Raw genomic sequence first — 121,896 nt, forward strand, 5'->3', positions numbered from 1 at the left:
GTATTTTACTGTATTGTTTTGGAATCCTCGTGCCAATTCATCACTGAATAAATGTTGGCTTTCCCAGTTTTACATTCCTCCTCGTTATTATCAAACTTTTCACTTCTACACTAGCACACTCAGATAATACTAAGTGCCCTAGTGAGGGGCTCCTGAGGGGTGATAAATGGTAACGAATGGAATGTTTTTTAAGTCTGAGAGATCAACGCTCGACCCAGGAGGTCGGCACGATTATCTTTGAATTTTTGGCGCTCGACCCTAGAGGTCGGTGGCTAAGGGATGGATTCGGACAATGTGTCAATGGAAGGCTTTCGAAGTTGGAGAGTTCGGTGCTCGGCCCCGGAGGTCGGCGGGACTTTCTCAACAATATTGCCGTTCGACCCCAGAGGTCGGCGCAGTTTAAGAGAACTCTAGGGTCCGATGCTCGACCCCGGAGGTCGGCATGGTTACCTTCGATATTTCGACGCTCGATCCAGGAGGTCGGAACGAATGATGGCGGGGAGAATGCTCTTCGAATCTGAGAAATAGGCGCTCGACCCAGGAGGTCGGCAGCTAAGGTACGAACTAAGATAATAAGTCAGTGAAAGGCCTTCGAAGTGCGAATAGATACTTGACCCAGGAGGTCGGCCTGGTGAAAACCCTTAGAAGCTTGAGAGCTCGATACTCGACCCAAGAGGTCGGCACGCCGCTTCAGTAGATCAGGTTTGGCGCTCGACCCTAGAGGTCGGCGTAGCTTGAAGCCTGGAGGTTTTGTGTTCGGCCCAAGAGGTCGGCGCATCACTCCGGTTACTTGGAATTCGACTGCCGAATCAGCTTGATGGTTTGATGGTTCGGTGTCCCTGACAACTTAGCCGTTAGCTTAAAGGGCGATAGATGACCGTCCCAAGAGGTCGGCACGACCTAAAATTTTAAAGACTGAAGTTGGACGCTTGGCCCGTCGTAGATCTGAAGGTTCGACGCTCGGCCCCGGAGGTCGGCGTGTCTGCCCTTAAAGCGTTCATTAGATAAATGGTCAACTTTAAACCCTCGTTACACTGTTTGTTAGTCATTTACCGTGAAGCTGTTATGCTGCTTGAGTGGCAGACGTTTGGCCCCAAGGGTTGGCATACCGCTTTAGTAAATCAATTTGGTGTTCGACCCAGGGGGTCGGCGTGCTGTTTCGGTTATCAGAATTCAGATCCCATGCAAAACTTGGGGGCCAGAAGATAGAGAAGTTCATTTGAATTCCATATATACATTCAAAACATATCTATTACAAGGCCTACCGAGCTATACAAGGAAATGAAAACCTAACTATACTTTCTTCTTGCTGGCGGCCTGCTTGAGGCGGGGCTAAAGGTACACCTTAAGCATGTTGAGGGGAGCTGAACTTCGGGGCATTAAGGGGGGCTGAAGGTACACCTTAATAATGCTGAGGAGAGCTGAAGGTACACCTCAAGCATGTTGAGAGGCGTGTGGAGAAGGCTGTTAAAAAGGATCTGTGGGGATCATGAACTGCGGGGCATGGCCACATCCTTATAAGAGGATGGAAAGGGTTTTTGGAGTGACCGCCGCCCTAAGCCACTGGCTCCTTCCCGGAAGCCCTGCCAGGAGTCTCCTCCTCCTCCAGGGGAAGCTCCGTCAGCTCGGCCCCAACATCGTTCCTGCCCACCAGGTCCTTCAGGACATGCCCTTTGCAGTACCCATTGAAGAGCCAGTCCAGTTTCTCCTCGGTTGCGGGGTTGTAGTCTTTGAAGTCAGCCAAGTTGAAGTCAGGTGGGTTGAGGCTCTTCACCTGGTCCAGGACCCGCGTGGCGCCAATCTAGAGGATGGGCAGGTTGAGGAGGGCCACGTCCTCGGCAAATCGTTCGGAAGAGATGAAATCCCGAACAGCCTTCTTGCGCTCCCGGCTGACGGTGCCGGAGAGCACAATGGCGTGGTCCTCCCTCAACTTCGCCACGCCCTTCTTCTCTTGGTCCAGCTCGGACCGGGTGGCGGCGAGCTGGATCTGGCCTCCTCCAGCCCCTTCTCGGCCTTGCCCAGTTTGGCCTTAAGGGAGCCTGCCTCCTTAAGGGCCTGGGCAAGCTTCTGCTCGGTCTCCCGACTCTTCTTTTGCAATTTCTCCAAGTCGGGAGACAGTTCGGAGAAGCGGGTCACCAGGGCAGCACCGGTGGCATGGGCCTAGGGAGAGGAAAGTAAACATTAGCACTTCGTCAATGGAAGAACAGAAACCCAAGGGGCATAAGCGAAGAAGGGGCTTACTTGGGCCTGGGCAGTACAGTACACGTCCTGGAGCTTGGACGGGCTGGCCAGTTCCATCCACTTTTTGTCACGTGGAAGGACTGATCCTGCCACCCACTCGCGAGCCACCTCGGAGAATTGGACTCGATCATTGAGGGAGAGCTCCTAGGACGGGCAGAAGCGACGGTGGTCGTGCATGGTGGGGGCCTGTCCCGGCTTCACGGGGGCCACGTGGCGGAAGTGCCACAAGCTCGGAGGAGCGCTCTCCCACGCGTGCTCCTCCGCAGAGCCAACCCCCAAGTGGACAGGGCCCCCAGACGTCAGCTGGAGAGGGCGCTGTGCTGAGGCCTGCGTAGGTTTCTTCTCGGGCTGGGAAGGCTCGTCTTCTCGGCCCCTCTTCTGCACGACCGCTTTCTTCTTGCTGGCGGCCTGCTTGGAGGGGGACTGAGACTGGGAGGCCTCCTTCTAGGGGGCCGAGCTGCCCCCAGGTGTCGCAGAGGCCTCCGGGGCCTTTTTCGCCGTCTCCGGCTGCGTGGTAGGGTCGGCCTGCTCGGTTGACGGGCCCAGTAGCCTTGAGAGCTTCCTCACTGCAGCAAAATACCGCCAGGTCAGTAAAAAAGGTCAGTAACAGAAGGGAAGATGAAACAACAGATAACAAAGAGACATTTGCAGTATTACAGGTCTTTCGGCCGGTCGGGGAGAACGCCACTTTTCCAGGGGACCCGGACAACGTCCCCAACAGCCCGACTGCGGAAATCTACTCGGTGGAGAACTTGGCTGCGTACAGCTTCACCGCAGAGCCCAGCAGCTGGCCGAAGGCCTCAGGGTCCAGGTCCTCTGGACAGGGGCCGTCCCCGACCCCCCCGACTTTCCACGCATTGGGAGGAAAGTGGATGATTTTAACAAAGAAGAAGTCCCATTTCCAACTTTTTATGGAAGTGGGGACCCCGTAGAAGAGATCCTGGGTGCCCTCCCGCCGCGATTGCTGGCGGACCGGCGGGAGAAGTAGTACCACCCAGGGAGAGAAGCTTTAAGGGCGTAGGAAGCACGGAAGAGAGAGAGAGAGAGTAGGGGATGGAGCAGATCTGACAGTAGATCAGGAATCCGAGGATGATCCTGATCGAGTTAGGATGGACCTGGGTGATCCTGAGCCCCCAGTAGCTCAGGATCTCGGTCAGGGCCGGAGGAATGGGGAGTCGGAGCCCCGCGACCAGTTGCTCTTTGTAGATGGCAACAAAGCCCGAGGAAGGTCGGCAGGCCCGATCGGTGGGTCCGGCGGCTCGCGACTCGAAGGCCGGAGGGATGGAGAAAGAAGCGGCCAGCTCGGCCACCGCCCCGGGTGAGAGGGTGACCTCCTCCCGGTCGGGGTGACCGCAGTTAAACTCAGAGTCATCCCCCTGCTCGGAAGCAGGGGTCCCCTCGGAGGAATCCCTGTCCTCCCCAGCTCCCCCCTGGGCTCCGCCAGGGGAGTCACGTGGGGACTTGGGGGAGGGGATATAAGTGGCTTGCTGCTCGATGAGGGCATCGAGCTCGGCCATCTCCTCCAGGAGTCGGGCAGAAGGAGAATGGGCAGACGGAGAGCTCATGACGTCAATGGGTTCTAACAAGTCAGGAATGAAGAAATTGGGACTGGAAGCAGAGGAAGAAGAAGGAGGAGGAGAAGATGAAGAATAAGACGATGAAGATGAAGACGAGGAGGAGATAAAGATTCTGGGAGCTCTACGACGGATTGGAATCTGGGATGCGGTGGAAGTGATGCCGGAATGACCCGACATAAAATGCAGAAGGTGGCTAAAGGAGAAGAGGAAATGTGAAGGAGGAGGGGAAAGAACTTACTGATGATCGAAATGAAAAAAGGATGGAGAAGTCGCCGGAATCTGGGTGCTGGAAGCCGGAAGCCTTGTTGCTGGAGAATTGAAAATGCACGAAGGAAGGAAAAATGGCAAATAGAGTCTGAGAGAGTTTGGGAGTCCCTATTTATAGGGGAAAGAGTGGGGGGAAACGATTGTTTGAATTTGAACCGCCCCATGTGAACGCATTTAAGAGCAGTACGGAGACCGAGGGGACGCGACAACTGAAAGGACGCGGACGCCACTTCCCAATGACAGCACTGTACCGAAAGTGACCGCGGCAGAGCAGTGTGACGCTGGGCTCCCACGTGGCAAAGGTACAGATTAGGTTTGCCTGGAAGACCTACCTAATCCAGGGGGTTAGTGCAGAGGCCCCGTCCTGAGCCTATACACGTGGCAGCCCAGGAGGGTCTGAGCTGGGCCTAGACCCCCAGGCCCATGGGACCGTCCCGCGGTACCCCCACCGCTAGGGCTCCAAGGGGCTCCAGAGAGCAATCCCGCCTAGGTCGGGATCGTTCCCCCTCAGTGCGGGATTGAGACTATTCTGGGCAGGTTCCGAAACGTACGGAGGTCGGGCTCCTAAGCAGGTATAAATAGTAACGCACACCGGCTGCGCAAGGTACGCTCACTATTGGACGATTACTCCCGACCGTTCTATTTCCCGTGAACCTCACTCACCGGAAAACTAACTTGACCGTCGGAGCGCCCTCGGGGACAACCTCAGGGCCCCTGTTAGTTCACTCTCTTGTTTGTCTTTCAGGCTTAGGACGCGCTCTCTCCGTCAGCAAGCCGAGCTCATTAGCTCAGCTCGGTCCGGGGAAGTTCCGTGCTTCTTCACTGCGCAATCTCTTGTCTGGCCTTCTCGTGCCTGCCTGTATGCCAGTTAGCTGTGTTTTCTTGGCCAACATAGTAGAACAGCTTGCACTCCTCTATTGCATCTTCTATTGCCATCACTACCCTGTTGTTCTTTGCATTGCAACAGCAGACCTAGTAGATCACCATTTCTTGATTCTCCCTTTTTTTCTTACAAGTTACATCTCTTAACATTGCTTTGATCTGGGCATCCAATTCGTATCTCCTTCTATTCTTCTTGGAAGAAATCTATACGAAGAATCTGTTTATCCATTCAGTCAAATTTGGAGCTGGTTGAAATTAATTTGCCAAGTAAAATAGTTTTGCTGAATAGCAACTCTGTATTTTTTCTAAAAATGTATCCATCTGCTTAGCTTCAATCTTTTAAAAATTCCCTACTCAATAAAAGAAAATTTAGTTTGCAAATTGAATGTTCATCTCTTGTTTGTGAATCGAATTCTACCTGAAACCTGGGAGGTAAAATGCCTGAAATGCTTCATTAATCAGTACAGCTTGTTCTTTCTGAACCCCGAAGTTCGATTATCTTCTTTCCTTCTCTGTAGCTCCTTCCAAATGCTGTCCTAGCAATCACATCTGCAAAATGACTTTGTACTTCTGGATTAATATCAATTTCACTCGATCCATCTGAAGGAACTGACTTCTTCCACCCATCAACTTGCAAAAAATTTCCGGTACCATTCCCAGTTTTCTTCAAAGTCATTAGCACAATTGCTTTGAAGTTCATTAGATCAATCAATTTATAAATGTAACTTTAGCTTTCAGGATGATTCTGTAGTTATATTCTTCTTTCTATTTTGGGTCGTGCTCGACTTCTTGTGCCTTTGATTTAAAGACATTCTGAGTCCGACGCAGAAATGCATCTTTTCATTAAAAGGTAACATATTTTTTCAAGAGATCATCCAAAGCCTTAGCTATATCCAGAAGGGAAAGATCCCTTAAATTGATTTGAAGCACAAGAAATTTATGCTTACCTAGTTTATTCTAGAAATTAGGTATGCAAGACAAGAATAGATAAGCCAAATATTTACTGCATGTAAGATAACTTGAACTTGCATGTCTAGCTATTGGTAAGTATCAAACCAAAACGAGATCTTCGCTGTGATATCACATAGATAGAAAGAAATTTAAAGATTTTTTACTTGACAATTGAAACATTTTTGCTCTTGATCATACCAAATTCATTTCAACAAAACACAATTTGGATCAAGGGATTGTCCATATTTGTTGGCAAAAATGTACTAGAATTATAGAGCAGACATTGCCCGAATTTTCTCATTATGGAATGCAGGATTGATTACTCTTCTACGTGTGGTCCATTTCTCTCCTTCCAAGGTTGAGACTCCCAGCGTCAAAATATCCACAAAAGGGTTCTGTGGTGGCTTTTGCAAGTGACCATTCTTGTCACTGAGTATCAGCCTGATCAATTCTGCCCTCCCTATTATCAATCCAACACATGCATATTTTCCCTATTTGAGCAAAACGCCAAAGCCACCATCAGTAGTACCATCACTATGTACTTGTATAGTATAGCTCACAAGGCACAATTCTCATGATTTCCAATATTCCAGCTTTCCAAAATTATTTACGATAACTACAATTCCTATGCCTTTTTGGTGTAAAGGGCAAACGACACTTTAATCAACAGCTACTAATGCCAATTTTCAATAAGACTGCTTACTTTTTTTGTCCAGCGACCACATTGGCCCGATAAATCCAGAGTCAAGCTCGAACCCGACTACCAACTGTTTTGTAAGTATTCAGTAAGGTGAATCTAAGTTCTTACGTGCGTGCAGGAAAGGAAGTATCCATCAAGAATGAGAGGCTTGAGAATTGAGCCCAGCAGAAAGCTAAAGCCTTCGGTATAGATCCTTCCATGCTGCTTGGTTTCCTTTTATGGAAAGACTATAAGCTTGGTTGCCGGGTGTGCAGCTGCAATTGTCATGGAAGATGGGCTACGAGCTGCAATTAATGCAGAGTTACTTTGGGTTGTTTTCAAAAGTAGCAACCTAACCAAGAAACTTATTGGGGATGGAATTGACAGGCCTCATCAGTTAACTTTAATTTGGTGGCCGATTGGGCATATTCCAGTTTGTTTTTTGGACGACTTGTCTAAAATATTTGACTTAAACCCCAAACTTGTTTTTGATGTTCCAGCCTCTGTGATGGTTTATGGCAAAATTTTAAATCAACCAAGCATCTACTTCAAATCTATTAAACACTTGCACAGTTAGTTAGATCTATTAAAGTTAACTATTCTAGAAACGATACAAGTATATATATTGTGCAAGGATACAAAAGACTTTTCCATTGAAGGTCAAAGTAAAACAGAAATTACTGTCCAATTTCCACTTTTCTTTTCTTTTTTTTTGCATTCTTAGCAATATCAGTAAATACCAGGTCTACAGAAGATCCGTGTGCCACACAGTTCATGGAATTGGTGACATTCTTGTAGAAAAAAGAGAAATTTCTTCATTCCTATCTGGACATAAAATCTTTATATCTGTTGGAATATAATTGGAGCTCCATGCTGTGGCTGGAGAGTTAGTATGGTATGGGGGGCATGAGTATATGAAGGTGATAGCTTGAATGAAAAGTTCTGCAAAATCATGGCCAGAGCCAATTTTGCTTCTATGATTGCAAAGCTTTGGCCTAAGCAAATTCTTGGTCCCCAGCCAAAGGGATAAAATGCCAATTGATCCTTTGATGCCTTTGAAACTCCTTCAGCAAACCTCTCTGGTTTAAACTCTTCTGCATCATCTCCCCAGTACTCAGAATCATGATGCAACAGCATAATTGGTAGATAAACTACAACCCCTGCAGGGATGGAAATATCCCCTACCTTAGTTCTTTGGACGGTATATCGAAACAGGCCAGTCACTGGTGGATATAATCTTAGGACTTCAAACAACACCATCGTGACCTACAAAAACAATTTCCCCCTCATTAGTCATGGATTCATAAACACAATAAGCAAATCTTACGTGATAGTATTATGTATGGGTATTGCAAAAAAAATCGGTTAACAACAAATTCATACTTACAATTTTGAGCCTGTTCAAAATTTCCACATCAGGGGCTGTCTTTCCACAAATATGGAGAACTTCTTGCCTGGCCTTCTCTTGCCAGTCCGGATGCATGGACAACACGATGAGGGTCCATGTAAGCCAGTTAGCAGTGGTCTCTTGGCCAGCAAGGTAGAACAGCTTGCACTCCTCTATTACATCTTCAATTGTCATCTCATTTCCCTTTTCTTCTTTGCATTGCAACAGCAACCCAAGTAGATCACCATTACCTGATTCTCCATTTTGCATTGCCTTTTGCTTCTTGCAAATTATATCTCTTAACACTGCTTTTATCTCTGCATCCACCTCATATCTCCGTTTATTCTTCTTAGTTGGTAGAAACCTGTATAATGCTAAAAATGTTTAGTCCGGTTGCTAAATTAAAAATTCTTACCTATAACGTTGAAGACGAACTAATAATTTTTACTTGTCACTTTTGAGCTTGCAAATGGAAATCTACCTGAGTCCTGGGAGGTACAAAGCTTGAAATGCTTCAAGTACCAGCACTGCTTGCTCTTTTTGAAGTTCAAATATCTTCTTCCCTTCTATATAGCTGCTTCCAAAGGCTGCTCTAGAAATCACATCTGCAGAAAGGCTCTGCAGTTCAGGACTGATATCAATTTCGCTCCGTCCATCGGATGCGAGCAACATCGTCCATCGATCAATCAGATTGCAGCAACTTGCTAAAAACTCTGGCACCATTCCCTGCTTTCTTTAAGTCATAAGTACATAGGGATGAAGCTCACTTATATTAACAGTTTAGGCATGCAACTTAATCAAGATAATGCACTTTTGCTCTTCCTCAGCATAACTTGTTGACGTCAGAAATGTTCTTTTTATTGCAATGCATTTAATTAAAGAATGCTGAGTTATGTTTCACATTCTTTTCTCGAAAGATCTTTGAATGTCTTTGATAAATCCTGGAAGGGTTCATTTTTTTTCCCCCTTCTTTTTGGTCAAATGTACTAAAAAAGGAATTGTCTGCCCTGCTCTTCCGACCATTAGTCTATAAGACACCAACTAAATAGCCAAAAGCCTACCAGAATAAGATATGAAGCATTCCACGAAGCATTACTTACACTGCAGTGGGACAGAAAAAATCAGAAAAATTCTACAGTAATCTAGTAGAAAGCAGGGATTACCTGCAGCTTCTCATGGTGGAATGCAGGAGTAATTAACCTTCTACGCTTGGCCCATTTCTCTCCTTCCAAGGTTGAGACTCCCAGAGTTAAAAGGTCCACAAGAGGGTTCTGTGGAGGCTTTTGGAAGTGACCATCCTTGTCATTCAGTATCAGCCTTATCAGCTCTGCCTTCCCCATTATCAGTCTCGGCCTTGTTCCAGTCCAACTCAGGCACACTTTTCCTATTTTAGCAAACCAAGCCACCATTAATCACAATTCAATGGAGCCATAGTTTTTATTTTTCTTGGCAGATGTAATTGTCGAGCTTGTAATAACATGCTAAAGTTCTACTATTTTTCATTTGGCATGGTACATTTCAACATATTGTCCACACAAGATTTCGCATGCAAATAACTAAAAAGTTTCACCCTCATAACTGTCTATGTAAATTAATTGTTATTTATTCCTTTTAAACACAGAATAATATCCTAGTTTTGTATAACCAGATTTGTGTCACATTATCTATAAGGTCGTGTATCATATAATAGCTTCTAGATTTGTTCCCTCTTATAGTAAATTCTTGGATGTTGAAATGGGAAGATCCATGAAAAGTTACTCCTAAAGGGCTAGAGAAACTTCAAGTACTTAATGATTGTGGAAAAAAAGACAGAAGAAGAATCCAAGAATGGAAAAAAGTTGATCAGACCGTATGCTTGCACAATTTGATGAAGGGAAGGGTCGACACGTGGGACAATCTCGTGGTTTAAAGACATGGGGATGGCCCATGCTTCTATCCTCAGCTTCTTGCTAACTGGCTCGTCTCCATAAAGAAAATTGTAAGAGGTTCCTCCGATTCCCTGCTGCTTCAACTGTTTCTCTATGATTTTGGGCTTCCACCATAGAGAAAAGACAAGTTTTAGGGCACAAAAGGAAGCTAAAAGAGCCGAAAAGGAAGCCAATATGGCCATAAAATTGAATGCTTCCATGGAGCTGATTTCTTTCCCGATGGCTGCAGCCTTGGATGCTACTGAGCTTTGCTCACTGCTTCATTCAATTTATAGAGTTCTGTTGCAAAGATTAACCACATAGCTAGGGACTGAACTGAAAAGATTAAAAAAGGATTGGAGAAGATGTTAAAGTGGTGGCTGTGATTTGTTGTGAATTGGACTGATGGGACATGTAAGCCAATTGCATTGCATGAAATTTTGTCACCTTTCCTTCCATTGAGACAATTTTATTTTATTTTTTTTAGCTTAACGGCACATCTAATCTAGCCTAACCTACTCCTACTCCTAAGGGGAGGGGAAACCTACTCTATGGGGTGGCTCAACTGAGTCGGGAGAACCTGATGGGGACTGAACCACCATCTGACCAGACGGGTGCACCACACACCCGTATAGATTTAGAACAAACCTCATATTGAGGGACATTGATGGGAGGCAATGTTTGAACCCTTGACCTCCCACCCCACAAGTAATGTGGTGGCCAACTCCACTAAAGGAACTCCACAATTATTTAGTTGACATTTTTTTGTTCATTTTTACCACTTTTCATTTGTGTTTCACATTTTTTTAGTTTGCTTCTCTCAATTATTACACAGAATCATAGGTTAAATTAAGAAAAAAAAAATGTTTCTTCCCGACTCAAGATTTTAATTAAGATCAATGGCCCGAATTGAGTAGAACTTCTCCGGCCAATTTCGTAGTGCAGCAACTAGAAATTTTTTGCAGGACATTATTCATTGGTTGGGATCATAGACTTGAAATTATTAGTTAATTAATTACGTGGACGAGTGGAGGCATATATGATCATACATGCCGTAGCCTTCTTTGGATCATGCTTGGGCTTCTGCAGAGTCAAAAAGAATTGGTGGGCAGCTAGTCAAACAGCCAAAAGTTCTCCTGGTCAGCATGCCTTGATGCCCAAGAACGCCTACTGATGTGATCATCAAGAAAAGATGGAAGCGCAAGTGCTGCAACATAATGCTTGGTCATCAATTAAACTTTGTAGACCAAGCCCCAGGTATATTGCGCAGCGGTTGAGGGGTCGACCTTGAGTTGTTGGCTTTCTTACTGATCGGGGTTCGATTCGTGCCCGCTGCGCTGCACATCCTGACTCGTTCGGAAAAGTTGTATGGGGCTATCGACTTCCCTCCGATTTGGTGTGCCGGCTCGAGTTCAAAGGATTCGGATCGGGGCATGTTCCGGTTACCAAAAAAAAATAAAAAACTTAGTAGACCAAGGACCATTGGAAATTCATTACACCTTTTTATAGCTTCAAGTGATGTGAATAGGGGCTGGTTGGTGTGAGTTAGTAATCAATGAGAAAATCATTGGTTGGAATGAATGTTTAAAAACCTTTTTCCAGTCATCACATAAGCATTTAAGCATACACTGCACTTGTTTGGCAGACAAGTTCTTGTCAAGTTTGTCTGTTACAAGTTTTTTTAAAACTTTAACTACAGTAATGTTAACCTATACACTTTAAAATATTAAAAAAAATACTTCAAAAATTTTTTAAAAAACTTCTACAGTAAATTACAGTAAAATTTTATATAAACATCCAAAAAACTCGCTTGCCAAACAGGATCATGCTACAGTAAGGTTTCAATGTTTGCACCTGTTTTGCCATGTTATCCAACCATTTTGTTGCTTTCCTTGACAAATGGGAAGAACATTATTATTGAGAAGGGGGAAATAGGGTGGTTTATAATGCATATCTTGTTAGAGACTAGAATTGACTTTACATACATACAGAAAACTCCTTGAATTGAGGGGGAGTTCAATTGGACTTGTACGGAGACTGAATTGTGCTTCCTTGCAATGCACTAGATATGGTTTGAACCCTGATCTAATGTACGAGAAAAACTCTAAGAGACTCCTCCTAATCATTATTGGACTATATTTTATAAATCTCAAAATGGATTGTCCATGACATTTCTGTTTTTCCCCCATGTAGAGTTAATGAGGTCCAACATGAACTTAAGTAGGCTAAAATGTGCAGGATCAACTCAATCCTTCCATGCTTTAAGTACATCTCTTCCTTTACACATCGAAGACTATTGTTATAATACTAGTAGCAGTCTGTTAGGACATTTAATAGTAAGCTCGGGGTGCAATGTTAATTTGATAAGCATTGACATAACATATAAAACATGTGCTTCTTAAGAGGCTGATTTCTTTTCTTTTTTTTTCGGAGACGACAACTATTATATAACCTATCTATCCTAAACTACAGGAAATGGGGAGTCTAAAGAGGTTCGGTGTTAGGAATTAGTAGGTACATAAACCTTATTAGATCAAGAGAGTGTTTTGACATAATTCTTGAACTTTTTTTGCTGCAGGTGAGATTTAAATCCCCACCTGTAGTTGAAGCAGAGTCTTAAGACACACCTTGACAGCCAGTGAGCTAAATTCAGTGGTTTTAAGAGGCTGATTCTGGTGTAGCAATAGAACATTTTGTGCTAAAAAATTTCCAAGAGACCGGAGACAATTGGTGAGCGAAGCTCCAAATTATAGACATTGGATACTTGGGATACAAACCACTGGGCCAATGGCTCAGTGGCCACCAGGGAGGGGCTTAAGTCCCTCCTTGGGCTGTAGGTGAGGGTTCAAACCTCATCTGCAGCGAAAAAAATCTAAGGGTTGTGTCAGAGCACTCCCTTGGTCTAGTTGGGTCTGTATACCCACTAGCCCCCTACCACAGCCTCCTTAGGCTTCCCCTCCCCTCTAGATTAAGATAGAGTAGATTATACAAATGTATCGTTACTGAAAAAAAAAAAAAAAACTTGGGATACAGAGGTGTATGGTCCATTCTGGGAGTGCACACCTCACAGAAATTAATGCAAGGAGACATCAAAGGACAATTGCACAGTAGCATATTCACGTGCACATCAATTCTATGCCTTCCAAATCATCAGAATGTCAATGCAATTTCACACACTCTTGTCTATCTTTCTCTTTCACTCCGCGCTGCTTAACGTTTCTTTCTTTTCTGAGCCTTTCCAGTCGCTCCACACGTGTCCTTTGTAGCCTTCTGCTGCTCTGAGGCTGAGCCCTCAGTCTTCTTCACGATGCAGCTGCAGCAGATAGATTCAGATTCAGACCCTATATCCTTTAATTAATACCACCAACAACAGGGAAACCTCTGGGGTGTCAACTACAGCATGTATCAGATCTCATCACCAACAACAGATGGAATGCTGTCCTGATATTCAGAATCTTTAACCAACAAGATGCAGAGAGAATTCTGAAGATACCTATAAGCCTAACAGGGAAAGAAGATAGCCATTACTGGATGCACTCTCAGAATGGACATTACACAGCTCAATCTGGGTATAAGGCATGGATGAAGGAAAAGGAACTGGAGAGTGCAAGAAGGAGGGAAGGTGTTGGACCAAGCTATGAAGGAACTATCAGAAAAGTCTGGAAAACTCTGTGGCAGCAGAAGGTGAGTCAGAAAATGAAAGTGTTTATATGAAAGTGTTTGCATGGGGGGCTTCCCGTGAGAGGTGAAATATACAGAAGGACAAGACAAGGAGGCCCTATGTGTATAGGGTGTGGTGAGAAGGAAGAAACAATCGAACATCTCCTGTTCCAATGCAACAGAGCAAAGGAAATATGGAAGTTATCACCTGTACAATGGGATGGAGTACAACATACATCAGACTGTTTCATCAAATGGTGGTCTGCAATCATAGAAGCCCAACAAGATAGAGGAGAGGAAGATCAGGTAAATCTAACTATAAACATTCTCTGGCAGATCTGGAAAGCCAGGAACGAGAGAGAGTTTAATCAAAAGGAAAGGGAACCCCACAAGATAATACAGAAAGCTATGAAGGAATGGATGGAGTTTGATGAGGCAAACAAAGGGAAACTGACAAGAGAAAACACTCAGGGAACAGAAGTACAACAAAGTACTGAGCAATTGCAAAGTCAGAGAGAGAGCCAAACCAGCCTAATGATCAAAGTCCACTCTCACCAAGACGTTAGACAAAAAATGGTTGGGATTGGAATCACAGCTTCTGACTCGTCAGGACGTCTTCAAGCATGTTGGGGAATGAGGGAAAGAATGTCTGCAGAACCAATGCAAGATCAAGCTGGAGCGGTGAGACTTGCTTTACTAAATGCGATCAGCCAAGGTTGGAGGAACATTAAAGTGGAGCTGGAAAACAGGGAGTTAGTAGAGTGCATAAAAAACACAAGGACCAGCAATCATTTGATGGCTACTCTGATAGAGGATATCCAGTACATATGTAAAATGTTTCAAACATGTTCCTTCTCTACTGTTAGTTCAGGGTTTGTGGAAAGTATCAAGTTGAGCATGCATGCTCTAAACATCTTCATAGATGAAGCATGGGTGAATCCCAATGCTAGGTGTTAGGCACCAATGTTTTGTAGGACTGCTGTCCTTTTGTTTGGATCTTTGTCCAATTACTGTAAAATATTGGTTATATCTATAAAGCTAACGTTTCGACAAAAAAAAATAAAATACCACCATTCATTTGCTTCCACTGCAATCTGTGCTTTTTGGGTTCTTTTTTCGTGCTTGTCGTTTCCTCTCCTTTATAGGTTGGAATACAAATATACAATACGAATTCATTTGTCCATAGCCTGCAGCAATCGGGTTGGTTCTTTCGTTTTTGCTTTTCCTACGTGCAGCTGGCTTGTTCGTTCACCTCTAGCTAGCCTAAGTGTAGAAGTCACCTTCATATGCTAAGAAAATGTACCACAACCTAGACGTTGAAACTCCAACCAAAAATAAAGGAACTTCAATCTTTCGCCCTTAGTTTGGAAATTAGTTTCACATTTGCTCTTTTTACAATCCTTATAGGAGGAGATATCGGGAGTTGAATTTCGATGTTGTATTAAATTTTTATATACTAATACTGTAGTAATGTTTTTTACATTAGCAGTTTTAGATGTACGTCACATATACATAATTTTGAATTATAACATTGATCTAATGCTTTTAGTATAAAAAAATTATACATTGACAGTGTATAAAAAAAAAAATTATCAACAACAGATCCAATAGCCATTGCAGACTTTCTTCTATTTCTAACTTTATCAATCAACTCCATAAGCCAAGGGATATCACCAAAAAAGAAAAAAGAAAAACTATATGGCAAGGTGAAAATTAAGAAAAACATTTTAGTGTAAAGATTTAGAAAAAAAAATTCTAATACTATGCATTTTACAATTATTTCTCCTTACGAAACATGTAATTCTCGAGAAAAAGACTAGGACTTGGACTCATTTTGCCTAACCTTAATTAACGATCAAAATGTTCTATTATGCACACAACTTTGTAGGAAGTGGTAACTATTATAATATAATTGAACTCTTGAACATACTAATGTATATTAGTTCTTAAAACATGTTTGTTTAAATATTAACTAGCAATTGCTTAGAAATATGCGAAGAAATCTCTTAGTTTATTAATCTAGTAAAAATATCTAATGTATAGAAAATTCTTAATTAGTTGTAGATAGCTTTAACAGTTCAAATGGATAGAAAGGTCAGAAAAATACACTTTTAGAAGTTGAAAGGCTAAAAATATGCAAATAATAGTTAGCGGGCCAAAAGTGTACAAACTTAAGAGTTTGAGAGCCAATTAGGTACTTTGCCTCTTTGGAATTTCCCTTGAATTAAAACCCCAAAATAAAGAAGAAGAGGAGATTGGTGTTCCTCAACTTCGAACTCTAAATATACAAATGATAGGCATATTCATGTTTTACTTTTTCTTTTCTTTTTTTTTTTGGGCAAAATATATATTTTTTTAATTTTGAAGAAACACATTCATGCTTTTTTTTTTTTTTTGGGCTTCATTTGTCTTTTTGTTTAAAGAAGAAAAGATAGCCATAATAGGCGGATTATCATTATCCCACATATCTCTCCAACAACTTCCCCCCTCCCCTGCAAGAGTTTCCCGCACTGTTTTTAACTCTTCCGCTGATAAATCTCCACTTTTCTTTCTTAGGGTTTCTGGTTAACCCATGAACACCTACACAAATCTCCTTCAATCATAGACAGCAGAGCCGCAGTGACTCCAATATTCGCTCTTTCCCCTTTACAGAAAAAGATCATCATTTCTGGATTCTAAACAATGATTCAGAGACCCCAGAAGCATACCCCTATATAGTAGTAAAAGTAATTGCAGTCTTGAGCATGAAATGGGAGAGAACCATCAACAGCAGCCAGTGTTTTCTGCGAACCAAAGTCACCAATACAACCACCAACAACCGTACATCTTTCAAGAAACTCAAAACTTACAAACAATCCCAGATTTTTTCCACTATCATCATCATTTTCAAGCTCTTTTGCAGCAGCAAAGGAGGCTGCAGGACCAGCTGCAGCAGTGTGTTTTAGGTCAAGAAAATGTTGTTAGTACTAGTGCCACCACGGCTGCGGTTGCCGGCAACAATATCAGGCCCTCAGTTTCATTTTTCCCGCTGAACTTCAAGCCGCCGGATCTCAATGAGAATATTACTAGTAGTAAAAATGGAGGTTTGGATGATGATGGATCAGAAGATGATTTGTTTAGACGGAATAGTGCTGCTGCTGCTGCCTTGGCTATGGCATCCCCACATTATTGTTGGCAAAATCAAGAAGATTCTGCTACTGCTATTAGACAACCTTTTTGGTAACTTGGAAATTGCACAAAATCACATGCTATTGGTTGTTGCATTTCATGTTTATGTGCACATGTACTCGTGTAAAATAATAGTACTAGTAAGTCTAGTATGATTTGTTCAAAATTTACAAGTGTTCACATTTTAAGTTTCAAGAACCTTCATTAATAGCCAGTACTATCTACTATTTGTACCATTCAAGGGAGTCTTTTTTTCTTTTTTTTTTCCCTTTCTTTTTGTTTGAAGGGTTTTTTGAGGGTTGTATATGTTCAATAAATTTTTGTAGGAAGCCACTGTGCACCAATATCTCGGATGGGAATAATAACTCACAGGACAAAGAAGTGCGGCCGGAAATGCACCAAAACAAGTACTACAAGTCTTCCGAAGATACTGAGCAAATGAATAGTTCTTTAGAGAACAGTAAGAATAGACTCTTTGGTGAGCTTGAATCAATTTGCAGAAGTGCCTCAGTTGCTAGTGAGGCTAATAAAACTGGTGGCGCCTCTGCTGGAAACTTGGCTACAACATTCAGTACCTGCTTGCCTATCACTCTAGACAAACATAACACCAATGCTGGCGCCACTGCTGCTGCGGCTGCCATTGGGCATTGTCATGACGGTTCTGAGTCATTTAGTGGTCATGAAGCGCCCGTAGCTGTGGTTTCAAAGAACAAGAAAAGGAAGAAGTTGAAAGATGAATTGAGTTCGATGGCCATATTTTTTGAGGGCTTGGTGCATCAGCTCATGGACCACCAGGAGGCTCTTCACAGTAATTTTATGAATGCAATTGAGAGATTAGATAAAGAAAGAAGGGAAAGAGAGGACGCTTGGAGGAGACAAGAATTAGAAAAACTTGAGCAAGACATGGCTGCCAGGGCCCGTGAACGGGCATTAGCTTCTAGTAGAGAGGCCTCCATTGTTTCATACTTGGAGAAAATCACTGGCCAAAGTATTAAACTTCCTCCTAGGAATCATCCCTCAGATTTCCAGCTGGCCATGATTTCTTCGGGAGCCATGAATGGCGAGCTCAGCCCCAGTACTAGCAAAGTCTGCAGGGATGATTTGAGTATAAACATGACCAGCAGGAGATGGCCTAAAGCTGAAGTGGAGGCATTGATTCAAATTCGAAGCAGCTTAGAGCAAAAGTTTCAAAGGCCGGGGATCAAAGGGCCTCTTTGGGAACAGATAAGCAATTCAGTCCGCTTGGAGGTTAGGGGCTTTGAAGCCCCAACTGGCATTTCAATCTAGGATTTCCTAAAAGATTGGTGCAAAGTGCAAATTGGTGATAATTCATCAATACCTGAAATTCTAAGGGTTATTTTTTTTTCTCTCTCTCTCTCTTTTTTGTTCAGATATTCTAGAAGCAAGTATGAACCTTGTTAACCAACCCAACCCAATTGAGTTGGCCACTGGAAGGGATATAAGTCCCTCCTTGTGTGTAGGTTGAGGGCTCTAAACCCCAAGTTGCATTTCAATCCAAGATTTTCTGAAATTTTACTAGAATACATAATGCCGTCGATTTAGTCGGAAGCGGTTCAGTCTTCTCTGGTCCACTATTGACCCTTTCACTCCTTCCTCCTTTTAATGTAGAGTAAGAGTAGGAGTATATTAGAAATTATTGTGTAAAAAAAAAATGTTCAAGCCTATCTGTTTTTCTTACTCCTCCGACCATTGCACATGCAGCGGAACAGTAAATTGTTAATCTTGTAGGAATAACAAATCCCTTGTATCACGTGGTTGTAGTCCCAGTTGGGGAAGAGCCACGTCTAGGGGTCGAATCCCGGCATTACCGAGGTTGGTGACGCTTGGGGCGAGCCGCTCCCAGCCCGCAGTAGGGATTAGTTGGGCCGTACGGTATTACCAGTCCATGGGCCCAGATACCCTACTGCGCAAAAAAAAAAAAAAAAAAAAACAAACAAATCCCTTGTATCAGAAAGCAGAAACTACCTGCAGCTTCTCGTGATGGAATGCGGGGTAATTATTCTTCTATGCTTGGCCCATTTCTCCCCTTCCAAGGTTGAGAGTCCCAGGGTCAAAAGATTTGCAAGAGGGCTCTGTGGAGTTTTTGGGAAGTGACCATTCTTGTTATTTAGTATCAGCCTCACCAACTCTGTGTTGAATTCAAAGTCTTGAATTCTTCAAGCCTTAATTGTTGACTTTTCTAAGGCCAACAATTGTTGAATTTGGTGGCCTAATATCTATCCCACATCGGTGGGATTATTGGAAGAACCTTAGCTTGAGAGCTATAAATAGCTCTCAAGTCCTTCCAATTAAATGGTACCAAGAACAACAAAGAATTACCCATAAGGATTTTGTAATTCTTTGTATTCTTTCTTCTCTCCCAAAATTTATAAAAGCGGGCTGCTTGAGTGGTGCTCGGAGAGTAGGCAAAAATTGGCCGAACTCCGTTATCAATTTTTCGGGTGCGTTCTTTCCTTATCTCTTTTATTTGTTCCGCATTTATTTATTAGTTTCTTTTCTATTGTAGTATAGTATTCAATATATTTGTCTATATTTGTCGGGTATATTTGTAGTGTTTTATACGGTTCATTTGGGTGTATTTTTCTTATTCGTGTGTACGTATTATTTATGTATACACGGATATAGTTGTGATAATACACCGTGCACGTAAGTTCTGTCTAGGAGACTGGGTTTTAAGTGGGACCGCTTGTGACCCCTCCAGCCTTTCCTGAAAATTTACTTGGAATGGTAATTCTGTCTAAGGAGATTGTTTCGATGATCTTTCTTGGGAATTACTGAATCGATTTAATCACTAGTTGTATTCTTGAGTGAAAAATTACCCGATTTCCCCAACAAGTGGTATCAGAGCCGAAGGTTCGTCCTTTGGCTTATTTGTAATTTGTTATATTGAATACTATCATTTGAGTCTGTAATGGCATCTGACAATTCCACGTCAAGAATTATATCTGGGGCATCGGCTTCCTCGTCCACATGGTCGAGGATTCCAATGTCAAGTTTGAAGGTGGCGGTGGAGACATTTGACGGTACTGGCCATTTCGGCATGTGGCAAGGCGAAGTCATGGACTCCCTTTTCCAACAGGGTCTTGACATTGCCATTGAAGAAAAGAAACCAGATGACATAGAAGAGAAGGAGTGGAGTACCATAAATCGGTTGGCATGCGGAACTATTCGATCGTGTTTGTCCAAAGAGCAAAAATATACTTTCAAGAACGAGACTTCTGCATGGAAATTGTGGAGGGCATTGGAGGGGAAATTTCTGAAGAAGAGTGGTCAGAATAAACTCCTAATGAAGAAAAGATTGTTCCGTTTCGATTACCAACCAGGTACTACTATGAATGAACACATCACTATGTTTAATCAATTAGTAGCAGACCTGTTTAATTTAGATGTAAATTTTGAAGATGAAGATTTGGCTTTGATGTTGTTATCATCCCTTCCTGATGAATTTGAACATTTGGAAACTACGTTACTTCATGGGAAGGAAAATGTGTCTTTAGATGCTGTATGTTCTGCTTTGTATAGTCGTGAATTGAGAAAGCAGGATAAAATGAAAAAGAAAGTAGCTGCAGCAGATGAAGCGTTAGTGGCAAGAGGTCGTCAACAAAGCCAATCAAAGGGGAGAAGAGGAAGGTCCAAATCGAAAAGCAGAGTTGCCAAAGATGAGTGTGCTTTCTGTCGTGAGAAAGGGCACTGGAAGAAAGACTGTCCAAAGTTGAAGAAAAAAGGGAAAGCTCCGCAAGACGTAAATATTGCAGAATGCAAAAGTGATGCGGAATCAGATTTCTCTTTGGCTGTATCACCTTTAACATCCCATCCAGATGAATGGATTTTGGATTCAGCTTGTACCTACCATATGACTCCCATGCGGGAGTGGTTCTTTGAATTTGAAGAATTTGAAGGTGGAGTTGTGTACATGGGAAATGACAATCCATGTAAAACAGTTGGGATAGGTTCAATCAAGCTGCGTAATCATGATGGATCCACCAGAATCCTGAAAGATGTTCGGTACGTGCCGAATTTGAAAAGGAATCTCATCTCCTTGGGACTCTTGGAGTCAAAAGGCTTGGAAGTGAAGATGCGAGATGGAATTCTTAAAGTAACTTCGGGAGCACTTGTGATGTTGAAAGGTGTGAGAAAGAATAATCTGTATTACTACCAAGGTAGTACAGTTGTTGGGACAGCAGCAGCAGCAACATCTTCCAGTAGCAAGAAGGATGCGGAAGCAACAAAGTTGTGGCACATGCGATTGGGACATGCTGGTGAAAAATCCTTGCAAAATCTTGCCAAACAAGAATTATTGAAAGGTACGAAAGTTTGCAAATTAGAATTTTGTGAGCATTGCGTTCTGGGAAAACAAAGAAAAGTGAAATTTGGCACTGGTATCCATAATACCAAGGGTATTTTGGATTATGTGCACTCAGATGTGTGGGGACCTGCCAAGACTCCATCCCTTGGTGGCAGGTATTATTTTGTCACTTTTATTGATGATTTTTCCAGAAGAGTTTGGGTGTTTACTATGAAGAGTAAGGATGAGGTGCTAGAGATTTTCCTTAAATGGAAAGTTCAGGTTGAAAACCAGACGGGAAGAAAGATCAAGATTCTCCGAACAGACAACGGTGGAGAATATAAGAGTGATCCCTTCCAGAAGATATGCCAAGAATGTGGCATAGTTCGACACTTCACAGTTAGAAAAACACCGCAGCAGAATGGGGTGTCAGAACGTATGAACAAGACACTAGTGGAGAAAGTACGTTGCATGCTGTCTAATGCTGGGTTAGGCAGAAAGTTTTGGGCTGAGGCTGTGACATACGCTCAACATCTCGTCAATCGCTTGCCATCATCTGCAATCGGTGGCAAGACTCCATTAGAGGTATGGTCTGGAAAACCTGCAACAGATTATGATTCTTTGCGTATTTTTGGTTCTACTGCATATTATCATGTAAACGAATCAAAGTTGGATCCACGTGCAAAGAAAGCTCTCTTTATGGGCTTTAATGCTGGAGTTAAGGGATACCGTTTGTGGTGTCTAGAAGCAAAGAAGACCATTATCAGCAGGGATGTTACCTTTGATGAAACTGCCATCTTGAATAAGGTAACACAAGATGGAACCAGTGGTACTCCGCAACAGGTGGAGTGTACGCCGAAGCAGGTGGAGTTTGAGCAGATAATGGTGAGCCCAACAAACAGCACCTTCAGTGACTCTCCCAACACAAGATGGGACCAATGGTACTCCGCAACAGGTGGAGTGTACGCCAAAGCATGTGGAGTTTGAGCAAATAATGGTGAGTTCAGCAAATAGCACCATCAGTGACTCTCCCATGGCAGAAGAGGAGTCAGATGAGGAAGAGGTTTCAACCCAAGAACCTCAACAGCAACAAGAGTCAATTGCCGTCAATAGGGCAAGACGAGAAATTCATAAACCTGCTCGTTTTGTTGACATGGTGGCTTATGCACTTCCAGTTATTGATGATGTTCCATCCACATTTTCTGAAGCAGTTCGAAGTACAGAAAATGATAGATGGAAAGATGCTATGGAAGAAGAGATGCAATCCCTTCAGAAGAACAATACGTGGAAGTTGACACAACTACCGAAGGGCAAGAAAGCAATTGGATGCAAATGGATATTTGCAAAGAAAGAAGGATTTCCTGACAAGAATGATGTTCGTTACAAGGCAAGATTGGTGGCTAAGGGCTACGCTCAGAAGGAGGGAGTTGATTATAATGAGGAGGAAATCTATATGGCTCAACCAGATGGATTCAAAGTTGCTGGTAAAGAAAATTGGGTTTATAAACTGAGCAAATCGTTGTACGGATTGAAACAATCACCGAGACAATGGTACAAACGATTTGACCAGTTCATGATGAGTCAGAAGTACACAAGAAGCAAATACGATCACTGTGTGTATTTGCGCAAGCTACGAGATGATTCCTACATCTACTTACTCTTGTACGTTGATGATATGCTGATAGCATCAAAAAGCCAAGTTGAAATTGATAAATTGAAGGCTCAGTTGAGTAAAGAGTTCGAGATGAAGGATTTGGGAGAAGCCAAGAAAATTCTCGGCATGGAGATAAGCAGGGATAGAACGAGAGGCAAGCTTTGTCTGACACAGAAGCAGTATTTGAAGAAGGTACTACAACGTTTTGGCATGAATGAAGATTCAAAACCTGTAAGTACTCCGCTTGCTCCTCATTTGAAACTTAGTAGTCTATTATCTCCAAAGACAGATGAAGAGCGAGCATACATGGCGAAAGTCCCGTATGCTAATGCAGTTGGTAGCTTGATGTATGCAATGGTGTGTACGAGACCCGACATTTCACAGGCAGTTAGTGTGGTAAGCAGGTTTATGCATGATCCGGGCAAGGGTCATTGGCAAGCTGTGAAATGGATTCTACGGTATATCCAAAATACCGTAGATGTTGGATTAGTATTTGAGCAGGATAAATCACTTGGTCAATGTGTAGTTGGATATTGTGATTCTGACTATGCAGGTGATTTGGATAAGCGACGTTCTACAACTGGCTACTTGTTCACATTTGCCAAGGCGCCAGTTAGTTGGAAGTCTACTTTGCAGTCAACGGTGGCTTTGTCTACAACGGAGGCAGAGTATATGGCGATTACAGAAGCTGTGAAGGAGGCAATTTGGCTTCAAGGATTGCTTGAAGACTTGGGAGTTGGTCAAAAACACATTGACGTGTTTTGTGACAGTCAGAGTGCTATTCACTTAGCAAAGAACCAGGTCTTTCATGCAAGAACGAAGCATATTGATGTTCGCTATCACTTTGTGCGGGAAATTCTCGAAGAAGAGGAGATTTTTCTCCAGAAGATTCGGACTACGGAGAATCCTGCAAATATGCTGACCAAGGTGGTAACAAGGTCCAAGTTTGAACATTTTTTAGACTTGGTCAATATCCTGCATATTTGAGTTGGCGCCTGAAGGCGCAAATTTGGAAACACTACAAGGACCGTTTGTTTTTTGTTTGAGGGAGAAGGTTTGTATTTGTTGGGTGGGATTAGAAATTATGCCAAGGTGAAGATTTGTTGAATTCAAAGTCTTGAATTCTTCAAGCCTTAATTGTTGACTTTTCTAAGGCCAACAATTGTTGAATTTGGTGGCTTAATATCTATCCCACATCGGTGGGATTATTGGAAGAACCTTAGCTTGAGAGCTATAAATAGCTCTCAAATCCTTCCAATTAAATGGTACCAAGAACAACAAAGAATTACCCATAAGGATTTTGTAATTCTTTGTATTCTTTCTTCTCTCTGATAGGGTATAATTTGTTAGTAATTTTATTATTGATTTCCCCTTCTATCCCTGACAAATATTGTGTTAATTGCTGATATTTACTCATATTTGGTATTTGGACTTAATTTCAGGAATAAAGCAGAAAACTACCAAAAAGGAGGAACTTTATGGAAAATATGGAGATTTCTAAGGGTTTCAATGCTTGGGCTCTTGAATTGGTGGGGACCACACGCTAGTGGAAGGCATCTAGTCATTTGGACTCTTAAAAGAAAGCTACGGAAAGAGACTTGGGGGCAAGAAGTACTTTGAAAGCTTTGTCCACATGTGTGGGGACCACCTAGATAGCCTTTAGTCATCTTTCTTTTATTGCTTAAATAGGGATAACGTAGAGTAGGAGGGATATCTCTAGTTTTAGTTTAGTTTTAGTTTCTTTTCTTTCTTTCCTTAGACTGGCCTCTGACACACGCCAGGTGTTCGACAATATTCCCCAACGGGGAGATTTTCTCATGAGGCGTGGTTAAGCTTTTCTAGTCAAGGGGACAACTGACGATTTGGTTCGACAATTACTGTGAGATCGAATCTGTTTTAATTATTTTCTTCATTTATTGGTATTTATATGTTCCTTGATTTTAATTGCTATGGCCTTGTGTATGATTGATTAGTGCGCAATAATTAATTATTCATATAGGCTATTTTTGCTAAATAGGAGTAATTGAATCCGTAATTGTTCGTTATCTCTACCTCAGTAGCAACTGGCGTAATTGGGTTTATGTCAGGGGAGCATATGATCTAATTTAAACAAACCCTCGTAGCGTGTTTGTTGGTTAGGATTGGGCCTTTCTAATTATTAATGCAATCTAGAAATTAAATCCTACGGTCGTACCTAGGGTTATTTTTGGGTTAGAGAAATAGCTAACGGTCGTACCTTAGCTATCGAGAAATTAAGGAAGGGTTGGTTGTTTATCGCGTGCATGACAACTATAACTAATCTATTGCTAAATGTTGGAATTATTTCTGCATCAATGATCAGTTGCATGAACCATTTCTGAAGTGTACCCTTGGCTAGAGTTTCCCCTTAATTAATTCTTTGAATTAATTATTTCCTGCAGTTAACTTATTTAGTTAGCATTTAATCCAAAACCCCCCATACTCTGGACTCTAGAAGGAACGAGTTATCCCCAGTCCCTGTGGATTCGACCCTACTCACCGCTATATACAAAATCTGTATTTTTCTCGAGTAGGTATTTATTATTGTACAGGTTCGGCACCTGTCACTCTCCCAAAATTTATAAAAGCGGGCTGCTTGAGTGGTGCTCGGAGAGTAGGCAAAAATTGGCCGAACTCCGTTATCAATTTTTCGGGTGCGTTCTTTCCTTATCTCTTTTATTTGTTCCGCATTTATTTATTAGTTTCTTTTCTATTGTAGTATAGTATTCAATATATTTGTCTATATTTGTCGGGTATATTTGTAGTGTTTTATACGATTCATTTGGGTGTATTTTTCTTATTCGTGTGTACGTATTATTTATGTATACACGGATATAGTTGTGATAATACACCGTGCACGTAAGTTCTGTCTAGGAGACTGGGTTTTAAGTGGAACCGCTTGTGACCCCTCCAGCCTTTCCTGGAAATTTACTTGGAATGGTAATTCTGTCTAAGGAGATTGTTTCGACGATCTTTCCTGGGAATTACTGAATCGGTTTAATCACTAGTTGTATTTTTGAGTGAGAAATTACCCGATTTCCCCAACACTCTGCCTTCCCCAGTATCAATCTTGGCATTGTTCCATTCCAACTCAGACATACTTTTCCTATTTTTGCAATTTAAACCCATGCCACCATCAATATATATATGCTCCTCAATGATATTACAACACAAGCCAACGGAGCCATGATTTCTGCTTTTTCTGGGCAGAAATGTTTTTTGAGCTATTTGTCATAACATGCCAAATTCTACTACTATTTTTCATATCACATGTAGTAATTTTTACTCATCTTCCATATAGTCAGTTAGGCGCACATACGACTAAAAGTCTAATAAAACAGTAAATACTTTGTTCTTGACAAGTATCATGCATGTATCAGATAAAACTAAAAACATAACAGGATAAATCCCTTGTTTACATATGTTCCAATAACATTTATGCGCCACTTGATCACCTATAATACGTGTAGAATACATTCTAGATTTGTTCTCTATAAGTCCTTATATGTTGAAATGGGAAGATCCATGAAGGTTTCTCCAAGAGGCTAGAGATGAAATGATCAGTACTGGATGATTGAAAAAATCAGAAAAGAATGCAGAGACGGACAAAGTTGATCTAACCATATGTCTGCACCATTTGATGAAGGAAAGGGTTGGCACGAGGTATAATTTCGTGGTTCAAACTCATGGGGATGGACCATGCTTCTAGCATCAGCTTCTTGGTAGCTAGCTTGTCTCCATAAGGAAAATTGTAAGAGGTTCCTCCAATCCCTTGTTGCTTCAATTCTCTCTCAATCAATTTGGGTCTCCACCAAAGGGAATAGACAAGTTTCAGGATACACAAAGAAGCTAAAAGTGCAGAAAAGGAAGATAAGAGGACCATCAAAGTGGGGGCTTCCATGCTGCTAACTACTTTGTGGATGCTGAAGCTTTTGGGTGTTCTTGAGGAAGTTTCGTGATGCTAAATACTATGAAGAACGTTTCTATACAATGGCTCATCGTTGACCTTTGAACCACCCCACCGGCCCACCCTGATTCCTTCGCTGGTTGCGTCATTATGTATAGGATCTCAGAGGCTTAAATTAATATCCCACAAGTAAACGAGTAATATTGTACTTTTTGATGAATCTTATTAAGAATTATTCATTTAGCACATGCATTTGACCTTTACCCACCTTGCATTGTTGGATCATTATTAAACTCATCAAACTATTAATGTTGAATTGAACTAATGTTTCGGATCTGTCTTCAGCTTATTAAATTTTTCCAGTTTTCTATCAAAAAAAAAGAGAGCTAATGTTGACTTGAACCTGCCATCAAGATGCTGTACAGTACATATCCTATTAAAATTTAACTAAGTGTGCTTATGCTTAAGTAAATTCTGTACTATAGATACCCTATTCAATAGAAATATTTGTTTAATTTCGTCAAAAAACATTAAAAAGTAACTTCTACACCCCTTACCCCGTCATTCAATTTTTCATTTCTAATGTGAGGAGCATAAAATGAAAGAACAATAGGGTACAGACCGGTATTCAGTTTATAATTTGATCACAGCTCCGAATACCTGCAACAGATAGTCAACTTAACCTTATTTTTTTCAAACTAGTAGTCATTTCTTCCTTTCTGGTTTGATGCTAGTGTAATCTGGTTAAAAAGAATAGCACTCTAGACTCAATTTGGTTTAGCAATTTTTAGTAATAGACAAATAGCACATTACGCTCCCAGGTTGAGAAAAGATCCCTCATGCCAGGGCGTGGAACTCAGTACCAATATAGAGTAAAACACCATTTACTCAATTCTAATTGCAAGCTTCATAAATGACACAACTCTTTCTCTTTTCGTCTGATTTTGAGTCAGTTTGCGTCCATTTGAATTATTTATCAGCCATATACATGCATCGAACAGTTCTTCCCCACTTGATTGCAAGATAAGAGATGACAAGAAAATTATACGGCATAAGAGAACATTTGCAAGTATGTGGCGACCAAACTGGCAATGATAATAAGAAGGTTCAATTATTTGACAAATCCGTACTCACAATTTTCAGCCGGTTTAAGATTTCAACATCAGGTTCTGCTTTTCCAAGAATCTGCGCAACCTCTTGTCTGGCCTTCTCGTGCCTGCCTGTAAGCCAGTTAGCTGTGGTTTCTTGGCCAACATAGTAGAACAGCTTGCACTCCTCTTTGCATCTTCTATTGCCATCACTACCCTGTTGTTCTTTGCATTGCAACAGCAGACCTAGTAGATCACCATTTCTTGATTCTCCCTTTTGCGTTGCCTTCTGTTTCTTACAAGTTACATCTCTTAACATTGCTTTGATCTGGGCATCCAATTCGTATCTCCTTCTATTCTTCTTGGAAGAAATCTATACGAAGAATCTGTTTATCCATTCAGTCAAATTTGGAGCTGGTTGAAATTAATTTGCCAAGTAAAATAGTTTTGCTGAATAGCAACTCTGTATTTTTTCTAAAAATGTATCCATCTGCTTAGCTTCAATCTTTTAAAAATTCCCCACTCAATAAAAGAAAATTTAGTTTGCAAATTGAATGTTCATCTCTTGTTTGTGAATCGAATTCCACCTGAAACCTGGGAGGTAAAATGCCTGAAATGCTTCATTAATCAGTACAGCTTGTTCTTTCTGAACCCCGAAGTTCGATTATCTTCTTTCCTTCTCTATAGCTCCTTCCAAATGCTGTCCTAGCAATCACATCTGCAAAATGACTTTGTACTTATGGATTAATATCAATTTCAGTCGATCCATCTGAAGGAACTGACTTCTTCCACCCATCAACTTGCAAAAAATTTCCGGTACCATTCCCAGTTTTCTTCAAAGTCATTAGCACAATTGCTTCGAAGTTCATTAGATCAATCAATTTATAAATGTAACTTTAGCTTTCAGGATGATTCTGTAGTTATATTCTTCTTTCTATTTTGGGTCGTGCTCGACTTCTTGTGCCTTTGATTTAAAGACATTCTGAGTCCGACGCAGAAATGCATCTTTTCATTAAAAGGTAAAATATTTTTTCAACAGAGCATCCAAAGCCTTGGCTATATCCAGAAGGGAAAGATCCCATTTAAATTGATTTGAAGCACAAGAAATTTATGCTTACCTAGTTTATTCTAGAAATTAGGTATGCAAGACAAGAATAGATAAGCCAAATATTTACTGCATGTAAGATAACTTGAACTTGCATGTCTAGCTATTGGTAAGTATCAAACCAAAACGAGATCTTCGCTGTGATATGACATAGATAGAAAGAAATTTAAAGATTTTTTACTTGACAATTGAAACATTTTTGCTCTTGATCATACCAAATTCATTTCAACAAAACACAATTTGGATCAAGGGATTGTCCATATTTGTTGGCAAAAATGTACTAGAATTATAGAGCAGACATTGCCCGAATTTTCTCATTATGGAATGCAGGATTGATTACTCTTCTACGTGTGGTCCATTTCTCTCCTTCCAAGGTTGAGACTCCCAGCGTCAAAATATCCACAAAAGGGTTCTGTGGTGGCTTTTGCAAGTGACCATTCTTGTCACTGAGTATCAGCCTGATCAATTCTGCCCTCCCTATTATCAATCCAACACATGCATATTTTCCCTATTTGAGCAAAACGCCAAAGCCACCATCAGTAGTACCATCACTATGTACTTGTATAGTATAGCTCACAAGGCACAATTCTCATGATTTCCAATATTCCAGCTTTCCAAAATTATTTACGATAACTACAATTCCTATGCCTTTTTGGTGTAAAGGGCAAACGACACTTTAATCAACAGCTACTAATGCCAATTTTCAATAAGACTGCTTACTTTTTTGGTCCAGCGACCACATTGGCCCGATAAATCCAGAGTCAAGCTCGAACCCGACTACCAACTGTTTTGTAAGTATTCAGTAAGGTGAATCTAAGTTCTTACGTGCGTGCAGGAAAGGAAGTATCCATCAAGAATGAGAGGCTTGAGAATTGAACATGTTGATGACAAAAGAAAGATGGTACAAAAAAAAAGATTGAAGAATTTGGACCATTTGATGAAGGAAGGGGTAGACCCGTGGAACTATCAACTTCTTCATATATAACCATCTTGTCTTCATAGAGAAGCTTGTAAGAGGTTCCTCTAATCCCTTCCTGCTTTAATTGTTTCTCTAGGCTTTTGGGTTTCCACCAGAGATTGCACAAAAGTTTTACTATTATGAAAAAGATGGACAACAAAAGAGCCCAGCAGAAAGCTAAAGCCTTCGGTATAGATCCTTCCATGCTGCTTGGTTTCCTTTTATGGAAAGACTATAAGCTTGGTTGCCGGGTGTGCAGCTGCAATTGTCATGGAAGATGGGCTACGAGCTGCAATTAATGCAGAGTTACTTTGGGTTGTTTTCAAAAGTAGCAACCTAACCAAGAAACTTATTGGGGATGGAATTGACAGGCCTCATCAGTTAACTTTAATTTGGTGGCCGATTGGGCATATTCCAGTTTGTTTTTTGGACGACTTGTCTAAAATATTTGACTTAAACCCCAAACTTGTTTTTGATGTTCCAGCCTCTGTGATGGTTTATGGCAAAATTTTAAATCAACCAAGCATCTACTTCAAATCTATTAAACACTTGCACAGTTAGTTAGATCTATTAAAGTTAACTATTCTAGAAACGATACAAGTATATATATTGTGCAAGGATACAAAAGACTTTTCCATTGAAGGTCAAAGTAAAACAGAAATTACTGTCCAATTTCCACTTTTCTTTTCTTTTTTTTTGCATTCTTAGCAATATCAGTAAATACCAGGTCTACAGAAGATCCGTGTGCCACACAGTTCATGGAATTGGTGACATTCTTGTAGAAAAAAGAGAAATTTCTTCATTCCTATCTGGACATAAAATCTTTATATCTGTTGGAATATAATTGGAGCTCCATGCTGTGGCTGGAGAGTTAGTATGGTATGGGGGGCATGAGTATATGAAGGTGATAGCTTGAATGAAAAGTTCTGCAAAATCATGGCCAGAGCCAATTTTGCTTCTATGATTGCAAAGCTTTGGCCTAAGCAAATTCTTGGTCCCCAGCCAAAGGGATAAAATGCCAATTGATCCTTTGATGCCTTTGAAACTCCTTCAGCAAACCTCTCTGGTTTAAACTCTTCTGCATCATCTCCCCAGTACTCAGAATCATGATGCAACAGCATAATTGGTAGATAAACTACAACCCCTGCAGGGATGGAAATATCCCCTACCTTAGTTCTTTGGACGGTATATCGAAACAGGCCAGTCACTGGTGGATATAATCTTAGGACTTCAAACAACACCATCGTGACCTACAAAAACAATTTCCCCCTCATTAGTCATGGATTCATAAACACAATAAGCAAATCTTACGTGATAGTATTATGTATGGGTATTGCAAAAAAAATCGGTTAACAACAAATTCATACTTACAATTTTGAGCCTGTTCAAAATTTCCACATCAGGGGCTGTCTTTCCACAAATATGGAGAACTTCTTGCCTGGCCTTCTCTTGCCAGTCCGGATGCATGGACAACACGATGAGGGTCCATGTAAGCCAGTTAGCAGTGGTCTCTTGGCCAGCAAGGTAGAACAGCTTGCACTCCTCTATTACATCTTCAATTGTCATCTCATTTCCCTTTTCTTCTTTGCATTGCAACAGCAACCCAAGTAGATCACCATTACCTGATTCTCCATTTTGCATTGCCTTTTGCTTCTTGCAAATTATATCTCTTAACACTGCTTTTATCTCTGCATCCACCTCATATCTCCGTTTATTCTTCTTAGTTGGTAGAAACCTGTATAATGCTAAAAATGTTTAGTCCGGTTGCTAAATTAAAAATTCTTACCTATAACGTTGAAGACGAACTAATAATTTTTACTTGTCACTTTTGAGCTTGCAAATGGAAATCTACCTGAGTCCTGGGAGGTACAAAGCTTGAAATGCTTCAAGTACCAGCACTGCTTGCTCTTTTTGAAGTTCAAATATCTTCTTCCCTTCTATATAGCTGCTTCCAAAGGCTGCTCTAGAAATCACATCTGCAGAAAGGCTCTGCAGTTCAGGACTGATATCAATTTCGCTCCGTCCATCGGATGCGAGCAACATCGTCCATCGATCAATCAGATTGCAGCAACTTGCTAAAAACTCTGGCACCATTCCCTGCTTTCTTTAAGTCATAAGTACATAGGGATGAAGCTCACTTATATTAACAGTTTAGGCATGCAACTTAATCAAGATAATGCACTTTTGCTCTTCCTCAGCATAACTTGTTGACGTCAGAAATGTTCTTTTTATTGCAATGCATTTAATTAAAGAATGCTGAGTTATGTTTCACATTCTTTTCTCGAAAGATCTTTGAATGTCTTTGATAAATCCTGGAAGGGTTCATTTTTTTTCCCCCTTCTTTTTGGTCAAATGTACTAAAAAAGGAATTGTCTGCCCTGCTCTTCCGACCATTAGTCTATAAGACACCAACTAAATAGCCAAAAGCCTACCAGAATAAGATATGAAGCATTCCACGAAGCATTACTTACACTGCAGTGGGACAGAAAAAATCAGAAAAATTCTACAGTAATCTAGTAGAAAGCAGGGATTACCTGCAGCTTCTCATGGTGGAATGCAGGAGTAATTAACCTTCTACGCTTGGCCCATTTCTCTCCTTCCAAGGTTGAGACTCCCAGAGTTAAAAGGTCCACAAGAGGGTTCTGTGGAGGCTTTTGGAAGTGACCATCCTTGTCATTCAGTATCAGCCTTATCAGCTCTGCCTTCCCCATTATCAGTCTCGGCCTTGTTCCAGTCCAACTCAGGCACACTTTTCCTATTTTAGCAAACCAAGCCACCATTAATCACAATTCAATGGAGCCATAGTTTTTATTTTTCTTGGCAGATGTAATTGTCGAGCTTGTAATAACATGCTAAAGTTCTACTATTTTTCATTTGGCATGGTACATTTCAACATATTGTCCACACAAGATTTCGCATGCAAATAACTAAAAAGTTTCACCCTCATAACTGTCTATGTAAATTAATTGTTATTTATTCCTTTTAAACACAGAATAATATCCTAGTTTTGTATAACCAGATTTGTGTCACATTATCTATAAGGTCGTGTATCATATAATAGCTTCTAGATTTGTTCCCTCTTATAGTAAATTCTTGGATGTTGAAATGGGAAGATCCATGAAAAGTTACTCCTAAAGGGCTAGAGAAACTTCAAGTACTTAATGATTGTGGAAAAAAAGACAGAAGAAGAATCCAAGAATGGAAAAAAGTTGATCAGACCGTATGCTTGCACAATTTGATGAAGGGAAGGGTCGACACGTGGGACAATCTCGTGGTTTAAAGACATGGGGATGGCCCATGCTTCTATCCTCAGCTTCTTGCTAACTGGCTCGTCTCCATAAAGAAAATTGTAAGAGGTTCCTCCGATTCCCTGCTGCTTCAACTGTTTCTCTATGATTTTGGGCTTCCACCATAGAGAAAAGACAAGTTTTAGGGCACAAAAGGAAGCTAAAAGAGCCGAAAAGGAAGCCAATATGGCCATAAAATTGAATGCTTCCATGGAGCTGATTTCTTTCCCGATGGCTGCAGCCTTGGATGCTACTGAGCTTTGCTCACTGCTTCATTCAATTTATAGAGTTCTGTTGCAAAGATTAACCACATAGCTAGGGACTGAACTGAAAAGATTAAAAAAGGATTGGAGAAGATGTTAAAGTGGTGGCTGTGATTTGTTGTGAATTGGACTGATGGGACATGTAAGCCAATTGCATTGCATGAAATTTTGTCACCTTTCCTTCCATTGAGACAATTATTTAGTTGACATTTTTTTGTTCATTTTTACCACTTTTCATTTGTGTTTCACATTTTTTTAGTTTGCTTCTCTCAATTATTACACAGAATCATAGGTTAAATTAAGAAAAAAAAAATGTTTCTTCCCGACTCAAGATTTTAATTAAGATCAATGGCCCGAATTGAGTAGAACTTCTCCGGCCAATTTCGTAGTGCAGCAACTAGAAATTTTTTGCAGGACATTATTCATTGGTTGGGATCATAGACTTGAAATTATTAGTTAATTAATTACGTGGACGAGTGGAGGCATATATGATCATACATGCCGTAGCCTTCTTTGGATCATGCTTGGGCTTCTGCAGAGTCAAAAAGAATTGGTGGGCAGCTAGTCAAACAGCCAAAAGTTCTCCTGGTCAGCATGCCTTGATGCCCAAGAACGCCTACTGATGTGATCATCAAGAAAAGATGGAAGCGCAAGTGCTGCAACATAATGCTTGGTCATCAATTAAACTTTGTAGACCAAGCCCCAGGTATATTGCGCAGCGGTTGAGGGGTCGACCTTGAGTTGTTGGCTTTCTTACTGATCGGGGTTCGATTCGTGCCCGCTGCGCTGCACATCCTGACTCGTTCGGAAAAGTTGTATGGGGCTATCGACTTCCCTCCGATTTGGTGTGCCGGCTCGAGTTCAAAGGATTCGGATCGGGGCATGTTCCGGTTACCAAAAAAAAATAAAAAACTTAGTAGACCAAGGACCATTGGAAATTCATTACACCTTTTTATAGCTTCAAGTGATGTGAATGGCCACTTTCATTGACGTTGTTTACGTCCTTTTTGCAGGGGGATTAGCTGATCGGAAGTGATGTGAATAGGGGCTGGTTGGTGTGAGTTAGTAATCAATGAGAAAATCATTGGTTGGAATGAATGTTTAAAAACCTTTTTCCAGTCATCACATAAGCATTTAAGCATACACTGCACTTGTTTGGCAGACAAGTTCTTGTCAAGTTTGTCTGTTACAAGTTTTTTTAAAACTTTAACTACAGTAATGTTAACCTATACACTTTAAAATATTAAAAAAAATACTTCAAAAATTTTTTAAAAAACTTCTACAGTAAATTACAGTAAAATTTTATATAAACATCCAAAAAACTCGCTTGCCAAACAGGATCATGCTACAGTAAGGTTTCAATGTTTGCACCTGTTTTGCCATGTTATCCAACCATTTTGTTGCTTTCCTTGACAAATGGGAAGAACATTATTATTGAGAAGGGGGAAATAGGGTGGTTTATAATGCATATCTTGTTAGAGACTAGAATTGACTTTACATACATACAGAAAACTCCTTGAATTGAGGGGGAGTTCAATTGGACTTGTACGGAGACTGAATTGTGCTTCCTTGCAATGCACTAGATATGGTTTGAACCCTGATCTAATGTACGAGAAAAACTCTAAGAGACTCCTCCTAATCATTATTGGACTATATTTTATAAATCTCAAAATGGATTGTCCATGACATTTCTGTTTTTCCCCCATGTAGAGTTAATGAGGTCCAACATGAACTTAAGTAGGCTAAAATGTGCAGGATCAACTCAATCCTTCCATGCTTTAAGTACATCTCTTCCTTTACACATCGAAGACTATTGTTATAATACTAGTAGCAGTCTGTTAGGACATTTAACAGTAAGCTCGGGGTGCAATGTTAATTTGATAAGCATTGACATAACATATAAAATATCCGCTTCTTAAGAGGCTGATTTCTCTTCTTTTTTTTTTTCAGAGACGACAACTATTATATAATCTATCTATGCTAAACTACAGGGAAGGAGGAATCTAAAGAGGTTCGGTGTTAGGAATTAGTAGGTACATAAATCTTATTAGATCAAGAAAGTGTTTTGACACAATTCTTGAATTTTTTTTACTGTAGGTGGAATTTAAATCCCTACTTATAGTTGAAGCAGAGTCTTAAGACACACCTTGTTAGCCAGTGAGCTAAATTCAGTGGTTTTAAGAGGCTGATTCTGGTGTAGCGATAGAACATTTTGTGCTAAAAAATTTCCAAGAGGCTGGAGACCATTGGTGAGCGAAGCTCCAAATTATAGACGTTGGATACTTGGGATACAGAGGTGTATGGTCCATTCTGGGAGTGCACACCTCACAGAAATTAATGCAAGGAGACATCAAAGGACAATTGCACAGTAGCATATTCACGTGCACATCAATTCTATGCCTTCCAAATCATCAGAATGTCAATGCAATTTCACACACTCTTGTCTATCTTTCTCTGTCACTCTGAGCTGCTTAACGTTTCTTTCTTTTCTGAGCCTTTCCAGTCTCTCCACACGTGTCCTTTGTAGCCTTCTGCTGCTCTGAGGCTGAGCCCTCAGTCTTCTTCACGATGCAGCTGCAGCAGATAGATTCAGATTCAGACCCTATATCCTTTAATTAATACCACCATTCATTTGCTTCCACTGCAATCTGTGTGTTTTTTTGGGTTCTTTTTTCGTGCTTGTCGTTTCCTCTCCTTCATAGGTTGGAATACAAATATACAATACGAATTCATTTGTCCATAGCCTGCAGCAATCGGGTTGGTTCTTTCGTTTTTGCTTTTCCTACGTGCAGCTGGCTTGTTCGTTCACCTCTAGCCTAAGTGTAGAAGTCACCTTCATATGCTAATAAAATGTACCACAACCTAGACGTTGAAAACTCCAACCAAAAATAAAGGAACTTCAATCTTTCGCCCTTAGTTTGGAAATTAGTTTCACATTTGCTCTTTTTACAATCCTTATAGGAGGAGATATCGGGAGTTGAATTTCGATGTTGTATTAAATTTTTATATACTAATACTGTAGTAATTTTTTTTTACATTAACAGTTTTAGATGTATGTCACATATACAAAATTTTGAATTATAACATTGATCTAATGCTTTTAATATAAAAAAATTATACATTGACAGTGTATAAAAAAAAATTATCAACAACAGGTCCAATAGCCATTGCAGACTTTCTTCTATTTCTAACTTTATCAATCAACTCCATAAGCCAAGGGATATCACCAAAAAAGAAAAAAGAAAAACTATATGGCAAGGTGAAAATTAAGAAAAAATTTAGAAAAACATTTTAGTATAAAGATTTAGAAAAAAAAATTCTAATACTATGCATTTTACAATTATTTCTCCTTACGAAACATGTAATTCTCGAGAAAAAGACTAGGACTTGGACTCATTTTGCCTAACCTTAATTAACGATCAAAATGTTCTATTATGCACACAACTTTGTAGGAAGTGGTAACTATTATAATATAATTGAACTCTTGAACATACTAATGCATATTAGTTCTTAAAACATGTTTGTTTAAATATTAACTAGCAATTGCTTAGAAATATGCGAAGAAATCTCTTAGTTTATTAATCTAGTAAAAATATCTAATGTATAGAAAATTCTTAGTTGTAGATAGCTTTAACAGTTGAAATGGATAGAAAGGTCAGAAAAATACACTTTTAGAAGTTGAAAGGCTAAAATATGCAAATAATAGTTAGCGGGCCAAAAGTGTACAAACTCAAGAGTTTGAGAGCCAATTAGGTACTTTGCCTCTTTGGAATTTCCCTTGAATTAAAACCCCAAAAAAAAGAAGAAGGAGAGATTGGTGTTCCTCAACTTCGAACTCTAAATATACAAATGATAGGCATATTCATGTTTTACTTTTTCTTTTCTTTTTTTTTTTGGGCAAAATATATTTTTTTTTAATTTTGAAGAAACACATTCATGCTTTTTTTTTTTTTTTGGGCTTCATTTGTCTTTTTGTTTAAAGAAGAAAAGATAGCCATAATAGGCGGATTATCATTATCCCACATATCTCTCCAACAACTTCCCCCCTCCCCTGCAAGAGTTTCCCGCACTGTTTTTAACTCTTCCGCTGATAAATCTCCACTTTTCTTTCTTAGGGTTTCTGGTTAACCCATGAACACCTACACAAATCTCCTTCAATCATAGACAGCAGAGCCGCAGTGACTCCAATATTCGCTCTTTCCCCTTTACAGAAAAAGATCATCATTTCTGGATTCTAAACAATGATTCAGAGACCCCAGAAGCATACCCCTATATAGTAGTAAAAGTAATTGCAGTCTTGAGCATGAAATGGGAGAGAACCATCAACAGCAGCCAGTGTTTTCTGCGAACCAAAGTCACCAATACAACCACCAACAACCGTACATCTTTCAAGAAACTCAAAACTTACAAACAATCCCAGATTTTTTCCACTATCATCATCATTTTCAAGCTCTTTTGCAGCAGCAAAGGAGGCTGCAGGACCAGCTGCAGCAGTGTGTTTTAGGTCAAGAAAATGTTGTTAGTACTAGTGCCACCACGGCTGCGGTTGCCGGCAACAATATCAGGCCCTCAGTTTCATTTTTCCCGCTGAACTTCAAGCCGCCGGATCTCAATGAGAATATTACTAGTAGTAAAAATGGAGGTTTGGATGATGATGGATCAGAAGATGATTTGTTTAGACGGAATAGTGCTGCTGCTGCTGCCTTGGCTATGGCATCCCCACATTATTGTTGGCAAAATCAAGAAGATTCTGCTACTGCTATTAGACAACCTTTTTGGTAACTTGGAAATTGCACAAAATCACATGCTATTGGTTGTTGCATTTCATGTTTATGTGCACATGTACTCGTGTAAAATAATAGTACTAGTAAGTCTAGTATGATTTGTTCAAAATTTACAAGTGTTCACATTTTAAGTTTCAAGAACCTTCATTAATAGCCAGTACTATCTACTATTTGTACCATTCAAGGGAGTCTTTTTTTCTTTTTTTTTTCCCTTTCTTTTTGTTTGAAGGGTTTTTTGAGGGTTGTATATGTTCAATAAATTTTTGTAGGAAGCCACTGTGCACCAATATCTCGGATGGGAATAATAACTCACAGGACAAAGAAGTGCGGCCGGAAATGCACCAAAACAAGTACTACAAGTCTTCCGAAGATACTGAGCAAATGAATAGTTCTTTAGAGAACAGTAAGAATAGACTCTTTGGTGAGCTTGAATCAATTTGCAGAAGTGCCTCAGTTGCTAGTGAGGCTAATAAAACTGGTGGCGCCTCTGCTGGAAACTTGGCTACAACATTCAGTACCTGCTTGCCTATCACTCTAGACAAACATAACACCAATGCTGGCGCCACTGCTGCTGCGGCTGCCATTGGGCATTGTCATGACGGTTCTGAGTCATTTAGTGGTCATGAAGCGCCCGTAGCTGTGGTTTCAAAGAACAAGAAAAGGAAGAAGTTGAAAGATGAATTGAGTTCGATGGCCATATTTTTTGAGGGCTTGGTGCATCAGCTCATGGACCACCAGGAGGCTCTTCACAGTAATTTTATGAATGCAATTGAGAGATTAGATAAAGAAAGAAGGGAAAGAGAGGACGCTTGGAGGAGACAAGAATTAGAAAAACTTGAGCAAGACATGGCTGCCAGGGCCCGTGAACGGGCATTAGCTTCTAGTAGAGAGGCCTCCATTGTTTCATACTTGGAGAAAATCACTGGCCAAAGTATTAAACTTCCTCCTAGGAATCATCCCTCAGATTTCCAGCTGGCCATGATTTCTTCGGGAGCCATGAATGGCGAGCTCAGCCCCAGTACTAGCAAAGTCTGCAGGGATGATTTGAGTATAAACATGACCAGCAGGAGATGGCCTAAAGCTGAAGTGGAGGCATTGATTCAAATTCGAAGCAGCTTAGAGCAAAAGTTTCAAAGGCCGGGGATCAAAGGGCCTCTTTGGGAACAGATAAGCAATTCAATGGCGTCAATGGGATTTCAAAGGAGTGCCAAGAGATGCAAAGAGAAGTGGGAAAACATCAACAAATACTTCAAGAAATCGCGAGAAAATGCGAAGCAATGTCGCAAGAAATTCAAGACTTGTCAGTACTTTGATCAGCTGGATCAACTCCACTCCAAGTCACAACTAGCTAATGGCGGTTCTTATTCTTGTAGCTCATCCTCAGAGCATCAGGCCAAGCCCAACAATGAAAATCAGCTTCCCAATCCGATTGAAGGCTTGGTTCCAGCCAGAAACTTCAGACAAGGTGAATTCTATTGTATTCCTAGTATGAATGTCAGTGAAGAAGAAGAAGAAGAAGAAGGAGAAGATGGTAATGTTGACTACCCTGATGAGGGAGACTGACTGCGAATTTTGAATATTAAGGCAACATTGGGTTTGATACATGGGTATTTTTCCAGTTCTTTTATTATTACTGTTATTATTTAAATTTCTTTCAGATTTTGCTATACTTCTTTCTCCACTGTACAAGAACTATCGTGTCAAAATGCTTTGTCCTTGTTCTTTTTCTTTTTATTTTTATTTTTTGAACTCTTTATTCTCTTTGATTCATCTTAGTAACCAATTCGCATTATTTTAATTTCTTTCCATTACTTATTTGCACAAGCCCATGTAGAGTTCAACTACTAATGTTTTGTGACTCATATAACCGAATTTTGCACTGCAAATTTTGGTTGACCTTTTCCTAACGTTCAAGGTAAAATGGATCCGTGCTCATCTTTTCTGGGTCTCTTGTTGCTTCTGAACTCTTTAAGATTGGATTATCAAATATAGCAATTCACAGACTAGCCCAAAAAGAAAAACCAGTTGTTTGGGGATCCTTACCCGATCCAAACATGATATGGCGATATGGGCAATAACACATCTAGGCAATGATTGAGCTTTTATTGTCCTTTGCTTCCTGCAACAGTTAGATGACTTTTCTCCTCACCCAAAAAAAAAAAAAAAAGAGAGAGTAAAGCCATAATAGCGTATAATGTATTTGCCTATTGAGACAAGATGTCTCAAAAACAACTTAGGGGCTGCTTGGTTAAAGGGTTTGGGAATCACAAAATGGAATAAATCCCTTATTTGTTGCTTGGGTTAAGCCTATTGGAATGCTATTTTTGGAATCATTCCTAAAAAATCATTCCCGAGTAAATTGGGAGGTTTTGGACAAAACCCTCAACTCATTCCCTCAGACAATATTTATCACGGATCTACCCTCTCTTTCCTCTCCATTACACGCTACACAAAACCAGAGTCTTCTTCTTCATCAGTTTTTCTATCTCTTCTTCTTCAATCAATCGCCACCCATCACCTTCATCGGACATCTTCTTTCTCATTTCAAAGTCCCAAATTCAGGTTCACAAATAGTAGCAATAGCTTTCCAAGATTTGAAAGTCTAAACGAGAAATTAGATCATGTAGTAGATGATTTGCTTGAAAAGGTTGAAGCTTCCAAGGTGGAAATTGGAGAAGAGAAGATTTTATTGATTGGGCAAAACATTCCTTAGAACCAAACAATGTCATGAGTGGTGAAGTTCTGGTGAAATTTTTTGATTGTGTTCTGGTAAATCTGAAGGATCTGCTTAAGTTTGAAAACAATTTGATTCTGTCTTTGAAGGAACAAATCTCAACCCTTGAAGTGAATTTACGATTCTTGAAAAACTTTGTCATCTTCACAAATAGGCTATGCAATAGGTATGCGAATATCGGACTGTTTTTTACTTCTATTGAAGATGCTGCAAATAATGGTATTTCGTTCTGGTGTTGGTTGGGATGGAAGAAATAGGGAGTCAAAAGTTGATAGTAATAGAGACAGCGACATTTTAACCCTTCATTCTAAAGCCATAAAGAAATGGTGTTTTATGGGAAAATAGGTACTCTGTTCTTATAAAGGAGGAAAGTCATAAAGAGCTGATCTTTTATGAAAAAATATGACTATTGTGAAAGTGACCGCGATTTGGTTTATGAAATTATCCCAAAAAAATAGCAGAATGAATTTGTTTGTTTTGAAAGTTGTATAACGGTCGTTAAACTTCAAATATTCCTTCTTTAAACTTCAAAATCTACAAAATCTCATATTTTTGTTAAATACAAAACCTACCAGTTTTTGGAATTATCCCTTTGTTTTATAAGAATTGTTATATCAGGGGTAAATTTGGAATTTAATCGCATTTAATTCTGAAACACTTGTCAAACCAAGCATCAGAAATTGGAATGAAAAGTTTAATTCCAAAACCAGAGTCAATGATTCCATTTCCATTTCCGATTCTAATATGTGAAACAAGCACCCCCTTAATTGCTAATGAGTACTCTAGTTCGACTATCAAATTTTCTCCTTTTTCCTTTTTTTTACCGTTTTATATCAAAAAATTCTTACGTTTTTCATGAATGTATTTTCTGATCATCTTTTTACTTCACATACATCAAATTATTATAATATATTTACATTTTTTTACAAAAACTTGAAAAAAATCAATCCAAATGGGGATTTTTGAAGAAGAGTTTATTCGATCATGAAATCCCACATATACTAGAAGCGCAGAGACTAGCATGGAATGGATCTAGAGTTGCACATGAATCAAGAAAATGAGCAAATAGTACTAGTGTATTATTTGGACAAACTGGGGCTTTTTCAAGCCCAATACAGAAAGCCCAAAAACTGCACTACAAATGGATAAAACACTATGAGGCAAACAATTTCCTTTCCGGGGTGTATATCCAGAAAACAACAAATCCGTCCTTTATCAAAGGTGTCACGCCTAGTCCACGTGACCCTGCAAATCAGTTCCTTATTAAGTCCGCTTCTAATCCACGCCCTCACATGCAAATAATCCTCTGGTTTAATATCCATATAAAGCATTTTACAACCCCGTCTTCCTTCTCAATCCCTCAGAACCCCCCAAACCCTTAGCTCCCAAGCTCTAATCTTAGTAAGAGCTCTCTCATTTTTATATACAAAAATTTTGTTCTTTGCGTGTGAGAATTTTTGATAGATATACATCGTACATATATATATGTGTTGTGAGTCAACTCGGTGGAACCATGTCAATTCGGTTCAAATTCAGGAGCTCGGTGAACTTCGACTCGGTGGATATCGATGGGCGGCCCTCTATCTCCGTACGCGAATTGAGGTTCAAAATCATTCGTCACAAAAATCTCAACATCTGTCAAGACTTTGATCTCGTCTTTTCTGATGCCCCTTCTGGCAAAGGTCTTAATTCTCATTTCTGTTGTTTTTCGTAGAATTGTTTCTTACGTTCTTTTTTTTTTCAACCTAACATGATTTATCTGTCTGTATCTGAGTGCATTTGTTTCCTGTTTTTGTATTCAGAATATGATGACGATAATTTTCAAATTCCAAGCGGTTCAAGTGTGATAATTAAAAGGGTTCCAGCGAGAACGGCACCTTCTGCTATGTAAGTCTAATTGATTTATTTTTTACATTATTTATTTGTTATTTAAACAGTTTCATTTATTTTTTGTCTCGGAAATTTTTTCTTTCGGTACTTTTCCTTATTGGGGCTATGTGGTTGGGGGAGGGGGTGGTTATTCGTTGGATGCCTTTTGTGCGTTGGCATTTCTAGGGTTTTGTCATTGTAGGAGTGCATGACAAATCCATTACTTAGGGTTATACGGTGCGGTAGTGAGAGTAAGCATGCCAAAAGCTGCTGTTAGATTTAAGTTCATGAACTAGTGGAGCCCTAAAGTTCTTCCCGTGAATATGAGGTTGGAGTTAACATGCAATAGCATATGTCCATGTATGGAAACTGTTTTACTGAACCATTATGACTTATGTATGGTTATTGTTGCCCTAATATGCACAATCTTTCTTTGTGTTGTTTTGCATTTCGCTGCTCTCGCATCCTCATCATGACAAAGTATATTTGCGCTGTCCATACTTTTGAGGTTAATCTTTTTAAATTTTAACACTCCCAACACATCTTTGATGCACTCTCGAGTCTATTACGTGAACTAGTGATGTACTCCTTCTAGATTTACATTAATAAGTGAATTAATATTTTGTCAGGATCCATGACAGGACGTGAGGTGGTGGACTAGATAGTAGTAAATTGTGATTTAGAAGCTCCTATGTCATTCTCCCATTAAACTCCCTACATTATACATCGAATCTTCCATTTATTTTTTTCATACAAATTTCGTATCTGCAACCATTTAAATCTTGAACGATGTTCGAAGTTTCTTTTGGGAAGTCCTGCATTAATAGGTTAGTTATACCATCAGCATTGTCACCGGGACTTTTTCGGGGAAGAAATCTATTTAGGTAAGCATCACTTGATGAATGAGTTCTTGTGGTAAGTTGATAATAAGTCCTTATACTGATCTTCTTGAACTTTCTTTGTTAGGAATAGAATTTGCTTGCATAAGCCTCTTGATCACTTCACTTGCTTGGTCCAATCTTCTTTCAACTTTAATGCATGATGTATAACCCTGCAAAATCTCCCCCTTAAATGCATTGTTACTTTATCAACCTCCATGCTTTGCTGCTTAGGCCCCATAGCTTGGCTCAATCATCTATCCAACATTATCAGTCAGTGCATTTCCTTAATCACTTACTCAAGTCTGCATACCATGCTAATCTAGATCTTAGTTATTCTGAGGCTTGTATCCAGTTATTTATGGTATGTAGATTCATTAGTGAATCTGTTGATGGAGTTGTTTTAGGCAAATATAGCTTGTGCAATCATCACCCCTCTATTCTTATCATGACCAGTATACAAGATCCATGATGAATTACAGAGTTCAATCCTGATTAGTGGTGCTAAGTAAGATTCGAGTTTGAACCCTAGAATGCGTATTCTTTAATTCTACATAATGTTGTCATGGAAGAAGGTACAGTGATCAGCTTTTTTACTTCTTTGTAGTTAGCTGTGAGGCGTAAGGTTGCCCTAATGAACCAGGAGATGGAAAGGGACTTTAACCTCTACTACTCTTGAGTAAACCTTATAGCTCCTTCTGACTAAAGTAGTAGTAGAAAGGGTTATAATTTGAAAAGTTTGAATCCCAAAAGCAAAAAAATTTCTACCAATAAATTATATTCACGCTTCATCTGCAGTTGACTTAATTGCACTTGCATTATCATGAAATTAGAGGAAATGAGGTTATGTTTTGCCCTGGATGAGATGTTGTGGATCTCTGTGACAATTAATATAGTATGGATGGGCAGCATGCATTGAGTAAAGTAAACATGATTTACTCCGCCTCTTGGAAAACGTGATGTCAAGTAGTTAGGCCTTTTTTTGTGGAGGCCAATTGTGAATTTGTCCGTCTCGGCACCATCTTAGGCTAGGGCCGTGGTAGTGCTTGGAGGGGGGCCTCCCCAGGATTCGATTCCTGGTCCCTGGTACCAGGAGCCATCCCCAAGACCCCTTATCCAAGGGACCAGGGATCGAATCCTGGGGAGGCCCCCCTCCAAGCACTACACGGCCCTAGCCTAAGACGGTGCCGAGGCGGATAAATTCACAATTGGCCTCCACAAAAAAAGGCCCCAAGACCCCTTATCCAAGGGACCAGGGATCGAATCCTGGGGAGGCCCCCCTCCAAGCACTACCACGGCCCTAGCCTAAGACGGTGCCGAGGTGGACAAATTCACAATTGGCCTCCACAAAAAAGGCTTAAATTTAATTACAATCTGCTTTTTTGGGCACATAAATGTACCCAAAGTTGCACCTGAAGTTGAGGATCTGATAGATCGGATCACTCAAATTCGCAGATGCTTCTATCACATACACACATAAAGTGAAATTTGCTTGCTTTTGCTCGTCATCATCCTGTAAAGTGTAGATTTGGTTGCAGTTGATATTCATTGATATGTTAAGAGTGGCTCCCTTGAAAATTCTACTTTGTGATATTTTGCTAAATTTCTATGACGTGCCTATCTTCAGGTGGGGGTATTAGGTCCAAGAAAATCTTGTTTGATTCATCCATGTGCATTTATTGCGAATATTTGCATCATGATACCGTGATTTCAGCAATACATTTTGTTTTAACTACATTCTTACAATATGCCCTTGCAATTACAAAGATTATCTCCAATAGATTCCATCAGTCTGGCCATTTTTCCCCTTTTGGAGCTCCTTTCTGTGGGCTATATTTGCTTCTACTCCTTTTGACCCAGTTTATTGGTCATTATTGCTATTTTTAATTGTCCCAAATTAATATTCATGGTCTAACAAGGGAAGGAAAAAAATTACCCTTTATACAACTTCCATGAGAGAACATTAAAGTCATGTTCCAGAATTAAATAGTTGAAACATACTATTTCAATATTCAAAATATCAAAAGCAACTACCAAATTTGAGTTCAATTGAGGGGCAAGCATGGAAAGAATGTTTGCTTGTCAAATATCAATATTCTTAAGTTCTGTGCAAAGTTGACCATGACTAACAAATGGGATGTATGAGGTACATGTTTGGACTGTTTTGGGGAAGTTGTCTTTGAGGTCTCGTTTCCTGCTGTTGCTGTGAACAGCTCTTATCAGGGGTTGCTTGGAGCATAATGAGCAATAGTATCATTTTTCTTAGCACATGTACATATAGTTCTATTGTGGATAAAGAGCATTCCCTGTCCTTATAACTAGATCAACTCATGATGGCCGGGTTAGTCAAAAACCAACAACTTCCTTCCTTTCAAGAAATTCTGATGCTGTTTCTTTGCTTTTAGTTATCAATACTTATTCTGTCCATTGTATTTCTTTTCTTCTTGATCTCAGTTGAATCATTTTCCTCATTACTTTGGTATGTCTGTTCTCCGCCCTATCTCTTTTTGGGAATTTTTTCTCCCCTTCTTATCAGCAACGTCATTCTCCCCCAAGAAAAACTTGCTAAAATCCCAGCCTAGTTTTTGCTTCAGTTCATTCAGCTTGTTCACATGGTTCAATCATTTTATAATTTTGAATTTTATTTCCCTCGTCTTTCTTTTCAGTTACATATATTAATTCATATCCCATAAGAATTTCTGCATAGGTTCAGAATATTTTCATTAAGTTAGCTGATGAGTTGTATTTTTAAATGCTGTATGTGCACCTTTTTAGATGTTGAGACAAGGACAATAGTGTTATCTTTAGTTACTTCTTATGTTGCCAATGTTTTACGATTTCTTTTCATGTGATTTGCCTTTTTCTCAGGGAGCCAATTGATGCTGTCAGGAGTACCGTGGGGAAAGGTTCTTATCCTCAAATTCAAGTTGTAAGTTTGTTACCTGTCACCTTTTCTATTTTTCCTCTTGTTTCTCCTAATGGTGCAAGGAGATCGGCAATGAGGGATTCAAATAGATCTTGTAAAAGCTTGATTATTTTTCCTATTTGATATCCAATATTTTCCTCTTTTATTGGTTTCCTTCCCTTTCCAGTCCTTTTTTTATTGTTAAGGGGAAAAAGTACCAGAAAGTTCCAGACACAGTTCTACTACAAGCTAGATGCCTTTAGATATGAAGTTCAAGCTTAAATAACGTTCACTTGTGAAATTGGCTTTTTCTGATGCATATTTACTGAAAATCTCTATGGATCAAGTTCTTCTTTAAATTGGTATAGGATGTTAAGCAATCAGTTTCAGATGTTGTACCCAATCATGATCTGTGAATATCCTGTAAAGATCATGGCTGGTTTTCCTATTTTTGTAGATGGACCAAATGGATGAATGTAATGTTTTTGAGGCCGATGTGAGTCCTGTTCCTACCGCAATTTTAACTGGCTCTGATCTAGAGGTTGACAAGAATAAGTGTGGAAATGGTGCCAAGGCAAATATCACTGGTTTAAGGTATTATGCTATCTATCATTTGCTCATGTTTTCGTATCTGACTGCACCTTAAGGGTGGTAAATGGTAGTTACTAATTGTCTGTGCATTTTGATGATGCCCATGTATGCCAACATATTTTTGGAAATACTGGTACTTGTTTTCTGTACCGTCTGCAACTTTGAAACTTTGTGCATCTGGTTCAAGTAGAAGAAGTTAACCATGAAGATTTTTATTCTTGCTTTACTTAGTTACCTTTGATTAGGTTTTCTAAATTGTACTTAAGAGAAGGCTGTTGCCTTCAGCAGTTGTCTTTGCAATTATTTTGTTCAGTGCGTGGATAAATAGGATATGTAAAAGATTTCAAATGTAATTCGTGGAAAACTTCCTAATCTTGCATTTACTTTTATGAGCAAAAAGGCCAGTCTTTGAGTTCCCAGGATTGTAGATATCCTTTTGGGGTTGTATTTTAATGAATCTGACAAATTTATAACGAAAAATTCAGGTCAGGACGTCCAAAGCTTGAATCAGATGATCAGCCTATACCGAGAGGTTTGTTGTGTTGATACTTGCATTTGCAATTTTTCTGGCTTCATTTTTTCTTCCACATGTGAGTTGTGACCCTGAAACGTTTGTCTCAGGTTTTCATGTTAGTGGAAATAAGGGGAAGGCTGTGGAGGAACAAAGAGTAGGGAAAGAAACAGTTGAAGAGCGGACGAAATTGGAAAAGTACAGTATTGTTTCCCCTTCACCTGGACCCCCTGAGGGGATTGCGATTGCTCGTTTCCAGTTATTTCTTTCTCTTGAATGTTTTGTTCTTTTGTCAATTTCAAGGTTATTGGATCCCAACTCTACAGCAGTGCTAGATACAGGATTGCCTTCAGAACTGAAATGCTTTTTGTGCAATACATATTTCAAGCATGCAGTGATGATACCTTGCTGTCAGCACAGTTTTTGCGAGAAATGTGAGTTATTTTTGTTGTCAAGGCCCATTCTCATATCAGTCCTTGCATTCACTAATGCTGTATGGTTTTTACATACATCATTTCTTCATACAAATCTGATCCAACTGAAAGCCAAGATAATTGAGATTTTGCAAGTTATATGCTTGAATTTTGAAGGATTTGATCTGTCCATGTTTGGCATAGGCATACGTCAGGAGCTGGTTGAGAAAACTAGGTGTCCTAAATGTTTCTCCAACAAATGCAAAGTGAAAGATTTGCTGCCAAACTTATCGCTTAGGCAAGCAATTGAACATTTTCTTGAGTCTCGAATGCTTATGGCTGGTTCAGAGAATGCTTTCAACAAATATGTTCCTGGTATAAATTTTTTCATTGCTCTAGTTGTAGAACAAATTTGGAATGTTAAGAAGAATTATTCTTTTTATTCATTCTGATAGTTCCACTTCATTAAAACAGATGGGGAATCTGGAATTCAAGGTAAAGATGCCTCTTGTGCTGTAACTGTTATCCAGAGAGAGCCAGAACTGCCTCACTCTCCATCTGCAACTGGGAAGGGATCCAATCAAGTTATTGCAGAATCATTTTATGGCTCAATTATGAGGAGAAATGCGTCCTTTGGGCCCTCTGAGCTTAATTTCAATAATTTAGCTGCAGGAAGACAATCAGCAGCTCCTACAAAACAGAAGGTGAAAGATATTCTTTGAGAAAATGGTCTATATGCTCATATTTGTGAATGATTCATGTGTATCCTGCTGTTGATTTTCAGGGGGTCAATTTGGTGCACACTTTGCCTCAAAATCATGTTTTTGATGAAGGTATTGGCTTAAGAATTTTACTTGTTCATCTCAATTATTATACTACAACCAGTCAAAAACAGCTCAAAAGATTCAGTAGTCTGAATGATGATATTGTCTACCTAGCATATACGTCTAAGGTCTTTGAATTGCACTTATTTTGACAAAGCCTTTTTTCCTGAGTATTACTTTGCAAACCATGGGTGGCATGCAAACTAATGGGATGAAAGATAAGGAAGAAAGGTGGTTATAGATGTTAAATCAACATTTCTGCAACACTGTTGGTGCATACTATTCTTATACCATGTTTTTGAGTGAAGTGGTGGAATAACAATATTTAGGTAACAAAGCACCTATCTTGGCTCTAGACTTGCATATGACATTTGTCTCAACTTCTCTGACTTCTAAAGCAGTTCAGTTATGGTGTCCCGTAGAGAATCATGGCATCCTAAGGGGATATAATTATTTGTATCTGTATCTTTATGCAGTTTAAGGAGATTGTTCCCTCTCATACTTGACATAATTGTTCAAATGAGCAAAAAAGTGTTTTTGTCTCTTTTGAGGATGATTTAGAAAATTGTACCCTGTGTTTTGAATGATGATTGATAACACTTTCTGTCTTGAAGGCCTAAGACCTTTTAGGTCTTGGTCATGTAAAATTCCATTAGCATCAATGTGGAAACTTGGCAAAAAAAATAATGAAGATGTAAGAAAAAGCTTTATCCTGTTTATTGTTTACTATTATCTTCTTCCATTAGCAAATGAATGTTTAACTTTGTGTATCTTTTATGCTATTTAGTGATCACTTTTACATTTGATATCTCATGTCTATTTCCACTCTTCTACAGCTGATTCTACCCATGACAGAAAGAGGGGATGGTGGGTTGAAGGTAAAATCAACTAAGGGGATTATATTGTAAAGTTGTAGTGTTTATATTTTAAGTTTGGCTCTATCTAATAGTGGGTATACTTATCAGGTGGAGATAGAAATTTTCAAGCCACTGGCAGACACATCAAGGTAAATGTTTTATCTATAAAATTCTGCCAACCCACCAACACTCTCTTTCAAGTAGCTGAGAATGATGAGCATATAAACTTGTTTTACATTGAGTGTGTTTGGATTGAAATGATCTGAAAAAAAAAATTTGCTTTCAAATCCCAATCACCGTTTTTATCTCACATACATCGCATCACAAAAATGCTACAGTAATTATTTCAAATAAATCATCCAATATAAACTCCTATCCAAACAAACTCATTGTATGTTATCAAATATGCTCCTACTGGATATTCAAATAGCTTATCAACAGCTGTTCCAGTTGTTGGAGGAGCAAAAAAATCTTTCTTTTGGCCTCTTTTTTCCTTTGTGCAATTGATAATGGTGAAATTGTGGCCCTGGACAGTATAGATTTGCCTTTAGTTGAGCTAAATTGAGTTTATCGTGTTTAGCTGTCCAGAATCCTTGTTTGTTGTATTTCCGTCATCCTTTGTTTCATTTATTCTTGGTGTATCTTCACATTCAAATATTTCTTTCGGTTTGGGTATTAAGACATTATTTTTGTGTGCCTACATCATCAGAGTTGGTATGTCGTTACCTGCTCTTTAATCTCCATTGATGATGTACCTGCTAGGAAGGTTTTTTTTTTTTTTTACAAATATTTTGTTTCGTTCCATATTAGTTACAAAAGCAGCCTACTTAGAAGAATTTGTCCTCACCTGGTTGTAGCTTTCTTTTGATTATGAACAACAATATATGACTGGACCCCGCTGCTGAAAATTTACATTTTACATAGGACAAGTCATGGAGGAAAATTGAACTACTTAAATTTTTCTACTTCAGATCTCAATAACTATACCTTATCATTATATATTCTCTAAACTTTTCTTATGGATCAGTTGTGGTAGACAATATTTTACTTCCTGTAAGCGCCCCCCCCCCCAAAAAAAAATCTCTTTAAAAAAAAACCCAAACAAGTAAACTTTAAAGTTCTTGGCTATACCACTGAAATGAACTTCAAAATATTGCTTCTTTTAGCTGTTAGCTATTGACATTGCACCTCCCGCAACTCTTGGGGTCACCTCCTCGTTCAGGTTTTGTCACATCAGCTGTTGGTTCCCCAGGGAAATACCAACTGCTGTACGGTGTATCATCGAGCAAGCACATTACATGTTTAGATAGGAAGTCTTCTGTTAGTCTTGACTTGTTAATTCTAGTGGCATGTGTTTCAAAGGGCTGTATGCATACATGAATTTCTTTCCCAGCTACTAAGCCTGGTATGTGTTCTTCAGAATCAGGGATACCGAACCTGTTACATGTGTGGTTCTCCAGACCATCTCTTCCGAGACTGCCCTGCTTCTTCTGGTCCACATCCTATGCTTCAGACTGGTATTAATCCAACTTATTCTGCCCACATTATTAATTATATGAAACATAAAATGTTTGTAACTCTGGATTTTGTTGGTTCAGGACCTGGTATAGTTCAAGGGGGAGTTCCAGGTTATGCATCATCCTACTGGAATGGTGCTGCATGTGCCCCAGTCAGGCCCTTTCCAAACATATATTGCAGCCCTGCAATGATGACCTTCAATGCTTCTCTAGTCCCTGTTTCACCCTATGTGGTTCCTCCCTATGCTCCACCTATGTATGGTGGCTTACCTAATTCTGGGTGCGTCTAGTTTATGAGTACATTTGACATTTGTTGTGTTGTTATCATTTTAATACTTTTAGCTTAGATTTAATATCATAACCTTTTGTCTCTGTAAGTAATTATTGTGTTTGCATAAAATCTTTTCATTCTTGAGATACTTCTTTCAGGGGAATCATGAGAGCAGGAACTATGGCTCATCCTATAGGAAACAGAGCTGAACATCATCTGGGCCATTCTGACTATATGGAGCTTCGGTACTCTGAAAGCAAAAGGAAGTTTTCAAATGAGAACTGGGGCAGGTAATTTTATTGACACTAAAATGGTAGAGAAAAGGCATTGGTTGGTTATTTTTCTTCCCTTGCCCTAAGTGATTCCTCCCTCAACGTCTAACATGAGGTCCTGAGGACATTTATCTTTTTAATCTTTAGTTCTATTCTCCTTCATCAGACTTTGGTACCGTCATGAATTTATTTTGAGAAACAAATAGTGGAGGTGTTTTTTGGGTCCTTTAGTGGAAAATGCATTTTGAAGGTAACTAAAATTGAGTCAACCTTATGTTGAAGCCTCCCTGGCCGTATTGCTGATATTGTACTCATTTGATTTACTTCAAATGTACAAAGTGGGGAGTTCTTCACTTCATTTTTTCCATTCATACTTATACTGGATAAGCCATGAGAACTTTATCCTAGGATAAGCTATGAAAATCATATTCTGAGTAAAAGAATATCACCTTATAGATATATATTATTTTTAATTTTATATATTCTCTTTTTCTATATGATGCTTTTTAACTTACTTCTAACTCCAGAGGGCAAGATTTTGATGTTGATGAAAAAAGTCACGAGCGCTATGGATGTCGTGAACCTGAAAGATCACATGATTATAGCATTCGTAAAGAGAGGGAAGTAAGTGAAAGTCATTCAGATGACAGCTTTGCTCGAAGATCAAGGAAGAGAAAAAAACAGGGTGATCTTGGTGATTCTGATACTTACTCTGCTGATGGAAGGCACGAGAAAAGTTCACGTTCCTCTGTTGCTGTAAGAGATCAGAAGCTCTACTCCTCCGAGAGGTCCAGCCAAGTGATAGAACACTTGCATACTAGTTCTAGCAAGCATAGTGAAGACAAGTACAAACCCCATAAGAGAAGCTCAAGAAAACACCATGAGAGAAGGGAACAGTCTCACAGTGATCCTAGCTGGGGTCACCGACATGTATCTGGTAAAGCAGATGATGTTAGACGGAGGGTTGATTCCCATGTTAGAGATTCACATAAGAAACATGACAACCATTCAGAATTTGGTCTGGAGCCAATATCTCCTGGTGATCAGAGAAGGTCATGTAAAGATCGAGATTCTGGGTTGGAGTCTAGGCATCCCAGGCACAAAATGAAACTCAAGAATGAAGATTTGTATGATGATAGGTGGCAGATGGTTAGTGACTTGGATGAAGACCGTAGAGATGATTATTGTCGCCACAAACGGAAAAGAATTCATTAAAACAAGTAAAGGGCATGACTTGAGGTAAACTTGTAAATGGAGTTGCACATGACATAGGTGAATTATCTCATAATCTTTGATAATATAGGTACTTTGGATCAACTTGTTTTAGCTTGTTCTAAGAGTTTTATAAAGCTAACAGCCTACATTAAATATTTGGATTAGGTTTTATACAGTTATAAATGATGGGTATACCCATTTAAGTCCAAAAAATTTTTAAATATATTTTTGTATATAGGTTCTAATTCCCAACCTCTGTTGGCTTTGTCATTACAGATCTGTAAGAGTCAGCTTTTGGAAAGTTACATCCTGATTAACCTTTGTTTACTTTAGCTAACTGATCCTCTTCACTTCTATACTATGAGGTGTGGATGCTAGCAAAAGTTTTAACCAGTGGACATCTGGTTATTGAAAATATTGTTCGGATCCTTTTGTGTGCTCAGCTCCTGTCCATCGTTCCAACAGCGGTAATGCAGCTCGTGGAGGTATGTTCTTTTTGAAATACAAGGGTACATTACTTACTCTTTATTGTGAAATCTGAGTGGATTAACCCCCTTTAGTAGTTGCATCTTTGAGATCCTCTGGTTTAGTTTCAATCAGCCTATTAGCAATTTCACTCTTGATGTGAGTGAAACCTGATGGCGTCTGAGACTGAATCAAGTAGGAATTAGGGATGCACCTGTCTAATGCAGCTTTGCCTAGAAGCAAGGCTGCCAAAGGGCATACTCAGTAATTTTTCTAGCACATCTTCGATTACACCTGATTTTTCTTCTGTTCTAATCCATAAGTTTTGCATCCGATTGCCCTGGTACCCCCGCACCCCCCACCCCACCGGTTTCCTGTCTTTTTTAGGTGAAAAGAGTTTCCCAAACCTTGACAAGAAATTATTTTTTGAAGTTTACAACAATCCAATTTTGCCTTTTTTGGGCGCAAGTGATTGATATATTTTGGGGGAGTCCAAGGGGAGTGGCCGTTATTGGGAAGGGATCACTCAAAGTTGAGCCGAGACGGCAATGATAACTGTGAAAGTGTCAACCCCCGTCCTCCTGGCGACGTGACTATTTCTTCAGTCTTGTTTTTTTCCCCCCTTCCGAATGTCGGTGGTCCATTCTCTGTGCTTCCCATTATAGTTTTTTTTTTTTCTCATTTTTCTTTTCAATTCCCTCTCTACACCGGTGGGGGTGGGATTCACTACATGGTGATTATGAATCTTGCCAAGACAAAAAGCATCTGTGAGTACCGAGTCTTTGACCCAATTGGTTTCTCTCCTCTGCGGCGTGGAGTAGTATTAAGTTCTGGGGGGTTTGAAGCTGTATTTAGTCTTATTCGAAGATCCACTATTTTAGTCCTTGGAGGACGTTTGGTTTCGTTAGCCCGGGATATCTTAGACCAGCATATTAGGAATTCAGTTGAACTAGCAAAAATGAAACAAGAACGGGCCACAAGAACGGACTGGTTTAAACTAGGTGTACATCTTCTTCAACCTCGGATTGCTTGTTTTCTTTTTCTTTCTTTTTCCGTTTTCTTTGGGTTTTTGGTTTAGGGGGCTGTAATTTTGGTTTCGTCATTTTCACCGTGAAGAGTAAAATTGGTATGACATTTACGTTAGTTTACTGTGATTGGGGGATTTACGAATTTAGTCGAGTCATTGAGTTGGAGAGGCTGTAGGAAAAGGATTGTGGGATCCATCATTTTCTCAAACCCGGGTTATATTAAGAGCATGCAAGAGCGAGGAAGAGAGAGAGCAGTGAACTGCAGGCAAGCGTGGTCGGATGCTTCACCCCTAATCGGTAGGTCTAGTCTAGGTCAGGGATTTGAGTTATTGATGGATAGGTGGCAGCTGCTGTTGGTCAACTTTTGAAGGGGGAAAAAAAAACAAGAGAGAGAGCATTGGGCTTGGTGGAATTACAAAAAGACGAGGAGTATGGCGAGTTCTTTTTTTTTTTTTTTCCTTAATTGAAAAATGAGAGTTCTATTTGTTACATGGTGAATTGTAGCGTACAACCACGTCCATGAGGGTGGTATGGGAGGTATCTAACATTTGCCCCCTGATTCTCTCCCAATCGGGATTTTTCTAAACCTAAAGTTTTCATTTCATGAATTTCGTTCGGTTATAATGATTAATCGCAAGTTAGTACACAATATAGCAGAAATTTGACGGCTGGAAAATGGGGCTAAAATTGATTAGCAAAAGCTATCGCCCGAAACTGAGAAAGGGCAAAAAAAAAAAAAAAAGCACATTGCCACCGACCCACGTAGCCTGCCCCCTTACCTGTCGTGTCCCTCCATGCCACCCTATCCGTGAGTACCCTCTCTACTCCGTTCCTTCCCCTTCCTTGAGGCCCCTTTTTTCCTCGCCCTTTTTCCTTCTCTTCACTTACAAACCTTCTCGTCTTAAGATTCTTTTAACTACCAAATTTGGATGCGGGGGAATGTGCATGTTGGTGGCAGCGAAAGTTGGGAAGGCAAGGTAAAGCTGCGAGCTTTTTTTTTTTTTTTTTTTGTTGGGTTGGGGGGTGTGTGCGTGTGTTGTAGATGTAAAAAGATGGGGAAAGGTGGCAGGGAATGGTGAACAGGGTTGTGGGAAGAAGGGAGGTGGTCTTGAAGAAAAAATTTAAGAAAAAAAGGGTAATTTTAGAAACTTTTCCTAAGGTTTATCTTCCTTGTTCATTTTATTTAAAGTGACAATACTACATTTTCTTGGTTTGGATTAGCCTATTTTTCAAAATTTAGTTTTTCAAATATAATACTATAGTAATACACAAATAAAAATAATTTTAAAAATATCTTATCTCCACTACCCATCACCTCCTCTTTACTCACAAATATAAAAAAAATTAAAATGTATATGTATACAAAAAGATTAAAAAAATTCTCCATTACTCACAACTATACAAAAAAATTTAACATCATCATCTTCTTCCACCTATCTCCCCTACCCACCACCCTGGCCCTCCTTTTCTCTCCTCCCCTCTTTTCCCTTTCGTTCTCTCCTCCTCTTCTTTGCCACCTTCCACCCCTCTCTTCCCTCCTCAAAGGCCTTGATTTGGTTGAGCCCAGATCTAAGAAAAGAGGTTAGGGGTGGTGAGAAAGAAGAGGAAAAGGAAGGAGGAGAGGAAGGATGAGGAAAAAAGGGGTGGTGGCAATGGTGGTGTTAATTTTTTTTAAAAAAAATTGAACATTTTTTAAATTTTAAAAATATTCCAAAATATGTCCAAAAAACACCACAAAAAATATTGACAGTAAAGTTTTTATATAAACTGTTACAATAAAATGTTTTTAAAAATTCCTCAAAAATAGCTAATTCCAATGGAGCTTTAACTATGTTTATGAAAATTTTTTATTGTAGATAGTTAAATAGTTTTAGGGTGCTTTCGAAATTTATAATTTTTGGGATATTTTTTAGAATTAGTGGTGATGGTAGGTAGTGATAAATGAAAGAAGAAAATGTGGTAGTTTATTTTTAATATTTTTATAAGCTATATTGAAGATTATGTATGTTCTTAGAGTTGATTTTGAAGTGTGTTGTAGAATCCTCCCCTCCCTTCTCGTGCTTATAAAACCCTTCTCCGCCCTTCCAAAAGCTGATTGCGACCGACTGTGACTAGAAGAAGTTTCGATGGTGACCTCTACTAGAGGGGCTTTATGGTCACGATCGGAGCTTCTTTGTGCTAGAGGGGAAAAGGGTCTGGGGGAGAGAGAGGAGAGGAGGAAGGAAGAGAGAGAGGAAGAAGTAGGAGGGGAAGAAGAAGGAAAGCATGGTGGTGGTTGGTTGGTTGTGGCAGTGGGTGATTTTTAAAATTTTTCAAAAAATACATCAAGAATATTTAAAATTTTAAAACACCTCAACAAACAACTGCATTAATAATATTTTAATATATACTGTTAAACTAAAATTTATGAAAAGTAATCCTAAAAACATCTAATCCATACTTTTGGACACACCATAAAAACACCAAATCCATATGGATTTCGTATGGATTACATGTTTTTAAAGTTATTTTTCATAAATTTTATTGTAGCGGTACATATGAAAATATTTTGTTAATGTAGTTATTTTTTGAAATTTTAAATATTTTAAATGTATTTTTAAAAAAGAATTAAAAATTCACTCACTATCACTACTAAGTATGAACCACTGCCACCATCCCTTTTCTTTCCCTCGTTCCTTCTCATCCGTCCTCCTCTCTTCCTTCTAGTCCCTTTCCCTGTTCAATGTAGAGAAGTTTCGATCAGACTCAAAAGCCCTTCTAATAGAGGTCAGCTCTGGTTGTGATTGGTTTTTGAAAGGGAAGAGGGTTTTATGGTTGATGGATGGGAGGGAAGGGAAGGGATGAGATGGTTCTACAGTAAGACACTCCAAAAATAAGTCTTAAAACATACATAATTTCAAATTCAATTTATAAAAATATGTTTAAAAAAAGTTACCATATTTTCTTCTTCCATTTATCATCACTACCTATCATCGCCACCAATTCTAAAGAATACCTCAAAACATTATCAATTCTAAAAACATCTTAAAATAATCTATCTATCTATAATAAAAGTTTTTCACATATATCGCTATAGTAAAATTTTTGAAAAAAAACCCCTAAATTGTAGCGGTGTATATGAAAATATTATTAATGTAGTTATTTCTTGGGATGTTTTTAGAATTTTAAATGTTCTTAGTATATGTTTTAAAAATTTTAAAAAAATCACCAACCACTGCCACCACCCCCTTGCTCTTCGTCCTTCCCTCATTCCTCCTCTATCTTCTCCCAAACCCCTTCCCCCTCCAATGCAGAGAAGCTTAATTCGCGACCTTAGGGGCACTCCGATAGAGTCCGATCGCGACCAACTTCTAGAAAGGAGGGGAAGGGTTTTCCAGGCAGGTGAGGGAAGAAGAGAAGAGGATGAAGGAGGGAAGGAAGGAGGAGGAGTAGGAGAAAAAAAGAGATGGAGGGGATAGAGGCGGTGATTGGTGGTGGTGAGTGGCAGTGATTGTTGGTAGTGGTTGTAAGGGACAGTGGTGGCTTGTGGTGGTGCTGGAAATTTTTTTATTTTTAAAATTTTTTTAATTGTATTAAAAAATGTATGTATGAATTAGGTGTTTTTGAAATTATTTTCAGAACGTGTTACTATAGTATTGCTGTTGAAAAATAAGTTTGTGAAAAACAATCCAATCCAAAAAGAGCATTGCCTTTGGTCTTTGTTTTTGTTTTTGTTGGCTTTTCTTCAATTTTATCTTTTTTTTTTGGTAATTTTTGCGAGGGCAGCGTTCAAGTAATTGATTTTAGCCATGATGCTTTGCCCAAGGTAAAGGCATCACACTATTTCATCTACTTGGAAATAATAATTGGGTTTTTTTTTATAGCCATTTATTTGTCAAAATTTATTTATTTGCATCATCAATATAATTTTTAATCACTTTTTTATTATATATATTACATAAAAAAAAAATGCTACAGTTTTTTTTTAAAAAAAATTATCCAAAATAATCTACTGTTCAAACATACTCAATTAATAATTGTGTGAAGGATTGAATGATTTGTAACCGCTTTTAACAGAATTAAGAGAGAGAATGATACGTAACCACGGATTTCTTATCTTATATTGAATACAATTGACAAAATACTGGACAATATAAACCAGCCAAATATGAAGTATCCCACCAGTCTCGTTGGTCCTACGTCCTCCGGTTCCTGTTCATCATCATGTGCAAAAAACATCGGGTGTGTTTGGAGTGAGATGATTTCAAATAAAATAATTTGTTTCACAAATTTCAATCATTTTTTTTATCTTTTTAATTATTTTTTTATCTTAAATACTTCACATTACAAAAATTGTTACAATAATTATCTCAAATAAATCATTCAAATAAATTTCTATCCAGACAAACTCATCATCTCTTGTTGAATGAATCAAGAAAATTAGCTTTGTTTGAATTATATTTTTTTTGAATTTTTTTCAGAAAAATTACTGTGATAATTTGACATATGTGAAATAAAAAAAATGATTAAAAAATATGCTCACGAAAAACGTGATAATTTTAAAAAAAAAAAAATTTTGCTTTCCACGCTGAGCTTTAACATGTGCTAATGAAGAGGGCTCTATCCTGTAAGTAAGTAGAGGGTGGAGGGAGGAGGATCCAACAATTGTATGACTATAAGGTTCTTGTTTCTGAACCAAAACTTTTCATCCTCTCAGCGGAGAAATATTAGTGGGAACCATAGGCTAAATTTCGCTCTCAGCTGAGATCATCTTTTATCCTTGTTCATATGCCGGTTAAAACAAAATTGGAGCCAAATGCAACTTTCAGCACAAACAAAAAGGGAACATTTACTTGATGACTTGCCCTCTTACCACTCAGAAGAAAAAGGGAAACTTTGCTAGTACAAATTCAAAAAAAAATTAAAGAAAAAGAAACCAACCCAAGACAATTATTTCCAAACATCGGTTCATGTTGGAAGTAGCTGATTTGGAATTGGGAAATTTGCGAACAGAGAGAGAAACATGCCTGAGGAGGAGGTGTTCCAGTTGGAGTTTGAGTTATGTCAACCTCGAAAGGCCACATATATCTATCCGGTTTTTCACTTCTTGCCAAGCTCCAATCGTATAGACGTCTCTCTTCTACTGAAGACAAAATTGAATACGATTCCTGAGAAAAAAAAAAATCAAACGTAACAGAATGTTGATCAGCCCGAGTAACCTCTTCCCATGAAGTGTGAAGATTGAATTTCATATAGGCACCAACTTTCAAAAGCTCAAGATTTGTGTTGAGTTCTTCTTCGGAAAGTCCTTGACTCAACAGTTCATCAACCTTTTTCTTGTATGCGAGAAAAACCTGGAAATTTACAAGTGAGCTAGAGGGCAGAGGAACCAAGCTCTAGAAGTAAAATTTTTTAGCTGCTTCGGTTATTTCTGGACCTGATCATAAGAACATCCTCTTCGAAGTCCAAGCCTTCCATAGTGATCTGCATCGGTGATTGCTGCACTCTAGGAAAAAAGCGTTTTAGTTGTCAACAGTAATCTCCCATTCTTCATTTTGCAAACCCACTTTTGAGAGGAAGAAAAAGAACTCATTTCAGTGTCAAATACAAATTTCTGCTAGAAAAGAACCATCAGCTTCAGCTCAATAGCGGACAAAATTCTAAACAAGCTGGAGGAATTAATTTAAAAGAATTTCAAATCTTGCATTAAATCCCTCAATCCGAATGTAGCCTTTTGGAAGCAAAAGATGCAAGTACCATGCTGCTGCTACTTCTGGTGTTGTAAAACTTATAATTCATCCGGCTAAAATTTAGAGAAAATTCTCAGTTCTTAAATTTGGATTCTGCAAACATTCTTCATTAGCAATGAGCAAACATTCTTCTCGTTTACAAAATCAAGACGGACATAAACAATCATGATAGTAGAAAGCCAATGCTTTGCTTCGTAAAGGAAGTGAATGAATTAATTAGGCACCTATGCCACGAAGAGCCTTGTCAACATTAAGAGGAGAAATCAAGGATGGAGGGCCCTGCGGAACTTCAGCAGGCGTAGTTTCTTCAGACTCTACTGTTTCTGAGGTTGCCGCAGTTTCTTCAGCAGAAACCTCGCTGCCAGAGCTCCTCACAACAACCGCTCTACGAGCCCACTTTCTTGCATCAGGAAGCTTAAAATGGCATGAACCACGACTACCGTTATTACTTGTTCTTGAAGACGTTGATGAACAAAAATGAGGAGTTGCTGCTGCTGCTGCTGCCGCCGCCGTGGTGGCCGATGCAGCCATTTTGCGGGTGTGCTGGGGAAGATGTATGCAAGTCTTGAGGGGTTGGTTTATTCGTAGTTTTCATGCACAGATGATTGTTGAGGTCGAAAGAGGCTTTGCCTTTGCGGAGATAAAGCTGCTACGTTTCTGCACCATGGAAATGCTATCTGATTGTTTTTTTCATCAATTGTGCTGAATAACTAGGTCTTTCTATCATTCGTAGGCAACAAGGTCGTTGTAGTATAGTGGTGAGTATTTCCGCCTGTCACGCGGACGACCCGGGTTCGATCCCCGGCAACGGCGCTTATTTTTGCAAATCTAAGTTTGGCTAAATAAGTTGATCTCTCGTTCTTAGCCTAAGTTTCGTTAAATAAGTTAATCTCTCGCTCTTAGCCAACAAGGTCGTTGTAGTATAGTGGTAAGTATTTCCGCCTGTCACGCGGACGACCCGGGTTCGATCCCCGGCAACGGCGAATACTTTTGCAAACCCAAGTTTTGCTGATTGTCAAAAATTGCGAAATTGGTCCTTCGTTTTTGTGGATGATGCTTTTTCAGGGTCTCTTAAAAATTGATGCATTTTAGTGGAACTTTCAATATTTTGGTTGGGACAATTTGGCAAATGATCAATTATACATGTAGATTATCCTTTTCTGATCTCTCTGGTGCAATTTTATTCTCAGTTTTTAGAAACTGAGGAATTTCTTCCAGTGCTACCTATCCAGAACTTTACTAAAATCAGCCGAGTTCTCGGCTCTCACTTCCATTCAGTTGTCATCGCAAATTCACTAGCTTAGCTTCTGACCCTTGTCAAGTTGTCTGAGCCTTCTGGGAGCTAATCTGCTTGCAGGTAAGGGTGCCCATCATCTATATGTGAAAATGTCGGACAAAATAATCCGTGTTATCTTTATATTTTCCCCTCCATCAATGTAAAAGGGCTTATTGCCATTCCTACAATTTTTTTGGTTTTGATAATTGGTTAAATTTGTGTGTTGATGATTTTTTGTTCCCCGCTCGTCAATCCAAACCCAAAGCTGTGTGTTAACTAAAGATAGGCTTTTTCCCCCCCTTAACCCAGCGGAAGGAATGAACTTGTGGCGGGTCGTTGTGTTTTAATGGTTTTATTGAAGAATAGGGCTTAAGTTTTCATTTGGCTTTCTTCATGTTAAGTTTGTGTTTGTTTCTACTTCATTCTATCTATTTATATGCAATTTGAATTTCTTTTATTATTGTATTTGTTTTTTCGTACTTCCAATGAGCTAATTTAACTAACCAATCAGCGACTTATTAAGGGTTCCTTTTATTGATGGTTTTTCTCAAGAAGAATGAATCTTGACGCCTTTGCTTCAATTGTAGGCTATAGAACACTATCAGAAAGCTTTCAGTACTTTCTTTTTGAGCAAGTTTGTATATTAGCAGGATGCGCCTCGCAGAATCACTAAGGGATTCTGGAGATGTCAGGAGTAGTAGAGAGGAGGCTGGGCCTAGCGGTACCTCTGGCTCTGTTCCAGATAGCACTGCTCGTGTTAGGAGGTTTCCATTGGCGGCGCAACCTGAAATTATGAGAGCTGCTGAGAAGGATGACCAGTATGCTTCCTTTGTCTACGAAGCCTGTCGTGATGCCTTTCGTCAGCTTTTTGGTGGGTTTGCACATATGCTTGAATTATTGTTGATAATATCAGCTCTTTGTTATCTTGACTTAATTTTTTTTATTTTTTTGGTTGATAATGTCGTTCGCATAATTGCATTTTTAACTTGCTTCTCAATTTCTTACTGTTTTAAAAGGTACAAGAGTTGCGATGGCTTATCAGAATGAGGTTAGCACATCCGATATCTTTACTTTAAACTTTGTCTTTATGAAGATCTCTTATTTTTGGCAAATTGAAAGTTTGCCTGGAACCATACTGGTATATGTGATAAACTGTTTGAATGAATCAACAGATATTAATTTGAATAAAACCAGAAATTCTTCCTTTTGTTTCATGGATTTCTTTAAGATTATGTTTCCCTGATCTTGATTTTATTATTATTGATTTTGGTCAGAATGTAAGTTGCCTTCTACCAATTTTTGTAATATGGCTCTGCTGGGAGGCTCTTCATGTATTTCTATGGCGTACCAATCGTGAGTGGTTAACAAAGAGATAGGGAACGAACTCTTGATGATAACATACATTTTATTTCTGAAATTAGAGACTTAAAAGTGCAATGTAAATTGTTTGTGTTCATGGAAATTTGTGTTTTGAATTTAGACAGATGCATGTGAGGTGCTCTATGTTTATTAAGCATTTCTTTGATTGAAGAAAGTGGTTTCTGAATGGAGAAAAAGTAGAATAAGGTATCTGAGAGACCTATGTGGAAAAGAGATCAGTTTCACTGAAAAGGACATTATGTTCTTTAGGTCCTGTTCAAACAACTGTATTTGATGGGGCATTAATTATTTTAATGTTTTTTGATGAGCATCTTAATTCTACAAATGCATTTTTTTTCAGCTTTGTGTTGACAATTTTTGTGGTTATTGGGTGACATCTGAGCCGTTACTCCTTTACAGACAAAGCTTTTGGGCCAGATGCTTTATTATGTGTTAACAACAGGCGCTGGACTACAAACGTTGGGAGAAGAATACTGTGACATCATTCAGGTGTTTCTCTTATTCCCTCTGTGGATTCTTGTCTTGGAACATCATGAGCATTTTAGCTTCGCTTTTGTGGCAAACTTATCCGTGTTTACACATAGCAAACACAATTATGCTGGTTAGCATGATGATAACTAACATATGCTAGCATGATGATAACACATGAAAGCATATGCTTGGAACTGTGGGGGCTTCATTCAATAGGCAAATCATTCTGTCTAGATCCAAAGAGGATATCATGCACAAATTTTGCTTTTGCATAATGCATTTGCCTACCTGAAAAACAGCTACACCATATTATAGTTACATTCTTAAGAAAATTCTTCCATTGCAGCTTATATGTGCCTCATTTCTCATTTTATATGATGTTATTTTTATTGGTCCGGGAATTTTTTTTTTTATGAGCCTTCCTTAACCAAATATTGTGTATCATACAGGTTGCAGGACCATATGGGCTTTCACCAACACCTGCTAGGCGTGCCCTCTTTATATTCTATCAAACAGCAGTTCCTTACATTGCAGAAAGAGTCAGGTTTTCCTGCTATTTGACGAGGATCTTGTTTCACTGCGAAAGTGAATCCTTTTGAACCAACATTTCATTTTATCCTGGCTGTTTTGCAGCTCAAGAATTGCTTCTCGCGGCATCTCACTTGCTGATTCACTATCTGATGATCTTCTTCTTGATGATGCTAGCCAGAGCACCCATATACAACCTCCTGATAATGATGAAGTTGCAGTGTCCTTATTATCAGGTTTTTCCAGATGGAAAGCAAAAGTAGTTGGACTATGGTCCTATGCAGTTCAGAGGTGGCCATCAGTATGCCCTCTTCCTTGTACTTTTTCCTGCATTGTTTGCAAAATTTGGTCAAAGATAGTTGGAGGATATGGTCTCAATTTACATTAAAACCCATTTTGTATTATTTTCCTGTGATACTTTTCTTTCAACAATTCACTTATGTTTTCTACATATGCTCATCACATTTCTTGGTTTAAGCCATAGATATTTGGTTTCATTTGTAACATCTTCTGATGCTTTTGAGTTCAGGTCCTTCCTTTTGCCCGTGAGATTTTACAGTTGGTTCTCCGCACTAACCTCATGTTTTTCTATTTTGAAGGTAATAAATACATTATTGGTGTTGCCTATCCATTCATTATGGATTATGCGGTTTAGTTTGAGAAACTTCTTAATGTCTTACAAATTTTCTTTGTGACAGGTCTCTATTATCATGTTTCAAAACGTGCTGCAGGGATTCGCTATGTCTTCATCAGCAAAACTACCAGCCAACGACCACGGTAATTTTGTTGCTCAAGATGAGCCATTCTGAAACATCTTTGTCTATTGGGCCATGTAGATTTACATTTCTATACTGTTCTGTTTTCTGCAACAGACTTTTTTTCTTCTGGCTTATCAATTATTTCTAAATCTTTTAGAAAAAAAAAGGTTATTTGTAGATTTTTTTAATTATAGACTACATACGCAAACATTGTGCATCCACAAATACAGTCTGCGTACTGGTATATAGTAGTTTGATGTTCTTGCATGTGCCTTGTTACTATTTGAAATTTTTGCAACTATCATTGCAGAAGCCGGGTAGACATATCTATTTGTATGGTCCTTTCTAAGTATGTCCAAGATGATCAGGTTCCTCTTTTCATGCAGATATCAAATATTAGGTGTTTTTCTTCTAGTTCAGCTTTGTATCATTGCTGCCGAAGGATTGCGCCGGAGTAATTTATCTTCCATTGCCAGTTCAGTTCATCAAGCATCTCCTGGGACCTACCAAACATCTGCAGGTTTCTGAAATGTTCAATTTTCCCAATTATACGCTAATGTAGCATCAGATCCTATGTGTTTCTATTTTCCCTTTTACAACTTACGGGTTGCCAATTAACTATTTTTTTTTCTTATGCTCGAGTCTGCAGGGCGTGGTTTACCTGTTTTGAATGAAGAAGGCAATCTCATAAGTGGGGATACTGAAAAGAGTAGTTGGGTCTCTGATCTGGCATCAACTTCTGAGGTAGGTTTAGTGTTTTATTCAGTTCAGGATATGCATCATTTTCTGAGGACAAATGCCCACTAACCTTTATGTTATGTTCTACTGCGTATTAATGCATGTGATGCTATGATGATGGTTTGCCTTTCTCAGTTTGTTGAAGATGATTTAATTGATGTCTAAATATAGGCTGAGTTGCTACATGTCAGGTTATGTACAAGTATATGTAATGTTGCTTTTGCACCATTCAGTTGTGACTACAAATTTGTAGAACTAATTACTGAACTTCTTTAAATCTTGAGCTTCCCCAAATACAGGAAACCAAGCAGGTTTCTATAGTATATTTGCTATCAGTTAAGACTTGTGTTTCTTTGAGAATCCAGTTTTAAGCACAATTCTTGGCTGTCAATTTGTCAGCTACAAGTGTTTCATTCTTATCATTCTTTCTCCTTTTTCTTTTTTGCCTTTTCTTTTACAAATTGTGTTAGTCTAAATTTTCTGATAAAGATTTGAGTCCACTTGATTAAATAAACACCTGCAAAATTTGAACTCTGAAGTCCGATGTTAATAGTGAACCTCCTTTTCTTTTTTGCCTAAATTTTGAAGTGCTGCTAATAAATATCTCCTTTCCCTTTTTTTTTCCCTTAAGGGTCACAGTTCTTGGCATGTTTTGTTGTGTTTGATTGCAAATTAATTCTCAAAAATCATAATTGTTTTAGTCTAGTGCGACTGGAGTTAGCAAATGCACACTTTGCTTAAGCAACCGCCAACACCCGACAGCCACTCCTTGCGGTCACGTGTTTTGCTGGTAATGTCTTCTGCAACCTGCTGTGTTATCTTTTATGCCGCTGCAGAGTATAGCTTACTTTCTTGCTCACCTTTTTTTTTTAAATTAAATTTGATGTTGCTTTAATTGTAGGAACTGCATTATGGAGTGGTGTAACGAAAAGCCTGAGTGTCCTCTCTGTCGTTCTCCTGTAACTCATTCAAGCCTAGTCTGTCTCTATCATTCAGATTTTTAGCTTGTCATATTGAATTCAAGTGCAAAATACAAGAAATAGTGACCTAACTACGTAGAAGGGTAAGCTTAGCGGGCATTTTTTTGACCTACATCAGAGCTTGATTTTCTTTATGATTAGCTCATGAGAAATTGACCAGTTAAAAGATTTATATCCTTGTTAAAATATTACGTCTGAGGATGCCATGATTAGTCAATCGTAGCCTTGTGTAACAGCATAGAAGGATTCAATAAGAGTTGTTTTCCTTGTATGAGCCTATCGGTGCTCAAGCATACAAAAGAACAGCACAAACTGTATAAAAGTGAATGTTGAAACCTGAAATTCCCTATGTACATGCATGGCAGCAATGCCTTTGTCAAGTTCTGTATATATATATATATACATACATACACGATGAATTATAGATTGAATTTGAAAGGTCACTATTACAGCGAGCTGGTCAGTACGAAGTACCTGTCTCGTGTCTGAAGGTGACCAGATCTTCCATTTCCATCCAACACGGAGTCCAGAAAATGACTCTGGTTCTCCCTCCAGTGATGGACTGGGAATTTTTTCTGTATAGTTGGTTAAGAGTTTGCTATGAAAGTCTTGAGATGTATAGTATTTTCCATTTGGCATGTATGTCAAATTTGTGCTGATTCAGTAGCTTTTTCTCATGTGGGTAAATCTGCTAAGTATTTTGGATGTCTTCAGGTGAGTTCACCAGCAAGAAGCTTAGCAGTTACCTGGTTTTTCGCAATTGTTTATTGACATTTTTCTTGAAATTAAAGAATTGTTGTTACTTATATTCGTTTAGGCAAAATAAGGAAATGGATTTCTGAAAGGTCTGTTTTAAAGCGATTTCTCTGTTTTCCCAGCTTCCAAGTGTTTCCTTCACTTAAAAACTGGCTTTCAACTCGTGCATTTAATGTACGGAATAACATATTCATTTAATGAATAGTTTTTATATTAATTGTATTTAGGAATGTTTATGCAATTTTAAGAATTCATTGAATCAGAGGTAATAAATTGCTAAGTCAAATTCTAATATTATCAAGTTGTCGGAGAATTTTCTTATAAAAAAATTAGTTAAACGAAAAAGTTCTTGAACATATCCAATTATTCCTATAAGTCGTTGGTCACTAAGAGAGTTTTAAAGCCCTATTTGGGTGTAGGTCAAGGGATCAAATTCCTTTGCCTGTATTCTGAAAAATCTGGACTTTCCTGGAAATGTTATCAGCGAGTGTGTAGGTATTCATTTGGAGTGGTGATGGTTTAATTTCCTTCGGGTTGTTTTTGGGTTTTTTCAGGTCCCCTGACAAAAAAAAAAAAAAAAAGAAAAAGTTCTTGAATATCAATTATCTATCGTCATGCAAAAACTCTAAAATATATCAATATGCAATTACTGTACGCATATCCATCAAACTAAGTTGCTTTTAATTGTTAAAAAAAAAAAAGAAAAGAAAAAACAACGCAAATGATGAGATGAAAGTTGTTAGAAGGGAGAGATTATTTATGATCGTTGCTTGAATGCGGAATAGTTAGGTGCATTAAGAAATTGATCCTTAAATTCTTTCAATTGGCTATGCATTGAACCCGTGCTATGGATGGTATCTGAACGAAGTGCATTTGCTAATCCTGTCCTCAACCGTACCATACCTAGTGATGGTGTGCTAGGAAACATATTTTGCTTTTAAAAGCATTGAGCCCCTGAATTTTATCCTCAGTTGTACTTTACCGTCCTCAATTCAATAAATAGATATTTTGCTCCCCTACTTTATATTTTAGGACAAAAAAATGTTCTTTTTATATTAGTTATTATTTTATTTCTTTTTTGTTTTTTGCCCTTTTTCTATTTGTCCCTATTTTTTTTATATTTTTTAATTTTTCTCCGTTCTCTCATGTGGAAAAGACATAATAAGGGAATAAATAAATAGAAATAAAATAAAATAAAATAGTAAGGACACTTTTGTTTTGAAATATCAAATAAGGGCGGGGTGCTTATTTAATGAATTCAAGGGGACAAAAATGCAACTAAAGGTATAAAGTTAAAGATGGATTTAGTGCATTTAACCCTTTGCTTTTTTGTATGATGTGAGTTGATTGTGATGAGGTTCATCTTTTAATCTTTCACTTACAAATGAAATCATTATGCTTCTCTGATTTATCATTTTTTTTATTTATTTTATCAACCGAGAAATGATGTTGATGTGTGATGTGTGTGTATACATCATTTGAAGCTTAGGTGGAAAATAATTTTCTTGAGTTGAAATCTTGTACATTACGTCTATTAGAGATATGTTTATTAATCAGAAAAGGACATTATGACTATACAAAACTAAATAAACCATGGGCTTTGGAATTAAAAAATAATTCAACTTGCATCGAATTTTTATTTAATAACTAAAAAAAAAAAATTTACAAAGAGACCCAAGTATATTTTAGCACAAAAGGGATTAACAGACATTCTGAGGCCCAATTTGATTTCCTTAACCCTAGAGCCTTCAAAAAATTGGTTTTGAGTCAAGCATGGATCCAAACTCAATCAAGACTTTAACCAGTTTGATGAGGCATGGTCTTCAGATTAGAACCTCACCTTTCTCATTGTTGCATTTTTAGGTCTATATTGATTTGGGATTTACCCCTTTTTTGGAAGAGTAGATCTTATAAACATTATCACCCTTAGATTAATGATATGTGTGCAAAAATTCAATTTTAAATTCAAATTTTGAATAGTTATCATTTATCCAACGCTGACACAGTGTCAGTGTCAGTAGGAAAGATTAATCCTTTTGGTAATTGGTGCATCGAATGGGAACAAACTACAAATACTCAGAGAGGTACACACGAGAGTTTTGAGTATATTAAAAAAAATAAATTTGTTTCTATTTTCATGAGTTTAGATAAACTAACATCTCTACTGTATATAAAGCCTTAACCAGCTTTTGGTGGTGTAAAGAAAAAGTGTCACTTAATGTTTTACTAATTTTACTCCTATTTCCCAAGCACTATAGCACTCAAGAAACTACCCAAAAAAACTTCTACTTTCAAGACTTTAAACTTTCTACGCATAACCAACTAAAACACAATCAACTAAGTTATAAATAATGAAAATAAAATAAAAGAAAAACACACAAAGTTACACATAAAACTAATTTCCATTTATTTGTACCCACATTCATTGAGTGTGCCAGAAGTGCGTGTGTTGATTAAGGACCATTTTCTTTTTCATTTTAGTCAAAGAGGGGGACTTCAAAACTAGGGATGGCAATGGGGGCGGGTGCCCGCCCCGCGGGGGGCTCTCGGGGCGGGGGTTGGGGCGGGGGGTGGGGCAGGGGCGGGGGGGAATTTTTTCGGGCGGGGGGCGGGGGAGTATACCCCCGCCCCATCCCCCGCCCCGCCACCCGCAAAACAAAAAAAAATATATATATAAATATATATATAATTATATATAATATGTAAGTTAATTAGTTATAAACTTATGATAATGATATTATTAGTTAGATGTATTATATAATGTATATTAGTTTATGTAATATAATTGATACATGTCTACTAATATTATGAATAATTATACATGTCTACTAATAGAATTTATTAATTAGTTATACTAAATTTACTAATACATTTATACTAAATTTCTAATTACACTTAATAGAATAACACTTTTTTCTCAAAAAAAAGCACAAACACAATAATGAATTAGTGATTGCATTTGTACTAAAAGTGAAAACTTGACTATTTTAGTTATATTTATTTCATCATATTGGATTGTATTCAAATAACTTCTGTTTGATTGTTTTTATGAGTTTCAATTGTAAAATTACAATGAATAATAATTTGGTGATGTGTTGATATTTTAGTACTTGATTATTTATTAAAATTTAATTATAATAAAATTTATATTAACCCCGCGGGTGCCCCCGGGGAAGGGGGGGCGGGGCGGGCGGCGGGGCGGGGGGCGGGAGGCGGGGGACGGGGGGGGACGGGGAACTAATAGGCAACGGGGCGGGGGACGGGGAGGGGTCCCCCGCCCCAACCCCGCCCCGTTGCCATCCCTATTCAAAACTTCTAAGAGGAAGGAAAAAAAAGGCAAGAACCTGATGTTATAATACCTAGCAGCCCTTTGTGATATTCTTTCTAATCTTATTATAAATCAAGTGAATAGGGATTCCAGATTTTGCTTTAGACCTAATTAAAGATGGTTATTGCCCTAACAGTAATTAACATAATTACTATGGTGGTGCACGCACGATATGATGATGTGACCAAGACCCTCTAATTACTCATGCTACAACTAAAAGTGGTTGTAAAATCAAATTATTAGACCCCATGCTTTTCCACTATTCCCAGGCGGCCAAAAACCTTGATCAAAGTAAAAGAGGAGCTTCTTTATCTTGTCACGTATCTTAAACCATTAATTTAGGTCCAGTTTCCACTCCAATGAAATTTTGTGATCATTACTTGTACTGTGAAAAAAAAAATTATTATTATCATTGCTCCTGTTCTTGGACATATTCCATAAATCCCGCAATAAAATGAGAAAAGAAGAAAATTATCAAGTTGACATCATACCTTGGTCATCCTCCAACATATCATCACGTGTGCAAGGCAACCATGAAACCTCATAATCCTCACTGCCCCCACAAGAAGCACTTTTAAGGCACATTTGATCAGAGAAAGATTTTGGAGCACCAAAACACCGAGCAAGCAGCCACAAAACTCACTAGTCACTAGTGAATAAAGCTCCGGGATAAGGACATATGAGTTTTCTCCACCCCATTCTCTTTCTTTTTTTCTTTTCTTTTCTTTTTCCTTCTAAGTCGGCTTAGACCAGACGAATGCATTAGGGCACTCGTTGAATTTGAGAAGTTAGGAATTTCTGACGTTTTGATGCTGGCAAGGGGATTTGATCTTCTAACCAGCAGTATCCCAAGAGGGACTTAAAGGCACCTCCAGGATAAGGACATATGAGTTTTCTCCACCCCATTCTCTTTCTTTTTTTCTTTTCTTTTCTTTTTCCTTCTAAGTCGGATTAGACCAGACGAATGCATTAGGGCACTCGTTGAATTTGAGAAGTCAGGAATTTCTGACGTTTTGATGCTGGCAAGGGGATTTGATCTTCTAACCAGCAGCACCCCAAGAGGGACTTAAAGGCCTTCCTAGTGACCATTCTCTACTTTGTTCTGCTACTAGTAATTATGTGATTATCCTCCAAAGGCTAAGAGCTCATTCTAGTCTACAAACACAAGAAACAATTTAAGGTGTCTGTTAATGCAAATTCAGCACCTATATATATATATATATATATATATATATATATATATCATTTACAATCAATCCGCATGCGTTTGGGGATGCTGATTCAAATTATTGGAGCATTACAATGTTATAGTCTTCTAATAACAAAAAATCTTGCACTATGACAAAGATACATGCATACAAATGTTGTGTTATTTGAATAATAAAGTCAATGAATTGGAAAATAAATTCTGGGCCATTCAAAACTTGAATTAAGACGTATGCTTGACCAATAATTTTTTTTAAAAAAAAAATTTTGAAATAGAATCCACCACAAAAAAGTTGTATTGAAAAATCTTTGACTCCTTAAAAGGGAGGTCATATTCATGGGCATTTTGAACCCATTGACTTAGTGGAGATGGAGACCTTATAAGCAAAGGTGGGAAGAGCCTTTTTGTACAAATACACTTGGCCAAAAAGGCCTTGAAAATGATTGTGAGCCGCCCTCACAAATGAATAATTACCCTAACACCGTGTTGATTGATTATAAAAAATTTTCTTGTACCCTTGTCTCCCCGACCCATTACTTGAAACAACTAACAACCCAATGAACACACCTTTTTGCACACAACCTCGTGTGACCACAATGCCCTCATGGACAGGAAAAGAATAAAGATATACTAATTGGAAGCTTGATGACAATAATATGTTTTAATCTGCAAATTTAACAGCAGCCATCAAGTTACAATGGGAGGTGGGATAGTTCAAGCGGGCAAAAGTAATTCTTGACCTAGATTCAGTATCACCCTTTTAACTGAATTAATGTTGGCAAACTTGGATTCCATCACCAATCTAGAACTTGTCCAGGGTCTAATTGGGTTATTGTCAGAACTGAATGCTTTATTGTCAGAACTGAGTGCTTGACTAAGTGTTCAAACTTGGTTAGGAGCAACAAATTCGATCGTTGAATCAACTTGACTTCGTTGTATATTCCTCGCAAATTTTCAACTTTCAATGGTCGAATATTTAACCTCATTGATCCAATCAACGGCTGAGTCGAACTTACAGAATTTAAACTTTTCTCCTTTATTTTCCTTTCAAGATAGTATTGCAACAACCATTAGACGAACATTGTCACTCTCTTTTTCTTAGGACGGTCGATCAGATTCACGATGTTAGGCATATATTTATCTCATAAAAACATTGGGATTTCTGACTTATTTCGAATCGAGTCCAAACTCATAGTTAGCTAAACTCTATATTTTGGTTCAAAATCTGTCGATTCTAAAAACATACGAACTCGGTACTAATTTCTTTCTTTGAACTTAGATGGAACCAATCCAACCTCGTTGACAGCTCTGTTTGGATCAAGGAGTTTTTCAAATACTATAAAATTTTTAAAAGGTACTCTAAAAAATAGTCTAAATTTTTTTAATATTTAAAAAATATCCCAAAATATATTTTAAAAACTCTACTACTCTTAAATATTCTAAAATATTTTCTAAAAATATCCCAATATTACTTTAAAAACTCTGCTACAGTAAAATTTTCGATTCTAACTCTATATTTTGGTTCAAAATCTGTCGATTCTAAGAACATACGAACTCAGTGCAACCTCGTTGACAATTCTGTTTCTGTTAAAAGTGAGGAACTCTTCTTTTTTTTTTTTTTTGCGTGAATTCTAAAATTAGTTCAAAGTGTTGAAGTGTGCCAAAATATCCTGTTGGATGAGGTCCCAAACTCACCACAAGCACAATTCGGACGGGGTCCCAAATCCCACTTTCCAAACCCAATATATCTTCTTGCTCAAACAAGAATTGAATGGCAGTATAGGCATTTTGCAAGATTTTAGCACCATAAGAAGGCAGCCAAAAATAGATGGGGACAATGGGGGAAGCTATGATGGATGAGGAGAACATATTGGGGGGGTTAGGAGTGAGGGTGAGACTTGAGAGAGTGGGCACTCCACAATTTTTACTTAGTGGAATCACCGCACGCTCGAGACAAACACACCAATATCTACACCAACACTACTGCTACCAATAAAAACACTATTTTCTCTCTTTCTTTCCTTTGTCCTAATTTGGCCAGCCTCCTCCCCCTTGAGGCTGGGCGGACCCCGCAGATCCCCCCACCTCAAAAAATTGCCGCCTTGCCGGCTGCCGTCTGTGGCCTTGAAATGCATTAGCACGCCTATTTCTTCAATTCTACTAAAAGAATCCCCTTTCATTCCACGTATGCATGTCTTTTACTACCTGCTAAAGTTATTAGGCAATGGGGCTTTGTAATGCTTGCATATATCCAAGGCTTTGGTGCTACTAGTTTAATTCCATAAATGTGGTGGTGTAGATAAGGTGACATTGTGTAGATTGTTGTTATCATCACTACCTTCACAAGTTTGAGACCCAAATTTGAGGAACAAATTAAGGATGGGATGAGGGAAGACTTAATCAAGGCCTTGATGGAATACCTTACAAATTTTTATTACTTTGTGTGGCATATATGTTGATGTCCCTATCTCTATTTCAACTTTCAATTAACTTAATATTATTCTGTAAGGACAGCCAAATTGACATCTAATTTCTTTTGCTGTGAGTGTTTATATATTTCCTTTTTCTTAGAACAGTCGTTGAGAGATCCAGAGTAATGTTTTTAAATTCGGACGGATGAGCGAACCGAATGAATTTCTGATTCGCGGTCTATCCATCTGGGGATGATGAGTGAACCGATTCACTAATTAGGTTTTTAGTGGTTTTGATCAGTTCAACCGATTCTTAATCAAGTTTGATTGGTTAAATTAACTTTCGATATCTAATAGAGAATCGAATCGATGTGGCGACCGATTTGCAGTTCAATCGGTCGAACCAGCCGACTGTGCCCAGTTTCTTTCCAAAATACTGACCCAAAAGCACATACTGTAATTGCAACACATACTACAATGAATCAACACATCTTAGACCGATTCATGCAAATCAACATTGTATAAAAGCATTATCATCTACACTTATATTGGTTGTCAGTGATCAAAATTTAAAGTGAAGCCAAATATTATTTATATCATGTCCGTGGGATATCTTACTCTAATGTAAAAAAAAAAAAAAATAGAATATTCATGCTGAGACACTCTTTAATTAGATGTGAATACTTCATAAGTTTGACTAACCATAATAAAGAAGAGTAGTGAGTCAAGTGCAATTTCAGCATTTGCTTTGTATCAATCCAAATGTATGCACCACCAATCTTAGATATCCCTTTTCCTTCCAAACATGAAACAATTAGAAAAGCCCTATCTGTTTAGGATTGTCGATCTTATACGATAGTTTGATCTTGGGTCCATGTCCATGGTACGTTATGTCATGGACGTGCGGCTCTTTTAGTCCGCGTGTACAAAAGCGGGGCCCTATAAAGCCATGCGCTCCACCCGAAAAAAAAAAAAAAAAAAAAACACACAAGAAGAATGGAAAAATTATAATAGAAGAGTACTTCCTTCTTCCCCTAAATAATTTGGACATAAAATAATGCGCATGCTATCCCAATATGCTTCGTCACGCACCCACTTCTTAGTACTCCCCCTTCCATCCGATTATCATCACCCCACAAAATCAAACTCAATTAACTCACATGGCAACACTTGTGCGTCCGGGGTCAACCCTCCTCTTTTTTCTTTTTTTTTGAATAGTTTTTTTTAAAAAAAATATTTTTATCTTAATATAGAAGGGACTGCAAGACTCGTTAAGCTCTATTCATATAATATTTTTCCGTTTTCAGATGATCTAAGATATCTTGGGTTCAAGTCTCACGAGTTCGTCTCGAGTCAAGTCTCACGAGTTCTGAGCATTTATTTAATATCTCACGGTTCGGTTCAGTTTAATTATGTGTATCTATACATACAACTCAAGAAATTTATATCCGTAAGAAGTGAAGACGAAGGTAAAATCGATTTTCATTTGGACGTGACAGTCCAAATAGTGAACTCGAGACATGACCCAAAAAAAAAAAAAAATACATACACACACAAAAACAAGAAATACAAAATTCAAGATTGATGTTGATGGTACTTTTGGCCATGCTAATAATGCAATTCACAAAAGTTTCAACCGTGATGGTGTAAATCGTACCAATGCATTATTCGGTCTCATGCATTCACGAATTTTAAGTGTCTGCGCCACCTGGTTAGGTCTGTCGTCAAATTGGCCCGTGCCAACGCTTCATAATTGTGTATTCGTTTTTTCAGGCAATAAACAAATAATTATACATTGTGTAAGGGATTTTTTTTTTTTTTGGCTGCGGAAAATCCGTGAGTGTGTATATAGAAATAATTATGGTTGGCATGGGCATGGGAGCCTAAAATCTTTCTTACTTGGATGCTATAAAAAGGTGTAGCATTTGGCACATTCAATATCCTCGCAACTCTTTTCCACTGGCTAATTGAGGGCAAGGCAGAGAGGCTTACCAAATTTTGTGATCTCTCTTTGTTTTCGTCTGTTAGTTAAAGTTCTCTCACAGTTTTTCCTCTGTTCTTCTTCACTTCTTGACTTCTTACCAGTGAACAGAAACTCATCTCAGAAAACAACAGAAGTGATCATGGGTGAAGCCGTTGAGTTTTTCGATTGCAATTGTTTCTCCAAAGTTCATTGTGAAGCTCAACCCGATCAACACCTTGTGATGACAATGGAGGGGCAAATCATCACCAGAATGATGGCACCTGGTTTGAAGAAGAAATTGATGATGACTTGAGATGGTCTTTTGCTTTGAACAGGTTCAGTTTAATTTGAACTCGAACCATGCACAAATTCTCTGTCATCAATGTCTATGCTTCTTTTTTTTTCTTTTGGTTTCTCTAAGCTTTTCTCTGTTGTCTTTCATTTCTTTCTTTGTGAAGAACGGAAAATTCCTAAGACGTTTTTTCTCTTTATTTTCGTCGGAGTTCATTTGATTCACAAAGAAAAAATCAGGGTAGCTTCAATGGCCACAGGGACTAGGTCGTTTTACAAAAGTTTCTTATCAAACACAGTGGTGTTTTGGTGATGTAAATTGTCGATCCTTTTAATTACGATACTTTCTGCACTCTGTACTGCTTCTTATAGTCTGCATCAATAGATCTCATGCATTAAACTTATGTTATTTTGGTGCTTGGATAAATCGCATGCATTAACCCAAAAAAAAAAAGTTGTTCATCACCTGAAAAAATGTTTCTCTATTTGCGTGGATAGATCTTCTAAAAGAGGCTTACAAGTCAATTCCCCCCCCACCTCACCCCACCCCACCCCACACATACACACAAAAGTGGACCAAACTCCAAAGTCTTAACTAATCCCATATGTTTGTTGATCCTTTTTTTTTTTCAACATCAAATTGAAAATGTCTGATATTATTAGAACCTTTCACTCTCTTTCTGCAGTGTTCTGCACAAGGGAACTAGCGAATACCAGGACATTGCTCTTCTGGACACCAAGAAATTTGGCAAAGTACTTGAGATTTCTCTTAATGCTTTCAACAGATATATAGATATATATGTGTGTGTCTATAAAATTCATAGTTTCACTCATCTTTTGTGCTGAATATGTTATGTATACAGGTATTGGTGATTGATGGGAAGATGCAGAGTGCAGAAGTGGATGAATTCATATATCATGAATGTTTGATTCATCCAGCTCTCTTATGTCACCCAAAGTAATCTACTATTAAACCCTATAATTTCTTTTCTTAATCACATCACGCATGCATGCCAAATCTTTTCCACGTCCCCTATAACCCCTATTGCTATCTAACCCCTCTGACTTTGACTCTCTTTTCATTAAAAATTCTTGCAACTGCCCCCCCAACCAATCCCCACACAAAAAAAAAAAACTTTCCCTCGAGATATACACGATGAAGAAAACCTAATAAAAGTAATTACTAAAGGGTATCCATTTGAGTTGCAGAAGGGTTTTGCATGTCAAAGATAGATAATTTTTTTTCGTCGAAACGATATTCAACTATATTGCTTTCAAAAGATACACAATTGCGAGCAAAGGCTCGAGTTAACTTTAATTATCAAAGATAGATAATTAGATGGTTCAAAGAAGTCATGAATTCTACTGACAATTGAAGCAGTAAAAAGAATTATCAACTCAGAAAAGAAAACGTAGTTGTGGGTATAGACAATTAGATTAGACATGCACATAAAGAAAGATCATATAAGATTTTATCCATCCATATGATAAAAAGTTGGTAATGAAATTGAGTTGGTGGTTCATACGCAGCCCAAAGACTGTGTTCATAATGGGGGGTGGTGAAGGGTCCGCAGCAAGGGAAGCACTGAGGCACAAATCCATTGATAAAGTGGTGATGTGTGACATTGATCAGGTAAAATACGTACGTGTCTATGTTCAAAGTTTACTGCTATTGATGATAATCTCTTAGTATGTGATTGGGCTGTTTATGTTTGACTCTGGATTTTACATGTTTTTAAGCAGGAAATTAGCATGTATTATTGTAAATAGTTATGACCACTATCTTGTCATAATTAGCTGGAATACAACAGAAACCACAAAACATGGCATGTCTCTCTTTCTTTTTTTTTTGGTAGATTTTAGCAAGTAATAATAGCACCAAGAAGAAACGAGCTGGCTAATCCCTAATCAGAAGCTGGACAAATTCATCATCATCTATGTCATTTTATGTGGATGGGGTCCATCTATCCACTAAGACCACTAAGACCATTATTTTGGTTTTGTCCATCTCCTTTGCCAGTTGAAAATTCATAGAAGCATCCTCTGTTGTCGTCAAGAAGAAATTAGCAAATCCAAGTATACACTATACACACACAGTCACATACTAGGTTTAAACCGCGTAGGTGAGGGAAGAAATAGAAACTGAAAGGGAACAAAAAGAAACTAGCAAACAAGAGAAGCATCCATCTCTCTCTCTCTCTAAATAATTATATGTAACTTGCTCCTCTTTGGTAGCAGAGAATACTACTAATTTTGAGGGGGTCTTTTGCAGGAGGTTGTTGATTTCTGCAGAAGGTATCTGACTGCAAATCATGATGCATTTCATAACAACAAGCTTCATTTAGTCATCAATGATGCCAAGTAAGGCTTCTTATGAATATACTTGTATATATATATATATATATATATATATACTGTGAACCGAGTTATATAATATTAAAATGGGATCACTCAAAAATCATCAAGTTTGTCAAATGCACAAATAATACAATTATCTCATGTAATTATATGAACATATAGTTGAGGCCTAAAAACAAATTAAGGGAAAATTTAAAAAAAAATATACAATTTTGTAATTTTAAGAATTAACTTTTCTTGCCTTGATGGGACCCTTTTCACTTAATCATCAACCTGTCACTCCACTATCATGGTAAACTTCTGTGTTTGTATTGTTAATTATTTGAGATATTTTTACTGTAACACTTTTTGTAATGTGATGTATGTGAGATAAAAAGGTAATTGGAAAGATAAAAAAGTGTGTTGAAAATTGTAATGATGATGTAAGCAAATAAATTCTGGCAAATAATCCTCTATCCAAACAAAATACAAAATTAAGCAGTTTTCCTTAAACCTTAACACGTACTATTTGATGTAATAAAAGTTTGGTAAACATCATGGTTTGTAGTTGGTGGGTCTTGCTGGGCCAAAGGGCAATGTCGGTTTTTGGGCCCTCCAGCCTGCTGTCTTTCTTCTCAAGGATAAATAATTTTAGCCTATATTCTTGCACAAGCAAAAAAAAAAAAAAAATTAACCCATGCATGGAATTTGTCAAATGAAGCTAACTAAATTATGATCATCTTTGATGTCTTGAAAGAGCTGAATTGGAGGAGAGGAAGGAAAAGTTTGATATCATAGTGGGGGATTTGGCTGATCCAGTTGAAGGTGGCCCCTGCTATCAACTCTATACCAAATCTTTCTATGAAAACATCCTCAAGCCTAAGCTCAGTGACAATGGCATCTTTGTTACTCAGGTAATTAGTCTTGAATTTAGCTTAAATATTTATTTTTGGGCAAGCTTAAATGTTTATTAAGCAAAAAATTTACCACATTTTCCTTTTAACCATCGTTAATCATTCAATTAAACCCTTTGCTCCCTCCATAGGCTGGTCCAGCTGGTGTGTTCACTCACAAGGAGGTCTTCTCATCAATTTACAACACCATTAAACAAGTGTTCAAGTGTAAGCCTGCCTCCTTAATAATTCAAGATTTGGGTCTAATTACCACTTGATTTTCTTAATTATGGTGACAACTAAGCTCAATAATAATAATTTTTATGCAGATGTTCTTGCCTACACAGCTCATGTACCATCTTTTGCTGATACTTGGGGATGGGTCATTGTCAGTATCTAAACTTTGATTGTCTCTATATATTAGTCTAATTACAACATCATTAGTTGCAGACTTGCTGGTGGTATATCATAATTATATTGATTCTGCAGGCCTCAGACCAACCATTTTGTCTTGATGCTGGGAAGATAGACAAGAAGATGGCAGAAAGAATTGATGGAGAATTGCTCTACTTGAGTGGTGCCTCCTTTTTCTCCTCCACCATCTTGAACAAAACTGTTGCCAAAACGTAAGTCCGACCAACTAATCAAAGAACAAATGAATTTCCAGAGTTCTTTTCATTTAGTACATGAAATCTTTTTCTTTTTTTCTTGGGGGGTGTTTCAGATTGAAGAATGAGACTCATGTGTATACCGAAGAAGATGCAAGGTTCATTCATGGTCATGGGGTAGCATACCGAAATTGATGCGGCAGGCCTTTTGGTGGGGGGAAAACTGCTGTACAGTCAAAAGGCAGGATCAAGAAGATGGAATAGTAGTTGAAAGTTCTCCAGTGAACAAAGGAGGGAAAGAGGAAAAAAAAAAAAAAGAAGAGAAATCTTAAACAATTGTTAGAAGCTCTTGGTATTAGATAGTATATATGCTAGGCTACTTGTGGTTGTTCTAGGGCTCTGATCTACATTTGTTTCTTTAATATTATCTCATGTAATGCTGAAATATCAAGGGGCATTTCTCCATTAAGCTTTTCAGTTTCTTGCTTCCTTAGATCACAGGCCTATTTTCCAAGCAAAAATCTGTGCGACCCTTTTGTCCTAAGAAGATTTATTAGAAGGCCAATCTATGTAAAAGGAAATGCATTGCTTTTTGTCACTGGGCCAATCAATTTTTGATTGTTTTTCCCAAAAAGAAAAAAAAATCTTGTCATAACAATGAGCGGGTTATCTCTTCGATTCTTGAAAACTGTACAATGATTCAATTCGGCTAGTTCACGACTTACAAAATGTTTGAACGAAGGCGTGATGTTAAGGCAGAGTCATGGTTTACGCCTTTCAGGTTGGGGTTACGTTGAAGCGCATTGAAGCGTGATTATGTTTCTCTCTGTGTTCGAGCCTTTTATAGAGCTGCCTGAATGAGGCGTGATGATTATGGATTGAAGGATCGTGGCTTTAAAGGTGCATAACAGGCGTGCTTTTATCATAATTCTGCATGTCAAGCAAAGTATTTGCTACCAAAATTTTAAGTCCCACATAGTACCAAAAACTCTGTTTCAATCAATCTACTTCAATCTAACTTCAAGAAAAATGTATGAATAATGAGCCAACAACCATATAATACAAAGATATTCCCAAAATTCGAACCCAGAAGTTGGAATAATTGATGCTTTGCGTTTTGATTGTGTTATCAACATCACAGATTACTTGAATATTGCACACAGGTGGTGCGTGATCATCAGACGAGTTCATGTGGAAGAAGTAAAATCAAGTAGCATATAACATCAATCGAAAAAAGGTAATTAGGACAGGAAGAAGAAGATAGATAAATCAAGAACCATGACAAGTATCCCATAACATACTTTTATCTAACTTCGCTTGACTGGATCGAAGTTGGCAACACCAATAACAGCCCCAAACAGGGCAGCAAGGACAACCCCTCCAGCTGCAATGCTGAGCAAGAAGTTCTTGAGAGATGGGGAGAGGTCAGAACCAGCTGCCTGAGCAACATCAGGAACCACCATGGAAGCTGTGAGTGCAGCTGCAGTTAGCCCAGTGATGGCCTTTTCCTTCAAAGAAGCTTCAATTTGAAGCTTGGCACTGGACTTTGATGGCTGAACGAATACAGCCTTTGATGGCCTCACTGGCAATGGCTTGAAGAAGGCATCAGAGGTTGGCGGCTGCAGCCTCTTCTGGCTTGCATTGGTCATGGGCATAGCCATTGAAACTGAGGCCATTTTTCTTGTTCTGTTCTTTCTTCTTTCTCTTTTGCAAGAATTGAAGGGAGTGGTATAAATTTTGAAGAAGTCATATTGTTTAGAAGAGTATTGAGTGGCTGGCTGGCTAGCTCGATAAAGACTTGGAGTCAGTGGAATGAGAGGTGGAAATTTGAGATTTTCTGCTTACCTGTCATAGCAGTGGCTACGTAGTAACTTGGCAACTCAGCTCTTTAGGATAGGGTTATCCATGAGGAATTTCTAACGTTATTTTGGTCTACAAGAATTTCTTAAACAACATTACATCCACCACCACGAGGGCCACAATTGGTTTTCCTCTTCTTTGAGCTCATTATATACTCGTTAGAAACTCATGACGAATGGTGCAAATGAGTTTAGTGATGTACCTATACCATACGTAGAGGAAAGATAAGAGTAGAATTTTAAACTTAGATATATAACAAAAATCAAAGGACTGAAATGAATGAATTCATAATTAAGCTGACTTAATTAGGAAACATTAGAACCTCATCTAGCAAGATTAGCTGAATTTACCCCATAAACCTAAGAATTTCATTTCAAAATACCAATGCAAGGTGTGGAAACCATGGCCGATCTCAGTTACCGATCCACTTGATAACTGTCGACCCTCTAGATAGATTTGCTCTAATGAACTAGTAATAAACTTCTCGAGATCATTTCAACCTTCAAATCGTAACATAAATGCTACCTCGAAAGGAGGACTTGATTTGATTGATGTGACAAGCGCTTCCAAACCAGAAGTTTAAAGTTTAAACCTAAGCTTAATATCCCCAAGCTACCTTGGATTAGGGAGTCAAACAACAGCTCCTACCCCCTGCTCCTCTCTATCTTATCAGCATAAATACCTCTCATCTTGCTCTCCCAAGGATAACACAATCACTCTCCACTCTCATATACTTGCCCTTCTCAAAAATAGCACTAGCTTGAGCATTGAAGTGACACCAGGGGGAAAGCCCTGCTCCAAACTCTTGCTGTGTGGCAAGTACTGAATTGGAGTGCGCCTCAGCACTACACGCCGGCACCTCGGATCCTTACTTGCACACAAGGTCCAGAAGAAAAGGTTTAACATATCTAAGCTTGCAGGGCCGCAAGCCTCAGAGAAGATTGATACGACAAGAAGCACTCGAATTACACCCTTGGGAAAACCTGGTGAGAAGTGAGAAGTGAGAAGTGAGAACTGATGCGCTCTACTTCGTTAGAATCACCCGAGTGAGAGTGACATTGACATTCGTATTGCTACAATTCCACTTTAAACAGCCCAAAACGATAATTAAGCAGTGGCCATTGCATTTCCAATTACTAAACTTATATGCTAATAAACCATAGAAATGGTAAGAATTGTACTTCTCTTTTAACTCTCTACGTCCTTTGATTTTTGAATAGCCAAAAGAGAGTCAAAGAGCTGTAGCCTTTGAGTATATGATTCGACTCATATGCCAATCTCTCATGATTTATTTGAATCTCTGATGATGGTACTAGCTAGGCACTTTAGAAGCAGCGAACCAGATCGTTGAACGCCTTAGCCTGCAGCAGCTGCCACCTCGTAGCAAGACTCCAGGGACTTAAAACTGGAAGCATTCTGAGTTAGGAACATGTATAACATGGAGTTTCCAATCGTGGTTCCACAAGAAGCTTTATATGAGATCATTCTACTGCAATAGCAGGCTACTAACAATAGATTAGTTTCGAAATACAATTCTACTCCTCCCATTTAGTCACATAAATGTGCCAGTAGAAATGTCTTGAGTTTCAGGTAAGCCATTAATCCCTCAAAATTTAGTAACTCTTCCGACATTGCTTTTAGCTCAACTGAAGACCACTAACAGCAAGAAAGTAAGCTTCTCATTTCTTCAACCACAGGTATCTGCAACATAATGAAGAACATGAAAGTATAATCAGCCCCTAGCAGAAATACATGAAAGTGAACTGCTGTTTACCCTGGAAATGTCACCTATAAGTGAACTGCTCCCTTCCAACAGGAGGTCAGAGACAAACTGATTTTTGACAAAGATGATAAGTTCATCTGCTGCTCCCTGTTATACTGATTTTGATTCAACAAGGCGAACTTCTTGCGGAAGGAGGTCATATTTGATTTTTAGCTCCTCAAAAATTCTCTTAATCTCTAGAACCAATTCAGATCTCCGCCTGTTCTTCTCCCCATAATCCTGAAAGTTCATTGTATGGTTAAAAAAAATAGCCATCTTTATCTTGTTCACATTCTCAATCTCCTTTACCACCACACTGTGATTAGGATGCCAATACGACGGGTTTTTCTCCAAATACCTAAGCACCCAAGAAAAAATAATAGGATTAGTGCACAAATAACAGAAGCAGACTAACCTAGATGCATGCGCTCTAATTTCCAAACGTCCAATATAATGCCGCTTAGTAATAATCTCCAAAAACTTTGGCAGCTTCTACAAATACTTAAATTGCTGCTTTTGATCAGCATCTTTAAGCTTAAGCAGTACAAGCTTGAACAGCTCAAAACAGCATCTAGCTTAAAACATACGATCAGCTCATTACAGGTGGTTCATAAACACCTTTGAGGCCCTTATTCATGCATTCCACCAATACAACTCATATGCTAAAAATAGAAGAAATATAAGCTTAGAAGGTGGTCAGATACAGACATAACCATGCTGGAGTAAACATGTAAAAGCCCTAAAGGAAAACCATAAGTTTCAGGGGACCAACTTGCATTCTTTTAATAAAACACTCTGGAAAAGGCATTTATATTTTTTGTGGTGCATTATTTAAGTACAGGAGAGGTGGAATAGCAGGGAAACCCCTCATTGCATCCTATACCTCCTTTAACAGCAGAAGGGCATTATACGAGTAGCATGTAGAGGTGTATGCATGTAACTGAATTCATTTCATGCACCTTCAGGCAACATAATTTAAAACCTGATGATTGCCTGCTGGATGTGTTCTAGGAAGAGCTAAGTCAATATCTTCCCACAATTAACAGCAGATGAAGGATTTTATGCACTGTTAACAGTAAATGTCTAACTACTATATGACCATTTATGGTGACTGGTGTAATTGCTGTAAAGGATATGTCTAGGATTGCACAATGCAAAACTGCACTGTCAGCCACTTAATGAAAAGAAAATCAAAGAACTGCTCTAAGGCTTCTGTGGGACATATAGGATTGTGAATTCAAACATCACAGGCCCAAAAGCATCCAAACGCATCCAGTCATGTGATTTTCATGCCATAGGAGGGCTAACATTTTTAGTAAGCTAAGCATTATTCTCCCTTTGTCACAGAAATGCACTTAGTAATTTACACTGCAATGCGTCCTGCCCAACATCTATTATAGATATCAAGATTTGGCACAAGGCAACAACATGAAATTGTTCTCTACTTCTCAATATAACTGTGCATTTGACTGCAGCTTTGACATAAAGCATCATACAAGTTCAACAGGATAATGAAATGAAGGGAGCTGTTCAGTAGAATCTAAAGTTTAAGAAGAGCTAGTTGTGGCTGCCCAGTTGCTAAGCAGAGCCAGAAGCAATACAATATTCTGAACTTTTCAAAATGAAGGTGCATAATGTTAAATAAATAATGAATTGACAAGTACTGCAAGTGAACAAAAAGGCAATATCAAACTCACTTCTTTATTTTGTCTTTTAGAGTTCCTATCAATTCCAGTGGTGTCTTGAAATCAATAGAGAACTCAAGGGAATCACCCATGTCAGGGCTTCTATAAAAATTGCTGATTGGCTTGGAAGCCAAAACAGAATTTGGATAGTATATCTTTTCATTGTCGAAGCGGAGAAAGACAGTTGTTAAGATATTCATCTCCTCTACTACCATCTGTAAGAGTTTAAGGTAAGGAAAAACATTCATAAAGAGCTCATGAGCAGAGAAAGCTAAACAGATCATCAAAGTTACCTGGACACCATCGACTACGCAGCGATCACCAACATCAAAAGGATGCATCACAAACACAAATATAATAGCTTCAAAAATAGTCTTGCAAGTATTCCCAAACATAAAAGCTACCAACACAAGCTGTGATGACAGAAAGACAAGCACTTTGGTCGTCGCTATTTCCATTAAAAGAAGCCATATGATTATTATTATGATAATTAAGATTGCCGTAACAAGCTTGCCCAACTGCTTCACAGCAGTTTTAGTGTCATTTAAAGCATGCGCCAAGGCTTTACGACCGTTATAAACTTTTACCTGTACAGCATGCAGAAAAAAGAGAAGTCAGAACATGTCTTTGTATGTGTGAGCACGAGTGAGGGCGGGGGAAGAAGGGATTTCCTCAACAATCATTACAATAGGAAAAAGTTTTACTACACAACTAGTATGACAGGTTCAAGTAGTTGGATGAATTAAGTTGCTTTCCATTGCCTTCTTTCGACCTTTTTCTGTTTAGACTATCAAATGAGATATGTTATGATACTGTTTATTAACTCAGACCATAAATTCCAGTGTGCTAAATAGGACAAATGCGAACATCAGTGGACAACAAGGAAAAGAGGCATTTGTGCTTCATATGGTTGCTGGAAAGACAGTAGGAAAAGAGTGGAGCATTTGAAATGACATTCAGATTGCATCCAGAGTTTAATCTCCATATGTAGAACTATCTATTCAACACTTAAAAAGTATTTTTCTTTAATCAACAAGTGTACCAACCAATCCAAGATTCATCATAAATCAGGAAAAAAAATGCATTTATTCCTGCAATGTTTGAGAAAGGTCCTACGTACCACCCAGTGTGTCAGAGCTTTCCTGTCAATCTGTCCAGTCTCAGCCACGTCGATCATTGGTAAGACAATATCCACCTCTTCTTTAATCATGAATCTCCTTAGATCCATCTCATCAATGTACCTTCATGGATTAACATTCCTAGCAATTAGTTGCCAAGACAAAAAATTTTCAAAGTGAAAATCAATAGATAGAGGAATAGAAAGTAAAAGCTAGAAAAGAGCATTTCTCACCTGCAACCAGGCTGAGCTACATTTCTGAAAACGTGATAGGCTGCTGCAATTGCTTCCTCTTCATTAGTAATTTCCTTGTCGGATTGCTCATTTCCTCCATCATAAACACTTTCGCCAAGGGTACCAGAGAGGGTTGTTAGACCTGTATTAGATATGACATCCACTAACATTTTCATGGTCCAAGCTGTGACCTTTTCACGTTTCATCTGATGAAGCTTATTTATATCAATAACTGCTTTTTCCTTCTTTTCCTTTCCATCTTTCCCTGCCTTTGTTCTCCTGAAGCTAAATTGACTGACGGTACTATTTTTTCTGCCAAACATTTGAGCCGACTCCATAACTGGAGGCCCAGATAGTGTTAGCAAAATGTATTGATGGAAGACTGATTCTTGAATCCTATCAAAGAAAGCATTAACATGAAAAGAAGATGCCAAAATCTTTAGCAGCAGATTCTTCAAGAGCCACAAGAATGCCCCTATGAGGAAAGTTACCATTGTCCAAGTAATGTAATCCAAAATCTTTGTGGCAAGGCGAGATCGCTCAACGCCTCTCCTGAATAGCAGAACCCAAGTGAGAAGAACCAAACTCAACCACATACAGAACTGCACACTCTTCCGCAAAGCATACACAAAATACAATACCTTCTTTCTCAACAAAAAGGCCAGCTCAATCAACAGCACAGCAAAAAGAACAAGCCACTTTGTAAATAACATGCCACTAACAGTCACCATTACAAGAGCACACCATTTCCAAATCTCCAGCCCCCAAATTGTCCACTGTCGCAGCTTATGAACAGTCAAGCTAGCTACGAAACATCCCAAAATGCAGGCAAACACAAACCATTCAATCAAAACCTTGACTTTCACTCTGTGATATCTTAATTTGTTCCGGAGACTCACTTTCTTATAAATCTCCTCATCCTCATCTGCTCCTCCAAAACCACCAGGTGATGCCATCAACGGTGTCTTGGGGGTAATTGGTACATTCCTAATAGTCTCTTTTAATGTGTTGGCATTACTAGAACCCATTTTATCATTAGGTGAAGGCTGATTAGATAAATTTCTGTAAGGTGAACTGCAACTTGGTTCAGCATGCTCTTGAATTATAGAAATATCCTCATCAAACATGTTAGTATCAACAGGGACAGATTGTTCACCAAATCTTGATTTGGGTTTCGAGTAGACAGACCTGGCAATTGATTTTCTCCTAGTGAGGGTATCAGTTGTGGGAATTTTTGGAGGCTTATTGGCGCTTGGACTATACCCAGCAGCTTCAGGGGAAGAAAAACTTACAGGCACGGCCCTTTGAGCACCTGAAGGAGAATCAACTGATGCTCTCACCGGTGAAGCACCTGGAGGTGGATTCTTAGGATCTTTTTCATCGCCAGAGATAAGCACAACCACTTCACCTGATGTTTTCTTGTTTTCTGCCATGCTGATTTCCCCACTCTGCTTAGAAGCTTTAGTATTGGCATCCATTTATTCCCCTACCAGATCAAACACGGAAATTACCAAATAGCTGAGACATTAATCATATGTTTGCCCTCCTTCATCAGCAGCATGTAAATCTCACTAGAATGTTTTCTGAAAAGCAACTGTTTTTATTCAAAATCGAGTCTTTACTTTTATCTTAAAAGAGCAGATTATTACTCCCCAAAAGAAAATGGAAGAGCCCACTTCGCACTTAATGCCAAAGGAATTAATCAAACGAAGCCCTGAAAAACAATAAAGTACTACTAGCAGACAGCATCAGAACGTATAAAAATTAAAACTTGTTTACCAACTAAACCGTCCCACATCATAAAACACAGAGAAAAAACCATTTCAGCTTGGGCACTTCAAAAAAGGCACAGTACAGCTAAGGAAAACGAAACATAATCACTAATGTCTTGAGTGATTCTCTCTTTCCTTTTGTTCTTACTGGTTTTTTGCACCCCTTTCATGGATAGTTAACGTAACATACCTGCAGGCGCCGATATATGCTTTACCAATGGAGATTTAGCAGGAGCTCATTGCCAGAAACAGAGATGCAGGTTGTTGTTCAAAGGGATTAGTATGAAGGGCATAAGGAGACTGAGGCTAGCTGAACAACAAAAAAGAAAGGAAAAGAAAAAGGAGTTCGGCAGAAAAAGAAGACTTGTGAGCTAACGAGTGATTAATGTAGTGCTTGCTTTAATATTCTTCTAGTTTAAACACGGTTTAGGGGTAGAGACTAGAGGGTAATGGATTTCTTGCTGGGGTTTTCTGAAAGGTTGGGGTTTTGAGCCGCACCGCATTCTACCTCTGGGACACAGAAGAGAGAGAGAGAGAGAGAATCCAGTTTCTTTTTTCGAGGGAAACTGGAAAAGCTGACATCTATAGTGACAGCAAGAAGAACATTTGAATCTGGGGAGGTTGGTGAACAAGGTACGACAACGTGGTCGAACATATTACCGTTGATCATGACACTGGACTGGTAGTAAAATAGTACTCCCTCCCTTTTTTTATAACTGACTTTTAAGGTTTTGCACACCAATTAAGAAAAGTTTTTCATTGTTTAAATCTATACACTACTTTCCTTTTGTACCCTCATTAATTGTCCAATTCACCCATGTTTTCTCTCACTAGAGTATTAAATGGTGCTGTTTTACTAGGCCAAAAGCAATGCAAACTAACTCCCACCAATTATGAAAAGAGAGATAAAAGGGTAAAATTGTGAAAAAATAATTAATGCTGCATAGGGATAATAAAACGACAGATAAAAGTACTTAAGAGCAAATTTCTTAAACGTCAGTTATAAAAAAAGGGAGGGAATAATTAACTACAAAAGGCGACAGTAGCTTGATGACGAATTTGTAGTAGGAGCAGTAAATTTCTTTGACCGCATTAGCATGTTCACCCACAAGAAGGCTGCGCCAATATGCTTAGAAGGGAAAGGAAAGGAAAATCCACAAGGTTAAACAAAAGCGGAGGTGCTAATTTCAAACCAAAAAGAGGGAATGAAAGAAAAACATATAAAGTCCCCATGTGTCTGGTAAATGGGTGTACAAGGCATGGATGATTATCATCGGAGTTAATAATTGAAAGAAAAATAATAAGTCCCCAATGTTCAGAAAAGATTCGAAACATTCCTTACGTTTCATTAAATGTATTCTTCGGTGCTTTACTTTGATTTCAATCTTTCCTTAGATTTCTGATTATTTTACTGACCTCCCTCTAACTTTTAAAAATTATACTTACCTTCCTTGAGATTTATTATTTTATAATATTTATGTCTAATCAATCATTAAAAAGTAATATTAGAAAAGAAAAAATAATATAATTCCACGCTCATCTATTAAATTGTTTAATTAAACAGATACCCGGCCAAACATTAAAGGAAACACTAGAATTTACTGTTTATCATCAGAGATTAAATCACATATAGTATCAAAAATAGTATATCATTCTATATATTTTACTTAACGTAAGATTCAAATTACTCTTTTCAGTTACAAACTCATTGTCAAATATGATCAATAACAAATAATCAAAAAATTCTATAACCAAAATATTATAAAGAGCGAATATGAATGCCATGAAAAGCTCAGCAACTAACTTCAATTTGTTGACAAGAATATTTATGATGTTAAAGTTTGTTTTCTGTAGTATTTTGGTTGCAAATCTTTTGATTATTTGTTGTTGATCATGTTTGATTATGGGTATATAATTAAAAAGAGTAATTTGGATATTATATTAAGTAAAAAAATATAAAATGATATATTTTTTTTTGTTCTATATATGATTTTATCCCTAATGATAAACAACAAATTTTAGTATTCTTCTTTAATGTGTGGGTTGGTATTATATTAATTAAATAATATAGTATATGAAGGGTAATGATGAAATCATATTACTGTCTCTCTTTTAATATCATATTTTAATTATTGGTTGGTCTTAGTGTTACAAGATAATTAATCTCAAGGGAGATTAGCATAATTTTTGAAACCTGGAGGGAGGCCAGTCAAATAATCAGAAACCTCTGAAATTATCCATTTAAAATAATAACTTTATGCCCCTCATAAATTTAAGTTAGCAAAATTTGATTTCGATCTAAATTTTTAATCAATTTTTAGCTTGAAATCAACACATCATTCACATGCAAATCATTTTTTATACATGAAAAGGTCAAATCCCATGTTTTTACTGGCAAAAATAAATATAGATCGAGTTAAATCTTTACTTTTTTGCAAAAAAAATGAATATAGTTCAATTCAAATCTTCCTTTTTTTGAGATAAAAGTGAATATGAATCAAGTCACTTATTTAACTGCAAATGAAATTTAAAGTTTTAGCTTTAAAACAATGACCATGTATATATGGATCACGTGATGGATTCATGATAAAAAAATAGTCGAAAATTTAGATTGGGATCAGATTTTACCTACCCAATTTTATAAGCGAGGTAAAGTATCATTTTAAAAGTGAGGGATGAAAAAATTCATTTAACGAAATGTGGATGACGTTTTTGAAAGATTTTTCCTTTGATAAACCATAATGTATATCATTCAATGAAAATGCAACCGCTAAATCTTGTTCATTATCGTTCTTCACTTATAATTTGAGTTTCAAACCGTTTAATAAAATAAAATTCATTTTACATTTAAACTAAACAAACATGGAAAAACGACTAAAGCTCATGCTCATAATAGGGTTTATCATTACGGAATAGAAAACTAAACACCTTCGTAGTAATTAGTAGCGCAACTATTTTCTTATTTATAGTGCAACATCCAACATGAATTAATTTGCTGACTCCACAGTGTTTTCTTATTTAGAGCACGGAGCTACTTGTCCGGTGGTCCTGTAACCTGTAGACCAAATTCAGTGGACCCATGGTTATACACTTGTGGGTGTAAACTGTAAAGACTCCATGAAATGTTGGGTATGAATTAAATATTCACGTTCAAAATTTGCTTGCTCGTCTTGACTTCTACTTCTAATTTAGTAAAAGTTTAGTTGAAGTTTTGAGCTTAAATTAGGCAAATGGACGTCTTTTGTGACATTAAGACAACAGTTTTTCAGGTTTAAATTGCCGCCATCCACGCTAGCTGGAACTGTCTTTGTTTAAGAACAGCTGTCGAACCTGGCGGGATTTCAAAAGTATACAAGGATCATTCTTGTTAGGAAAAAATACCATAAAGATGTCTATTTTACACCGTCAACTTGTACACTAATGAAGTTGAATGTTTGTTGCAATATCTAAATTTGAATATCATATTTTATAGCTATCAGTGTAAAAAAGATTTATCCATAGCAAAAACAAGCAATTTGACGAGCATGTTACATTTTAAGGCATTTATAACATGAATCTAATTCTATTTAAAGATTTACATATTTATATTTCATTGCATGACGTAAGCTTAAAACATCTTGCTCAAGGATTCAATAGTAAATAATATGATCTAATTCTATTTGAAGATTTACATATTTATATTTCATTGCATGACGCAAGCTTAAGCTATCTTGTTCAAGGATTCAATGGTAAATAAAAAGATTGCAACCCAAGCTCAGCTTATCTTGATGTCAAGTTTTGTTTGGATTGCATTTTTCTGAATTTTTGTAAAAAAAAAAAAAATTACTGTAACGATTTGATATATGTGAAGGGTAAAAAGGTGATCGGAAAACGTAACAAAGAAAACTTGCAATCCAAAGGCACTCTTAGCATTTACGTTAAGTCAAAACTTTTTTCTTTTTTATAAATATAAATATGAGAACTCAAATCCGAAACCCCTCATTTATAATTTATTTTTCCAAACCATCCAATCCATCAGGTCAAGTCAAAACCTACAATAAGCTTGGCCAGGGGAAAAAAAATTTCGGGCCTTAATTTTGAGGTGATTGTGATTAGGGAAAATGATGAATTGGATGGTATAGAAAAAGAGAATAAAAGTGAAAAATTTCGAAACCTCTTGTGTACACTAAAATAGAATCATCCACTTACACTAAAACGGAAAAGAAAAAGTTATTAAGGTCAAGGTAGCCCACGAAAGTCCTAATTGACCCAAGCGTCGAGAATTGATAAGAGAACATCATAATGCATAAAACAAATTCCACACGTGACATATTAAACCGGCCAAATGTACGAGATTTTTTCTTAGAGATAATATTAGTTTATTCTTGGGTGGATGTCAAAGGGGTCCCTCTGGATTCATTATCATGGGAAAAACAAAACCAAAGGCAAAAGCAAAAAAAAAAAAAAAAAAAAACTATTCGGCTACTCCATTTTAATTTTTGGACGTCTATAGGAATAATAGAACCAATAATTTAGGTACATAGAAATCTTTAGGTAACTGGGGTGATGAAAGTTTGGGGCTAGGAATCTTCAATCCTAGACAAAAGGCAGTAGATAAAAAACTCTAATGGAATCATGGATTTTGGAAGCTCAATGGGCCCATACAGTTAGTGATTCAATGATGTCAAATCTTGGGCCTTGAAAAGAGATTGCACTGAACCAATCCTGCATGGTTTAAATCTGTTACTGCAACTGTTGTTGAGGCCTCCCAATTTGAATGGATCTCTTTTTAGATACAAGTTCTTACTTGGAAAATGGAAACGATTACTACTGTTGTACTGCATTCAGCTGATTATTTGGTTCAAACTGTTGATAGTATAACAAGAAAGAGTATTTTTTTTTCTGACAAAACAAGAAAGAGTATCTTAATATTAGTTATTCATAACAAGAAAGGGTATCTTAATAGTAGCCCCTAGGTATTGATTATCTACTAATCTCTTTCTAATACTTCTGAGGATGCAAGTTATGGTTGCAAAGGAGGGTCTTATTGCTGCATCTTCATCCCAAGAATTTCGAATAAGTTCAAGAAGCTCTTTTAGTTTCTCGGCATCATGCTTTGGAAGCGCCGGTCTAAGTCCATTGTTTGCCACTTCCATGGCTATCTGTCAAGCAAAAAGAAGCAGGATGAGTAGTATTCTAATGCACTTTTCAAGAACATGCAAGAATTGAAAGGATACACTCATTGATTAGCATAGGAAATATTTGAAACTACAAGAAACTGTCTGGATGCTAATACAATTTGAATTTGGGAATTGAATTAGAAATTTTCAGTACACATAAGCTAAGAGTTTTCAACATACCCTTGAAGGGCCATAATCTGTTTCAATATATGGATGTTCACCCGTAATCAGCTCATTGAGTATCACACCATAACTATAAACATCACTCTTTTCATCATAAGGTCCACAACGGACTACCTCCGGAGCCATGTAAACATATGTACCTGAAAAATCAAAACTTCATTCAATAATAATAGTTATATCTACCAAAACTACTGATTTTCATACACGTTTCACATTGCCCTAAGGTTAAATGTTATCAACTGATTCAGTGTATAGTGAAATCAATGCCTACTACACGTATTGAAAGAATGCTACTGCATGCTTGCCTGTTTCTCCAGTGAGTGCCTTTTCGCCATCATTCAAGAACCGAGCATGGCCAAAGTCTGCAATCCTTACGTGCATGTCATCATCAAGAAAAATGTTGCTAGGCTTCAAATCACGATGGATAACCTTTGCAGGCTTCTGCTCATGAAGATACTGCATTGCTTGAGCAATCTCTAGGGCCATTTGTAGCCTCTCTTCGAGGGGCGGAAGGGGAACCATTCTTTCTTTCCTTCTGCTGCCCGGACCGTGTAACCAAATTTTGAGAGTTGTACTCAAGAATTCAGTGACTATCCAGCCATGGCTTGGGGGTTCAAGGCAAGCCCCCATCAGCTGAAGCACAAAGGGGTGGCGCTGCCTCGACAATGTCTCAACCTCTTGAACAAAGAAGCCAAGCATGTGCTCATTTGTTTCGAATAAATTGGGGAAGATACACTTCACTGCAACATCAAGTCCTCTCCATGTTCCCCTATATACATCTGCTGTCGTTCCCTGAGCTACTACTTCTTGCAGTTCAAGCTATTTTCAATGGACACTACTATTACTATCATGGCAAAGAAAAGAAAAGCAAAAATTTCCATGTTCTCTAACCTCATCGGGCTCAATGTACCATCCGAGCAATTTTGCTTGAGCAATGAGGGCAGCAAGACTGGTATGTGGATGGGGCTGCGCTGTGGACTGTGGTCCTCTGGGACTGCTAACAAGGCTGTTGATAGCATCAGGTGGGAGAAGGGATTGGGATTCTTGGGGTTTATCTTTGATATTGCCAGTAAATATGTCCAAGAAACCATTGTCTTGCGCTATTTGAAGGCAGTTCCTTAGGTAATCTCGTGTCCTCTCTAGCTGCATCTTGTACAATTTCCTTACTTCTCTTTGCTTTTGGAGTTCGGCTTCTATCGCTGCCAACTTATGAAATTTTTTTTTTTTTTTGGCAAATCAAAGAGAGTCAGAATCAGAAGAAGAAGTAAGCTTTGGTGCACATGTTTCAAGAAATAGCTGGGGAAGGGGAAGAGGAGTCTACTGTGATTAAGGAACGATAGAATTCTTTGTCCCACATCGACAGAATATAGTGGTCATGGAGCAGACAGAAGTTATATAAGGAGTCCAACGCCAACCCAGGAAAATCACGCAGCTACGCGGTGAGCACAGAGCGAACTATTCTTTCGCCTTTTACTAAAGAATACCGTGTGCTCGCCGCAATTAGTGGCATACGCCAATTTTTGGAGAGGTGCCACCCGTTTTAGGGTTGCCCTCTACACTGCTTAGTACAAGAATTCATATGAAAGAAAGGGGAGCATTTATGCCTTTGGTTGGGCCTTACTTGCTTTGGAGAAAAGGCAGCGGCATTATTTGACTTTGGGTCTCTTGCTGGGGGTTATTATTTGTGGGCTCACACACAGCAATTCGTGAGCTATAATTTGCTATAACGTTTGAGACTCGCAAGATAACCACTATACAAAACCACAACCAACAGGCAATTTTTTTTTTTTTTTTTGTCGGCACAGGGGTGTCCGGTCAAGCAACAGGCAATTGAACACCCATTTTTTATTGTATAAAAATAGCCTCTAAATCATTGTAGTAGTTTCTTTTTAAAATACGATATAAGAGATATATGGGGGTGTTTTAATAGATATTAGAACATGAAATGATCCATATGACAATTTAATAGATATTGAAATAAGAAATGGTACAATTTAATAGATATAGAAATATACCGATTTAATAGATATTGAAACAAGAAATAGTATAGATATATGACAAATTTAATAGTACACAGATATACGGCAATTTAATAGATGTTGTTGGGACGGAAAATGATTTAATAGATGTTGTTAGGATAGGAAATGATACAAGAAGTGGACCAGAAGATCCTTTACGCTTTCTTTTTGTAAATAAAAAGTCGTTTTGACATTCAAAAAATCGTTCCAAAACACCTAGTACTAGTAAAGCAACGTAACAAATTTATCACAAAACAACTTATTATCAGTTCTCTAAGCTGTTAAACCATTTACAGTTTTTCTCGATCGGTTGAAATTTTTCTTTTGCAAATTAGAACTTCAGAACAGGGTTGGATAAGTTCAAGGAAAACTATATGACGAATTCGAATTAAAATAGTAACAACATACCTGTTTCTCCAGCTGGATACTTGCAGGTGGAGGTTGTCGGTAAGAAGTGGCGGATCCCATAACCATGCAATCCCCGGCGCTTCTACAACAGCTGAAGCAACGAATGAACTTGGGCTTTCTGACCAGCTTGGGTGGTTGTGGGTGGACACTGTCGTTCATTACTGTGAACTGGTTTCGAGATCTTGCTTCCTCTCTTATGGATGGATCAAAACCACAACAGCTGGGAGCAAAGGATGAAGCTGCTGCCTTAGTTGTATCGATTCTTGGAGATCTTCAGATTTCACTTTTGTGCTTATAATGTACAGCAGTACTCATCTGTTTTCGGACTTTGTAATGAACTTTTTGTCTACTTATCAATCAGCCGATGCCCTTATTCGTTTGGATGCATTCATTTAGTCTTTTACTCTTTTGTAGTTTTGTTTCCAAGCTACAACAAAAGAAAGATATATTTAAAACCTCTCAAAACATTTGCAGGGGGGAAAATTTAAAAAAAAATTCAAGATTATAGAATCCGAGGAAAAAGTACTACTACTTATAAATTCAAGATTAAATTTGTAAAATATAAATGTAATAACGGAAACTAGATGATTCTTTTAACATGTTCTTCAATATTTAATCAACTTTTTACCTCACTAAACTATTTCCAACAAAGTGCTATAGTAATATTTGTTTCTTGAAACTCTCCCACAAAAATGCAATCCAAGTGGAGTTTTGCAAATACCAAATTAAAAGTCGATTATTATAACGTTCTAGTACAATGGAAATTTTCTTTTTGCAGGAAGGTCAAAAAAAAAAAAATGACCATCCATTGGACAAAACTCCACTTGTTTTTTCATTTAATCAGTTTAGGACAAAAGTATATTTACAGGAAGAAAAAGTGAGATTAAGTTTCTTTAATTTGTCCGGAAACAAACAAGTGGCGAATTTGTCGAAGATTTTACGTTAAAGTCTCCAGAAAGGGCATATACTCGGGAACAAAAAGGTTGGTGGAAACTTCAACAGTATGAACAATATATACTTGTATTGTATGTATCAATGTATATGCCAAAAACGCTGTATTTATAAGTTATAACTCTGTCTATTTTTTCTCCGAAATTATGCATAGAATAAAGTCTGCAATCGGACTTTTCAAGGACAAAAATGAAATATTTCTGATTTTCTCGCAAATCACTTTCAAAGAGATAAAAAAGAAATTTAAAAAAAAACATAAAAAAAGTATTAACTTTGAGAATGTTCGATTTGATTTCCGAATGATTCAAGTCTTTCATGAACGAGTCGTGCTGATACCTTAATTAATTGAAAGTGTGCAATTCAATTTAAAAATGGAATTTAATCTTCTTTTAATTCGATAATTAGTGTTTTGCATAGCAAGAAGTTACTGAAAAAGTGGTTTTTTTTTTTAATATAAGCAATCGTTTGATTGCCACGTTTCTTTTTCCATCTTACAAATCAAGGTAAATCGTTTATATCTTCATTGTTGATCTCCATAAGCTAGTTTCCCTATGTTGCCTAAATTATCAATCAGTAGGAAACAAAAACCAAATTTTGATTGAAAGTAACTAAGCAAGATTTGTTGACAGGATATTGATATCTGGAGATTTTGGGGTTCGGTTCATGCATCAAGATTGGAGCAAAAAGTAGGAACGGTTGATTTTTCCAAAGCCACAATTTTTGACTTTTGTGGCATAATCTTCATCCCACATCGATGAAGTTAGAAGTTGAGGGGAACATAACTCTCAAGCCATCCTTCCAAAGCCACCGATATGTCAGTGGGATTTGCTTTGGAAGCCTTCCCTCAACTTTTAACATCGGTGGGAGGAGGGCTCAACTTCTAACATGTTTTGGAAGGATGGCTTTTGGCATTTTTTCTATCTCATATGGGTGGGATTTGTTTTGGAAGCCTTCCCTCAACTTCTAACTTCACCGATGTGGGATGAATATTATGCCACAAAAGTCAAAAATTGTGAAAGAAACTACCAAATGAATGCATAATAAATAAAAGAGATAAGGAAAGATCGCACCCGAAAATTGATAACGGAGTTCGGTTAATTTTGCCTAATCTCCGAACACCGTCTAAGCGACCCGTTCTTAATAATTTGGGAGAAGAAATTACAAATAATTCTTTTTTTTTTGGTGTTTTATACGGTTTATTTGGGTGTATTTTCTTATTCGTGTGTATGTAATGTTTATGTATACACGGGTCTGATTGTGATAATATACCGTGCACGTAAATTCTGTCATAGGAGATTGGGTTTTAAGTGGGACCACTTGTGACCTTCCAGTCTTTTTTTGGGAATTTACTTGGTATGGTAATTCTGTCTAAGGAGATTGTTTTAACGATCTTTCCTGGGAATTACTGAATCGGTTTAATTCACTAGTTGTATTTTGAGTGGGAAATTACCCGATTTTCCCGACAGGGACTGGATTTGTTGTCACAGAAATGGCTACAAACTACAAAATCTTAAAATCATTGTAATATGCAACACGTAGGAATGTGCCCAGAACATGTTTGGTGCACCAACCTATTTTACTCCTCCTGTTATTTTTATTATTGGAATATGGTGTACCAAACAGTTATGAATTCATTTTTGAAACAAAATAATAATAATAATAATAAATATTCTTATTGTGTGACCATTTATTAAACTGTATTATCGTATGTATGTATGTATGCGTGATGCCTTTGTAATCCAGTAACCTGTTTCAGTCCATTTCTCTGATTTCCAATTTGCATTGAGATGTCATCCTAATTCTAAGAAAGACGGTCTCTTGATGATGGTGTCTTGTCTAATCAGATGCATCAGTTTTAAAAACTAGAAAGTGTTAGATCTAACACCATTTGGATTGCTATTTTTAAGAGTTTTTGTAGAAAAATATACTGTAACGATTTGATGTACACGAGGTAAAAAAGTAATTGAAAATTTTGATCATGAAAACCGTAAAAATTTTTCTTTAGAAAACTCAATCCGAACAAAATATTTGCATCAGATGCATCACACAGGTTGATCATAAAATTATTAATCTCCCTAACCTATACATTCACTTCTTTTGTAAGCAACTTATATATGCCCTTTTACCTAACAAGTTTCCTCAGTTGCACATGAATGTTCTACTCGAAATCAACAATCAACGTGCAAATAGGGCTTTCTCCAAGAACTGAGATTCAACCAACGAAGCCGCTAGCTAGCAAGATAACAACTGAAGCAAGCATGAGTTCAACCTGACGATTGAGAATATTAATAAATAGGGCAATGATCAGAGGAGTATAATCATGAATGTGTAGAAGGTTGTGGGATAAGAATAGGTTCAACCTGCAAAATTGAAGTCCAGTGGATGGTCAAACTCTACACAGGTTAAGATATGTATGTACAGAAACTCTATAAATTTTGTATCTCATGAAGCCACAAATTTCTTCTCATCATAATTGCAGCCAACTTCCCCACTTCTGCACTTCACCCACCCCATAGAGGAAGCTCAAAGGAATGATGCAAACGCAGCTTTTGATACCAACTTAGATATTAAACTGAAATTGGTGCGGAAAGAACCTTTTCGAACTCAATATAAAACACACTAAACTATTAAAAGTAGTCCTAACACTTGCTAGAATATCCTTATTCCACACTTCCCGCAACTACATAAATTGATGAACTTAGTTAAAAGTCCACCATCTAATTAAACAATTCAAGTTGTTCTTGTTCGTTTGTCTCTAATTATTTGATCCTGTTACAATTTTGACTAGAAAGATGCTTCCCCGCCCCCCAAAAAAACACAACTTATTTTGCAATTTGCATGCCCATCACGTAGTTAAATGTTCATAGGCCATGATTTTGGTGGCAAACTTACAAATGCTAGCTTTGTTTATCTTGCAGCAGTCAGAAAAAATGGACTATTTGAAAACCGGAAAAAAAAAAAGAGTGATTATATTGCAACTAATGGCCGAATTCTTGGACTCTTCACTTTTGAATGACCAAATCCCTGTTCATCAACATGCCCTCGAATCCAGTTGAGTCCTCAAAAGTCAATACAGAACTATAAAACTAAATGAAGGTATGGCGAAGAAATATAGAACAGTTGAGTACTATTCTGCACAAAGATAATTCCATCTGTTTCACTTCCTTAAATCCTTCAAGTTAAGAGCATTTCCAAAACTAACTTCAATCTAATTAGTTTGGGTAAACAACAAAAAAGCCCCCTGTGGTATAGCTATCTTACAGAAAATTTCCTATAGTTTCAAATCATACGTGTTGGTATCTCATAGTTTGAAGTAATTTGAACATTAACAGAAATCGTTAAAACAAACGGTTTTGAGTAAAATGACAGAAATGCCCTAATAATATAAGCAAAAAATAGACTAAAACAAACGATTTTTAATTCATTGGTTTCATTCACTAATAATATAAGCAAAAAGCGTCGATTTCTACAAGTTTGGAGCAAATTTGAGGAAGAATCATGGTTGTTTTATTAAGGTATGAGGGGCAAAATAGGTATTTCAGGTCAAAATTTGTCCTAAAAAACTATTTTTTGGAAGAACCACGCGCATTTCTGGCACGTTTACATCACACGGGTTAAATTTAACAATTTCCGTTGATTTTTCACTTTACTTCAAACCATGAGGTACCCATGTGTATGATTTAAACCCATAGGGGGCTTTTCTGTAAGATAACTATACCACACAGGGGACTTTTTTTGTTGTTTATCCAATTAGGTTAATGCAACTCTGTGAAGGATGCTAGGGCCTTTACCAATGTAATAGTTGTGTCTCTCACTTGTACCAAACAGGTTGCAGGCTGGTTTCTGGCTGTAAATTGCCTACTGCCTGTGCAGGATTAAAGAACATTTTCTGGTGGACTGTCCAACTATACATATGGTACAATAGTCAATAGTATTAGTAGTTGCACTTGAACTTCAAATGACTCTCTCTGCTGTTAATTTGTAGAACTAGCACCACCACTGCTACTACAGTACTACTCTTGCAGTCGATTAGGCCCATCCCATTAGGGGAGTTATGTGCATGAGAAAAAGTTTGAACTTGGAAAACTTCTTAGCAAATTTGGCATTTGGGATTCCCACAACTCCTGGAGAAATTTTCCCAGTTTTTGATGATAAGGCCTTAATCAGTGATTCATCAATTGTAACAGTAGTAACAAATCAATTGATTTCATTTAGTCTCAACAGCCGTACTACAAACCACATATGTTAGTTTCTCATTTTCTATCTCGCATTATCAGACGAGCTCAATGCACAAATTACATGCAGCTCACCCTTCTATGATCCTTGATGATGTTTCCTTAGCCCCCCACCACTTTGTTGTTGTTGGTTTTACCATACCACCCCCACCAGCCACTTCCCAATGGAAGCTTTGGCAGAAAATGGTCCCAGAAGATGTCGAATCTCGAATGAGACAATGGATTATTTTAGTCACACATTCTCCAAAAGCTTGAGTGTGATCAAAGAAAGAAAGAGAGGAGGACTGGTTTTTTTTGACCTGAAAGTAAAGATAAGTCTCCTAACAATCTCTTATAAATTTAATAACCAATCTGATAGATTTTTTGGAGCATGTGGGCACTCAATCCTCCAAATGCTACTAGAATGGAACAGACTTTTCTTGATCCTGGGGATTTGTACTGTGAGATTTAAAACTTGAAACAGCCTGATGAAGCAAAGTCTGTGGAACAAAATTTCCAAATTTCCAATTCCAAAGAGAAAAAATAACAACAGAAAAGCAAAAGCTCTCAACTTTCCCTGTTCCCATGGTCGAAGATCTCCCTTTCCTTTACCCCAAAATACCAATCCCACCTTGTGTATTGCTTCTCATTTCGATCTCGAATCTTCATTTTTTTTGCCCTCTCTTTCTTTTTCTTTTCCTCTGTTTTATCAAAAACTGTCACTCTCCTGCCCACTTGGGGATCTGCTCTCAATCACCCACCCCATTTCTCTTTTTCAGTAGCTGTCTCTGTCTTCCACCTCTGCTTTTTTACATCCCATAATTTTTTACATCATCAAATTCCAAAGAAGAAACAAAAAAATAGAACCCGCTGAAAAAATACTCCAAAAGAAGTGTATCTGATCAAAAGCATAGAAGTACTGAGCATTATTTGAATCGCAAATAACAAAAAAGCCAAACATTTACATCATCAGCAATCATTTTTCTTGATGGGGTAAATAACTAACGAATCAAGCCACTAGCAATAGCCCGATTTGTATCAAGGTGTGTGGTTTCATAGACTGGAAGTTCTTCACAAAATCTATTGTTTCCGAACAATGCCAAATGATCAATTTCAAACAAATCAGAACTCGAATCACTGGCTGCATCTTCATCATCGTCGTCATAATCTTCTTCATGATGATCTTGAATCATTCTATCAATGGCAAAGTTCTCCTTCTTGTGATTCTGATGATAGGCTTTCAAGTTATCTCTGTCTCTTTCAGCAGCTGCAGCAGCCCCTTCAGTTTTCCTCTGAACTGTTGAATTTTGTGACATTAATGGTGGCTTACCAAATCTGTCAGAATCTTGATCATACGTACTTTTGTGCCCACAAGGCCGACAGTCTTCGTCAACAATTACGCTAACAGGACAGAACCTGACCGTCCTTTTAGCACCGTTATTGAGTTTAGCCCTTGAATTTGGTGAACTCCTGCTCAAACATGATCTCGAAAATGAAGAAGCTGATGAACACGTTGAAACTGAAGAAGATACTTGACTAATGGACGAGCTCTTGTTTGATTTCTTCTTCTCAACATTTGCTTCTTCAGAACAAGCCTTTGATTTCTTGGAATGTCCATTAGTGAATAGATTGTTGATGAAGCTGGTAAGTCGGCCACCGGGGGAAATGGGCTGTTTCACTTTCTTCAAATTCGCATAGATCTTTAAGGCCCTGGATTTCGACTTGATCAGATTTTCCTCTGTTTCAACTGACTCCTGATCTCTGCTAAACATCAAAAACTCATTTTTTTGCTGTCCCCTTCGTGGTGAAACACTTGTCCTAACAAGTTTAGGCCTCGATGATGCAAAGCAAGATTTTCTAGTCTTTATCGAGGCGAAAAACTCGGTGTCTGATGATGAAAGTCCACCAGAACTAGAATCAGAGGAACTGGAACCTGAACTAAAGAAGAGAGGATCGTTGTCCAACTCTTTTCTTTGAGAAGAGACTTTCTCATGGACTTTTTTCTCCATCCATTTCTCAATCAAGCAAGCTCTTTTGAGGCTCGCCATTTCTTCATCTTCCACAATACTACTAGACTTTGCTCTGCCTCCATTGTGCTTCTTGATGGAAGTTGCATGACTTCTTTCTTTGTTTAACTTCCACTCCTCACCTTTTTCATCATATCCATCTATTGAACGGTAGATTTCATCCAGGAGGCTGGAAGAAAAAGAAGGGTTCTTGGGATTATTTCTTGATCTCTCTTCTCTCAACGATTTCTCCCAACTATACATTACTTCTATGTTGTTAAAAAACAAAAAACTCTACCTCAACTCCCAAGTTGTAAATGAGAAGAGTATAAGAAAAAAAAAAAAGGGTAGCAAGAAGAAGAAGAAGTAGAAGATGTGGATAGGCCAAAAAGAAAGCAAGCAATGACACGAAATTGTCAGCCTTTGAATTGAACTGAACCGATCTGATGAAAGGTTATGAGTTTGGAGGAAGAATGGAATGTGAATGAATGAAGAAGGCAATAGACTAATAGGAGAGAGAGAGAGAGAGAGGCTTATAGTAGATATATATAAAGGGGAAGGAAGGAAGGAAGGAGAATCATAGGCGTGCATGGTCACCCAAATGGCAGCTTGGCTTTTGGTAACGTGATCCATGTATCACTTTTACAAAAAATTTTAGCTGCTGCTGCTGCTAGTTAATCTCTACTCTCAAGACATAATATGTTGATGATGGTAAATTTGGATTGAAAAAATCATCTACATATTATTATTAAGCACCATCTAGTTAGGCCTTGATTATGATAAGCACCATCTAATTAGGCCTTGATTATGATAATAACAGAGCAAAACAAATGTTTACGTATATGGGAAAAGATTATTATTGCACCCTTGTACTTTTCCATCATGATTAACAACAGACAAAGACACAGAGTATAAAGCAGCAATACATAGTTTACACCGCAAAGCATATTGCCTCAAGTAACTTGTGTTTTTGAGTTTGTTCTTTAAAAAGTAAGTCAAAGCCAAAATGCTGCCCTAGCAGCAAATATCATGGTCATAATCTACTGTCAAGAAAGGCAAAAAAAAAAAAAATCGTCTATTTACAAAAAGTTTTTTTTTTTTGGAAGAAATTGTTGCAATTCAGTGAGTGGATGGTAATTTTAAAGGTTTAATTAATAGTGGGCCAACCTTCCTTTTTTGTATGCTTGTTTGTTGTATTCTTTAAAAAAAAAAAAAGGAGAGATAGAAAAGGAAAAAAAAATCTGCAATATGGTATTCTTTCTTTTAAAAAAAAAAATCTGCATGGGGGATTATTCCATGTAATGGTAGAAGGAGAAAAGAAGATTAATATTAATAAGGATTAATCTTTCCTACACTGATAGTTAATCTGTAATACAGTACAGTAGTCTGTTGCATGGATATGAAGAGGAAAATGTAATCGTAGAAGGAGAAAAAGATTAATAATTAACAGTTAACCAAAGTAGAAGTCTGGACAAGTGTTTAAAGTGGCAGATGGGGCAAAATGCTGGTTTTGGGGACAAAATGTTCTGTTCATGAAATTGATAGTGCAGTATAGTGGGTGGCAATTGTGGTAATGATAGTACTTGTAGGCTTGTTTGTACTAATAATCCATATTCAAACATTCTTTTGGAAAAGAAAAGTAGGGAACTTTTGAAAGTCGAGGAATGTGTAACATCAATATGAACAAATCCACATCGAATTTTCTATTGTTGATCAAAGTTAGTTAAACTTGAATAGTTTAGAATATTAGGACTCCATCTAGGATTGGAATGGGGACATGGGCCACGGTAGGTTTTTATTTTTTTCCGATAAAACGTCGTAATTTTATTAAAACCTGTATTAATGACAGAAGTTATATTATCAAATATGTACGATATCGAAGAACAAATCTGAAAAATGGATACTATATATCTGAATACCAACGTTCCCAATTGGACCATTAAAAATTTTTTTATAAACAAAAAAAAAAATCATTTCTTTAAGCAATCCTAAAATTATTGTGATTGGAGAAATTGAAAATGCCAAAAGCGGTAGGTAGTTCCATAATCACGTATTAGTCCCCCTCCATCCATGTAATTATAAATTCAATTACATATTCTTTTTTTTGAATTGTAAATGTGATTGGACGGTTTGTAATTTTGGATAGTCGATCGGCTGGTGACATTAAAAATAATTAATTCACCAATAACAAACGCAGAATTAAAAGATAGTCAAAGCATTGCACATGGATCGCACCGGCTTTGTACCCTGTTCATTTTTTCCGGTGGTCCAATTAGTAGATGAATCAATGTAAAACCTATTTTAGGCGAGTATTTTATTTTGGTCATTTGAATACCAATAGTGGAAGGAAAAATCGAGTAGCCATCTTAACCTACTTAATTAGTGAAGAGAAAAATGATGTCTACTTTTTTGGTGGGTAATTAATGTTATTTATGCCATTATAGAGTATCCACCATCAAATTGCTGTCACTTGCGCACTTGTATTGTTTGTCCTCTATTTTTTTTTGGGGTAATATACACATTACTACAAAATTATACAAAATCCTCTGCGATTTCAAAAAATATACATAACCCTGTTATGGTTTGGACTAAAGTGTCAAAGTAACGAAACTGATTCTTTGTAGTGAAAACTACAAAATTGTCGAGCTTGCCCTTGTTGAAAATCTAAAATGATTAAAGTGACCAAAATATATAAACATAATATGCATGATATTTTAACTTCTTATGATCTTGTGTTTTACCGCATAATCCCCTTATAGTTTAGAGTTTAATCGCATAAGCTTCTTACGATTTTCAAATTATGTATACAATATATAATTCTTGAGTAATGGCAGTTAGTATAAACACTTTTTGTCATCTTTTGAACTTTCGATTTTACTCCTATAAAAATTAATTTTTACCCTAATCACATTTTGCCAATGTAACTACCTACAACCATTCTAAGTATTGTAACTACCAAATTACTACAATCATATAAACCAAGATTCTTTCATGAAAATTTTATATAAAATTTTTTGTATGTAACACATTGGCATATAACTCACCTTATCACTAATAAATAATTTTCAACTTTACATAGAGGTAATTTTGACATTTTGGTTGACTCCGTTATAGAATACAAATTCCGTCATTGTGATACTTTAATCCAAACCATGAGAGAGTTATGTATAACTTTGAAACTATAGGAAGTTATGTAAAAAAAATACTAAACCACAGGAGGGGTAAAGTATAATTCACCATTTTTTTTTATGAACAATTAATAGCCGGATTTAACCCTTTAAGTCAGCTTTTGCAATGATGTTAGGAGAGCCTAAATGTTGATTGATTGCCCTGATAATGATGATGAGAATATCCATGAACACAAAAGAAATTATGAACTTCGAGGAATGGTTTTAAATGTTAACTAATACAAGCTGAAACAGTGTTTTTTTTTTTTCCCCTTCGGACATTTAGATAAAAACTGAGTTACATATCTCATGGAGGAGCCTAAGAAAGTTGACCTTCTCTAATTGAAAGTTGAAGAAACTTCGATCAGTGAAGGAGCCTAGAAAAAAGGTAAGTTGCATTCTCTTCGAGAAAATTTAAATTCAAAAGATGAAAAAGGAAAGTAATTAATGTCAGTTCGACGAAGTAAATCATTAGGTTCATATTAATCGTGGTGGAACAGAGAGGAGGAGCCTTCTAAGTTGTAACCACAAATCAATTTTGGAGACTTGGAATTAAAGAAAGTTAAAAGATAAAAAGGTGAATTATGACTCTTTTGCTCTGTTCAAATAAATGCAACTTTCATAACGATTTGATTTTTAATTTTCGAAAGTCAAGTTGCTGATATTTTGCTTTCCTTTTTGTTCATACAGACAGGGTAGAACATATGTTGAAAAAGGGAAGATAATAAAGGATTAATGATTTCAATCATGGCAGAATTTCTAGGAACAGTTGATTTCATGTTCGAAATGATTTTGGCTTCGAACTGAAGGAACGGAATAAAGTGAGAGGGTATTTTAAGGAGCTGAATCACTTTCTTCCTCCTCCTTCTTCTTCTTCTTCTTTTTTTTTTTTAAAAAAAAGTTTTTCCTTTCTGGTTACCATCAATTTGTAGTATTTTACAACCAACAGTGATACGTCATAAATCCTACTAGAATTAAAATTTAAACAAAAAATTAGAATATTTGAGTCCCAAACCATATGATCATTCCTTTAGTTTCCACAAAAAAAAAAAAAAAAATGCAGTTGGGTTCAATGCAGGATAGAACAGCTGTTAAGCATCTTGATTGGAAGAACTAAAAACCAAAATAAAATTATAGGTTTAGGTTAAAAAAAAACTAAGAAGCGTGTTTGGATAGAAGATTATTTGAAAAAATCTCTTGAAATAGCACTTTAACACTGTAGTATTTTTTTGTGATGTAATGTATGAGATTGAAAAATATTTAAAGGAGATTAGTGAACGTGTTTATAATGTAATAAAAAAATTTGTCTTTTCTAAATAATGGCTAATCCAAAGAAACACATTTTGGAAAAGGAATGTTCTGATAAACGTAAAGGACAAAAAATGACGCTTTTAGTGCTTTATGAAACTTGAACGTAAATAAACCATGTTAATTCGGGACAAGAACGGGTTGGGTGATTAGGGGAAAAGTGTAAACGGAAGATCCCACGTTCGAATAAGTGCGAGATCCCATGTTCGAGACCTCTTACACTGAAAAAAAAATTAAAAATTAAAAAGCCCATGTTAATTCACAAATGCAAAATAGTCTTAACGGAAAATAGTTGGTCTTTTCTTCAAGAAATGGATTTGAAAACAAACAAAAATCAAAAGATTCTGCAACGCATTAAATCAAATGGAAAGAAGAATAATCAAACTCTCCAGCACCACGTGGGTGACAAATTGTTGAATATCTAGGTACATGTGTGACCTGCGGGTCATCAATAAATCATTAATCTTGACATATATATTGCAGGTATGATACAATGAAACCAAGTCCACTGAAAGAATTTTCATGTCTCCATTGTCTACAGCATCCATAAAGCAGTCTAAATCATCAGAGAGACCGAAAGCGATTTGTTGGAATTGAGTTTATGAACTCACAATAATACCAGCCCAGAAACACTAGCACACCATGGAAATGGAATGGAATATGGAGCCAGGGCATGGTTGGTTTTGCCAGGTATTCTGCCTCTTGCGTCGTGGCCAAGATCACATGCTTTCCCCTTTTGGTTTAGTAATGTCCATGCTTATTGCTACATTCTACGCAAAATAATGTTAGATCCATCACTTTCTTGTTTGAACTCTTAAAAAAGAGAGGGGTCTTGGAAAAAGCTTACCAGTTGCAGTCGGGTTTGGCCATTTGGTCTCGCTAATGGCTTCCCATTCATGCAAAGCAAAGGTAAGATGGTACGTAGCAGCCATTAACCAAAAAAAAAAATGGACAGAGACTGATAAGGTGTTCGTGCAATGTACTTCACTACTCTATTAATGTTTTGAGACAAGGGGACTGCACCTGTTTTTTTAATGGATAAAGAGATTTTTCCAATATGGATTGATAGATAGTACGTAACTAGACTTTGAGTATGGCTTGAATATGGCTTGGAAGTTTCCCCTAAGTGATGGTGCCTTTGACTTTGAGTATAACAAAGATTAGGGATCCAGCGATCACCAAGAATTAGGAATTCAAGAAGTTTGTGTATGCATATTGTTAATTAAGTTGTTGTTGGATTTCAATTTCAACATGAATATACGTGACTAACTTGATACGAATACTTATACTCCCATCTTTCTATTCACATATATGAACTTTCGAAGTTCAATCATACTCAAACTTGAATTAAAAATTAAGATTTTGTCTAACAGATGTTCACTGGGCATTTGTAGTATACTTAAGTCACACAAAACCTACATTGCTTTCAAGACAAAAAAGATATTAGTCGAGTGGCCGTGAAATTCTCGATTCTTTCAAACCTTTATCGTTGGCATTCCTCTTTAATTATAAAATTTGGAATATCTATCGAACCCTCAAAAGAAAAAGTTATTGGTATTCATCCTTGGAAAATACTATCCAATATCCTTTAACGTCAGATTAGCTACTTGAAACAGCAACCAAAGCTCTCTGCATGGCCAGTTGCAATTAATGATTGGCTCTACAAATGTACTATGTCGACGAAGCGCGCTAATTATTTTCGCTTAAATAAATGGAACCATTTTTGCCCGTTCGCCGTTAATTCCCACAATTTTGGTTGACAATCAAGCTTAATAACTCTAATAATAGACAAGAGTTCTACTTTGAAAAGATTGTTCATAAGTAGGCTATAAATGCGTAGAGACAATTTCGTATTAATTGTACACATTGCAGTTGGAAATATTCCTCAAGTTTTAGTGTCTTTGGTCACGTACAGTATTAAAATTTTGCAAAAGTACAGTCAATTAGAAAAAGTATATACACGAAATTGAGGGTAATAATTATTAGTGTGTATATTTACATGATAAGTTGAGTATAATTCAAATATGTTAACGAATACTTAGAAAAACCCATTGTTTTTATTTACTCGACCACTTGGCTAGCTCAATGGCCACTAGGGAGGGACTTCAGTCCCTTTTTGGGTTAGAGGTGAGGGTTCAAATTTCACCTGCAACAAAAAAAATTCATCCTATTATCCAGCCGCAAGCTTGGAGTTGGAGACAAAATAAAAGTGTGGTTGTAATAATCAACTGTTACTTACAACCAACCTTTAACTTCTAGTGTCATATATTTGGAAGAAAAATAATAATTTCATCAAGCAAAAGAAGTATGAACATCAACTTCCATCCCAATAGCTGTAAGGATTTTTCTAATAAAGGCACCCATTAATACACTTAACATTTACCTAATCTACCTACCGTTTATACCGTATATATACACTAACAATTATTATCTTTTCTTGCATTTATACCGTTTTCCTATTTAATCTTGCCTACTCTCTCTTGTATTTATTCACTTTCGCTAATAAATTTTATATTTCTAAAAATACAACACCTAAAATATCTCTTAGTCAGACCGTAACACTAATTCAAAGCAGCCAATAAATTTTTATAAGCAGGATAGGGCTGTTTGACAAATCAACATGAAACTTTGTCGCTTTGCACTTAACATCGTTGAATCATAAGGACTCCTTGATAATCAACTAGGAACCTTGTCCCTCAAGACTTAACGTTGTTGAAGATTTGGATTCATTGACAAATCAACTTGGAAATTTGTCTCTTAACACGTAACATTGTCTACTAACCAGCCAACTTATATTTGTATATTGTCTCCAAGTACATTACTTCATGGAGGCCACAATGTTGGATGGCTCCCCCGCTGCCTTGATCAATCTCAATTGTACTTTATCCCCTGTTCATCAACACCAAATTTGTCCATCTTCTGTCTAATAAATGGCTTAGGCTTGCGAGAACAGTAATCAATCAAATTTGGCTTTTGTTGAAGGCCATGAGGAGGACGATGAAGAGAAAATTGAACAAGTTAATATAAAGCTCAAATCGAGTCAAGTCTTATAACATTTTGATATGCGTGTAGTGATCCAGTCTGCCTAAATGAAGATCTCTCATTTGAATTGAATTGCCGTCTGCATCTTTTCTGTCTTTCATTCTTTGTTATTTTTTTATATCCTCCTCTTTTCAAAATAGTTTCAAGTTTGCAATTTGAGCTTTAATTGACACTATATGTTTAAACATAACATAGAAGTTTTAAACCTATCAAAAAAAAATAAAAGATTAATTTTCTATACACTGATAATGTATACACTGTCATAATTGAATGAATACTGCATATGTTGAATTTGAATTTCAAATATAAATTTCACTTACGCGGCGTTTATTAAACCATGATAGTGTATTAACCATGACAGTGATTCTGATTCTCTCCCACAATGTAAAGCTACTAGCTGGATTCGGACACAATCTTTCATCCGCATGGTTTGCAATTGCATGCATAACATCACAAATAAATTTGCAGTTCGAATCGCGCTCTGATAAATATAAGTATTAGTCGGATTTGAAGACAATCTTTCATCTATAGAGTTTGAAATTGCATGCACAACACCATACATCAACTTCCTATTCGCGTCACACAGTAGTTAATATAACTTAATCTAAATTATCTAGACTTGGGGTCGGATTCGAGTTCAAATTTTATATTAAAAATTCATTAGGTTCGAAATTAAATTTAAGTTTGATAAAATTAAACCGAGCTCCATTCTTGACTCAATTCTGCGGGTTTGTTTGGACAGCAGATTATTTGGTCAAATATATTTGCTGACATCACCATTACAATTTCTAATATAGTTTTTTATCTTCCTAATTACCTTTTTATTTCACATATATCACATCATAAAAAATATTATAGTAATTATTTCAAATAATACCCTATCCAAACAAACCCTCGATGAGAATCAGTTTAAGGCGTACGCGGCCATGAGTTGATCCAACTTCTCATCGAGTACGGACAGAGCGTTTGGTGTTGAATAAGTAATACGTGGGACCAATGATTGGAGGAGTGTGGTTGCATCATGCACAAGGGCTCGGACTCCGACTGAGGGCCATCAGCACGTGAACCAGTCGCTCTGACACGTGTGAGTCAGAGCCCCGGAATTGATGTCTCGGCTTTAAGGTGTACCATTCCTTACATCACTCTTACCATTTATTGCTTTTGTGCCCCCAGAATTTCTCAAATCTAAAACATGCCTTTCAATCATTTATTGACACGTTTATCCCTGTCCCACCCCTTGTCGGCAAGAATTCGTGTCATCAACCTCTCAAAATTTCACCTTCACCAGCATTCTAATCCAGAATTTTCTAAACAAATTTCGCCAGGGAGTGCATGGACATCCGAACGAACCGATGGTGTTTCAATCCCTTTGAGTTCCTCCTTTGACCGTCCTTAGGTTCCCCTCTCCCTAGTATAAAGTAAGAATAGGTATAGATTAAAATTTATCGTGTCCAGAAAAAAAAAAACTCTCAAAATTCTAAATCAACACTCCTTTGGGCTATTAACCACTACAAAGGCACTTAAGGTTTTTGTGAGATGGGAGGTCTAAGAATTTTATCATGCCTCCTATCAATTGCTATTAATATGTGACTTTTTCAAATTCAATTGGTATACCTATCTAATTCAGAAGTAGTTTAGACCCCTCCAATTCCCAGTTATCCAATTGGGTTTGTTCTCTTTTCCATAGTGTAGAAGTAGAAGTAGGTGTAGGTATACGTGTAGATTATTGACATTTGATAAAAAAAAAAAATAATAATTCTCATAGTGTAGAAGTAGAAGTAGGCATAGGCGTAAATTGTTGACATTTGACAAAAAAAAAACCTATGAAAGTTCTAAACTTGAACCAAAGATGTTTGTTTATTTTCTTTTGTAGTCAAGTCGATCCAAATGCTAGTACTTAAAAGAAATTTTTTTTAATATGGTTAAGACATAAAGCTAAGTTACTTTGAGACAACGCTCTTTAAGAGTTTATTAGTGATTAGTTTGTTACCTCATTGGACTCAAGTAATTAGGATGCGTTTAATAAAATTGAAAGTTGAAATATGAATCTAAAGATTGAATACATTAAATTCCTGAATTGTTAAATAATAAATCTGATACATTTGAGCGTATATCATATTAAGTAATAAGTAAATAATTTATCACTTTTTTTTTTCAAGTTTTGCCTAGAAAATTCAGTACCATTTAATTAATCCAGACGTTCTATTTTGGTTATTAAAAGGCATCTGAACATGTTAAGATCTGAATACTGACTTAATTATCAAATAGAGCCTTAGACAAGTTTTACATTAGTTAAGCTTGATTTCAACCAAGTATCTACTAGTGTTAGGCTCATGTATGATATATTGTCGGGTAACTTTGATCTCGAATTTGAAACTTTGTCTAATCCACCAAGAAATCAAACCTAAACAAAGCATTCGCGATGATTTTTTTTACACCCTATGTTTGCACTAAACTTGATTTGCACATTACATGATCTTGAGCAATTTGGAAACCCGAAGTTTTACATATTAAGGCGAGGACATTGAATTCAAACAGATCTGGATTTAAGTTTTATCAATCATGAGTTGCATCCGCATTGTATCGCACTTTCATAAGGTATATTCATATCATTTAATACTTCCTATCACGGTAACTATTGATTAATTCCTGTGGTTTTCACTCAAAAAAAAGTGCGTTATGTATACAAAGACTAGTATATAGCTTATATAGTTATAGTAAGAGTTAATCTTATATATACTGATAGTGTATATATTATCATGGCTAAATATATGACATATAAGTAAAATTTGGATTTCACCAAACTGTATATATTGAAAGTTAATTATAACAACCTTTATCTTTTCCAGACTTTTTCCTCATTTGAACTCCACTTGCTACACTGATTCTTTTACACTTCTTCACCAAAAAGATCAATGTACTTGTTCCTTACCCAAAAATCAAATCGAAATGAAACAAAACAAACACAGGCTGTAAAGAGAGAGAGAACAATGCCAATAGGGCTGTGCATGCGTGAGTGACAAGAGATTCAAAGCGGATGGTGAAGGAAGAAGATGGTGGTGGCTTGGGGATCCCGAGGAAAATCTGCTCATGAGTGAGGGAGAGGTCACTGTTTTTGAGGATGAACGAATTGGATCTTTCTTTTTCTCTTCTTTTCTTTTCCTTCCTTTCTTTCAAAATTATCTTGGTACGAAAACAGCGAGTCTTTTGTCGACAAAAGCCGCCAACGAACGATCGCATATTGTCTTTTCCCCTCCGTTTCTGACAGCGAATTCTCTGTGTTGTTGTCCGGAGCCAAAGCACTAAGAAGCTCCACGTGCACTGCCAAGTTCTGATCCTTGCTTTGGTTTTTAAGACAGCAGTCATGCATACTGGCTTCCGACCAGATTCAACCCTGATATCAATCCACGAGACATTATGCAAATTTATATGCTACATAGAAAATCAAGCCAAGTTAGACTAAATAAGGCATCTTCTCACTCTCAAAACCAGCTAACCTCCCACAATCTTCTCCTCCTCTTAAGCACAATGTCTGCGTCATTGTCAACATAACATCTCGATTCAGTGGCTAAAAGACTTCGGGAATGAGAACTTCAGAAAGCTACTTATCTATTAAAGATGTTCGAATGAGGAAGAATCTAATTAAAAAACGGGAGATTCTTTATCAAGTCCAAGGCAAAACAACATGAAGGTTACTCGGGACAATCGAACCTAGTGATAGGATGATGTATATGGCACTTCTCAGCCAATTTGTAACTCAAATTCCTCCAAAATTTGAAGGGTCGAGGTCACCAAAATTTTTTTGTGATCACAGGTAAATAGATTTAAAAAAGAAAATGCTGCTAGCCGCCTAACAAATAGATGGGACAAGGAAGGGGGACTTGCCACAGCAAGTAAACCAATGAGCTTCCTCTGGTGGCTGCAAATACTCAGTGTTTCATATTATTCCACACAACGGTAGTACTTCTGATGATTAATGCAATTAATTATACATCAGTAGCAACTTATAATGTTCTTCAACAGATTCATTTAGAATTCAACCTGTGAACATCTACCAACTGGTAAAGGTCACCTCTCCTTTGCTTCTCCAGTGGAAGATTATTCCTACATGCAACAAATTGGATTTAAGAGAACAAAATCATTAACTAGAAACAGATGCAGATGACATTAAAATTTGAAATGTTAAAAGCATAAGCACGTGAACAGAAATCATAATGCGTAAAAGGGAAGACACTGTGTGATGTGAGTGTGGGTGGTTTTCTTTCTCCTTTTTTCGTTTGCTGGGATGGGGCAAGGGGCCTGAGAATCAACACCATTCACCTTCTGAGTTCAATTTGTGAATAGTCAATCTCTGCTACAATTATAGCTTCTTCATGTTCTGTAGTTGCTAGAACTTCTCCAAACTGCAACATAGACAAATTCATGGTTTGCTATTACTAAATCTTTCAAAATTTTCTATATACATAGACATATCAAAGTTATATTTGCGGTTGGAGCGAGGGAAGCCAGTTCAAAATTTGCAGATTAGAAGAGAATGTTTCCCTGTTGAGAAGCCACTCAACATTCCAAAAGGATGAGATAAAAGAACGAAGCCTTGACTTACTGGTCCAACAAGAGTGGAATGGCCCCAAGCCTGATATCCAGCTCCAGGATCTCGAGCTGGTGAACAAGTTGCTACATACAACTGTCATAATATTTACAGAACAATAAGAATTTAAAGATGAAATTGGTTTCATTATGTAGAACATTCAAACAAATTTCAGAGCCAACAGTCATCTATTACCAGTAAGATCGGCTGAACGAAAATAACATCCAACCATATCACTCTGTGCGTAATTCAATATCGTCTTTCTCACTCTAGCTCATTCTGATGGGCATTTCAATTTTTTAAATCCATTAGTTCTTTTGGCCCAGCTTAAGAGTAAGTGATATTCATTTTCCCCTTTTCCTTGGTCAGAATATCATCATTCACATTTCATCTAATTTGAATATTAATGATTCTATAGGGTTTTAACACATATCCCCCTAGTAAATTATACAGAGTAAAATAGGCTCGTGCACCTGCTGCTGCAGTATCAACATACTTCTTCCCAGTTTTAAACAAATTTTCATGTAGTCTGATTTGGAAATGTTAGTGAACTTGTATGGCATCTGGAGTGTGACACTAGTTATATCATCCCCACTAATGAATTTTAACCAATCTAAGGAATGAATTACTAGTATCTGAATTTGACCAGCTCATCAAATTCACTTTCAAAAATTAATGATTCTAATTTGGAGAATGTTTTTGAGGCCTTGTTCAACACTTTTGAGTGAATGAGTCCTGATAGCAAAAGAGAACTAGGGAAAATAAGCAGATAGAAATATCAAAGAAACAAAATGATTACATATACTTGTTACCTTGGTTGAGGAAAGGAATATGTCATTTTAACCTTCTTCCATTTTCAAGTTAAATGTCAACAGATCACCAAGAACAATAAAACTGATCTGGAGATTGTGGAGGATGGTCATGTATAAATTAGAAATTTAAAGGGGTTGCTTGAATACTACCAGAGAATGGTTCCTTCTTGAAAACATTTTTTTTTTTTTTGGAGTAAGTGTGAGGTCTTGAACCCAAGAACCCCTAATGAATGTCCTAACAATTAGTAGAACTAAATATTTTCCAATAAAGGAAAATGTATGAGGCAAGGAAGCATAAGAAAATATAGGGCACAGCATGTGATGACATTTGGTGCAGACTTGTGACTGAGAACAAATAATCATGATGACAGGAATTTTGATGAGAGCAGAAAATAAGGAACACAGAGACATAAGCAAAAGGTAGTACAATGTGTAGAGAAACAGTTGGAGGGAAGCATATATATGTGTATGAGAAAGATCCATGTCATCAGTATACCTGATTATCTGTGGCCCTGCAAAGAAAAGTGGAAGACACTATTTAGTATTGTTGAAGAACAGGTGAACTTCACAACAAAAAGAACTAAAAACCAGTGAAATTACTACTTAAAGAACATTTAAGAACACACAAGAAACTTATCCTTTGTCCTACTGTGCCCTGTTTTTCTTTTTTTGTTTGCTCTCTTTTCTCTGGGGGGAGGATGGGAGATTTTTGTTCACCTAAAAGAGTCAGCAGCCTGGATTTAGCAATCATGGCAAGATCTAAATTCAACTTAAGTTCATGGATTGTATCTAAGGGCAAACTATGTACGACACTAAAGCAGTATGCTTGGTCAAATAGAACAACTAAATTGCAAGGGACAAAAAGTTGAGCACATTCTATAGCAAAAATAGTAAGCAAAGGTGCAACAAGGTGACCAGGGAGGTTAAAACTACTCTAATTTAAGTGGAAAGGTTGCATTACCTAATAAGAATATCTGTTTGTGAGATGTTTTCACTTTGCATCTATGTGAAAATAATTTTGTTACAAATGAGTCATGAAGCCTCAGTTCTCTCTTACAAACGCAACATTATCTGAATAGTTTACTATCTGGGCCATGAAGATGCCAAGAACTAAATAATCCAAGCTAGCCTACCGTATTGGTGTCCAGCTGGACTCAATTCAGGATAATAAAAATCAATTGTCAAAAACAAAACTGTTACCATAGAGGAATTTATAGCCAACTATCAAAATGTATAATCACCTTGCTCTTTGGAGTAACTCCCAGTGCAATGGCCCAGTAGTTGTGTTGAATGCACCAGGATAGCAAATCAAGTGTGCTCCTGATGATTGCCAAAGGGTTATATAATAGTTAACAAAAAAAAGTGGGTATAAGGAAGAAGTCCATAAGCAATCACTAAGTATCATATCATGCCTTATATTAGAAGTGCTAATTTCTGAATCTATAGCCCTTGTCAATCTAATTTAATCCCTTTTACCAAACAATTGCATTGAAAACGATATAGTTGAGAAACCCACAAGAAAACTCAAGATTACAAGATAGTAGCCCAAGATATATCCAGTCGTCACTAGCTAGACAATATATGTCATTTACAGACTAAGAGAATAGCACAAAGGAACTAATAGCTCCAAGCCTAGCAATACTGCAGACAGCCTGAACAGATATCATGCACCAAGCCTAGTAATAACAAAGCAATACAGAACTGAAGAATTATAAACTTCCGTCTAAAGCAATAATCTTGCTGTGAAAGTATTCATGCTGATACACGACTAAACTGAAATACTTCACCACTTGAAATAGAGCTTTATATACTAATCTGGCAATTTTTAGATCCATTAGGGTCTTGCAACCTATTCTCTTCTCTGTTCACCAAAACTTACATCATGGATATCATTTTGCTACCTATTAAGATGCAGATGAAAAAGAATCAGAAAAGACATATAGACAGCACAAACCTCTTGCTGCATATAATATTGCCAATTCTTGAAATCGAATGTCATAGCAGATACCAATTCCAATCCGTCCAACCTCTGCAGGAAGTGATTAGATTAACAAATATGCAGCAGATATTATAAACATTATCAAAGAGTTCAACAGAGAATACATAAAGTATAAAACACAGATATATATATATATATATATATATATATATATATAGTCCAATATCAGATGATATTTTCCATCTTTGAGGTTACCCAAAGTTTTCTGTATTTCTTTGACTTAAATTGCCTAAAAGAAAATGAATTTTGTTGGTTTGGGACCTCAACTTGAACAAAAGAAAAGGTAACAGTACAATAGTGTAATTAGGATGCCATAACTAAAGTTCTATTCACTTTTGTCCTAGTTTTCAATTTAGTGCTTCATTTTTTCCACTATCACACTTTCCATAGATATTGATTGCTTTTGCCAGCGAAACTTGCCAAATTTACTCATAAAATAAGTAGGCAACCAGTGCCTCCATAGCAGCTTTTCAGTAATTGATGATAAGGAGTAAACTCATAAAGCATAAGGTAAAGGAAGCAGGGCTGTTGTTAGAAGTTTAGACAACAACAGCACATCTATTCTGCATACCAGTATCTACAACTGTAGGAGACTCCCCAGCAGTAAGAGTCTTTGACTCCTTGAAGGAAATTTTACCAGGAATGTCGATATCAAAAAGGTGTATCTGAGACAAGTATGATGCACATTAGAAACTTACTTCAATATGTTAAACAATTTTAATATGATTTACTGTAATTAGCTATTTCTTTTGTGATTCATAACCATAATATGATTGACTGTTAATAGAAGTTCTAGAAGCTCAAACAGAAGTTCTTCAAATTATTTGAGTTAATTCTGAAGTAGAACAAGTAGACATGAAGGACAACTTAGAGAAGGATCTAATTTGGCCAGACAATAAACATGTGCATGTGTATGAGTGAGTGTGTGTATGTGTCTTCGTGTCTGTCAGTCTGTATATACATAGATATGCTGCCTAGACAAATCCAACAAAAAGAAAAGGTCTAGATGACAATAGTCTAGAATGAGCATGTGTCATTTATTAAAGCACTTTGTCATGTCAAAGAACATCGCCATCACCAAAACAGCAGATTATCCTGAAATTTTCAAACTCCTTATCAACAAAATGTACACAGGATTTACGACCCCTTAATGACAATTCTTGAACTCAATAACAACAGATACTTTTGAATAAGAACACCAGGAGACTGATCAGACTGAAATTACTTTCCTTGGACTCACATATTAGATAACCTTAAGCAAATACAAGAAATGGAGACAAGATAAATACCTTCCTGTGTTTAGCTATCAGATTTCCATCTGTATCAAAGACACAACAAGTATTATACAATTTATCCCCGTCTCTTTCAGCAATTGATCCTCCTATTATAGTGACCTTCAGAAGACGAGCAGCTTCAGACAACATGGCTGTAGAAGGAGATTTATCAAAACCAGCACCGATGTCCTCAGCATAAACCGGAAAGCTATCATTTGAATATGGACCATTCCATATTTCCTGAAAAAGAGGGAAACATAACTTTCAGCTCATACCACTTGCAAAATTCAACAATCAAACTGAATTTCTTAGGTGGAATACTACATCAATTCTTTATGCAATAAGACAAGACATAGAAAAATTAGTTCAGTGTTGGGAAAAATGTTTTAACACCAGAGTTAATGTGGTCCTTCTCTTCTCAATTTAATAAATAAAGCCTATGTTTATAACATAAGCCAAGATGCAGTACAAACATTTAGCAAGTACAGATAAATCCACTAGATCAAAATGACTGGAATATATTTCATCTTGCTATAAGAAGAGAAACTGTTGGTCTCAATATGTTGGCCATGTTTCTGTTCCAAAATTATTTACATGCACTGATCCTCAAACCAAGAAAATACCTTTAAACTAGAGTAAAATTCCAAAAATTTTTATTGTTCAAGGAACACGCTGGAATTTCTCAAATTTCTAGCATGGAGATCCAAAAGTTTCTGTTCCAAAATTATTTACATGCACTGATCCTCAAACCAAGAAAATACCTTTAAACTATAGTTAAATTCCAAAAATTTTTATTGTTCAAGGAACACGCTGGAATTTCTCAAATTTCTAGCATGGAGATCCAAGAGTTGTTTTCATACACGAATTTTTTTCCGAGTTACGACAAATCCTTGGTTATCTTCAATGTCTAGATAACTTGAAGAATTCAAACAATATCATGCAACAAATAGAGAGAGAGAGATAAAATCTAAACCCCATAAAAAATTCAATGCTTCCAAATGTAAACAAGGTTTATCAAGTTCCCCTCCAACTATAGCCAAAACAATCGAAATTCATCTTTCCAAGCCCAATTTATTGCAAATTTCACAAGTATAATTAAATATTGAAATTGGAATGCTAACAAGTTCTTTCTAGCTATCGTTAGCAAAGACTAATCAATAACAAATTCAAACACTTGAAAAAGAAAAAAGAAAAAAAAAAGGTGAAAAGCTAATAGCAAGCATATAACTCAATTTTCACACTTCAGAATAAGTTGGGCATGAAAGAGGAAAATGGTGAAAGGGCATGAGTTTACGGGTAAAACGACGAGTTTAGCGCCTTTCTCAGCAGCCTCCTCAATGGCAGTCCGAGCATGAAGGATGTTCCTCTCCTTGTCCGGCGTCACAGCCAATTGACAGAGACCAATTTTAAACTACATTAAACAATAAAACCAATAATTTTCAATCAGAGATACATTCACCAATACATAAATTAAAACACAACAGATAATAATAGCAAATGTGAGAGAAAGCTTTTCATAATTAAAGTTGCCTTGGTGATGGGAGGGGTGGGTAACAGCAGAGCCGGGGGAACCCTAGCTTGTTCGGAGAAAGCCGCCATGGATGACGATGATTCTGATGCTGCTGCTGCTGCTGCTGTTGCTGAGAGTGTAGTAGGCGTTGACTTGAGGCAGGTGCTGCTGCTTTTAATTGTACGTTTTGGATTTAGGTGGTGAGATGGAGGACGGTGGAGAAAGGGAGTAGTAAGGCGTAGAACAGAGCGCGGAACAGACGGCCGGAGAATCAAAGACGGCGCAGCCGAATAATAACAATAAGACAAGGAGAAGAGGTAGAATGGAGACTGTTTGGGAAGAAAGAAGCAGCCACTCAAATTCATTGTTCATTTCCTTCCTTCCTTCCCCATCTCAGTATTGAGTATTCCACCTGCCTCAGCCTGGCCTTGCTAATGCCACTTCAGACTTCAAAGTCTAGTCAACTGGTCAAAGGGCAACGTCAAACTACACGATGTCGTTTGTGTTGTTTTTACAGATATCAAAAAATAAATAAATAGGGAAGAGTGCGGTATATCTTTTTAAGGAGCAAAAGACGAATTTAGTCCCCAAACAATTTTCTAAAACCAAAATAGTCTCTAAACTTTAGAATGAGTCAATTTATTAGTCCCTCAACTATTTTTACAAAGTTGAAAGAGTCCTTGAAATTTATTATAAGTCAATTTAGTCCCTGAACTATTTTACTTAAGTTGAAA

At 37.6% G+C, this 121,896-nt stretch overlaps 13 protein-coding genes, 2 non-coding genes and 1 pseudogene across 18 annotated transcripts; 8 read left to right on the forward strand and 8 right to left on the reverse strand.

Moving 5' to 3' along the window:
• Positions 1-7,233: 7,233 nt before the first annotated feature.
• LOC113781160 (cytochrome P450 CYP72A219-like) lies at positions 7,234-10,248 on the reverse strand. Its single transcript, XM_027327033.1, has 5 exons — positions 9,833-10,248; positions 9,148-9,368; positions 8,466-8,710; positions 7,985-8,348; positions 7,234-7,863 (listed from the first exon to the last, which is right to left on the reverse strand). The coding sequence occupies exons 1-5, from the start codon at positions 10,110-10,112 to the stop codon at positions 7,438-7,440; spliced, it is 1,536 nt and encodes a 511-aa protein (XP_027182834.1). The 5' UTR covers positions 10,113-10,248; the 3' UTR covers positions 7,234-7,437.
• A 5,823-nt stretch (positions 10,249-16,071) lies between these two features.
• On the forward strand, positions 16,072-18,006 carry LOC113779400 (trihelix transcription factor GTL2-like). The gene is made up of 2 exons (XM_027324970.1): positions 16,072-16,770; positions 17,046-18,006. The coding sequence occupies exons 1-2, from the start codon at positions 16,301-16,303 to the stop codon at positions 18,004-18,006; spliced, it is 1,431 nt and encodes a 476-aa protein (XP_027180771.1). The 5' UTR covers positions 16,072-16,300.
• A 12,369-nt stretch (positions 18,007-30,375) lies between these two features.
• On the reverse strand, positions 30,376-33,390 carry LOC113781556 (cytochrome P450 CYP72A219-like). The gene is made up of 5 exons (XM_027327513.1): positions 32,975-33,390; positions 32,290-32,510; positions 31,608-31,852; positions 31,127-31,490; positions 30,376-31,005 (listed from the first exon to the last, which is right to left on the reverse strand). The coding sequence occupies exons 1-5, from the start codon at positions 33,252-33,254 to the stop codon at positions 30,580-30,582; spliced, it is 1,536 nt and encodes a 511-aa protein (XP_027183314.1). The 5' UTR covers positions 33,255-33,390; the 3' UTR covers positions 30,376-30,579.
• A 3,994-nt stretch (positions 33,391-37,384) lies between these two features.
• On the forward strand, positions 37,385-39,752 carry LOC113781395 (trihelix transcription factor GTL1-like). Its single transcript, XM_027327320.1, has 2 exons — positions 37,385-38,083; positions 38,359-39,752. The coding sequence occupies exons 1-2, from the start codon at positions 37,614-37,616 to the stop codon at positions 39,650-39,652; spliced, it is 1,764 nt and encodes a 587-aa protein (XP_027183121.1). The 5' UTR covers positions 37,385-37,613; the 3' UTR covers positions 39,653-39,752.
• A 2,427-nt stretch (positions 39,753-42,179) lies between these two features.
• On the forward strand, positions 42,180-53,699 carry LOC113779205 (E3 ubiquitin ligase PARAQUAT TOLERANCE 3-like). 2 transcript variants are annotated; one of them, XM_027324716.1, is made up of 17 exons: positions 42,180-42,505; positions 42,626-42,710; positions 46,439-46,499; positions 46,933-47,069; positions 47,552-47,598; positions 47,688-47,775; positions 47,881-48,011; positions 48,195-48,365; positions 48,465-48,694; positions 48,775-48,823; positions 49,651-49,692; positions 49,780-49,820; positions 51,092-51,188; positions 51,270-51,468; positions 51,618-51,749; positions 52,259-52,970; positions 53,325-53,699. In XM_027324716.1, the coding sequence occupies exons 1-16, from the start codon at positions 42,337-42,339 to the stop codon at positions 52,944-52,946; spliced, it is 2,367 nt and encodes a 788-aa protein (XP_027180517.1). In that variant the 5' UTR covers positions 42,180-42,336; the 3' UTR covers positions 52,947-52,970; positions 53,325-53,699. The 2 variants fall into 2 exon arrangements, with proteins under 2 accessions (XP_027180517.1, XP_027180516.1); XM_027324715.1 differs by lacking the exon at positions 53,325-53,699 and having other exon boundaries at positions 52,259-53,216.
• Positions 53,700-58,428: 4,729 nt separating this feature from the next.
• Positions 58,429-60,792, reverse strand: LOC113779710 (NAD(P)H-quinone oxidoreductase subunit U, chloroplastic). Its single transcript, XM_027325400.1, has 5 exons — positions 60,393-60,792; positions 59,856-59,917; positions 59,683-59,772; positions 59,446-59,586; positions 58,429-58,630 (listed from the first exon to the last, which is right to left on the reverse strand). The coding sequence occupies exons 1-5, from the start codon at positions 60,697-60,699 to the stop codon at positions 58,532-58,534; spliced, it is 699 nt and encodes a 232-aa protein (XP_027181201.1). The 5' UTR covers positions 60,700-60,792; the 3' UTR covers positions 58,429-58,531.
• Positions 60,793-60,909: 117 nt separating this feature from the next.
• TRNAD-GUC lies at positions 60,910-60,981 on the forward strand. Its single transcript has one exon. It is a non-coding gene; the product is annotated as a tRNA-Asp (tRNA).
• A 98-nt stretch (positions 60,982-61,079) lies between these two features.
• Positions 61,080-61,151, forward strand: TRNAD-GUC. Its single transcript has one exon. It is a non-coding gene; the product is annotated as a tRNA-Asp (tRNA).
• Positions 61,152-61,254: 103 nt separating this feature from the next.
• Positions 61,255-66,730, forward strand: LOC113779200 (peroxisome biogenesis factor 10). 2 transcript variants are annotated; one of them, XM_027324706.1, is made up of 12 exons: positions 61,255-61,525; positions 62,032-62,315; positions 62,461-62,492; positions 63,224-63,313; positions 63,745-63,839; positions 63,929-64,124; positions 64,353-64,422; positions 64,522-64,600; positions 64,968-65,101; positions 65,231-65,325; positions 66,021-66,109; positions 66,221-66,730. In XM_027324706.1, exons 2-12 carry the CDS (start codon positions 62,096-62,098, stop codon positions 66,321-66,323), a joined length of 1,203 nt encoding a protein of 400 aa, XP_027180507.1. In that variant the 5' UTR covers positions 61,255-61,525; positions 62,032-62,095; the 3' UTR covers positions 66,324-66,730. The 2 variants fall into 2 exon arrangements, with proteins under 2 accessions (XP_027180507.1, XP_027180506.1); XM_027324705.1 differs by having other exon boundaries at positions 62,095-62,315.
• Positions 66,731-73,418: 6,688 nt separating this feature from the next.
• LOC113779401 (thermospermine synthase ACAULIS5-like) lies at positions 73,419-80,570 on the forward strand. The gene is made up of 11 exons (XM_027324971.1): positions 73,419-73,468; positions 76,183-76,299; positions 76,942-77,008; positions 77,119-77,213; positions 77,786-77,888; positions 78,528-78,616; positions 79,350-79,506; positions 79,638-79,713; positions 79,815-79,873; positions 79,975-80,111; positions 80,210-80,570. The coding sequence occupies exons 1-11, from the start codon at positions 73,419-73,421 to the stop codon at positions 80,286-80,288; spliced, it is 1,029 nt and encodes a 342-aa protein (XP_027180772.1). The 3' UTR covers positions 80,289-80,570.
• A 593-nt stretch (positions 80,571-81,163) lies between these two features.
• LOC113779590 lies at positions 81,164-81,826 on the reverse strand. Its single transcript, XM_027325221.1, has one exon. The coding sequence runs from the start codon at positions 81,767-81,769 to the stop codon at positions 81,401-81,403; it is 369 nt and encodes a 122-aa protein (XP_027181022.1). The 5' UTR covers positions 81,770-81,826; the 3' UTR covers positions 81,164-81,400.
• Positions 81,827-82,954: 1,128 nt separating this feature from the next.
• Positions 82,955-89,031, reverse strand: LOC113779169 (mechanosensitive ion channel protein 10-like). Of its 2 annotated transcripts, XR_003469447.1 has the most exons (7): positions 88,714-89,031; positions 86,752-88,237; positions 86,521-86,641; positions 85,694-85,987; positions 85,413-85,615; positions 83,742-84,073; positions 82,955-83,654 (listed from the first exon to the last, which is right to left on the reverse strand). XR_003469447.1 is itself a non-coding variant. In XM_027324659.1 (6 exons), exons 2-6 carry the CDS (start codon positions 88,227-88,229, stop codon positions 83,827-83,829), a joined length of 2,343 nt encoding a protein of 780 aa, XP_027180460.1. In that variant the 5' UTR covers positions 88,230-88,237; positions 88,714-89,031; the 3' UTR covers positions 82,955-83,826. The 2 variants fall into 2 exon arrangements, 1 of the variants encoding a protein (XP_027180460.1); XM_027324659.1 differs by having other exon boundaries at positions 82,955-84,073.
• A 4,402-nt stretch (positions 89,032-93,433) lies between these two features.
• LOC113779402 (serine/threonine-protein kinase STY17-like) lies at positions 93,434-96,351 on the reverse strand. Its single transcript, XM_027324972.1, has 5 exons — positions 96,292-96,351; positions 94,757-95,071; positions 94,171-94,684; positions 93,863-94,005; positions 93,434-93,664 (listed from the first exon to the last, which is right to left on the reverse strand). Exons 1-5 carry the CDS (start codon positions 96,349-96,351, stop codon positions 93,434-93,436), a joined length of 1,263 nt encoding a protein of 420 aa, XP_027180773.1.
• LOC113781835 lies at positions 95,296-95,415 on the forward strand (annotated as a pseudogene).
• A 6,004-nt stretch (positions 96,352-102,355) lies between the features above and the next one.
• LOC113781262 (protein BIG GRAIN 1-like A) lies at positions 102,356-103,953 on the reverse strand. The gene has a single exon (XM_027327169.1). It carries the CDS (start codon positions 103,724-103,726, stop codon positions 102,458-102,460), a length of 1,269 nt encoding a protein of 422 aa, XP_027182970.1. The 5' UTR covers positions 103,727-103,953; the 3' UTR covers positions 102,356-102,457.
• Positions 103,954-114,671: 10,718 nt separating this feature from the next.
• On the reverse strand, positions 114,672-121,560 carry LOC113781717 (omega-amidase, chloroplastic-like). The gene is made up of 10 exons (XM_027327691.1): positions 121,183-121,560; positions 120,947-121,063; positions 119,668-119,892; positions 118,950-119,043; positions 118,334-118,408; positions 117,621-117,699; positions 116,876-116,891; positions 115,583-115,663; positions 115,300-115,382; positions 114,672-115,083 (listed from the first exon to the last, which is right to left on the reverse strand). Exons 1-10 carry the CDS (start codon positions 121,525-121,527, stop codon positions 115,005-115,007), a joined length of 1,194 nt encoding a protein of 397 aa, XP_027183492.1. The 5' UTR covers positions 121,528-121,560; the 3' UTR covers positions 114,672-115,004.
• Between the last annotated feature and the right edge of the window lie 336 nt (positions 121,561-121,896).

The sequence above is a fragment of the Coffea eugenioides genome, chromosome 8 (genome assembly GCF_003713205.1).
Source record: "Coffea eugenioides isolate CCC68of chromosome 8, Ceug_1.0, whole genome shotgun sequence".
NCBI classification, from domain to species: Eukaryota; Viridiplantae; Streptophyta; class Magnoliopsida; order Gentianales; family Rubiaceae; genus Coffea; species Coffea eugenioides.

Excerpts from the sequence above, each read along its gene's own strand:
- LOC113779400 (XM_027324970.1), top strand. The coding sequence starts at position 16,301 with ATGGGAGAGAACCATCAACAGCAGCCAGTGTTTTCTGCGAACCAAAGT. Across the intron at positions 16,771-17,045 it reads GCTATTAGACAACCTTTTTG|GAAGCCACTGTGCACCAATA; the intron begins GTAACTTGGAAA and ends AAATTTTTGTAG.
- LOC113779402 (XM_027324972.1), bottom strand. The coding sequence starts at position 96,351 with ATGGGATCCGCCACTTCTTACCGACAACCTCCACCTGCAAGTATCCAG. Across the intron at positions 95,072-96,291 it reads GTATCCAGCTGGAGAAACAG|TTGGCAGCGATAGAAGCCGA; the intron begins GTATGTTGTTAC and ends AAATTTCATAAG. Across the intron at positions 94,006-94,170 it reads GGCACTCACTGGAGAAACAG|GTACATATGTTTACATGGCT; the intron begins GCAAGCATGCAG and ends TTGATTTTTCAG.
- LOC113779590 (XM_027325221.1), bottom strand. The coding sequence starts at position 81,769 with ATGGCCTCAGTTTCAATGGCTATGCCCATGACCAATGCAAGCCAGAAG.
- LOC113781262 (XM_027327169.1), bottom strand. The coding sequence starts at position 103,726 with ATGTATAGTTGGGAGAAATCGTTGAGAGAAGAGAGATCAAGAAATAAT.
- LOC113779710 (XM_027325400.1), bottom strand. The coding sequence starts at position 60,699 with ATGGCTGCATCGGCCACCACGGCGGCGGCAGCAGCAGCAGCAGCAACT. Across the intron at positions 59,587-59,682 it reads CAAATCTTGAGCTTTTGAAA|GAATCGTATTCAATTTTGTC; the intron begins GTTGGTGCCTAT and ends TTTTTTTCTCAG. Across the intron at positions 58,631-59,445 it reads CTGGAACACCTCCTCCTCAG|GAACCGGAGGACGTAGGACC; the intron begins GCATGTTTCTCT and ends GATGATGAACAG.
- LOC113781395 (XM_027327320.1), top strand. The coding sequence starts at position 37,614 with ATGGGAGAGAACCATCAACAGCAGCCAGTGTTTTCTGCGAACCAAAGT. Across the intron at positions 38,084-38,358 it reads GCTATTAGACAACCTTTTTG|GAAGCCACTGTGCACCAATA; the intron begins GTAACTTGGAAA and ends AAATTTTTGTAG.
- LOC113779169 (XM_027324659.1), bottom strand. The coding sequence starts at position 88,229 with ATGGATGCCAATACTAAAGCTTCTAAGCAGAGTGGGGAAATCAGCATG. Across the intron at positions 85,988-86,520 it reads AAGCTCTGACACACTGGGTG|GTAAAAGTTTATAACGGTCG; the intron begins GTACGTAGGACC and ends CATGCTGTACAG. Across the intron at positions 85,616-85,693 it reads GCGTAGTCGATGGTGTCCAG|ATGGTAGTAGAGGAGATGAA; the intron begins GTAACTTTGATG and ends AAACTCTTACAG.
- LOC113779401 (XM_027324971.1), top strand. The coding sequence starts at position 73,419 with ATGGGGACAATGGGGGAAGCTATGATGGATGAGGAGAACATATTGGGG. Across the intron at positions 79,714-79,814 it reads CATTAAACAAGTGTTCAAGT|ATGTTCTTGCCTACACAGCT; the intron begins GTAAGCCTGCCT and ends ATTTTTATGCAG. Across the intron at positions 79,874-79,974 it reads ATACTTGGGGATGGGTCATT|GCCTCAGACCAACCATTTTG; the intron begins GTCAGTATCTAA and ends TTGATTCTGCAG.
- LOC113781160 (XM_027327033.1), bottom strand. The coding sequence starts at position 10,112 with ATGGAAGCATTCAATTTTATGGCCATATTGGCTTCCTTTTCGGCTCTT. Across the intron at positions 8,349-8,465 it reads TTGTACCTCCCAGGACTCAG|GTTTCTACCAACTAAGAAGA; the intron begins GTAGATTTCCAT and ends AGCATTATACAG. Across the intron at positions 7,864-7,984 it reads TTTTGAACAGGCTCAAAATT|GTCACGATGGTGTTGTTTGA; the intron begins GTAAGTATGAAT and ends TTGTTTTTGTAG.
- LOC113779205 (XM_027324716.1), top strand. The coding sequence starts at position 42,337 with ATGTCAATTCGGTTCAAATTCAGGAGCTCGGTGAACTTCGACTCGGTG. Across the intron at positions 42,506-42,625 it reads TGATGCCCCTTCTGGCAAAG|AATATGATGACGATAATTTT; the intron begins GTCTTAATTCTC and ends TTTTGTATTCAG. Across the intron at positions 51,469-51,617 it reads GGTGGCTTACCTAATTCTGG|GGGAATCATGAGAGCAGGAA; the intron begins GTGCGTCTAGTT and ends TACTTCTTTCAG.
- LOC113781556 (XM_027327513.1), bottom strand. The coding sequence starts at position 33,254 with ATGGAAGCATTCAATTTTATGGCCATATTGGCTTCCTTTTCGGCTCTT. Across the intron at positions 31,491-31,607 it reads TTGTACCTCCCAGGACTCAG|GTTTCTACCAACTAAGAAGA; the intron begins GTAGATTTCCAT and ends AGCATTATACAG. Across the intron at positions 31,006-31,126 it reads TTTTGAACAGGCTCAAAATT|GTCACGATGGTGTTGTTTGA; the intron begins GTAAGTATGAAT and ends TTGTTTTTGTAG.
- LOC113781717 (XM_027327691.1), bottom strand. The coding sequence starts at position 121,527 with ATGAATTTGAGTGGCTGCTTCTTTCTTCCCAAACAGTCTCCATTCTAC. Across the intron at positions 121,064-121,182 it reads CCACCCCTCCCATCACCAAG|TTTAAAATTGGTCTCTGTCA; the intron begins GCAACTTTAATT and ends TGTTTAATGTAG. Across the intron at positions 118,409-118,949 it reads TCCTACAGTTGTAGATACTG|AGGTTGGACGGATTGGAATT; the intron begins GTATGCAGAATA and ends CACTTCCTGCAG.
- LOC113779200 (XM_027324706.1), top strand. The coding sequence starts at position 62,096 with ATGCGCCTCGCAGAATCACTAAGGGATTCTGGAGATGTCAGGAGTAGT. Across the intron at positions 64,125-64,352 it reads CAGTTCAGAGGTGGCCATCA|GTCCTTCCTTTTGCCCGTGA; the intron begins GTATGCCCTCTT and ends TTTTGAGTTCAG. Across the intron at positions 64,423-64,521 it reads CATGTTTTTCTATTTTGAAG|GTCTCTATTATCATGTTTCA; the intron begins GTAATAAATACA and ends TCTTTGTGACAG.